Source organism: Silurus aristotelis (assembly GCF_946808225.1).
Source record: "Silurus aristotelis genome assembly, chromosome: 9".
Lineage (NCBI taxonomy): Eukaryota > Metazoa > Chordata > Actinopteri > Siluriformes > Siluridae > Silurus > Silurus aristotelis.
This window is the reverse complement of record NC_139582.1, coordinates 50,001-190,000: the sequence shown is the minus strand read 5'-3', so window position 1 is coordinate 190,000 and position 140,000 is coordinate 50,001. Positions and strand designations below refer to the sequence as shown.

Genomic DNA, 140,000 nt, shown 5'->3' with positions numbered 1-140,000 from the left:
AAGCTGTTTTAGGTTGGTGAAAGTCTTTAATAATTCTCTTGACCTTGTATCTGCATAACTGGGTGTAGATGTGTGTGGTGCAAGGGAAATCTTGTACTGAGGATAGGAGTGTTGAACTGGTCCATAAAGTCTTCTCCAGCACATCCCTTTCATTAGGGTTAAGATCAGGACTTTGACTTTGATGCTGGTGCTTATTTAAGACCTGACCAACTGAAGCAGCTCAAGATCATAACACTGTCTTCAAAGGCATATACAGTAGCACTATGCATGACAAAACTCAGATATGTTTCTTATTTTCTTGCTCCTTATATGGGAAGCAGTAGTAAACACAATTCTAATATAATGACATTATAAGACTCCTAAATAAAGGTCCATAACCTCAGTTTCTTTGCTCATGGCTTGCAAAATATCTTACAGTATTAATGGTCCATCAGAAACACATTGTCTGTCATATGTGTTGCTCTACCTCCAATGAAAAGGGTGATTGTTTCAGAATTTCAGTTATTCTTACAGTCATTTTTTTGTAGTAACTGTAGTTATTCTGGGTGAGTGACCAAACTAGTTCCATTAGCTGAACAGTGAAGGTAGTGAAAAAATTCAGAACAGATAAAAAAAACCAAGGCCATAAGTGTCCCCGCTCATTAAGTGTGTTTGGTGACATTAGCAGTCCACAGGGAAAACTGATTCAACATAATCAAAGCAAACATCATTAGCAAAGAGGACAATAGGATGATGATGGAGGGAAACATACTGCATAAATATGGTGATGCTTTATTTCTTTAAAAAGGTTAAAATCAGCTTTTAAATGTGATAATTTGAAAGAAAGTCATGTTTTACAAGTCATTTGTTTAAATAAATCAGGTAACAAAAGCAGAAGTGTTTTTGTCTGCTGTGCCTTTAGCTAAAAAGTAATCACAAGAACATTTCTGATACAGAGAGATATGAGCTTACACAGCAGTGAGCGATCAAACTACAGTGAAGTAACTGATATGTTCTTTCACTTTCTATTCAGTAAATGTTACATTTATTTCATGTAATTTTCTGAAGGGTTTTAAATGTTTGTGTGATTAAAGCCTTTGTGTTACATCAATCAGGATATTTCTCCACTAAACCACCAGAGGACACCCTCCCCTGAAGTTTTTTTTACTGTTTTTCATGGTTGTCATAAATTTCTCTTTGTAGCCTATATGAAGCACTTAGGTGTGAAGCCTTTTTTATTGGCCTACATTGGTAAGTTCATTTTATGTGATGGATCATTGGGTTTGCTACTTTCAGTTTGGTATTTAGGTGTATAATAAATGTTTTTGCTGACTGTATGATCTATGTTTGATTTGCCTTCTGGACTTTGATCAAATAATAGGAAAGTTGTATCTGCGTTAAATCTCTATTATGTAAAAAAAGAAGGCATGCATGAAAATGATCTACAACCATACTCCACACAAATCTCTGCTCTTCCCTTCAGCCACTGCTCGCAACCTCTCTCTTGGCTCAGGTCTTATATGACTGCTCGCTATCAGTTTGTTGATGTAAATGGTGAGTTCTCCACACTCTATAAGGTAAAGTTTGGTGTTCCTCAATGATCTGTCTTAGGCCCACTGCTTTTCTCTTTATATATGCTGCCTCTTGGTGAAATCATTCATAAACATGGGATTCACTTCCATTGCTATGCTGATGATACACAGTTGTATATTTCAGCAAAGCCAGATGAGAGAGATCAGTTTAACAATGTTGAGGAGTGTGTAAAGGACATTAGACAGTGGATGCTTGATAACTTTCTTCTGCTCAACTCAGATAAGACGGAAGTACTTTTACTAGGACCACATGCAGCTAGAAGCAAACTTTCCGATTACCTAACATCTCTGGATGGTGTTTCTGTTTCAGCATGTACGGCTGTTAAAGACCTTGGTGTGAGTATTGATTGTGAGTATGGATCTCCTTCTTTCACCATAGAAATATTGCTAAAATTAGAAATATGATGTCGTTACAGGATGCAGAAAAACTAGTAGATGTTTTTGTAACATCTAGATTAGACTACTGTAACGCTTTACTGTCTGGGTGTTGGAGTAAGTGCAGAAATAAGCTTCAGTTAGTTCAGAATGCAGCAGCAAGAGTCCTCACTAGATCTAGAAAATATGACCACATCACCCCTGTTTTAATCATCTACACTGCTCCCAATTACATCTCACACTGATTATAAAATACTACTACTGACGTATAAAGCACTTAACGCTCTCACGCCGCAGCATCTGAGTGAACTTCTGTACCAGGATGATCCTCCACGCCTACTTAGATCAAAAGGTGCTGGCTATCTGTTGGTTCCTCAAATAATGAAGACTCCAGCAGGGGGCAGATCTTTCTCTTATAAACCCCACAGTTATGGAACAACCTTCCAATCAGTGTTCGGGACTCAGACACAGTCTCAGTGTTCAAGTCGAGGTTGAAAACATATTTATTTAGTCAAGCCTTTAATCAGTAGATTTTTTTTCTTAGGTAAAGGCTCAGATCTAAAGGGAGCATGGATGTAGAGTGTTTGGTGAACTGGTATATTTGTATGCTGTCGTCCCCTCACATTCACGCGTTCACTCAGGTTTGTTGATGGTGGTGTGGTGGGTCGTCTCTTATCCCAGAGATCCCTCATGTCTGTGTTGCCTTCTGCTTCTCCCTTTTAGTTATGCTGCCATAGCGAGTCTTGCCAGAGTCCAAACTGCACAGTGACATTAACTTTCATACACCAATAGGGACACCTAATAAACCATATCCTTCTCTTCCCGTCACCCTCTCTCTCTCTCTCTCTCTCTCTCTCTCTCTCTCTCTCTCTCTCTCTCTCGGTCAAGTTAAACATGCTCCTGAGGCTCCAGTGACCACTGTTCCTGCCCCTCTCCCCTCCGTGGACCTTCACACTTCTGTGCAGCTTGGGACGGTCTCTCATCAACACCTTGGGTGGTTCCATGTAATTCCGGAGTAGAACGGGTGCTTTGAGGATGGATTGGACTGTAGTTGGTGTCGGCGGTCTGCTGCACTGACTCGGGAGTGCAGTTTGCTTCTGATCGTCATCACTGCACCCCACAGCATTGTATATCTGCTTCAAATGGACATTTGGAGCAACCCAGATGAGGATGGGTTCCCTCTTGAGTCTGGTTCCTCTCAAGGTTTCTTCCTTATGCCATCTCGGGGAATTTTTCCTTGCCACAGTTGCTCATCAGGGACAAACATATTTACAAAGAACATATTTACGTTTAATCACCACATTATCTGTGTAAAGCTGCTTTGAGACAATGTTCATTGTTAAAAGTGCAACACAAATAAACATGAATTTAATTGAATTGAACCTCGGCATAACTATGGACAAGTAACTGTCCATAGTCACATGTTGCTAATGTGGCTCATCTTGTAGATTTCTTCTCTACAACATCAAACGGATTCTACCATTTCTGTCCACACAGGCTGCTCAGGTGCTTGTTCAGTCTGTTGTGATTTCGAAAATGGACTACAGCAGCTCTCTTCTGGCAGGTCTTCCTCTGAACGCTATTCATCCACTGCAAATGATCCAAAACGCAGCTGCATGACTTTTGTATAATCTGCCCAAGTTCTCCCACACCACCCCACTGCTGCTCCTTCACTGGCTTCCAGTAGCTGCACGTATCAGATTCAAACACTGATTTTCACCCACAAGGCAAAAATGGACCAGCACCATCTTAGCTCAGAGACCTCATCACACCTCACATTGCACCACGCTGTCTGAGATCCTTCCTCTACTGGTACCACCTTCTCTCAGGGGAAGAGGTAAGTACAGTTACACTTATGGCATTTGGCAGACGCCATTATCCAGAGCGATCATCATGAAATGAAAAACACAACAAAAGGAACCCAGAATTCTTGAGCAGCTATAATCATGTATCAGACACATATTAGACAACATTCCTCTCCCAAAACTTTAGCAAATGGTCTCCTCAGTTCCCAGATGTATACAGACAGAAGACATGATGCTACACAGTGGGAAACATGGCCCTATTCCAACTTTTCTGAGAAGTGTTGCAGCTATCAAATTCAGAACAATCATATTTTTTTCCCTAACCTGTTAGCTCTTGCCACAGATTTTGGAACTCACAGCTAAAATGTCCTACCTAAATTTAAATGTTAACAGTTCCTAATAAAAATGTGCTACATACACAGTTTAGATATCTTTGTACAGAAGACACTTTGAGCTTTACTGTCAATCATTAAAGTTGATATTGTTCAAAAAGATATTAAGTTATAGATGATGAAGTGCCATGGATAAACATTTCCTGCATTGAACATTATTTTTATTTCATATATAAATACATGAAATCAGTCCTGGAGCAATCCATAAAAGTACTGGGTTGAAAGCCACATGTCTCATGAGTTTATATTTTAAATTTTATGAAGATTTTCATAAAAGATGAGATTCCTACAAACATTTATCTGAGACTGTGTCTGATCCTTTTCTCCTTTCTCCTGTTTGAGAGCCACCTGCTAAACTCAGGTGTTCATTCATACTCTATTCATACAGTCTGCATATTAATGAACTGCTGATCATTAAAGGCTTTTGTTCTACATGTTTGGATACTGATATTGAGTTGGTATTTATATTGATGACCAGGTAGCAGACAAGCTCTTGTTTTATAGTCATGACCATTCATATTGATGTGCAACCATTCCAATCTCAACAACACACACACACACACACACACACACACACACACACACACACACACACACACACACACACACACACACACATAAAATCCTCCCATATATCGTTAGAATCCTGCACTTATTGGCTACATTTTCCATCAGACATTTTGTTTCCATAATGCTACTGGCTGGAAAAAAGGGTTTTAAATAAGAGGTGGTGCAGAATAAACATCATAGTGTGTCATAGTGTGTAGACTCAAGCACGAGATTCTGCCTCTTTTACCAGCCGAAGTTCTGTGAAACAAAAGAATAACCATCTAAATAACAACTATATTGTTTGTTTGGAGCAGAAATGCTTTACAGCATGTTGTTCACTGGACCCTTATCTTTCCTAATAAACCGGGATTAGCAGCAGTGGATGTGTTTGTGACTCGTTATTACAATAATAATGTAAGTAGTGCATTTTTTATGCATGTTGTTGTTGTGTACTGCTCACACACATTCAGCAAATACATTCTTTATATGTTTTCCATTGAAAAACAGAGATCTGAAATCGCTGCTTGAAGCTTAGAGCTTTAGTATGATGTAGAGTTAGTCATGGTTATTCTTCTCCCTTTTTATTTAATCTTTGCTAAACATTAACACTTGGATATTGGTCACGCTGGTGGGCTTCGCTGACGACTAAGAGTTTTTGAAAATGCTATAAATTTGCAGTCTAAACATAAGATAATTTTTTTTTGTTATATTGTGAATAAAATATGGATTTAGGAGATTTGCAAATAATTGCATTCTGTTTTTATTTACATTTTACACAGTGTCCAAATTTTTATGTAATTGGGGTTGTACATTTTGTCAATCGTAGCCATGTAACCATGGAGTTTGTCTTCAGAGCAGTGTTCACAGATTAATGGCTTCTCTGAAAATATACAATGAAGTTCAGGTGATCTAGTAAAAAGCCCATTTAAGATGGTAATATCTTCTGCAATTTGTTCAGAGTTAAACAAGGTTTCTCTAAGAATAGCCATGATGTCCAACAATAAGATCTAAAAAGACTGAAAGATTTTGATTTATGTCTTTGGATTGTAAGGTATTGCACTGAAAGAGAGGTATAGAGATTATTCTGTGTCTTCTCTTATGTTTATACTGTTCCCTAACAAGTGACAGGCTTGTTCGAAATGCACTAGAATATTTTGTTGGAACGTTTTCCAAAATATGATATTATCTTAAATGTCAAAAAAAATTCACAGCACTGTAAATAGATTGCTCCGCCTTTAAACCTTTTTCAGATGTGTGTTTGAAATAATATAACAATAATGACTCACATCCGCTAAAGCCACACAACAAGCCTAAACAGCACATTACCAGCACACATACACAGACCTCTTGATAATTCCAGCATCCCACAATTATGTCCAACAACCAGCCTGACAGGAAATATGGCACTGATCATATTATTTACTCTAAAAGAGAGAGAGAGCGTGTGAAAGAGAATGGTTAAATGCAACAATGTTTTAGAGATTATATTTCTTCATAAATACAGAAAGGCGTTTCAGCTGTTTTTATGCCACATGATTATAGGATTGTCACACATTTCTGCACACAAAAAGAAAAAATATGTAAATTCATTTTTGTATTAAAAACATAAAAATGGCAACCCATTCTGTGGGTTAACATAAAAAAAAATCTGAATAAGAAATAATGGACAATTTATTATATATAAAAAAGAGCAGCAGTTTTTCAAATTAGCAGAAATCTTTAGCTAAATGGTTGCTAGTATATCTCCATCTGAAAAATAAACTGAAAGCAAAATCATTTAGTCCTGTGTCTCCAAAAAGTGTCTCTCTTAGTCCTCTTCCTCTTCTTTTGTTACTTCTGCTACATCATTATGTGTGATTATATATCCTGAAGCACAAATTATCTAATTGGACAATGCCTTCTGGGAATGCTTATAATACCCAGCCTTCATATCTCAGGGGGCACATCAGGAGTGTGTCAAAAAGCTTCTGAAAGTGAGACAAGTGGAAGTTGGACTTTTAGGTACAAAAAAGGCAATTTCATCCTGGGCAAGAATGAAGTGATTTCTTCAAAGATGGAAGTACTGTTTTGTTTTTGTCCACTGCATATTTTTCAAGCTTTCCCTTCTTTGTCAGGTCTGAAAAATGGTTTTGGTTTAGTCATGTCATGCTGGACTAACTGTGGTAAACTTGGTAAACTGGTCTGTTGTTGCTGTTGTGCTGGTGAGCTTGTAAACCTGGTGATTAGCACAAAGTGTGTGGCTGTCAGAGAACCAGCAGCCACGCCTCCCTCCAAGGCTCCCAATCTCACTCAGCCTCTCCCTGCTACTAATCGACTACACCTGTCCTACTCCTACTAATCATCTACACCTGTTCCCCATTTTCCTTCTTTATAAGGTCCCCATTCCCCCTCACTCAAGGTCCAATTTACCAGTTACAACCATATATCACCCAAACTACCTACCTCTGGTGTTCCCTGTGCTTCCATGCTTCCTTGTTTCCTTGCTACGCTTCTAAGGGGGCACTCATTTAAGTGTACCATTTGCTCCAGTCACATCTCAAACTCTTGTGTGTGTATGTTTGGACAATAAAAGACCTTCTATATTACTCCCGGTTTTTGACGCCTGGTCTATCTGTGACAGAAGATTGGACCTAAAAAATCTACCTTGATGGATCCCCAACCCGCTCCAATCACGGATCCATTCGTTCGCCTCCTACAGCCCAATGGCACTTCCGGCTACCTAATCCGGCGAAGCGGCCGAGTGCAGCAGCTTCCTGCGGCACGTCAATCTCTACATCGAGATGCAACCTGCCAGATTCTCCACCGAACGCGCCAAGGTTGCTTTCCTTATCTCACCAATACTCCCTTTTCACCAGGCACTTTGCTGAGGTGTTTGGTGTTGCAATGATCGAACAACAGGGTGCCACCGCATTGGAGAGTCCTGCCGAAGGCCGGCGCCAGGCTCCAGAGTCCCGGCGGAGGGCGCTGCCCCACCCCAGACCTCTGCAGAGGGCGTCGCCCCGCGCTTAGACCTCCGCCGAGGGCATCGCTCCACGTCAAACCTTTTCTGGCCTCAAAAGTGTTCCACCCAGCCCTGCCGCTGTGTCATTGGATCTCTAACTTCCTGACAGACAGACCACAAGCCGTACGGGTGGGAAAACACACTTCATCCCCCCTCACCCTCAGCACTGGAGCTCCCCAGGGTTGTGTTTTGAGCCCCCTGCTGGACTCACTGTACACATATGACTGTGTGGCCACTTCCAACTCCACCACCATCATCAAGTTTTCTGACGACACCATTGTGGTGGGCCTGATCTCCAACAACGACAAGACGGCCTACCTACAGGAGGTTGAAAACCTGGAGAGATGGTGCCAGGAGAACAACCTTCTCCTGAACGTCAGCAAGACTAAGGAGTTGATCATGGACTTCAGCACGAAGCAGGAGTGGTCATACCAACCGCTAAACATCAGCGGGACCCCAGTGGAGAGAGTGGACAGTTTCCGGTACCTAGGTGTTCACATCACACAGGACCTATCTTGGTCCTGTCACACCAACACCCTGAAGCGTCTGTACCATCTGAGATGCTTAAGGGACTTTAAACTACCCTCTCAGGTGCTAAAGACTTTCTACACCCGCACCATTAAGAGTGTTCTGACGGGTAGCATCACTTCCTGGTTCGGGAACAGCACCATGCAGGACAGGCAAGCCCTCCAGAGGGTTGTGCGTTCAGCTAAACGTACCATCCACACCGAGCTCCCTAACCTGCAGGACATCTACAGCACGAGTTGCCAGACCAGAGCCAGGAAGATTGTGAAGGACCTCAGCCATCCCAACAATGGACTCTTTTCTCTGTTGCATTCAGGGAAACGCTTCTGAAATCAAACACAGAGAGAATGAGGAGGAGCTTCTTCCCGCAGGCTAATCGGAGTTTAAACCAGGAGATACCCAGGATCTAAAAAACTGGTCCACTCTCTCCATCATCACACTTTTCTGTACATATCTCACCTTTCGCACCACGACACTTTAAACTCTGGACTCGCACAGCACAGTGCACTTTATATTTTATACCACACCATACTGCACACGGAAACTTTACACCATACCATTCCGCACAAGGACACTTTATGGACATTTTACACCACATAATACCGGACACGGACATTTTAGAGACAATCTAAACCACCTTAAATTGTTTATTGTTTACTGTTGTTACTGTTCACTGTTTACTGCCATAATCATTTTTTTGTATATACATCTTTTTCTCTCACATATATATCTATCTTTATATCTTATATATTCTTATATTTTATTTTATATAGTTTTTATACTTTATTTATCAGTCTTCTTTTTCTTTGTATTTTTTTTCTCCCCATCCTATTCCCTAATGCCGGACTGTCGTAATAAGCATTTCACTGCATGTCGTACCCCGTATGTATGTGTATGTGACAAATAAATTTTTTTTAATTTTTTTTATTTAGATTTTTACAAGTGTGTAATGATTTATTATTCTCTCCCATCCCAATGTTAATGGTGATGAGGTTTACAGCAGGCTATTGTCACTGAACTACTGAATGCCAATGTCATGCTCCAATAACAATGTGGACTTTATAGAAAATAGGAGCAATTTTGAGGACTGGCCTCTTAGGGTGGGTGTCCATCTTACTGGAAAGGATGGGAAGAAGCTGTTTTTGTGTCATGCGGTTGTGGTGAGAGAACACGCTTGAAATACAGTTTAGCGATAAGAAATTAAACTACATATAAATGTTTGGTCACTTTCTAAATAAAGAGAGCATCCACTAATAATTATATATAAATAAGTTTTTACCGTGACAAATATGTAAAAATCGTGATGCATCGCAATACAAATGCTGACTATGCACACTTTTTTTAATCGATGCATCATGATGGTATACCGATGCACTGATGTAAATTGCTGAATCTCACCGTCCATAAACTATATTGTAACCCTGCACCTTGGACTAATTCAGGAAAAAAATTATCATCGCACTGCCTCACTTTACACACCCTGTGTATAATTTAAGGCTTTATCTATATTTGTTATTTTATTTTTCCAGTTTTATTCGGAATAGTTTTTCGTCCTCAACATGAGAATGTTCTTAAACCTTTCCTTTGTTCATGTTAAAGGAATGAACAAAGCAAAAATTTTACACTAGGCTTTATTTAAAAGGTATCTAGCATGACTACCAAAAACATCAAATCGAAATCTAGCTATCTACACTAGAATAAACCAACAAGAAAAAATCAGAGGGTTCCATTCCTCTAACTAATTGTCTTCTAAAAATTCAACAACTACACAATGAAATGTAAGTATGCTCATAATCTTACATGTTCTCATACTAGTGCAGACTGACTGTCAGGGTTCGGCGAGACGAGGCCAAAAACCGATGTAACAAAAGCCATACCATGAAAGTTCATATAATCTGAATGAAACCTGTAGGAAAGGTAAAGTCCATGGAATCTCAGATCTCTCGAGAATAGTAAGGTCCTGCAAATGCAAATAATCCCAAATGGTTAGTCCATGTTCTCCTTAGTGAACTAGTGGAACGGACGACGACTCTGGGGAGAGTGGGTGATTATATAGGGTGAGTGGTGATGGATGGTATGGGATGTTTGCGATTTCAGCATCTACTTCTTCAAAGGTCCATAATCTTCATGAGGTGGGACGTGACTGGAGCTGGCCAAACCTCAGGATGCCTCAGGATGGGGAGAGAAAGAGAAGCCCCGAGTTTTGAGATCTCAGGGAGCGTGACGGATTGTAGCATGTTAAAAGACTGGATAGATACATGGGAGCTAAACCATTTAGTGTTTTGTAAGTAAGAAGCAGTAGTTTGTAGTCGATTCGAAACTTGACAGGTAGCCAGTGTAGGGACGATAAGATTGGGGTTATATGATCATATTTTCTCGACCTTGTGAGAACTCTGGCTGCCGCATTCTGAACTAACTGAAGCTTGTTTATTAATGATGCAGGACATCCACCTAGTAATGCATTACAATAGTCTATTCTGAAGGTCATGAACCCATGGACGAGCTTCTCTGCATCAGATATAGACCACATGTTTCTTAGCTTAGGAATATTTCCAAGGTGAAAGAAGGCTGTTTTTGTAACTTGGTTGATATGATTTTTGAAAGACAAGTTGCTATAAAATAACTCCCCGCTCTTTTACTGTTGAACTAGTAGTTACAGAACATCCATCTTAATGCAGGCTGAAATGCTGGAGCTTCTGTGTACTGGTTTTTGGGCCGATGAGCAAAATCTCTGTCTTATCAGAATTTTATAGTAGAAAGTTATGGGGCATCCAGTCTTTTAATTCAGGTTCAGGAATTTACCTGGGATAAGTGCGTGTCCGCCCGGGATGTTTCCAGCGGCACTTTCCACTCTTGCATGCAGCTCGCGAATCTGTTTCTCCAAAGCCTCAATCTCCAACTCCACTGTTTGCAACTCGAACGAGTCCTCAGCTGTGCTCAAAGGCAGACACACAACCGGCATAGTGCTTATAATAGTGAACAGATTTAAGATACAGAGATATGATAAAGTAAAAGGCAATGAATATAGTCAACACTAGTGATAGTCGAGTTAACTAACTACAAGTCAAGAAGCACTTGTTTCCGGTACATGATCACTTACCGACCCGGGTCGTAGAACGGTAATGCGGACGCCCTTTCCCGCATGTGCGCCCGGATGAACCCTCTGATCCAGAATCGTACCACCCGATCTGATACTAGGCCCCATTATCTGGGACCTGGATGAGGAGATCCACTCGGTCACCCTCCAGGAACCTGTCCTAGCCGGGTGCCCGGAAGGCCGCACCTTCGTCACTACTACCTGCCGACAGGCCCTGATCAAAGGTATACACGAGGGACCTGAGTCTGGCCATCCCGGTAGAAGATGGACCATACTTCTCCCTCAAGCTTGCCACTGGTGGCCTGGGATGGACTGGGAAATTGCGCGGTACGTCCAGAGGTGCGCCGCAAGCGCCATGTCAAAGGTTCCACGAAACATACCAGTGGGCAAGCTGGTCCCATTACCGATACCTGACCGACCCTGGTCCCACCTAGGAATAGACTTTGTAACGGACTTACTGGGATCGGAGGGCACACGTGTCCTAGTGGTGGTCAACCGGTTTTCCAAGGCCTGCCGCCTCAATTCGCTTCGGGGCCTGCTTTCAGCCCCGAGAGACGGCCAAAGCCCTCTTCCACCATGTGTTCAGGAACTTCGGTCTCCCGGAGTAGATAGTGTCCGTTCGTGGGCCCCAGTTAACGTCTCATGTCTGGAGAGCATTCTCTAATGTTCAGCACAGTCTTTATTATTTTAGGTCTTGCTGCGGTGTTTCAATAAATACTCATTTAATAACAGAAAAAAATTGCTTTATTTTTTACACACATCTAACAGAAAATAAGAAATGCCCTTAACCCTACACACACAAAACACACTTTGACAGTTAGTGCATTAATGATCATTTGCATATTAGAACATGTAAAGCTTTAATTTTCATGGAAACATTTTGTTAAAATAATCTGTAATGTACAACCCTGAGTGAAAAGAAACTAAAGCAACAAACTTGTGTATTTTTACATACAAAATATAATATCTAATATCCTGAAAAATTTTGTAAAAATATATTTTTATAACGATTTCAGTGACTCTATAGATTATAATTGATGGCTCCAAAGCCCACTGAGCAGTCATTAACTTCAGGGTGGCATAAACCTGTCAAACTATATGAGTGAGTTTCTTTCTTTCTTTCTTTCTTTCTTTCTTTCTTTCTTTCTTTCTTTCTTTCTTTCTTTCTTTCTTTCTTTCTTTCTTTCTTTCTTTCTTTCTTTCTTTCTTTTTTTCTTTATTTCTTTCTTTCTCTCTCTCTCTGTCTCTCTCTCTCTCTCTCTCTCTCTCTCTCTCTCTCTCTCTCTCTCTCTTTCTCTCTCTCTCTCATAGTGCTGTGGTGTTTCAGCATCTTCAGCTCTGACAGAAGCTCAAAGAACTAAGATTATTATGAAAGTGAAATCAATGGTTTTAATGCATGTCTGTCCACCAGGAAAGGTCACACACACACACACACACACACACACACACACACACACACACACACACACACACACACACACACACCATTAGTCAATCATGTGTGCTTCAGGTCATTCCTCCCACCTGCCAGCCTGCTTGTGAGTGTGAATGTGTGTATGAATATATATATCACCACAGTCCTATAAACTTTCCCTTTCACTCTCACAGATACTCACAGATCACAAATCACTCCTGCTATCACTCTTCTCCACCCACTCCACCCTGCCTGCACTCTTTTCTTCACTTCTCTAACACACTCTCCATTACTCTTCACTGTTGATCCCAGGTACCTGAAATCCTTCACCTTCTCCATCTCTTCTCTCTGCAACCGCACCCCTTCACTGCCCTTTCTCTCATTCACACACATGTACTCTGTCTTACTCCTACTGACTTTCATTCCTCTTCTCTCCAGAGTGTACCTCCACCTCTCCAGGCTCTTCTCCACCTGCTCCCTACTCTCACCACGAATAACAATATCATCCACAAACATCATAGTCCACGAAGACTCCTGTCTGACCTCGTCCTTCAACATGTCCATCACCACTGCAAACAGTAAAGGGCTCAGGGCCGATCCTTGATGCAGTTCCACCTCCACCTTGAACCAGTCTGCCATTCCTACTGCACACTTCACTGCTGTCACACTGTCCTCATACATGTCCTGCACCACCCTCACATACTTCTCTGACACACCTGACTTCCTCATACAATACCACAACTCCTCTCTCCACCCTGTCGTACACTTTCTCTAAATCCACAAACACACAATGCATTTCCTTCTGTCCTTCTCTATACTTCTCCATCAACATTCTCAAAGCAAATAATGCGTTTGTGATGCTCTTCCTCGGCATGAAACCATACTGCTGCTCACAGATGGTCACCTCTTCTCTCAGCCTGGCTTCCACTACTCTTTCCAAAAACTTAATGATGTGACTGATCAACTTAATTCCCCTTAACTTCTCTCCGTTATTCTTAATTAAAAAATTAATAAATAAAAATAATAATAATTATATATACAGTGGTACCTTGATCTACGAGTGAATTAATGTACGAGTTTTCCGAGGTACGAGTCGTCACTCAGTCGATTTATTGCTTTGTTACGCGAGCAAAAAATTGAGGAACGAGCTCAAAACGCCGCTGCTAGATGGCGAAGCGAAGCCAGAAAGCGAAGTTTGTGACGTTGAGGCGTGGCCTGTGGTTCCCTGACAATGTACTTCTGACAATTGGTTTCTCTCTCTCTCTTTCTCTCTCTCTCTCTCTCTCTCTCTCTCTCTCTCTCTCTCTCTCTCTCTCTCTCTCTCTCCCTCTCTCTCTCTCTCTCTCACACACACACACACACACACACACACACACACATACACACACACAAACACACACACACACACACACACACACACACACACACACACACACACACACACACACACACACAAATTGCAGCTAAAAAAAACTTTACATTAGAGCAACAAATAAAAAAATTTATGGAACTTGAGCATCAGTTTTAAAAGCATTTGATAGTTATATAATTATGTATTATGAATAAATTCAAGTCTTCAGAACACAGTGTGTCATTAACAGTATTAAAATGCATATGTTAAGTAAAATCAGCCCTAGCTGCATATCACTCATTATGCAAGCGTGAAAACATTTGCATAAGATGCTATTTCATTGTGAAATTGCTCAGACTCTTAAAACCAGGCATTTCAGAAATATTGATTGTTAGTTCAGAGTTGCTTTGACAGTTTTGCCAGTAAAAATGCTCAAGAGGTTCACATTTACTGTAAGAAATGCTGTTAGGTCAGTTGACAATAAAAATAAACTTCTGACCTATAACATACATTTGATAGAATCCTACTCTATTCAGTAGAGAATTAACTTTTTAAAGTTAATTGTATTACTTTTTTTAAAAAACTTTTACTATATATGCTTTAAATAACACATTAAAGAACATATCAAGAACAACAGAGAAAACATTTTAAAATCACATTCTATGTCTCAAAACCCATTCATTTTAAAAATATTGATTGTTTTTAATACAAAAAAACAATTAAAACCAGTATCATACTTACTGAAGTAATATCATTTGATTTTCCTTCTCCTACCAAATAGTACAGTATGTTTTATTAATTAAAAAATGTACACTAACAGCCTACTGGATTTGATCAGTTTTTAAAAGCTGTTTATGATTTTCCAGCAAGAACAGAAAGAAGCAAGTTATTGACTGTTTAACGAGAAGGAAACATTCCGAAGCACCCAGGACACAATGCCATTTGACATGCCACACACACACACACACACACACACACACACACACACACACACACACACACACACACACACACACACACACACACACTCAGAACACACAACCAAATGCAATAATGCACACATATCCCTGTCCTTTTATATGCCTACAGTTTTAGATGACTTAATGAATAAAACTAGACTATAAGCATTAAAATAAATGATAACATCTGAAGACTATTTAAAATGACTGTTTAATAAAACTATTCAAGTGTAAATTATATTACAATTTTAACTACAGTGCATCTGGAAAGTTTTCACAGAGCTTCACTTTTTCCACATTATCTTATGTTACAGCTTTATTCCAAAACACCAGTCTATAGAAGGTCCCGCAGTTGCAGTGCATGTCAGAGCACAACCCAAGACCCATGAAGACCAAAGAATTGTCTGTAGACCTCCGAGACAGGATTTGCAAAGGAGAATGGGAGAAACTGCCACAAAATAGTTGTGACGCTTGTAGCATTAAACTCAAAAAGACTTGAGGCTGTAACTGTTGCCAAAGGAGCTTTAACAAAGAACTGAGATTTAAAAAAAAAAAAAAATTTTTTTTAATAAATTTGCAAAGATTTCAAACAAGCTTGTGTCATTCACAATTCTTTGAAGTTCGAGGAAAATAATGAATTTAATCCATTCTGGAATGAAGCTGTAACAAAACAACATGTGGAAAAAGTAAAGCTCTGTGAAAACTTTCCACATACACTGTTTTACAGTGTATAAAATAAGGCAGAATCTAAATTTAGGTGCATAATGTCCACTGAAGAGAATGGATGTATTTGCTGAAGGTCTCTTATTTCACAGAAGAAAATGTACAACAAAAATATCATTAAAATCTGAATAAAAGTATTTCTAAATGTTCTCTTATTCAGCTGAAAAATATATTTTTTTTACCTCTGTTTTCTGAGAATTAAAGGAATTAACACTTATTTTGAAGGTATGTTGTGCATCTCCTTCTACTGCCATTTGCTCATCAGGGACAAACGTACTTACAAAGAACATATTTACTTTTAATCACCACATTATCTGTGTAAAGCTGCTTTGAGACAATGTTCATTGTTAAATGCGCAATACAAATAAACATGAATTTAATTGAATTGAATTTTGAATGTTTATGTATGATACAATATCTCAAAACAACAAAGAGACTTTAAGAGACACTTTGAGAGATCAGAACATGGTGGTTGAGACATGATACTGCAACTTATATGTTCCAAAATGGCTTCCAAATATCTGTTCACTGTAATGGACGCAATGCATGAAAGAGTTCAACTCAGTGGTCCAGTGTAGTAGGTGCAAAGTGTGCAGTGTTTTCAGCTGTAAAGTGTCCTACCAGCAGCCCCTGTCCCTCATGAAGGGGCTCTATGGCTTTGAGATTTCCAGGAAGGCAAAATTTTAATCACTAATAAAATCAAAATTGAGAAAAACTTAGTAGGGCTTCTTATTCCTGCATGATACACCTTACTGCTTTTCACCATTGCTTCATTTAGTCAAGTCAAGTCAAGTCAAGAAGTCAAGAAGCTTTTATTGTCATTTCAACCATATATAGCTGATGCAGTACACAGTAAAATGAAACAACGTTCCTCCTGAACCCAGGTGCTACATAGAACAACATAAAACAAACAGTACAGGACAGAAGAACACAGGGCCGAGAACTAAGATCCTCGCCACATAAAGTGCATGTGTGCAGCTGGTGCAAACAGTGCAAAAGACAACACAAGACAGTGCAAGACAACACAGGACAGTGTAGGATAATACACAATACACAAAATATAAAATTAAAAATAGAAATAGCTCCGCCAGTAAAACCTGTCGTAACAGAATAAGGTGCAGTGTAAACAGAAAAATGTAAACAGAATTTGTGCAATTCAGCAGCAGCAGCAATCAAAAATAAAGTGAACAGTGACCAAAGGATTTGGACAGAATATTGTGCAAAATAACAAGTCCCGGAATCAGCAACAGACGGCATGTAAACATTTTGCGATCGTGAAAAATGTGTTTGGTATTGAAAACCTGGGTGAACGAAGTGTATGATGGGTGTTGAGTCCGGTTTGTGCGGATCAGTCACACAGTTGTGTGTAAGTGTGTGTGTGTGGGGGTGTGTGTGAGAGAGAGTTCAGTTCAGTTCTTTGTTGAGGAGCCTGATGGCTTGCGGGAAAAAACTGTTGCACAGTCTGGATGTGGCGGCCCGAATGCTTCGGAACCGTTTCCCTGATGGTAGGAGTGTGAAAAGTGTGTGTGACGGGTGTGTGTGATCGTCCACAATGCTGTGTGCTTTGCGGATGCAGCGTGTAGTGTAGATGTCCATGATAGAGGGGAGAGAGATTCTGATGATCTTCTCAGCTGTCCTCACTATTCTCTGTAGGGTCTTGCGATCCGAGACGGTGCAGTTCCCAAACCAGGCAGTGATGCAGCTGCTCAGGATGCTCTCAATGGTCCCTCTGTAGAACATGGACAGGATGGGGGGAGGGAGATGAGCTTTCCTCAGCCTTCTCAGGAAGTAAAGACGCTGCTGGGCTTTCTTGGTGATGGAGCTGGTGTTAAGTGACCAGGTGAGCTTGTCCGCCAGATGAACACCAAGGAATTTGGTGCTCTTGACGATCTCCACTGAGGATCCAGCGATGATCAGTGGAGAATGGTCACTCTGTGTTCTCCTGAAGTCAACAACCATCTCTTTAGTTTTGTCGACGTTTAGAGACAGGTTGTTGGCTCCACACCAGGCTGTTAACCGTTGCACCTCCTCTCTGTATGCTGACTCGTCGTTCTTGCTGATTAGACCCACCACGGTCGTGTCATCGGCAAACTTGATGATGTGATTCGAGCTGTGCATTGGTGCACAGTCGTGAGTCAGCAGAGTGAACAGCAGTGGACTGAGCACACAGCCCTGGGGGGCCCCAGTGCTCAGTGTGGTGGTGCTGGAGATGCTGTTTCCGGAACTCTGTCGCTCAGCCACGTCTCCGTAAACACAAAAACGCAGCAGTGTCTGAACTCATGCCGAGTAGCTTGTTGGAGTCTGATGTAGTCTAGTTTATTGTTCAGGGAGCAGACATTTGCCAGCAGTAGTGATGGTAGAGCGGGCCGGCTAGGGTTAGCTTTTAGCCTAGCATTAGCACCCGCTCGCTTTCCGCACTTCTGTTTTCTTGCGCAGCGCTTCCGATTCCCCCTCCTCCGCCCGTCTGCCGCAGGCGATGCCGAGGACTGGAGGCCTGGTTCTCGGAGCACGCCGAGGTCGCGTAGCTTCTGCCGCAGGTCATCATTAATGGTGTTGTTTGGGTTGTTTCTGAGTTCTTTCAGGGTTTTTCGGTTGTACACAGGGACACCGGTTGCTCTGATGTCCATGTATTGTAGTAAGGCGGGCTACAAAGTGAGAGTAGCACCATTTTGGGTCCGGAGCGGCCGCTGCGAGCTACTGCCGCGCCGCCATCTTGGAACCATTTAATGGCATTAGATGTTGGAAATGTTACTCAAGAAGCCTCTTCACAGGGTTACTGATATTATCTTCCATTCAGAATTTAATGGTGTGTTTGGCCATTATGTATGTTCACTATAAAACTTAACAAATACAGTCCCTCATATGAGTTGGTAACATGTAATTTGGGGTTAGTGAGGTGTCCTGCAGGTTATCAAACTGACTTCAACAAAAAGAGACATTTCATCAGTTCATCACTTTCAGGATGAAAATTAATTGAACCTTAGTTTCGAGCATCTTGTTTGTAGTCAAACATATTTGTCCTAGATTTTTACGTGGTCCCATTCCTTCTTTTCTTTTGATCCAGCTTTGATCAAAGCTGTACTGTATATTATTTTGTGATGTTAAGACATTATCTACCACAGTACATTCAGACCACACATTATTAAAAAAGCACAGGCAACAAATGGGTTACTGAAGAGTAATGGGTGGAGGAGGAGTAGTAGTTTTAAACTATTTTAACTAAATGCATATCATACAACATCTAATTCATTATACTAACATTGTTTGGTCTTGAGTACAGTCTGTGTGAATTGCATGAAAATAAGTATTACTGTGTATACAGATTCTAATTGTTCCTTTCCTGAAAGTCAATGTTGCCTTTTTTATTTATGAAAATAGCATCTTTTTGTGAAGAGTAAAAATAGTCAAAACAAATTATCAGGGCAGCAAAAACAGAGCCCTGACATCTTCAACCTACTTCCATGGACCTGGATCTAAAGAGAAATATGTGTTTCTCGGTGGAATCTTGAAAACTTCTGTTTCTTTACAGTTAGTTACAGAGATAATACCCATAATTCAGTTTACACACACACACACACACACACACACACACACACACACACACACACACAATCTCACCTGTAACCACAAAACAAATGCATACTTTACCACCACCCACGACTCTCACCATGGTAACTATGGAGACAGGTTGAGATACAGAAAGAAATTATAATATTCAATAATGATTTTCATTTGCACAGAAGAGAAAATCCATCTGTTTTACCCTAAAATAAAAATTATGTCCAGTCTCTCTGAAAGTATTAGAACAAGGGCAGTTAATTATTTCAAACATTTGGAATAAAAAAAAAAAAAAACTAATAAATAAATTAAAAATGTTATTAAGATTAAAATGCCAGCTTTAATTTTCTAATATTTACTTTTAAATGTTAAATACTTTAGATCATGGCAGTTTTTAAATGATCAAATATTTTGGAACACAGCTGCCCAGTATTACAAAACTTTTGGAGGGGACAGAAAAAGGCAACAATTGTGTGAAATGAAGTGACCTGAACAAAAGTGATTCTTATCATTTAAAAATCTTTAAAATGTCATTGATGTACCAATCACTAATCTTTCTGCAATATCCAGATGTAAAATGTCAAAATATAGCATAATAGTTTTTTTTTTTACAAATTAAAGGATGTGCACATTTCTAATTTGCAATAAATATTTTCCTTAAAATATCTTAATTAAATATAACCTGAATTAACACTGTTAACTGAGTTCCAACCAACAAAACAAACAAATAAATAAGTGACTACCCTTTTTCTGGATAAAAAACAGTAACATATAATAAAGTCATAAATAAAGAAAAATGCAGATATAAAACATCAGCACTGTGTTTTAGCTTGCCAGCTTCAGGCATAAATTAATAAATAAAACTTGAACCTGGACACAAGGCAGACTGGGTCCTTGCTGGTGCCAAATTCTAACACTACCATCTGTAAGGTTCAGCAGTAATTGAGAATCATGAGTCCAGGCTTCAGCTGTCCAGTGTTGATGAGCCTGTTCTTACTGCAACTTTCTTTTTCCCTTTTTTTAATTTTTTAAATTTTTTAATTTTTTGGGGGGGGAGTCGGGATGTAAGGCATACACCTCAGCAGGTCAGGCTGCCACATGCCTGCACACCAAGGCGGTGTTGCAGGCGTATCAGGCCGACCTGCACCAAGAGCTGGACATGAGGGGCATCTTGGGCGGCCAGGAGGTGCAAGAGTTCTGCCGTATGGCGGATTTAGCTCTCAGAGCCACTAAAGAAAATGTTAAGCCCGTCGGCCTGTCTATGGCCGCCCTAGCCTCCACAGAGAGGCACCTATGGCTCACTGCCGGACGCCCCCCTCACGCCACCAGCGGCTTCTCCCATGTTGCTCTTATGTGGCTGCTTGGCAGGCGCAGCCCCAACAATAACTTAGCACCTCCCACCGGAAGGTAGAGAAACAGAGCGTTGCGACTCGCACACTCCCTGTCAGAGAGATCCTGCATGGCGCTCTGGGTCGAAGACCTGGGAAGTGACAGATCTGAGGGCTGTAATATTTAATAAGAGGACTTCGACCAAAAAGTCCTGACATGGGGCACTCTGGGGACCTTGCTGGGAAAGGGCGCAGTGCACCTTATTATATGGTTAACCCTGCCATGAAATGTGCTTCAGGGCACGGCCCGCTCCAGCGAGCAACCGCCTCCTCGGTTTTTAACCGGCATTGTAGTGTACCTGAAGAACTCACTGCCTCCTTCGAGGCTCCTAGAGCTGCACCAGGGCATACCCCCGACTCTAGGCATACCAGAGGTCAGTCTTGAGAGACTGATACCCTTAAGGGACTACCTGGCAGCCTGGGAAGTTCTGCCAGATGTGTCTCGGTGGGTCCTGCGGACTGTAGATAGAGGCTACACGATTCAGTTCGGGTCTTGTCTGCCCTGGTTCGTCCAAACAGGGTTTGTCCCACCCTCGTGGGAACCATGCAGGCTCTGGTCATGGAACAACAAATAAATGCTCTCCTGAGGAATATATATATATATATATATATATATATATATATATATATATATATATATATATATATATATATATTCTTATTTTTATATAGTTTTTATACTTTATTTATCTGCCTCCTTTTTCTTTGTTTTATTTTAATTTTTTTCACCCCATTTTATTCCCTCATGATGGACCGTCGTAAAAAGCATTTCACTGCATGTTGTACCATGTATGTATGTGTATGTAACAAATAAAATTTGATTTGATTTGATTTGATTTGATTTGAAGAAGGATATCAAGGTGGTCTCTTCATCAGACAGACAGTCTGGGTTTTATAGCCGGTACTTCATAGTTCCCAAAAAGGACGAAGGGTTGCGTCTTATCCTAGATTCACATCAGCTGAACCGCTCACTTTTATGTATCCATACTTCCTTCTCACAGGAAGTTCCTGAGATTCGCTTTCGGGGCCGAAGCATTCCAATATCGGGTCCTTCCGTTTGGGCTTGCCCTCTCATCCCGCACCTTAACGAAATGTGTGGATGCAGCTCTGGTTCCCCTGATACCTCAGGGCATCCGCATCCAAAACTATATCAACGATTGGTTGATATTAGCTTATTCAGAGTGGTTAGCGGTCCAGGATCTAGATGTCGTTCTTGCTCACATGAAGGTGCTGGGGTTTTGGCTGAATGCCAAAAAGAGTGTGCTTTCTTCCTTACAGAGAACCACTTATTTAGGCCTCGTATGGGATTTGACCCTTATGTGTCCATCCTTACAGCCGTAATGGCAGCATCCAATGTGATTCCACTTGTCCTCCTGCAAATGGAGCAATCCCCTCCATAGTATCAAGGTCACACGGCGAGCCCTATGTGCCTTAGATGTTTGGAGAGCTCCCTGGTTCCTATCTTGGGGCCCTGTGTTGAAAGTTCTGGATTGGCGCTTAAAGCTTACGATGGATGCGTCCCTTACGGGGTTAGGAGCGGTCATAAGTGCCTGCTCCACCCAAGTTCTTTGGGAAGGGCCCCATCTGCTGTGTCACATCAATTCCCTAGAGATGCTGCCAGTGTTTCTAGCAATGAAGCATTTCCTCCCGGACTTAAGAGGTCACCACATGTTGATCCGTTCAAACAACACCTGTGGTCTCATACATGAACCACCAGGGGGGATTGGCGCTCATGCCTCCTGTACAGGCTGGCACACCAGATCCTTCTGTGGGCCCAAGGAAATCTGCTCTCCTTAAGAGCAGCGTACATCCTGGGCTGCCTGTACGAAGCAGCAGATGCTGTGTCGAGACAGGGGTTGAGACACAGGGGATGGCGGTTCCACCCTCATGTGGTGGGGAGAAATTCATCAGGGCTCAAGTAGACCTGTTCACGTCTCAAGAGACATCGCACTTTCCCCTCTGTTTCTTCCTTACTCCTCCGGCTGCTATAGGGCTGGACACTGTGGAAGCATAAATGTAATAAAATATGGATATGCAACATTTCTTTGTAACTTCTAGGGTTATATTTATATTAAGTCAGTAATCTGGCGTACCAGTGAAGATGTATCCATTACTAGAGATTTTAAGCACTTTTGTACGTCGCTCTGGATAAGGGGGTCTGCTAAATGCCGCAAATGTGAATGTAAATGTAAGTCATGCTATTGTAATAGATGCAGTATGCAGTTAGCATTGTCTTACTCCAATATACACGGGCTTACCTGAAAAATAAGTTTTTTAGATAGAAGAATTTGTTGCTCTAAAATCTGTATATAGCGTTCAGCATTAATGAAGCCTTTCCAAATGTACAAGATGCCCATTCCACAGGCACTTATGCACCACAATACTATAAGAGACGTGGCTTTTTGAACTAAGTGCTGATAACAAGCCAGATAATCCCTTTCCGCTTTAGTCCAGAGAATGTTGTGTCTCTGGGTTCCAAAAAGAATACAAAATTTAGATTATTCTGACCACAGAACAGTTTTCCAATTTGCTCCAGCACAATTTGAATGAGCTTTGGCCCAAAGAGGATCGTGGCATTTCTCGATGTTACACATGCCTTCTTTTTTGCCAGTCTTCTGATGTTTTGTTTGACCCCAAAATAGTTTAATAAGTCACACCAACGATAGTCCTGGGCCATCATTTACAACATCTACATGAAGATTAAAATCTCCTACTAGCAGCACTTTATCAAAATTGATCAAAAGGTCTAAAAGAAAATCTAGGGTTAGCAAACTCTTAAAGAAAATCAGCGTAGGGCTCCAGGGGGTCTGTACACTATTTGATCTACTACATAGGGAATAGACCCGGTTTCTATAAAGTAGCCGTGTGTGAACTCGTAACTATTTGGTTTGTTGTATAAATGTTGTCATAGATGTAAATTGCATGATGTCTTACTTACCAAGTGCTAAGAGGTTATTGAAAGTGAGTAAATATATCAATATAATTAATTAATAACTAAAAATAAATTAGTCACAGGTGTGGTTGCAGGGTAAAAATAATATGTTTTTGTAATTTCACTGCAGGTCTTGTTTTAAAAATAACCAACAACTATTCCCTCACAAAACATGAGAACAATTTCACCAGTTGCTATACTATATTATCACTTTGCAGAACAAGTTTGTATAAAAATGAAACATAGCTTTATTAATATTCTTTTCTAGATGATTTATCTGCAAATTAATCAGATATGCATTAACACACATGGAACACAACTGCAATTACAGTGCAGAAGGAAGATGGCCAAAGAGGACACTTAGTAATCCATTTGACATGAGGTCTGTCTGTAGCCAAGCGCTGAGATTCGATTTGTGTGTTATGACCTGGTTCCTGGGAGAGGTAATGCAGGCATAAATATACATTAGATTAAATCTCACAGCACTCTACTGTTCTTTTATTAGCATTGAGCAGGTCTTTAAATTGACTGGCCCATTGGGCAAGGTTAAAAACTTTGTGAGTTTTAAGTTACTTTCCTGTGAAAGTACCTACAGATGGTAATGGCAATTAAAGTAATCAAGTGAAATATTATTGCAATGCAATCAGCTTTCAGTCCAGGAACTGTAGAATTTCTATAATATCAATTTCTAAAGTCACCTGTAATGTTTATAAAAACAAGACAAGAAATTAAAACAACTTAAATGTGTATCACGTTTGTCATGAATGTTTCTTGTTTTTAATTTTATAGTTAATGTTATTTCTGTCAAGGCCATCTCGAACAATTACCTTCCAGACCACCAGAGGGCACACTCACTCAACACCAAGAGTATTACAGACAGCGTAATAATAATAACAAGTATCCAAGATTATAATAGTAGTGCTTTGTGTTGCAAGCACCATCAATAATGATAATTTTGTCTACCTTTGTGGACCTGTTTGCAAATCTGTCATTTTTTATAATGACCTTAAAATGAACACAGGAAATGTTTGTTAACATGAAATGAGTAAAGCTGCAAAAAACTGAGGTTGAAAATCTTTTCCCTAAACTGCTGGCTTCAGTTGTACTTAACAAAACAAAACCATACAAATAAGCAAAATGGTGCTGCTGTTTCTATTAATGAACTCAAACCCTCGGAGAACATAAAAAGACCCATACTATTCTATATATGATTGATTGCCACTGCTCTTAAGGAACACACACACAAAAAAAGATATACAGTGTTAATCTTACTCAAATCAATCATCCAGATATGTTTTTTAACTAGTTTTGAACTAACAGTTAATAATGACAAAACTAGGCCTTCTGAAACACAACCTTTTTATCCATGTACAGACAGATGATCAGTACTTTTCATTTACAGTTGTAGTGCATGTGGGTGACATCTGCTGGAGAATGGGATGATCAGCTGTAACTTTTGCTAGTTCAATATATTTTAACAACTGTTTTAATCAGAATAATAAGGTTTACAGAGTCAAACGTCAAAATGAAATGGAATAACTTCCTGAAAAATCAAGAGGCAGAAAATTCTGCCCCATAAATAAAGACCGTGCTTAGCTATAAACTAATCTCTAAATGTTTCCAAAAAATTAAATTTGATCTAAAATACTTACTTTTTCCCAATGTTTAGAGCAACCTTATGTAGAATTTCTAAGAGGAATTTTACAAAACTGACTGCTAAATTGTTTTCTACTTCACTCATGGTACATGTGGCTGACATCTACTGGAGAAAGTAGAAACTGAGATCCCCTTTAAATGTGCTGCATTTTTTTTTTAATGTATATTTCAATCCTGATTACATATGGAACATTATTACTATTATAAGCAGACCAGGCTTCAGAAATTCTTTTTAAACAACTTTTCTGTGTGTTTAAGATAAATGTAATTAGTGTGTTTCTAGGCATGAATGGGTGTTAAATGTATGTGAATGCTTCAATACTTTTGTGTGACAGTTTTGAACCTTATGAATATTTTCTAGTCCTTATAAATAAAATGTATAATAGAATAGATAAATAAATAGCAAACTGTGAGTCCTGCAGATTCATTAGAGTTATCAAAATAGCTACACTTGTTTATGGACACACATTTAACTTTACATTTACAGCAATTGCAAAGTGAGTTTAGATAAATTCAGGTATTAAGAGAGAAACCCAGCCATTAGTGTTGCACAAGCCAGTGCACTCTTAGTGCCGGTCCCAAGCCTGGATAAATGGGGAGGGTTGCTTTAGGAAAGGCATCCAGCTTAAAAAATATGCTAAATCAAATATGCGGATCACGAATCTGAATTTTATACCGGAACAGTGGAGGTCCAGGTTAATTAAATTCATTTAAATTCATGTTTATTTGTATTGTGCTTTTAACAATGAACCTTGTCTCAAAGCAGCTTTACACAGATAATGTGGTAATTAAAATAAATAAGATATTCTTTATAAGTGTAAGTTTGTCCCTGATATACAAGCCGGTGGCAACTGTGGCAAGGAAAAACTCCCCGAGATGGCATAAGGAGGAATCCTTGGGAGAAACCAGACTCAAGAGGGAACCCATTCTCATCTGGGTGGAACCGAGCGTCTATTTATTACAGATAAATGATGTTGCGGGGTACTGTGATGTTGATCAGAAGAAAACTGTAGTCCTGAGTCAGTGTAGCACACTGTTTACAGTTCAAATCCATCTTCAAAGCTCCCGTTCTTACTCTGGAATTTCATGGAACCCAAGAGCATTGATGAGAAACCATCCCCAGCTGCACAGAGTCGCTTCCAATCTAAAGAAAACACTATTTAGAGGCAGGTCTGGACGAAGTGGGAATATCCAAGGAGGAAAGAGCAGCAGGAACAGTGATCACTGGAACCTCAGGAGCATTTTTAACTCAACCAAGAGAGAGAGAGAGAGAGAGAGAGAGAGAGAGAGAGAGAGAGAGAGAGAGAGAGAGAGAGAGAGAGAGAGAGAGAGAGAGAGAGAGAGAGAGAGAGAGAGAGAGAGAGAGAGAGAGAGAGAGAGAGAGAGAGAGAGAGAGAGAGAGAGAGAGAGAGAGAGAGAGAGAGAGAGAGAGAGAGAGAGAGAGAGAGAGGGAAGAGGGTGACAGGAAGAGAAGGATATGGATTATTAAGTGTTCTTATTGTTGTATGAAAGTTAATGTCACTGTGCAGTCGGGACTCCGGCAAGACTCGCTATGGCAGCATAACTAAAAGGGAGAACCAAAAGGTATCACACTGGACCCCATGCAGGATCTCTAGGATAAGATACGACCCACCACACCACCATCAACAAACCTGAGTGAACGTGTGAGAGTGAGGAGGCGACAGCATCCAAATATCCCAGTTCACCAAACACTCCATATCCATGATCCCTCCAAATCTGCTCCGTTACCTCACAAACACTTACTGACTAAAGACTCCACTAAATAAATATGTGTTCAGCTTTGACTTGAACACTAAGACTGTGTCTGAGTCCCGAACACTGATTGGAAGATTGTTTTATAACTGTGGGGTTTATAAGAGAAACATCTGCCCTCTGCTGGAGTCTTCATTATTTGAGGTACCAACAAATAGCCTGCACCTTTTGATCTAAGTAGGCATAGAGGATCATATTGATACAGAAGTTCACTCAGATACTGCGGCGTAAGAGCGTTAAGTGCTTTATACGTCAATAGCAGTATTTTATTAACAGTGTGAGATGTAATTGGGAGCAGTGTAGATGATTAAAACAGGGCTGATGTGATCATATTTTCTAGATCTAGTGAGGACTCTTGCTGCTGCATTCTGAACTAACTGAAGCTTATTTCTGCACTTACTCCAACACCCAGACAGTAAAGCGTTACAGTAGTCTAATCTAGATGTTACAAAAGCATCAACTAGTTTTTCTGCATCCTGTAACGACATCATATTTCTAATTTTAGCAATATTTTGAAGGTGAAAGAAGGAGATCCTGGTGATATTATTCACGTGAGCCTCAAAGGAAAGACTCGAGTCAATAATCACACCAAGGTCTTTGACTGCTGTACACACTGAGACAGAAACACCATCCAGAGATGCTACGGAATCAGAAAGTTTACTTCTACCTGCATGTGGTCCTAGTAAAAGTACTTCCGTCTTATCTGAGTTGACCAGAAGGAAGTTATCAAGCATCCACTGTTTAATATCCTTTACACACTCCACAACATTGTTAAGCTGATCTTTCTCATCTGGCTTTGCTGAAATATACAGATATGTATCATCAGCATAGCAATGGAAGCGAATCCCATGTTAATGTATAATTTCACCAGCATATATAAAGAGAAAAGCAGTGGGCCTAAGACAGATCCTTGCAGAACACCAAACTTTACCTCAAAGAGTGTGGAGAACTCACCATTTACATTATCAAACTGATAGCGATCAGTCAAATAAGCCTGAGACCTGAGCCAGGAGAGGACCGTTCCCTTTATTTCAACAACATTCTCAAGTCCAGCAAGGAGATTATGATCAATGGTGTCAAAAGCTGCACTGAGGTCGAGCGAAACAAGTCAAAAGACAAAACCCTAATCAGAGGCCAATAACAGTCATTTACAGACATTTCAAAAATGTTATATCTCAGTAGATGTGAGCAATACTGCTGTGCTACAACCTTTTCTAGAATCTTGAAGATAAAGGGGAGGTTTGATATTGGCCTGTAGTTGGACATCTGACAGGGTAAAGGTCAGGTTTCTTAATTAGGGGGTTGATAACTGCCAGTTTGCAGGATTTAGGTACAAAACCAGTGCTAATGGAAGAGTTTATTATTTTTAAGAGGTTTAATTACCTCTGGAATGATCTGTTTGAAGAAACTTGTAGGTGAGGGATCGAGAATGCAGGTTGATGGAAATAAATTAAATGAATTCATTCTCTTGACGAGGAGTAAATCTTTGTAATTGATTGTCTGTTATAATGACACTGCTGTCTACAGGGTTATTTATAAAATAATTTGGATTTATTTTAATCATCTGTATTATCTTGCCTGATGTTTTCAACTTTATTATTAGAAAAAGTTCATAAAATCATTACTGAATAAAAATCTAGGATTATGCTTGTTATTGTAATCCTTAGATTATTATTATAAATAGCTGCGACTCTGCATCCTCTGCCATTTAGACAGGGCTGGTGTATGTAACTATACCCCACTTCGCTGATCCCAGCATACAGACCACTTGGCAGGGGTTTAAGACCAGCTCGAAAGCAGGTGAGAACCTGGCCAACAGGATCCATGTCTGCTCTCCAGGACTGCTTTGAATGCAGTGACTGGGACATGTTCAGGGAAGCTGCCACCAACGGTGATTTCATCAACTTGGAGGAGTACACATCAACAGTGACCAGCTACATCGGCAAGTGCATTGATGAAGTGACTATCTCCAAGACCATCACTACACGCTCCAACCAGAAGCCGTGGATGACTGCCAAGGTGCGTAAACAAGAGACTCCGCCTTCAGAGCAGGGGACAACATGGCCTTAAAAACAGCAAGGGCCAAACTCTTCCATGCCATCAGAGAGGTGAAGCTCTCACACGCCAAGAAATGGCCACTTCCAGGACAGCGGAGACACCCGGCGTATGTGGCAGGGCATCCAAGTGATCACGAACTACAAGACAACTTCACCTGTTTGTGACCGTGATGCCTCCCTCCCAGATGCGCTGAACGACTTCTACGCCCGGTTCGAGGTGCAGAAAAACATGGTGGTGAGGAAGACCATCCCTCCTCCCAGTGACCAGGTGCTCTGTCCAACCACAGCTGCAGTGAGGAAAACTCTATGCAGAGTTTACCCACGGAAGTCTGCTAGACCAGACAACATTCCTGGCAGAGTGCTCAGGAAATGTGCACAACAGCTAGTGGATGTCTACACCAACATCTTAAACATCTCCCTGAGCAGCACCATTGTTCCTACATGCCTCAAGACGACGACCATCATTCCCATGCCAAAGAAGTCTACTGACTCCTGCCTCAATGACTATTGTCCCATTGCACTCACACCCATTGTGATGAAGTGCTTCGAGAGGCTCATCATGAGGCACAGCAAGACCCAGCTTCCACCTGCACTGCACCCCATGCAGGTCGCGAATCGTCCAAACCGCTCCACGGATGATGCCATCTCCACAACCCTCCATCTGGCCCTCAACCACCTAGACAACAAGGAATCGTATGTACAGATGCTGTTCATAGACTTCAGCTCAGCATTGAACACAATCATCCCTCAGCACCTGATTGAGAAGCTGAGCCTACTGGGCCTGAACACCTCCTTCTGTAACTGGATCCTGGACTTCCTGACTGGGAGACCTCAGTCAGTCCGGATTGGAAACAGCATCTCTAGCACCACCACGCTGAGCACTGGAGCCCCTCGGGCTGTGTGCTCAGTCGACTGCTGTTCACTCTGCTGACTCACGACTGTGTAGCAATGCACAGCTTGAATCATATCATCAAGGTCGCCGATGACACAACCATGGTGGGTCCCATCAGCAAGAGTGATGAGTCAGCATACAGAGAGGAGGTGTAACGGTTAACAACCTGGTGTGAAGCCAACAACCTGTCTCTGAATGTGGACAAAACTAAAAAGATGGTTGTTGACCTCAGGAGAACACAGAGTGACCATTCTCCACTGATCAGCGATGGATCCTCAGTGAAGATCATCAAGAGCACCAAATTCCTTGGTGTTCACTTGGCGGATAACCTCACCTGGTCACTCAACACCAGCTCCATCACCAAGACTCTACTTCCTGAGAAGGCTGAGGAACGCTCATCTCCCTCCCCCATCCTGACTACATTCTACAGAGGAACCATTGTGAGCATCCTGAGCAGCTGCACCACTGCCTGGTTTGGAAACTGCACCGTCTCGGATCGCAAGACCATACAAAGGATAGTGAGGACAGCTGAAAGATCATCAGAGTCTCTCTCCCCTCCATCATGGACATATACACCACACACTGCATCCGCAAAGCCAACAGCATTGTGGACCACCCCACACACCCGTCACACACACTTTTCACTCTCCTACCATCAGTAGTGTGATTGATCTGTACAAACTGGACTCAACACACACTCATACTCACTTTGTGTGACTGATCTGAACAAACCAGATTCAACACACATCACACACTTCGCACACCCATGATTCAGTACCACTCACACTAAATCATTACCACAAAATGTTTACATGCCGTTTTTGCACATCTTCCGGGATTGCTGCTATTTGTTCTTTTGCACAATATTCTGTCTAAATTTTTTTGCTACTGTTTACTTTATCTCGATTGCTGCTATTTGTTTTTTTGCACAATATTCTGTTTACATTTTTGCTACTGTTCACTTTATCTCGTTACGACAGGTTTATTGGCAGAGCTATTTTGTGTATTGTCTTGCACTGTCCTGTGTTGTCTTTCACTGTCTTGTGTTGTCTTTTTGCACTGTTTGCACCAGGTTGCACACATGCACTTGCATGCATGATATGTGGCAAGGATTTTTCTTACTAGTCCTTGGCCATGTGTTTTCTGTTTCTGTGATTGTTGTTTTATGTTGATTTATGTAGCATCGGGGTTTAGGAGGAACGTTGTTTCATTTCACTGTGTACTGCATCAGCTATATATATGGTTGAAATGACAATAAAAGCTTCTTGACTTGACTTGGAGGACTCGCTATTTAGTGATACATATTAATTCGGTTTAATCCATGTTTCAGTCAAACACATTATTTTAAACTCCTGGTCAGTAATAATTTTGTTTATAGTAAGCGCTTTTGACGTGAGATGTGAGACAAGATCTAATATTCGACAATCCTATCTTTAGATCAGAGGTGCTGGCTGTGCATTTAGTCCTATTTAATTTAATGTTAATCAGGTTATTTAAACAGACTTTCTGAGAATTCCTACATTTTGGTTTCGCTCGGGGGACAGACACAGTGTCAATTTGGTGGATCAGGAGTGACGACTCTGTGCAGCTACCAAATGGTCGGTTTAGCCTTTTTGTCTGCTCCCTGGCCTTGTTAACTAGTACTGTTCTGAGACTATGACCTATACTAAAAGAAATGAGAGCAGGCCAGCCTTGCTTTTAAAATTGCTCCAATTATTTATGAAGCCCACATTGTTTTTAAACTATTTATTGACTATTGTAATGCATTACTAGGTGGATGTCCTGCATCATTAATAAACAAGCTACAGTTTGTCCAGAATGCAGCAGCCAGAGTTCTCACAAGGTTGAGAAAATATGATTACATAACCCCAATCTTATTGTCCCTACACTGGCTACCTGTTAAGTTTCGAATAGACTAGACACTACTGCTTCTCACTTACAAAAGACTAAATGGTTTAGCTCCCAATTATCTTTCCAGTCTTCTAACACGGTACAATCAGTCACGCTCCATGAGATCTCAAAACTCCGGACTTCTAGTAGTTCCTAGAATAGCAAAGTCCACTAAAGGTGGTAGAACATTCTCACATTTAGCTCCTAAACTTTGGAATAGTCTTCCTGACAGTGTTCAGGGCTCAGACACACTCTCCCAGTTTAAGTGTAGATTAAAGACGTATCTTTTTAGCGAGTTCTACACATAACACACATCATATCATAACCTTGTGCTCCAGAACATCTGATCACATCACATTATCAACTTGTGCTTGTTAATATCATGAACAGCAGCCACGCTAATTCCTCTCCACTGCAAGGTTTCCTGAAGTTGCTCCCGCTCCAGTCACGTCTTACCTCTTGTAGATTTTGGACCTTTAAAGAAGTAGATGCTGACCCTGGATCCAGAACCATCTAGAGATGTACCAGCACCATTTGGATCCCACTTCATGTGGAGTTTGGACATTGTACTTCTTTGAGTGTTTAAAGGCTCTGGCATGGAGAAGCTGGTGTTGGATTTATAATGATCGCAAATGTTGAGCTTTTTTTATGAGTTGCTTAGTAGCTCCTGGTTCCATAATCTTAAAGGCCGTATAAGACTGTAGAAAGGACAATGCTCATAATAAAACACTCCAGTGCTCATGTTAGTTTTCACTCTCCAGTTTTCTGTATTGTTTTAAAGACTATAATCACACTCTTGATGTCAACCAAATGAAGATGGGTTCCCCTTTTTAGTCTGGTTCCTCAAGGTTTCTTCCTCATAACATCTAAGGAAGTGTTTCCTTGCCACAGTCTCCATGGTTGCTCATTAATTATAAATGCACACCATTTACCTTAACTCTTAAAATTCTGTAAAGCTGCTTTGAGACAATGTCCGTTGTGAAAAACGCAATAGAAATAAAATTGACTTGACTTGAATTGTGTTGTTGGGGTTGTTTCTGTGTTCCTAAAGTGTTGGGCGGTGATATGTTGCGTAAGGCGGGCTACAAAGTGAAAGTAGCACCATTTTGGGTCCGGAGCGGTCACTGCGAGCTACTGCCGTACCGCAATCTTTGATCCAAGTCTCTGATTGAGCATCTTGTTCTTATCAATGCTTTTAATGTTCTAGTAGTAGAACACTGTGTGTCTCATTTTATTTAACCAAACACCCTTTTAAGCTTGTTCTTCACCTTTTAAGCTTGTTCTTCACCACAGTTTAACAGTGGCTGTTTTCATATGAACCCTTCTGCAGTTCCAGAGCAATTAAAAAATCTACAGAGAGAAAACATCCTGTAAAACATGAAAAATCCAGATCTGGCAAGTATTCTTTAGAGTTATATCTAATATGTTTAAATGTCTTTTTTTTGTTGAGTGCAACAAAAATATTCATCACATTGTTGGTCCAGTTTTTTTATTTATTTATTTTTTTATGAAACCTGTCCAATCTTATACCACTAATGTAGATATCTCTCTTTAAAACCTACCTTGGTTCCAAAAAGAAAAGTTACTCTGAGGCACTATTACTGATCCTTCTTTCATGTTAATAATACTCTTCCTTTCACTAGTTCCTCTGATTAAAAATGTACATTTTCATATGTTCAGAAAATAAAATAACTACCGTAGCTTATTTTGTTTCTTGACTCATAGTAGATTTCCTTTCCAACACATTTCCCATGCTACTTCATTACTTAAGTCTACTTTCTCCTGTAAAAATATTGATCCCTTTTTATTCTTAAAAACTTTGAGATCATTTCTAGTTTGTTTGTGTCCCTAACACTGATATTTAAGGATCCTACTCTGAATACCAAGATGTATTGTCAGGTGCTTCTGGGGTAGCTGTGCACGCTTTCTGGGTCAGCGGCAAACCTTCTCATTTTTCTTGCGCAATGTATTTAAGGACACCAAAAACTTGTGTAAACATGCTTCATATCAAAGTGAATTTAGAAAGTGGAGAGGAACAATGGATCCAGTGCTATGCCTGAAAGATGAAATAAGGAAGGCCCAGGTTAATAGGGACAGTGACAGAGACAGTGGTGGATGTCTTCCTAGTTGTTGAGAAAGCATATGATATGATGTGGAAGTAATGCAGGCATGCTGGAGCATACAGAGTTTTGGATGGGTATGTAAAGCTGTAGGAAATGGGATGGGGCTGGAAGGAAAGGAATTCAGTCCAACAGTTCCAGTGTCGGCATGTGCAGCCTAACATAGACCTGTAGATATTAAATAGGTACCTAAAGAGTAAAAAGTGGTTGATTTATGTGAAATATTTTATACTCATGTGAATGAGGACTATAAAGGATATGTGTCGATGGATTCTCAATTTGGGCAAACTGTGGGTTGCATTCATAGTACCAAAAATGGGAGTCAAGGTAAAGAAGAGGCTGTCTGAACATGTATCTGTAAATACAGTGGAGCTTATCAAGTGTCTGGTTGGCATTACAGTCAGTAGAAGAAAATAGACCAAGTAAAGATATATTTTGCTCAGACTCTAGAGCAGTCCTAAAGAGTTTGCAATAATTTAATCATATTCGAGGCAAGATGTAGTATACAAAGTCCTGGAATGTCAAACATGGAAATGTCAGATATAGGGATGAGGGTAAAATGTACATGAGTGCCAGCACCTGTAGGGGTTGAAGGAAATTAAATGGTAGGTGGTTTGGAAAAACAAGCCAGTAAAAAAGATGATGCTGAAATACCAAACTAACTAGATTTGTAAAGCAGAAGCTAAAGCAAAATGCTGGAAGGAAATTATGGGAAAGTGGGAGAGAAGTTGGGATAAACAGGAGAAAGGGAGACGTCTACATAGCATACAGCAGAAGGGTGGGACAGGGAGAACCATGGGAAGAAATCAAAAAGAAGAAATATTCACCACATCCATAAACCTCCTCCTTGGTCTTACTTTTTTCCTCCTTCCTGGTGGCTCTATTTCTCAGGCATCCTCTCACCTTCCAAAATCGTTAGCATGTACAACGGCTTTTGGGATTCACAGCTGAAAATGCCCTATCTAAATTTAAATGTTAACAGTTTGTGACAAAAGTGTGCTACATACACAATTCAGATATATTTAAAAAGAAGACAATTTGGACTTTACTGTTCACCATCCACAGTTGAAAATGCTCAGAAAAGTTATAGACACTGAAGTGCCCTAAAAAAAAAATTGACATTTCCTGCATTGATTTTTGAATTTATTTATTTCATTTATAAATACATAAAATCAGTCCTGGACAAATCCAGAACAGTACTGGGTTGAAAGCCACATGACTCCTGAGTTTATATTTTAAATGTAATGAAGATTTTCATGACAAATGAGATTCCTACAAACATTTATCTGAGACTATGTCTGATCCTTTTTTTTCCCTCCCCCTGTTTGAGAGACACCTGCTAAACTCAGGTGTTCATTCATACGCTCTCTATTCATACAGTCTGCATTCATATTAGTGTCTGGCTACTCAGACAATTGTTATAAATGTTTGGCTATTCATACAAACTGCATTCATATTGATAGCCAGCCACACACACACACACACACACACACACACACACACACACACACACACACACACACACACATACTTATCAAGCATTTCTTTTATTAAACCATTTAGACAATTGTATGAAACTATAAAGGGAAATATATTGTGGCTCAAATTTTCCTTCCATGTGCAGATCACCAGTCACTGTCATCACTCCCCGTAAGAACATTTTCCTCACCGCTGCTTCATGCAATCTTCATTAAAACAACTATTTTTTAATATTTTTTTGTTTATTTCACGGCACCTGCAGCTTTTCGGTTGTTTGGTGACAAGATTCAGCATGTCTTTGACTGTTTTTAGTGGGTGGTCTTATTATTTTGTAACACTATATTCTACCAGTCATATGAATTTTTTACCACCAAGTTGTTTTTTATGCCTTATTCCAAAACAGATACAAAGAATACTCCCTCCTGGAGTACTCTGGCATAAACAAAGGAATGACCAAAACAAAACAAAAATGCTTTACAGCATGTGGTTTGGTTAACCCTTATCTTTCAAAAACTGGAATTTGCAGCAGTGGTTGCGTTTGTGGGCGTCCAGGTGAGGACTAAGAGACTAAGACTAACTTTAACAATCTGGATAAAATCACCAAATCTGCCCCAATCACCAATCTTTCCTAGGTTTACTATCCACCACTTCATCTAACTCACTCCAGAATTTTTCCTTCTCCTCCATCTCACAGCCCACTTGTGGAGCATAGACACGAATGACATGTATCATCACCCCTTCAACTTCCAGCTTAACGTTGATCACTCTATCAGAAACTCTCTTCACCTCCACTACACTCTTACTTTCAATAATACAGAAGCTCCAGGTCTACTGTATCTCATCATTGTGAATAAATAAAGGCTCGTTAGAAACAATTATTCAGATTGTTGAGGTGAACAGCAGTGAGACTGCAATAAACTTTCTCTCCACCACTATTCTATTATCAATCAGGTAACTCAGGTGGTTCTTTTTCCTTGAAAATGGCCTCCACAGCCAGGCCATGGGGGGGGGCACAGGTGATGCCACACTCTCCGTAAGTAATGCCACCTCACACTCACACCACCAACACTCTCTAACAAATGCCACCTCCAACCTCATCACCAATATCCAAATAAAAGTAAAAAAAAAGAAAAAAAAAGAAACGTCTTTCAAAAATGATAAAGGAACAGTAGAAAATACAAAATCGCCCAAATACTCTCAGCCTGCAGAGAGAGAGAGAGAGAGAGAGAGAGAGAGAGAGAGAGAGAGAGAGAGAGAGAGAGAGAGAGGAATTGTAATAAATTATTCTGTTTTCTGTATGTTTTTTATTTGCAGTATTGTTGGTAAAGTACAAAAGTATCTGAAGTTAAAATCTGCTTTCAGGGGAATATTTACATGTTGTTGCTCGTCAGCTTGATAAATTCTCCAGTGTGTCTCTTGAAGACTGTTACTACTTCTAATAATAATAATAATAATAATAATAATAATAATAATAATAATAAACTATAATAACAAAACAAATAATTATTTATATAGCACCCTTCATTTTATTACAGGAAATCTCAAGACATTTCACTGAAAACAAAGTTTTAAAAATGAACGCAAAGTGTGGAAAAATACAACAATAACAAGCAGGACATATCTGAAGTGCCACTGTATAACTGACAAATAGATGGTAAAAATCACTAAAAATAAAATTTTTAAAAAAAGGTAACATTAAATGAAAGGCTTCATTTTAGAGCTGGAGTTTATCATTTATAGCTGAGCTGATAATCAGAATCTCTCTGCAGACTAATTTTTAATAAATTAATTATAATGTTATTCACCTTTTTGGATGTCAAATATATTTAGATTTATTTTGTTATTTATATGTATTTGATATATGTTTATCTATAATCACATGTACATACTGTACCTACATCTACAGCGTTTGGTTGTAGAACACACTGATAAATTATTGATTTTATTTTTATTTACATAATAGCCAGATGGACAGCAGGATGGACAAGACCTTTACTCTCCACACATTATTCTATCATTAGAAAGGTTAGTTGCTGCATGAATTCTATCAAGAAAACATCATGAATGATGTAAATTAACAAATAACTGCAAGCATACATTCAGATAGATTCAATAAAGGCTAAATATTTGAAGCTTCAAGGGAATGTTTGAAAAGTAATTTTAAAGTCTGTTTGAATAATGTCTCCTACACATTTCCTACTGTAGAAAGTTTTCAAATACATATACACTATGTAAAATTCATAGTCACGTATAAAGCAGTAAAGCAAAGATGTTTTTGTAATAACAACAACAAAAAAAAAAAGCTAATATTTTGGCACACCAACTCTTTAAAAAATCACATCAGTATTATATTGTACAGTTTAAACAGTTTTAAGAAAATTGGCAGGTTTTTCTAAATGTCTTGGAAATACTAACAGCGTCCTTCTGTCACTTATACGTGTGTTTTTACAGAAAATCCCTAACCGCCATCATTACACTGTTTTAAGTTGTCTGTTATAGAATATGTGGCTTTTTTTGATAACACACAAATATAATTTATTAATATAATAGTCACCTTAATTTTTAAAAAGGGTTTAACACTTTTGAAAGTACTTTAGATGTAGAATACGGGTTAGACCGACATTGTAACTCTTTAAGAGAACAAATCAGACTTTTCACGCAAAAAACAAACAAAATGCAAACAAAAATACCATCAAAAAGAAGGCGGGGGAACATATAGTTCTCATGATTTTTCTGGTTGATATTTCCTCTTCCACATAAGAAATTACATGCATCAGGGGGATGTAAAATCTTCTATTTGTTTTAAAATGTTCAGAAGTCTGGTTCTACTAAATAGGTGTTTTTTTTCACAGAGGCATTTTTGAAAAATTATATGCAAATGTCCAATAGACTATTAAAAGAAAATTATTAATAAAAATTGCATGCAGCCTCACAACTGTTTATTGACATTCTTAACCTAATTCTGGAATAATATTCTTCTTTGTCTCTTAACATTTGTTTTTCTAAAGGTACCTTTTCTCCTTTAAGTTTCCTTTAAAGGAACCTTAATTGAACTTTGAACTGTTGACCAAATACTTAAATGTATCTGGTCTTACTATAATTCTTGCAACCTCAAAGTTTCTTTTGTACTCCATCTGTTTTGTCTTCTCATGCCTTGGAAATTTAATAACCAAATACATATTATTCAGACTATTATTAGAAGCAGCATCAACGTTTTTCAGCAGTTTGTGCTACAGGATCTTCAGTGGGATTTGACCAAACCACTGCATACCGAAAACAACACCTGCTGTGTTGGAGAAGCTCTAAACCAGTCATCTAGACACTGTTATCTGACCAATATTAACGTCAGACTTGCTAGTTTCTTGCATTGAAGATAACGTTCACAATTAACTGCTCTTTTACTGTCTAACAAATCCCAGGAGCCACTGTAACAAAATAAACACTGGTATTTTCTTTAGATGGCCGTGGGATTAATGTTGTAGCTGATCAGTGTGTACACACACTTATGTCTCATAAGCTTCATATTTTGAATAAACATGACACTAAATTGTCCTGCTTCCTGTTTCTATAATTATACATCTCTGGATATGCTCTGATTAATACTAACGTGTTGCACTGTTTAAAGGGTTTAGCTTCATTTATATGTAATTGGTGTGAATTAGATGATTTTGCTCACCACTGTTTGCATGTTTGTTCTATAATTATTTGTAATTTACGTTGTAATAATTTTGCACACAGGCTTTTGCCAAGTCTGAATTTAGACATTAAATCAAAAACAGATTGCCTTATTTTATAATGTTTTAAATATGAGGAAATGCTGCAAAGAACCACAGAACTATTTATGCATAGCGCACATAGTTCTCTGGTATTTACAATTTTCTTCCTTTTCAACTTTAATTCTTGCTTAATACTATGTACAGACTTAAATTTCATCTTACAACTTTGGTTGACTTTTATGCCAAATTGAGGCTTACTGTGCACAAGCCAATCAATAATGCAGAATATAAGTGTCACATAAAAAGCTGTCCATTTACAATGTACATATCATTATTGAGATATAGATTTCAAAATGTGACATTACTGTATTCCATTAATCTAATATTACCAACAAAAAAAAAAAAAACAGAAAGCTTGAACTGATCTTTTAAATTAAGGTGTAGTACTTTGTAGTCTTTTCTCATGAACCAAAATCATACATGAGTTGTTTGTTGTGCACATTCACAATGATTTGAAGACTTAAGACAATTTTCAAATCCTTGAGATTGCAATTCTTTTCTTTTTGTCCTCAAGTATAGGGTGTGACCAGGCATATGTTCAGCTTTTGATATATACCACTGACATTGGTTTTTGCATACACTTAAAAATACACAATACTGAAATGAATTTGCACTCTTTCCACATTTAAATTCCTCCAAAACCAGAAGCTGACTTTAAAAGGTTTGACACTATAAACCTCACATCTACCTAAACCAGTGGCATAATAGAGACTGAAAAAATATTTGTACTATAAATAAATAAACAGTTAAATAAATCTGGTCATTCATGATTCTTCAATTAGGAAATAGAGTGACTAATATGTGACAAGACAACATTACATTTAAAAATTTTCTAGGAATACCAAAAGTCATACTTTAAAGCATACATCTCACATTATGAAAAGAAGGATGACAATTCGCTCAGAATAAACAAGAAAATAGCAAACATATATACAAGATGAACAATTTTTTTTTGAAGAGGGCCAAAAGATTTTATATGTTCCAGATCGGCCTACTTTTAACTCTACAGGCTCCAATATTCCTCCTCACCTTCAATAATGGGACTAATGGCCTGTGTGTACAATAGAAAATCTGATCTAACTGTAATATGAGGTGGCAATTATGTATAAATACTATTGAATTTTTCTGAATGATTTAAACATACTTTTTTTTTAAACAGACACATTTTATATTTTACATTTCAAATATATACTTTTAGAGATTCAGTAATTCTAGCTATTTTTTTAAGGTTAATTAACTATGACACTGGACATATATGAAATTACATGTCAATTAATTATTTCATTAAAATAAAAAATGACCACTTAAACGTACTTGGAGCTTTATCCTGTTTGAAGGCACTTCATAGTAGTTTGGGGGAGACTACCAAAAAAAGTTTTCAGGTATCATTAACTCATTATAGATTCATACTTTCTCAAAAACAAACAAAAAATAAAACAAAAAATCACTCGCGTTCCATTTTATTAGGGACACCTGTCCACTGCACATCCATGCAGCTATCAATCAGCCAATCATAAAGCAGCAGCCCATCAAAAAGAGTAAAATCTGGAGTGAACCCATCCAGAGATTGGTGTGCATTTGTGATGTTCACCAATGTTGTAGAGTGTGCTTATTTGAGTGACTATAGCTTTTCTGTCAGGGTTAGAGGTAGGGATTTCACAAAACCAGTCTGGTCACCCTCCTCTGATCCCTCAAACATTTTTTTGTGTAGACTCTAGCTTTAGGCTCTGGTTCTTGTTCTTGACTGACTAAAAACCCAATGTGTCCTTCTGCTGTTGCAGCCCATTCACATCCAAGGTTTGAGGTCTGATGAATGCTGAGATGCTTGTCTGTTAAGTACTATTGTGAAGTGTGGTTAGAATAATTGCTATTTCTTTTGTGGAAGCTCTGGACATTTTTCTCTGATCTCACTCAACAAAAACTAATTTCTACCCACAGAATTGTTGCTCAAACAAAATGTTTTTGTTTTTGTTATTATACAATTCTGTGTCAACTTATGATCCTGTTGTGTGCAAACACAATCTTACAAGATCAGCAATTTCTGAAGTACTCAAACGAGTCCATATGGCATCAAGACTGCCACGGTTAAAGTCAGAAAGATCACGTTTCCCCTTTCTGATGTTTGATGTAAACAATAATTGGTGCTCTTGATCTGTATCTGCATGGTATTTGCTGCTGCTACATGATTGGCTTATTAATTAACTACATAAATACAGGTGTTTCTATTAAAATGATTAGTGAATGCACATTTATTAAATATCTTTAGGCATCAAGCCAGGGTCAGTATTGGTATGGATTGGGAGCAGCATTTAGGCATAGGCCTAGTTTACTGTTAGTTTAACCATTGAGATCATTCCCTGGTCCCCCTTGATGCCTTGTGAAGTAGTACTGATTCTGATGGCACAGAAGTATATTGGTGAGTTGAAGCCCTGAGTTAAAGTTTTGCAGGTTTAAACCAACAGTTAACAATGTGATCATACTGTTATACAGCCTAGCAGGAGCACAACAGATGCTTGACTTGTTGAGGTCTTGTGCAGGCAGATGTAAAGTGTTGATAGACTGATTTGGGTGTGCTGTGACAAATGCTATTCCTCTGGTTTCCAAGTCAGCTGTCTTTCATAAAGACTGAGAACATGATGCACAAATTGATACTGCTCAGCTGTTTGAATCATGCCACCCCTATGAAAACAAAAACAATAAAGCTATTAAATTATATATAACCAATTTGTGTGCATATGCATGCATTCATGAGAGCATGTAGTTAAATTTTTTCAACACGATTAAAAACTCATTCAAAACAGACCAACCAACAGAAAAACTTTGTGAGTAATTATTATTATAAAGTTAATTATAATTATAATTATATATATATATATCATAATAGAACAGTCTGAAACTATTACATTACCTTATCTTTTTAAAAATTTGCCTCAGTCATTGCATTAGTACCTCATTACCGTGAATTTACACATTCACGTCAACTACAGCAGTGAGATTTATCAATAATATTCCAGAACTGTCGATATTATTATTATATCTCTGTCTGACCCCGCAAAGCTCGACTGGGACACTGAATACCTAGAATCAATGTCCTGTTACACTTTAGATCAGGGGTGCCCAATACATCGATTGCGATCAACCGGTCGATCGCAAAGGTAGTGTGGGCAGATTGCATGACATTTAAAATATAGATATTTATTTATGCATTTTTATAAAAGGTAGATTATTTTGACTTGGTCATTTGTACCAATTGGCCAGGCAGAGGGACCAAGCTGGGAAGGATGTGTTGCAAGTAAGAGCAATAAAGGATGGAGATGGAAATGTGTTGACTAGTGAGAAGAGTGTGTTGAGAAGATGGAGGGAGTATTTTGAGCACGAGGAAAATCAAAGAGAGAGAAGGTTGGATGATGTGGCGTTAGTGAAGCAGGAAGTAGATAGGATTAGTAAAGAGGAAGTGAGAGCAGCGATTAGGAGGATGAAGAGTGGAAAGTCGGTTGGACAAGATGACATACTGGTAGAAGCATGGAGATGTTTAGGAGAGATGCAGTGGAGTTTTTAACCAGATTGTTTAACAAGATTCTAGAAGGTGAGAGGATGCCTGAGGAATGGAGAAGGAGTGTGCTGGTACTGATCTTTAAGCATAAGGGAGATGTGCAGACCTGCAGTAACTACAGGGGAATAAAGTTGATCAGTCACACCATTAAGTTATGGGAAAGAGTAGTGGAAGCCAGGCTGAGAGGAGAGGTGACCATCTGTGAGCAACAGTATGGTTTCATGTCGAGGAAGAGCACCACAGATGCCTTATTTGCTTTGAGAATGTTGATGGAGAAGTATAGAGAAGCACAGAAGGAATTGCATTGTGTATTTGTGGATTTAGAGAAAGCGTACGACAGGGTGGAGAGAGGAGTTGTGGTACTGTATGAGGAAGTCTGGTGTGTCAGAGAAGTATGCGAGGGTGGTGCAGGACATGTATGAGGACAGTGTGACAGCAGTGAATTGTGCAGAAGGAACTACAGACTGGTTCAAGGTGAAGGTTGGACTGCATCAAGGATCGGCCCTAAGTCCTTTCCTGTTTGCAGTGGTGATGGACAGGCTGACGGAGGAGGTCAGACAGGAGTCTCCCTGGACTATGATGTTTGTGGATGATATTGTTATTTGTGGTGAGAGTAGTGAGCAGGTTGAGAAGAGCCTGGAGAGGTGGAGGTACACGCTGGAGAGAAGGGGATTGAAAGTCAGTAGGAGTAAGACGGAGTACATGTGCGTAATTTCCACTCGGAAATTAGAACGTAAATGGCCTCAAACCAAATTGACAGTATTTCAAATAGCATGAAAGGAGAATCTCCTGAGTTCTAGAGAATCTTAGTGCTGCTAGATCAGCATATTTCTCCACCCTCATAGAAAATAACAAGCACAATCCTAGATTTTTATTCAGCACGGTAGCAAAATGAACAAGAAATAAAAGCACTGCACTCACATCCACACCATCAATAGGTAGTAATGATTTCATGAACTTTTTTAATAATAAAGTTGAAAACATCAGGCAAGAAATCCAGACAATTAATATAAATCCAAACTATTTTATAAATAACCCTGTAGACAGCAGTGTCATTATAACAGACAATCAATTACAAAGTTTTACTCCTATTCAAGAGAATGACTTATTTATTTTATTTCCTCATCAAAATGATCAACCTGCATTCTCGATCCCTCGCCTACAAGTTTCTTCAAACAGATAATTCCAGAGGTAATTAAACCTGTTTTAAAATTAATAAATTCTTCCATTAGCACTGGTCAGGATTTCGGCCTCATCATAGCACAGAGACGGCGCTAGTTAAGGTGGTAAATGACTGTTATTGGCCTCTGATCAGGGTTTTGTCTCTTTACTTGTTTTGCTCGACCTCAGTGCAGCTTTTCACACCAGTGATCATAATCTCCTGCTTGCTGAACTTGAGAACATTGTTGGAATAAAGGGAACAGCTCTCTCCTGGCTCAGGTCTTTTTTGACTGATCGCTATCAGTTTGTTGATGTAAATGGTGAGTTCTCCACACTTTCTAAGGTAAAGTTTGGTGTTCTGCAAGGATCTGTCTTAGGCCCACTGCTTTTCTTTTTATATATGCTGGTGAAATTATACATTAACATGGTATTCGCTTCCATTGCTATGCTGATGATACACAGCTGTATATTTCAGCAAAGCCAGATGAGAGAGATCAGCTTAACAATGTTGAGGAGTGTGTAAAGGACATTAGACAGTGGATGCTTGATAACTTCCTTCTGCTCAACTCACATAAGACGGAAGTACTTTTACTAGGACCACATGCAGGTAGAAGTAAACTTTCTGATTCCGTAGCATCTCTGGATGGTGTTTCTGTTTCAGTGTGTACAGCAGTCAAAGACCTCGGTGTGATTATTGACCCGAGTCTTTCCTTTGAGGCTCATGTGAATAATATCACCAGGATCTCCTTCTTTCACCTTAGAAATATTGCTAAATTTAGAAATATGATGTCATTATAGGATGCAAAAAAACTAGTTGATGCTTTTGTAACATCTAGATTAGACTACTGTAACGCTTTACTGTCTGGGTGTTGGAGTAAGTGCAGAAATAAGCTTCAGATAGTTCAGAATGCAGCAGCAAGAGTCCTCACTAGATCTAGAACATATGATCACATCAGCCCTGTTTTAATCACCTACACTGCTCCCAATTACATCTCACACTGATTATAAAATACTACTACTGACGTATAAAGCACTTAACGCTCTCACGCCGCAGCATCTGAGTGAACTTCTGTACCAGTATGATCCTCCACGCCTACTTAGATCAAAAGGTGCAGGCTATTTGTTGGTACCTCAAATAATGAAGACTCCAGCAGGGGGCAGATATTTCTCTTATAAACCCCACAGTTATGGGACAACCTTCCAATCAGTGTTCAGGACTCAGACACAGTCTCAGTGTTCAAGTCGAGGCTGAACAGATATTTATTTAGTGGAGTCTTTAGTCAGTAGGTGTTTGTGAGGTAAAGGAGCAGATCTGGAGGGATCATGGATATGGAGTGTTTGGTGAACTGGGATATTTGGATGCTGTCGTCTCCTCACTCTCACACGTTTACTCAGGTTTGTTGATGGTGGTGTGGTGGGTCGTATCTTATCCCAGAGATCCCTCATGTCTGTGTTTCCTTCTGCTTCTCCCTTTTAGTTATGCTGCCATAGTGAATCTTGCCGGAGTCCTGACTGTCACCTTAACTTTCATACAACAATAAGGAGACTTAATAATCCATATCCTTCTTTTCCTGTCACTCCTCTTCTCTCTCTCTCTCTCTCTCTCTCTCTCTCTCTCTCTCTCTCTCTCTCTCAACGCTCTGGAAATCCATTTAATTACAGAGTAAGAACAGGAGCTTTGAAGATTTGGATTTGGACTGTTAATGTCAACAGTCTGCTACAGTGACTCAGGACTACAGTTTGCTTCTGATCACCATCACTGCACCTCAAAGTCTTTTATCTGTAATAAATGAACATTTGGTGTCACCCAGATGAGGATGAGGTTCCATCTTGAGTCTGGTTCCTTTCAAGGGTTCTTCCTTCTGCATCTCAGGGAGTTTTTCCCTCACCACAGTCACCACTGGCTTGTTCATCAGGGACAAACTTACACTTATAAAGAACATCTTATTCATTTCTATCGCCACATTATCTGTGTAAAGCTGCTTTGAAACAATTTTCATCGTAAAAAGCGCAATACAAATAAACAAATTTAATTGAATTAACATCTTGACATGGTTTGTAAAACATGTAGCTTATCTTCCGGTGCAAATTCCTTAACCAGTGCCCTATAATACAATCTGGACTGTTGTTCATGATGCCAAAACAAATTCTCCTCTGTGAAGTGATGTTAAGATTTGAAGTTTTGCTCTCATGTCCAGAACATACTAAATTCAAATTTTACTTCAAGAAGGTCCCACTTTAGTATTTAAGGACATGGATGCTGAGTAACTGTTCAAAGATGGTTACAAGATGGTATTGAGCATGACTGTCACATTGTGAATTCACAAACAAATTTGCAGTTTTTAAATATATTTTTATCTAATAGATTTTTGTATGGAACATGTTTATCACAATAACAATTACAAACATTGCCTGACATACTCCTGCCTAATGTACAGTACTGAGATGACAAGCTTTTTGGCATAAGAGCCTTGGATCTTTTAATCATTGTAAAATATGTGTGCATTATTATTTGCTTAATGGAGAGATGGGTGTCTTGAGAAGTGCCAGACAGATCTGCTGAGTTGGAATGGTTCTTGTAGCAGATACAATTAAAGACTGTTCTCATAAGAGCAAAGCAGAAGTGTATGTATTATTATAAACAAATCTGAGTGTGATTACTGGCATCTAATCAAGATTTTCTGCTCTCAACTTCCACACATTAAAACTCTGACGCACACGGAACTGTAGAGAGCATCAGCAAGCAAGAGACTCTTTACCTACCGGCAGATTTTATTATTAAGATTTGGAAAGCACATTTTAAAAAGCCTACGCCCAAAGAGTACCAACACGTATACTACAGCACATGCCCTGACTCTTTTACATGTGTTCAATGCTTTCTACACTGGTTTTGCAAAAAAAATTAATCAAAAAATAAATCAAAATTAAAAAAAATTAAAAATAAAATGAGTAAGTAAAAAAAAAAAAGTAAGCAGTAAGTGAGAGCAGAAACTATAGATGCAGATCACTATCTATAACTAACTACAGATCCATCAAGGCTTTCACAGGTCTATGTATCTACTGTTTCTGCCTGTTTTTTAAGTCATTCATTTTTATTACTGTGCCTGTCCTTAAACACATATCTAAATGATTGCTGCATTAATGCACCAGACAACCTGAGGGCCTCCTTCTGTACTGAGTTGAATCTTCACAATCCAACCATCTGGTACACATGTGACATCGGGAACAAGTGGTAGCCTTCAATACTCGGTCTGGACACTATGAGTACCAGGTGATGCTGTTTGGCCTGAATAACGCTCCTGTGGTCCTCCAGACACTTATCATTGACGTTCTCCGGGATATGCTTAATAAGTTTGTGTTTGTCTATATCGAGTACATCTTGACATTCTCAAGATCTCTGCTGGAGCATGTGCAACATGTCAAGCGTTCTCAAACTCTTCTCAATGATAATCTGTACATCAAAGCTAAAAAGTGTGAGTTTCATGTGCCTCGTGTCCAGTTCTTGGGTCTTATCATCTCCCAGGGCAGTGTCCAGATGGAACCTAAAAAAGTTTGAGCAGTTACCAAGTAGCCCACTCTTATTATGGTCAAGTAGGTCCAACAGTTCCTGGGGTTTGCCAATTTCTATTGGCAATTAAGAGAGATTAAGAGACCACCCTCAGGTGCATGGCACAACACCCTGTGTTCCTCTGCCCAGGGGATGTCCAGACCTGGACAGGAGAGCCCGCTCTAAACTTGTCGCCGCTTCTCAACAGTAATAAAAGTATGTCTGTCATCCCAAAACTTGCCCTTACTACTGGAGTCCAGGAAACTACCCCAATGCTACATTGGACTGTTAATGAAGTAAACCTGGTCACCGACCAATTACAGTTACCTAGCTCATTATACATCAATCCCATGTTCCATGGTTCGCTACTAAAATTCTCTTCCTGTGGTTCCAGGTTCCAGCTTTCAAAGCCTGTCTTTATATATTTTATATTTTATATAGTTTATACTATTTATTTATCTGCCTTCTTTTTTTCTTGGTTTTAATTTTCTCCCCATCATATTTTCTCATGCTGGACCGTCGTAAAAAGCATTTCACTGCATGTCGTACTCTGTATGTATGTGTATGTGACAAATAAAATTTGATTTGATTCAAGGTCGCTAGAGCGCCACCATTTTCGTTTATCTGACAAATGAACTATTTACGTCATGGCATTTTCTTTGTTCCTCGCCTGGGTTTTGTTTATGTCTAGCCCTTTCTTTGTTTGCCTGCTGTCCCAAGTCCCTCTTCATGGTTTTGTAAGTTGTGATATCTTCTAGTTTCTATGCCTATGCTTTTTCCCCTTTCTTTTTCTTCTTAGCTTGTTTTTTGTGTTGTGTTCCGGCTTTGTCTTAATTTTGCCGTGTGATTCTTTTGCTACTTTGCTTGCTATGTCTCCATGTATTTTTTGTCATACCCTATTTCTCTGGCAGTTCATCCCCCTCTGTTTTCTCTTTCCCTGCATATAGGGAATCACACACTCTCTAAGATACACTTTTTATAATAATAATATTAATAATACATTTTATTTTAAAACACCGTACAGTAAAGTGAAATCATAAAATCAAACAACAAACAGCGAGTTAATGTTAGTATCTTCCGGTTTTGCGGCACGCACTTCTGGTTCCAAAAATCTGGCCAAAAGATGGACCCAGCGGATGTATTGAAGCGATGGGCTTGCTCTGCCTCAGACCGGCAATTCAGGGACCCAACCAAAGTTTTACCCAGTGGCAGTTCGCCTCAAGCCCCGCTGTGTCCGCCGCTGGCACTTGACTTTCGGTATGGATTATCGTGCCTTTCCAGCATTTTCCAGCTCCTGTACCTGTATTTGTTTCTCCTCCTTCCCTGTTTTGCTCTGTTTTGGTTTTGAACTCTGGACTGTTTTTGGTTTGCGTTTTTCTCTGCACTTTTTGATCAGTTTGCTGGCTATTGGATTTTTTGGACTGTTTTCGATTTTGTTTTTGTCTTTTCTTGCATCACCCTGTTTCCCTGTGTTTTCAACCCTGGAATGTTTATTGAACTTTGTTGTTGCCTTTCCCAATTGCTCAGTTTGTTGCCTCATTAAAGCCTGTTTTTCACCTTACTCCTGTGGCATCCTGAATTTAGGTCCTCCAACCCAGTCACTCAACCAGTCACACCCATGCTAACTGACAGTTAACTGCTAAATTAATGAGAAAAGATTCATTTAAACAGATGAGTTTTGAGGCAGAATTAAAAAGTGGTCAGACAGTTACAATTACTTTCTCATATTGATTGTGGAAGATAATTCCAGAGATGAGAAGCAGCAATGGACAGAAAGTACAGTGAGGGAAAATCAATGAGAAAGATCTGAGAGTGTGATTTGGGGTGTAGGTATGAAGCAGGTCAGAGATGTATGATGGTGCAAGATTATAAAGTGCTTTGAAAGTGAGAAGCAGAATCTTGTATTTATTCAATATTTGACAGGAAGTCAGTTTTGATGATAAAGAACAGGGGAGATCTGCTTGATAAAGGAGGTTCTAGTAGGCACTACTCTAGAAGTATACAGGCAGCTGAGTTCTGGACCAATTAATGGTTATGAATAAGTTTGTGAGGAAACCCAAACAGAAGAGAGTTACAACAATCAATGAATGAGGTAACTAGAGCATGTACAAGAAAAGCTGTGGAATTGGATGTGAGGAACAGACAAAACTGGCTGATGTTCCGAAGATGGAATTACGCAAACTGAATAATATTGATCACATGCTTTTCAAAGGACAATGTACTAGCACAACACACAGACTCTTAACCTGAGAAGATGAGCAGATTATAGAGTTATCAATAGAAAGTGAGAAACTATTGATTTAAAACTTCTGACTATATCCCCAATGATCTTACTTACCTGCTGTCAATCAACCTCAGTAGTTACAAAAAATATTCCTCCAAGTGTTTCTTTTTGGCAATTCTTACTTATCCAGGTTTTTGTTGCCCTGTCCAATTTTATTTTTAGACATGCAGCAGACATCAAATTCAAAATTACCCCATTTTTCCTTAAAATGGATCATTTCCTCAGCTTAAAATTTTGATGTGATTTCTATGTTTTATAGTGATAAAATATGGGTATATAAGATTTGCAAATCATTTCATTCTGTTTTTGTTTAGATTTTACACAGTGTGCTACCTTTGTTTTTAACAGATTGTATATTAATTTCAAAAGCCATGTGCCAGACATCCTCTAATATTACTGCACACCAGGCTGATGGATTTGGAAGTGCAGCCAAGTAAGTGCAGCCATTTTAGTATCTTCTCAAGGGACAATACTACTGAAATGAAACGTAGATATATTTGAGTAGCAGTTTATATAGCAGTACAGATTAACTGTCCTCTGAAAATAACAACTTACAGACATTATTGTTTGAATAACAGGCAACAAAAAGTGATAACAGCTACGTGGTGTAACAATGCAAAGTCACATGTCCAATTCATCATGTTCATGTTTTTATCTGCTTGACAGAACCATACAAATTTGGGTTTTGTGTATTAGAGCAGTTACAATTTGATGCTTTGAGTCGATTCTCTCATACTGACCACTTTTCAACATGGCACCTCATGGTAAAGACTGTCTGAGGATTTGAGAATTAAAATTGTTGCTCTCCACAAAGATGCCGAGGCGATAAGAAGATCAGCAACACCCTGAATCTGAGTTACAGTACAGTGGTCAGGGTCATACAGAGGTTTTCCAGACCTCACAAGGGTCCATCAAAGAAGTCGTGTCCTCGTGCTGTGTGTCAGGTGCAGAAGCTGGTTCAAAAAACAGACGGATGAGAGCTGCAGCATTGCTTTAGAGGTTGTACAAGCAGAAGTCGGTTTGCATGCCATCGTCCCAGAAGGAGCCTCTTCTAAAGCTCTCACAAGAAAGCCCACAAACTGTATGCTGAATAAAACCGGTCCAAGGCATGGATTATTGGAGCCATGTTCTGTGGTCTGATGAGATTAAGATAACTTGTTTGGCTGACCATCTGATTATCCAGCATGTGTGGTGATGCCCTGTTGAGGAGAACCAAGAAAATTCTGTCTTGCCTACAGTCAAGCATGGTGGTGGCAGCATCAGTGTACAAGATAAATACAGTGAGGAAAATAAGTATTTGAACACCCTGCTATTTTGCAAGTTCTCCCACTTAGAAATCATAGAGGGTCTGAAATTGTCATTGTATGTGCATGTCCACTGTGAGAGACATAATCTAAAAAAAAAAATCCAGAAATCACAATGTATGATTTTTTAACTATTTATTTGTATGATACAGCTGCAAATAAGTATTTGAACACGTGAGAAAGTCAATGTTAATATTTGGTACAGTAGCCTTTGTTTGCAATTATAGAGGTCAAATGTTTCCTGTAGTTTTTCACCAGGTTTGCACACACTGCAGGAGGGATTTTGGCCCACTCCTCCACACAGATCTTCTTTAGATCAGTCCGGTTTCTGGCCTGTCGCTGAGAAACACAGAGAAAAGATTCTCTATTGGGTTTAGGTCTGGAGACTGGCTAGGCCACGCCAGAACCTTGATATGCTTCTTACAGAGCCATTCCTTGGTTATCCTGGCTGTGTGCTTCGGGTCATTGTCATGTTGGAAGACCCAGCATCGACCCATCTTTAATGCTCTAACTGAGGGAAGGAGGTTGCTCCCCAAAATCTCGCAATACAAGGCCCCGGTCATCCTCTCCTTAATACAGTGCAGTCGCCCTGTCCCATGTGCAGAAAAACACCCCAAAGCATGATGCTACCACCCCCATGCTTCACAGTAGGGATGGTGTTCTTGGGATGGTACTCATCATTCTTCTTCCTTCAAAAACGTTTAGTGGAATTATGACCCAAAAGTTCTATTTTGGTCTCATCTGACCACATGACTTTCTCCCATGACTCCTCTGGATCATCCAAATGGTCATTGGCAAACTTAAGATGTGCCTGGACATGTGCTGGTTTAAGCAGGGGAACCTTCCGTGCCATGCATGATTTCAAACTATGACGTCTTAGTGTATTACCAACAGTAACCTTGGAAACGGTGGTCTCAGCTCTTTTCAGGTCATTGACCAGCTCCTCCCGTGTAGTTCTGGGCTGATTTCTCACCTTCCTTAGGATCATTGAGACCCCAGGAAGTAAGATCTTGCATGGAGCCCCAGTCCGAGGGAGACTGACAGTCATGTTTAGCTTCTTCCATTTTCTAATGATTGCTCCAACAGTGGAACTTTTTTCACCAAGCTGCTTGGCAATTTCGCTGTAGCCCTTTCCAGCCTTGTGGAGGTGTACATTTTTGTCTCTAGTGTCTTTGGACAGCTCTTTGGTCTTGGCCATGTTAGTAGTTGGATTCTTACTGATTGTATGGGGTGGACAGGTGTCTTTATGCAGCTAACGACCTCAAACAGGTGCATCTAATTTAGGATAATAAATGTAGTGGAGGTGGACATTTTAAAGAGAGACTTACAGGTCTTTGAGGGTCAGAATTCTAGCTGATAGACAGGTGTTCAAATACTTATTTGCAGCTGTATCATACAAATAAATAGTTTAAAAATCATATATTGTGATTTCTGGATTTTTTTTTTAGATTATGTCTCTCACAGTGGACATGCACCTACGATGACAATTTCAGACCCCTCCATGATTTCTAAGTGGGAGAACTTGCAAAATAGCAGAGTGTTCAAATACTTATTTTCCTCACTGTACATTTGTGTGGTTCTGTCAATGATAAATAGGGCATGTGGCTTTGCATGTTTAAACAACGTACAGCCGTTATTATTTAGGGTGTACTCACTTTTTTTGTACTCACCAGTTTTAATGGCTGTATACTGAGTTACAATCAGAGGACATTCAGTAAATCTGTACTGCTATACAAGCACATTGACTACTCTAAAATATATAAAGAATAAAGTTTAATTTCTATACTATTGTCTCTTGAAAATATACTAAAATGGTTGCTGATGAGTGAGGGGTGTACTCACTTTTGTGAGACATTGTATATGTGAAATTTATCTCAGTTTGGTAACACAATGTTGTAATAATGCTAAGGCTAATATCAGTTATCTCACTTCACAGAACTTACTGAGATGACCCATCTTTAGGGTCTGTACTGCTGTGAGTAATTCATGCTTCATCAGTCTGTACTGAAAATTATTCTTTACATGAAACTGAATATTTTACCCCCTGAGGGATCTTTTTTCTTTCATATTTTAATTTTATAGAGCTATAGAGAATGTTAAATATACAGACAGACTGGCATAGACAGATTGATCGACCAAAAGACTGATTGTTAAGCATATTCATATCATAAAATGGAGTTTCAGTGCCAATTCACTTCAAAAGTTCACATCACAGTCTGTGCATTAATCCATTTTCAACTGCAAACTTAAATCTTCATTATGACTATTAAATAATAAACTGCAGTATATTATTATATTTATTATGACTATTTAATAATAAACTGCAATATATTATTTATATGTCAACTGCATTTTTTATTAGAAGAATATGAATACCATAAAATATTAATTAACAATAATAAAGGTCAGCTACTTCTCTAATTGGGTTAAATCATTGGACATTTTTTATCATTGTGAGTCATGAATGTTCATAAAATCCAAATATACCTGTCCAAGCGTAGCTGGCTGGTCGTTCTCAAGATGTCCACCACTCCTTCATGTCTAAGCTGCTCACACAGGATAGCAGTGGCAATAAAGCAGCCAGTGCGGCCAATTCCTGCACTAAGAAGAATTGTGTGATTAAAAGGTTAATATTATTATTAATCAATTAATAATATAGATATGCTAAAATAATGAATAATAAAAGTAGATAAACTCAATATGTCTCACAGGATAATGGTCACTTTTCAAATAATACACTTCTGTGTTTAACGTCACGTTTGTTAATACTATACTGTATTATTATTATTGCACCTTTGCACTCCTATGTATATTTATATTTATTAGATTTGTTTATTTATATACATTGCTATTTGCACTTCTTGGTAGATGCTATCTGCCTTTCATTTGCCCTGTATTTGTACTCTGCACAATAACAAGTCTAATCTAATCTAATCTAATCTAATCTAATCTAATCTAATCTAATCTAATCTAATCTAATCCAAGAAGAACAATAATACAATGGACAAAAGCTACAATAATCAATACCCTACATACAATTACATTTGATATGAAATACCTACAAATGATCTTGGCCATTCTTCTTTAAAAAAACTTATAACAATTTTTCAATGGTTGCAAAATCTCCATTTGTCATGCCTTTTAGTCTAGAACTAGGTGCTGTGCTGTAGTTATAGTTGTGTGTGTGTGTGTGTGCGTACGAACAAACAAACAAATAAATAAATAATTATATATATATATATATATATATATATACAGTGAGGAAAATAAGTATTTAAACACCCTGCTATTTTGCAAGTTCTCCCACTTAGAAATCATGGAGGGGTCTGAAATTGTCATCGTAGGTGCATGTCCACTGTGAGAGACATAATCTAAAAAAAAAATCCAGAAATCACAATGTATGATTTTTTTAACTATTTATTTGTATGATACAGCAGCAAATAAGTATTTGAACACCTGAGAAAGTCAATGTTAATATTTGGTACAGTAGCCTTTGTTTGCAATTACAGAGTTCAAACGTTTCCTGTAGTTTTTCACCAGGTCTGCACACACTGCAGGAGGGATTTTGGCCCACTCCTCCACACAGATCTTCTTTAGATCAGTCAGATTTCTGGCCTGTCGCTGAGAAACACGGAGTTTGAGCTCCCTCCAAAGATTCTCTATTGGGTTTAGGTCTGGAGACTGGCTAGGCCACGCCAGAACCTTGATATGCTTCTTACAGAGCCACTCCTTGGTTATCCTGGCTGTGTGCTTCGGGTCATTGTCATGTTGGAAGACCCAGCCTCGACTCATCTTTAATGCTCTAACTGAGGGAAGGAGGTTGTTCCCCAAAATCTCGCAATACATGGCCCCGGTCATCCTCTCCTTAATACAGTGCAGTCACCCTGTCCCATGTGCAGAAAAACACCCCCAAAGCATGATGCTACCACCCCCATGCTTCACAGTAGGGATGGTGTTCTTGGGATGGTACTCATCATTCTTCTTCCTCCAAACACGTTTAGTGGAATTATGACCCAAAAGTTCTATTTTGGTCTCATCTGACCACATGACTTTCTCCCATGACTCCTCTGGATCATCCAAATGGTCATTGGCAAACTTAAGACGTGCCTGGACATGTGCTGGTTTAAGCAGGGGAACCTTCCGTGCCATGCATGATTTCAAACCATGACGTCTTAGTGTATTACCAACAGTAACCTTGGAAACGGTGGTCCCAGCTCTTTTCAGGTCATTGACCAGCTCCTCCCATGTAGTTCTGGGCTGATTTCTCACCTTCCTTAGGATCATTGAGACCCCACGAGGTGAGATCTTGCATGGAGCCCCAGTCCGAGGGAGATTGACAGTCATGTTTAGCTTCTTCCATTTTCTAATGATTGCTCCAACAGTGGACCTTTTTTCACCAAGCTGCTTGGCAATTTCCCCGTAGCCCTTTCCAGCCTTGTGGAGATGTACAATTTTGTCTCTAGTGTCTTTGGACAGCTCTTTGGTCTTGGCCATGTTAGTAGTTGGATTCTTATTGATTGTATGGGGTGGACAGGTGTTTTTATGCAGCTAACGACCTCAAACAGGTGCATCTAATTTAGGATAATAAATGTAGTGGAGGTGGACATTTTAAAGGCAGACTAACAGGTCTTTGAGGGTCAGAATTCTAGCTGATAGACAGGTGTTCAAATACTTATTTGCAGCTGTATCATACAAATAAATAGTTTAAAAATCATATATTGTGATTTCTGGATTTTTTTTTTTAGATTATGTCTCTCACAGTGGACATCCACCTACGATGACAATTTCAGACCCCTCCGTGATTTCTAAGTGGGAGAACTTGCAAAATAGCAGGGTGTTCAAATACTTATTTTCCTCACTGTATATATATATATATATATATATAATTTTTTTGTTTTTTTAATAGTATATAAACTATTTGAATTAGTATTGGTGAGTGGTGATGTAAGATAACAGATGATCAGTGATTCAGTAAAAGAAAACAATAGACATTTCAATACAGAAAATGTAACATGGACTTATCCGGAAGCAGAGCCGGAAGGGGTGTGTTGTGGCCAATAATCAGTAGTTCAGTTCATTTACATTATATGTAACACACTTGTACCAAATGCAATCCTTTTTACTTGCGAAACATAGTTACAGTCTGAGTTCCCCTCAGGAACGTATTGAGTGGCCGACCACAAGTTTGTTTAAACTCCAGCTCACACTTTGTGTGCATTTTTTAAATTATAATTAAACTTGAAAACATATACAACAATGCAAGCGGTATAAAAAAGAGTTGTGTTTTGAACAAGTATAAAAATGCTAAAAAATCCATAGCCTTCGTGGCTAACCAGGAAATGTTCAGCTTCAATAATTTCTCTTAAAAGGAGAAAATTCGGACAATTGCACATGTGGAGGAAGTGAATAAATGAAGGATGGAAGGAAAGAAGAACAATAGTTGAGTAAATCAAATCTTTATAAATTTTTATCTTAAATGTAACACACACACACACACACACACACACACAATACATTTTAAAATTTGTCATTTATTTTAATACATTTAATTTGTGGCAATTTAATTGATCACTCAATCAAATCAATATATTAAAAAGTGTATTGCATTAATTTGTTTTATTCTTTTTTATTTTTATAAAATATTACAAAATATTATTTTATATATTATTTAACCAAGCAGGCATTTTATTTAAAATTGAAATGTGTGAACAGCAACCTGTTCACACATAAAATATTTACAAATGTTGTTAATAATAAACTGCTTTAATAAAAAAATGACAAGCACAGACACAGACATACACAAACTTTGTTTTTTGAGGATGTTGTGTAAAAGGATGTGGTATGACTTTGGTTATGTGGCTTGTTTGTATTATATTGTATTATATTGATTATCTCATTACAATGACAATGTCAAGGGGTGGGATATATCAGGCAGGAGGTGAAAAGACACTTGACGTATTGGAAGCCTGAAAAAGGACAACAATTATAATCGGAATGAATCTGACAAGGAAAAAAATGTGACATTTAGACAACTTGGTCAAAGCTTTTCCATAACAGCAGGTATCCTGGGATTTATCCTGGTATAATATGGATAATACCTATTAAAAGAGAGCAATTGAAGAAGGTGGCCTGGTCTAATCATCAAGTTCTTGATGAAGGCAAGCTGATGAAGGCAGTGTGTTGAAAACCTTGTTATGATAAGGCTAACACAGCAACAACTGTTTTGGAACAATTGAATGAAATTGAAAGAGAGTTTAAGGTTTGATTTAGCTATCACATTCCCTAGATCTCAATCTGATTGAGTGTTTGTCGTACATGCTAAACAAACAAGCATGAGTCTATAAAAAGCCCACCTTGAAAATGACAGGACTTTAAAGATCTGCTGCTAATGTCTTGGTGGCACGTACCATTCACTTTCAGAGGCCTTGTGGAATCCAGGCCTTGATGAGTAAGAACTGTTTTGGCACAATGGAAACTGCACAATATTAGGCAGATGGGAAAGGTTAGGATTATGCTCTTGTTATGCTATGGCTGATCTGTTAGTCCAAATCAATAAAAATAATGATTGCCCAAAAGCCTGGGGAACCGAAACTGCTATGTCAGGATCATATCCTTTGGCTGGGAGCTATCTATAAACTTAATTTAAATTAAAACAAAGATTAACTTGGCTTTGACATCCCGCAGTGCAAATGCATGATTTGATTTCATTGTAAGTCCAGTAAAAAAAAAAAAAAAATAAATAAAAAAAAAAAAAAAAAAAAAAAAAAAAAAAAAAAAAAACACCCTGCTATTTTGCAAGTTCTCCCACTTAGAAATCATGGAGGGGTCTGAAATTGTCATCGTAGGTGCATGTCCACTGTGAGAGACATAATCTAAAAAAAATAAATCCAGAAATCACAATATATGATTTTTAAACTATTTATTTGTATGATACAGCTGCAAATAAGTATTTGAACACCTGTCTATCAGCTAGAATTCTGACCCTCAAAGACCTGTTAGTCTGCCTTTAAAATGTCCACCTCCACTACATTTATTATCCTAAATTAAATGCACCTGTCCACTGTTGGAGCAATCATTAGAAAATGGAAGAAGCTAAACATGACTGTCAATCCCCCTCGGGATTGCTCCATGCAAGATCTCACCTCGTGGGGTCTCAATGATCCTAAGGAAGGTGAGAAATCAGCCCAGAACTACACGGGAGGAGCTGGTCAATGACCTGAAAAGAGCTGGGACCACCGTTTCCAAGGTTACTGTTGGCAATACACTAAGACGTCATGGTTTGAAATCATGCATGGCACGGAAGGTTCCCCTGCTTAAACCAGCACATGTCCAGGCACGTCTTAAGTTTGCCAATGACCATTTGGATGATCCAGAGGAGTCATGGGAGAAAGTCATGTGGTCAGATGAGACCAAAAAAGAACTTTTGGGTCATAATTCCACTAAACGTGTTTGGAGGAAGAAGAATGATGAGTACCATCCCAAGAACACCATCCCTACTGTGAAGCATGGGGGTGGTAGCATCATGCTTTGGGGGTGTTTTTCTGCACATGGGACAGGGCGACTGCACTGTATTAAGGAGAGGATGACCGGGGCCATGTATTGCGAGATTTTAAGGAACAACCTCCTTCCCTCAGTTAGAACATTGAAGATGGGTCGAGGCTGGGTCTTCCAACATGACAATGACTCGAAGCACACAGCCAGGATAACCAAGGAGTGGCTCTGTAAGAAGCATATCAAGGTTCTGGCGTGGCCTAGCCAGTCTCCAGACCTAAACCCAATAGAGAATCTTTGGAGGGACCTCAAACTCCGTGTTTCTCAGCGACAGGTCAGAAACCTGACTGATCTAGATAAGATCTGTGTGGAGGAGTGGGCCAAAATCCCTCCTGCAGTGTGTGCAAACCTGGTGAAAAACTACAGGAAACGTTTGACCTCTGTAATTGCAAACAAAGGCTCCTGTACCAAATATTAACATTGACTTTCTCAGGTGTTCAAATACTTATTTGCAGCTGCATCATACAAATAAATAGTTTAAAAATCATACATTGTGATTTCTGGATTTTTTTATTAGATTATGTCTCTCACAGTGGACATGCACCTACGATGACAATTTCAGACCCCTCCATGATTTCTAAGTGGGAGAACTTGCAAAATAGCAGGGTGTTTAAATACTTATTTTCCTCACTGTATATATATATATATATATATATATATATATATATATATATATATAAATGTCATGATGATATTAAGTGGTGGATTAGTCCAGGTAGGAGCACACTGAAGGCCCTGGTGTGAAGTGCACAGCCTGCCACTGCTCAGAATAGAGAACCATGGAGAGAGAGCAGGTTGCTTATGTTCTAAAGTCTGGCTGGATTTTTGAAAAGTACACAAGAACAGTTCCAAATGGTGCAGAAGACAAGTAATACTTTAAAAGTGATTGGTTAAAAGCCCTTTTTAAAATTGGTCAAAAAAAAGAAAGATGACAAAAACATGCAGAATTAAGTGAAAACTTTCAAAGTAATTTCCCCTATGTATGCCCAATTTTGGTATACTGTGGTGTGTGTGTGTGTGTGTGTGTGTGTGTGTGTGTGTGTGTGTGTGTGTGTGTGTGTGTGTGTGTGTGTGTGTGTGTGTGTGTGTCCTTTCTTTTCATGCCAACTGCCCACAAATTATAAGAAGTAAAGCAAATAAAATACATACTAATTCATGTACAAGCCATTTATTTATAGAAATGTATAGAAAGCAATATGCAGAACTGTACCTATTTGAATACCTATTACTAACTTCATGTTAGGGTACCTGCAGTGAACAATGACAGGGCCACTAATGGGTGGAGCCTGTTTTCGTGCTTCCTCCACTTCTTGGACCAATTGTAAAAGAGGTGGGGCTTTATCTGGAGTTTTCTGATCTGGCCATGATGTGTACCAGTAGTGCCTGAGACTGCGCTCCTCATCTTCATACTACACACACAGAAATGAAAATAATATGCCATCATGCTATCATTTAGGAAATTAACATAACATAACATAAAAAAGGGGTTTGCAAAATAAGTTATATTTGTGGGATGTTCTGAAACAAAAGAACTGAAAAGAATACTTTTATTCAAAAATCTCAATAATGAAATTGCATTTCTTGCTTAATATAATTAATTTTAACCAAACGTTATAATCCAGTAATAAACTGAATGAAATCTTTGCAAAGCCACAGCATTTATTTAGCAATTAAAACCCGCTTGGGCCCACTTCTTTTCATTATATATATATATATATATGCTCCCTCTTGGTTACATTTTAAGGAAATATGGTGTTAATTTTCACTGCTATGCGGATGACACCCAGCTTTACCTGTCTGCCAAACCCACCGGTTCTTTTCCTCCACCATCCTTATCAAGCTGTCTATCTGAAATTAAAGATTGGTTTTCGGCGAACTTCTTGAAGGTAAATGGCAACAAAACTGAGGCTTTGCTGGTTGGCACTAAATCTTCTCTGCTTCTCTCTCACCATTGATAATACAACAATCTGTCCTTCCTCTCAGGTTAAAAACTTGGGTGTCATCATGGATAGTACACTATCTTTTGAAGCACAAATTAATAATATCACACGGACTGCATACTTCCATCTGCGTAATATTAACCGTCCCTTTCTTTCAAATAATAATACTGCAGTTCTTATTCACGCACTAGTCACTTCACTAGACTACTGCAATGCACTTCTCACAGGTATTCCTTCCAAATTGCTGAATAAACTTCAGATGGTTCAGAATTCCGCAGCCCGTTTTCTCTCTAGAACACCTTATACGGCTCACATCTCTCCGGTTCTTCAGCAATTACACTGGCTTCCAGTAAAGTATAGAGTAGAATTTTAAATCTTGCTACTCACTTATAATGCACTTCATAATCTTGCACCACAATATCTCACTTAACTTCATGTTTACACTCCTTCACGTGCACTTAGATCTTCATCTTCAATTTCTCTTGTGGCACCTTGGATTCGACTGACTACCATGGGTGCCAGATCTTTTAGTTATGCTGCCCCCCACCTATGGAACTCTCTTCCCCTTGATGTTCGCAATAGCGAGTGCTTGTTGACTTTTAAAAAGCGTCCTAAGACATATCTTTTTATACAGGCCTTTTTATGAAATGTTTTATTGAGATTTAAATGAATTTTACATGCATATGCTGTTTCTCTGTTGTGTGTCTGTTTTATGCAATGACCTGTATATTGTCTGTAAGGTGACCTTGGGTGTTTTGAAGGGCGCCATGAAATAAAATGCATTAAAATGCATTATTATAAATCCAATATAAATATATACACATATAATTTAGAGAAAATTACTGGATTGTTATTGAATTAACATGCTTTAGCTAGAAAAAGCTGTCTAAGTAAGAATTAATCACCTTCACAGTGAAAATCCTCAGACTGTAATCATCAGCCTGAATGAACTGTTTGACAGTGATCTCGATGCCTTCACAGGTCACACTGTTCTCTGGCCAGTACTCTGTGCATTTCTGTAAAACACACTCAATCACTTACAGTCTAATCTACACATACCACAATTGCTATGTTCTCGTACTAACTTTTGGTAAATATGTCCTATATTTATTTTTAGCGTGTGGTAACACACGTTAAAAAAGTATTCTAAAAAAGACATCCACTTTACTCATAAAGCACAGATCACCCAAAAGTGGGCACAGTTTTTATTTGTCCCTGTGAATGGAGTAAAGTTTATTTATAATGTGTTTCAGAGCTAGACATTCACTGTTTATTTCCATTCATTCTTTTTTATGAGTAGGTGTGAATGTATATCTATTTATGCTTCTAGCTGACCTCATTTTTCTCCTCAATGTTGGTGATCATGACAATGATTGGGCAGTGTTCCTGCCAAATCATCCTCCAGAAATCTCCCACTGTGTTCACAGTTGGACCCTGGGTGGCAATGTATACCTTCTCTTGCCCACCATAGCCCTATAAAAAAAAAAAAGAGAGAGAGACATTTGCACAGAAAACTATTCTGACCCATACATGAACCAGTGACAACTAAGGTGCTGTTAAAGCTTTAATAAATAAAAAAGCCTATAATTGTTCAGTCAATATATTCATACTAAAGTCATGAGTCAAAGTTGTATTGTGAAATAATCTTAAAAACATGAGAGAGAGAGAGAGAGAGAGAGAGAGAGAGAGAGAGAGAGAGAGAGAGAGAGAGAGAGAGAGAGAGAGACTTTTGACTTTTACAATCCTTTATTTGACATAAGTCATGTTATGTTCTGGGTGGTATCAGGTATCAGATAAATTGATAATATAGAAATAAAAAAAATTAATAACAGTAAATAGACATCAATACAACAAAACAATGACAGTTAAAAGATGGGGGTTGGTGTGATTATTTAGCTGAGCTCTGGTGCAAAGTATAATTATTTTTCTTTTAATGAAAAAAGAGCTTCTCCACAACACCACACAACCTTGAACTGGAGTGTAAAATCCTCCACTGGAGGTCGGCAGCTTTTTTGGTTAACGTTGGTTTGTACAGTGTCTCCACTCTGGTTTAATATCATCATTAAAACCAAAAACATTTCACTATTGGGCGTCCACCCACCCACTCAGTTTATTTTTATTTAAAACCTTAACACAGGCCCTGTAGAGCAGCTTCCCCAACACTGTCCAAAAGTTCATCTCCTCTTCACCCCTGCACTCCAGGAGGGGAACCTCCACACCTGTCGAGATCAGGAAAGTGTTCATCCTCTGTAGAGCGGCTCTCATCAATTCTGTATTCCTTCAGATGAACACGCTCCTCTGCTGTTAGTGTGGACCTCCAGTGGTGTAGGATCTGGTTAGTGATGTGCTAGCTGAAGGACAAGATGCCCCAACTGACCACATTTAAAACTTTTTATTTCTGAATCAGCGGAAACAAAGATGTTGTAGTAGAACCCATCAATCCTGAACTTAAAGCCTACGTTCAGTTCCTCAAGAGCTTCATTCAGAACCATAAAAACCATCCGCCTAAAAGACACCAAGTGTTTAACTAGTGGGGACGTACAGCCGAGGGGGATTTTCTTTATGGGGGAGAGGGTTAGCTCATACCGAGACAGCTCTTTCACAATTGCCTCATCACTAATAAAAGGAGAGACATTTGACAGAAACACCTTTTTTTGCAGGAAAACTGAGTGGAGAAACCAGTACACACTCATTATTTATAACAATTCCTTTCTGGATCAGTTTAATTACTTTCTCAATACTGTTCAAAAACACAACAATTGCACTGTTCATGTGGGAGGCAGAGACAATGTTCTCATGTCCCACCACATTTTGAACACACACACACACACACACACACACACACACACACACACACACACACACACACACACACACAAGATTTTCCTAGATGTTTAAAGGAAAAAATTGCCATATTTGCATCATTTTAATTGGGAACTAAAATGTGATTTAATTAGCGGTAGAGTTCCATGTGTTCTTCTTCTTTCGTCTTCACCCATTAGGGGGCGCCACAGCGGATCATCCGTCTCCATTCCCACCTGTCCTCTACATCTGCCTCTTTCAACCCAACTACCTGCATGTCTTCCCTTACCACATCCATAAACCTCCTCTTTGGTCTTCCCCTTTACCTCCTTCCTGGTGTCTCCATTCTCAGTATTCTCCTACTGATATACCCCATGTCCCTCCTCTGCACATGTCCAAACCATCTCAATCTCACCTCCCTCACCTTGTCTCCAAAACATCCTACATGTGCTGTCCCTCTAATAAACGCATTTCTAATCCTGTCCATCGTCGTCACTCCCAACGAACATCTCAACATCTTCAGCTCTGCTACCTCCAGCTCCACCTCCTGTCTTTTACTCAATGCCACTGTCTCTAATCCATACAACATCTCAGGTCTCACCACAGTCCTATAAACTTTCCCTTTTACTCTCACAGATACTCTTCTATCACAAATCACTCTTCTCCACCCACTCTACCCTGCCTGCACTCTTTACTTCACTTTCCTAACACACTCTCTATTACTTTGCACTGTTAACCCCAGGTACCTGAACTCCTCCACCTTCTCCACCTCTTCTCCCTGCAACCGCACCCCTCCACTACCCTCCCTCTCATTCACACACATGTACTCTGTCTCACTCCTACTGACTTTCATTCCCCTTCTCTCCAGCGTGTACCTCCACCTCTCCAGGCTCTTCTCAACCTGCTCCCTACTCTCACCACAAATCACAATATCATCCGCAAACATCATAGTCCAGGGAGACTCCTGTCTGACCTCGTCCTTCAACCTGTCCATCACCACTGCAAACAGGAAAGGGCTCAGAGCCGATCCTTGATGCAGTCCAACCTCCACCTTGAACCAGTCTACTGCACTCTTCACTGCCGTCACACTGTCTTCATACATGTCCTGCACCACCCTCACATACTTCTCTGACACACCTAACTTCCTCATACAATACCACAACTTCTCTCTCCACCCTGTCGTACGCTTTCTCTAAATCCACAAACACACAATGCAGCTCCTTCTGACCTTCTCTAAACTTCTACATCAACATCCTCAAAGCAAATAATGCGTCTGTGGTGCTCTTCCTCGGCATGAAACCATACTGTTGCTCACAGATGGTCACCTCTTCTCTCAGCCTGGCTTCCACTACTCTTTCCCATAACTTCATGGTGTGACTGATCAACTTAATTCCCCTGTAGTTACTGCAGGTCTGCACATCTCCCTTATTCTTAAAGATCAGTACCAGCACACTCCTTCTCCATTCCTCAGGCATCCTCTCACCTTTCAGAATCTTGTTAACCTGTTAGCTCTTGCCACAGATTTTGGAACTTATAGCTGAAATGCTCTACCTAACTTTAAATGTTAACAGTTCCTAATAAAAATGTGCTACATACACAGTTTAGATATCTTTGTACAGAAGACACTTTGAGCTTTACTGTCAATCATCAAAGTTGATATTGTTCAAAAAGATATTAAGTTATAGATGATGAAGTGCCATGGATAAACATTTCCTGCATTGAACATTATTTTTAGTTCATATATAAATACATGAAATCAGTCCTGGAGCAATCCAGAAAAGTACTGGGTGAAAAGCCACACGTGAGTTTTCTGAAGATTTTCATGAAAGATGAGATTCCTACAAACATTTATCTGAGACTGTGTCTGATCCTTTTCTCCTTTCTCCTGTTTGAGAGCCACCTGCTAAACTCAGGTGTTCATTCATACTCTATTCATACAGTCTGCATATTAATGAACTGCTGATCATTAAAGGCTTTTGTTCTACATGTTTGGATACTGATATTGAGTTGGTATTTATATTGATGACCAGGTAGCAGACAAGCTCTTGTTTTATAGTCATGACCATTCATATTGATGTGCAACCATTCCAATCTCAACAACACACACACACACACACACACACACACACACACACACACACACACACACACACACACACACACACACACACACACACACACACTTTTCAAGCATTTCTCTTAAAAAAACAAACGGGCAATAAAACATATATAAAACTGTAAAAGACATATATTGTAACTTATAGATGTAAAATAGGCTCAGCTTTGCTTTGTGCAAATCTCAGATAAAACAACTTTTTTGACTGTCCATCTCTTTCTTTGTTTCCTTTTTTTTTGTAAACAAAGACCAGTTATCACGAGCTGGAAACAGCTGTTTGTGTAGAACTGAGAGCTAAATCACTTTCTGGTTGACCAGTAAGAGTTTGTAAAGAGTAATAAAACTAAGACTCACACACGTGGAGAATAAAATCCTCCCATATATCGTTAGAATCCTGCACTTATTGGCTACATTTTCCATCAGACATTTCGTTTCCATAATGCTACTGGCTGAAAAAAAAGGTTTGAAATGAGAGGTTGTGCAGAATAAACAGCTGGACACCTGTCATAGTGTGTAGACTCAAGCACGAGATTCTGGGCTTTAACTGTTTTTTTGTTGTTGTTTTTTTAGTGTGTGGTTTGTTTTGTATATTCTACCAGCCATATTTATTAATTTATTTTTACCAGCAAGATGTCGTTTTTTATGTGAAAGTTATTCCTAAATATATAAACACAAACACCAGCCGAAGTTCTGTGAAACAAAAGAATAAACATCTAAATTACAACACTATTGTTTGTTTGGAGCAGAAATGCTTCACAGCCTGTTGTTAACTGGACCCTTATCTTTCCTAATAAACCGGATTAGCAGCAGTGGATGTGTTTGTGACTCGTTATTACAATAATAATGTAAGTAGTGCGGCTTTTATGCATGTTGTTGTTGTGTACTGCTCACACACATTCAGCAAATACATTCCTTATACGTTTTTAATCTATTGCTAAACATGAGAACACTGGGATATCAGTCACACTGGCGCGGCGCTGACGACTAAGAGGTTAAGGCCATACCTACCATTACCTCCTCACCACCTACACTGTTCTCTTCACCTACATGCCCATTAAAGTCTGCCCCAATCACTAATCTTTCATTCCTAGGTTCACCTTCTACCACTTCATCTAACTCACTCCAGAATTTTTCCTTCTCCTCCATCTCACAACCCACTTGTGGAGCATAAGCACTGATGACATTTATCATCATCCCTTCAACTTCCAGCTTCACTTCATCACCCTATCAGAAACTCTCTTCCTGTACTCTCCCTTCAGAATCCCCCCTACACCATTTCTCTTTCCATCCACACCATGATAGAACAGTTTAAACACCTCCAATGTTCCTGCTCTTACTCCCTTTCCACTTGGTCTCCTGAACACACAACATCTCTACCTTTCTCCTCTCCATCATATCAGCTCCCTCTCTCCCTTTACCAGTCATAGTACCAACATTTAAAGTACCAACCCAAACCTCCACTCCTCCTTTCCCTGCTGTCTCTGTAGACGTCTTCCTCCTCTCCTTCTCCTCCTTCAGCCAACAGTAGCCCAATTTTCACCGGTACCCTGTTGGTTAACGATACCTGTGGTGGTTGTTGGTACCCCGGGCCCCGACTGATCCGCTATGAAATTCTGATATTTGATTTGGCACATGAGTGCAACTTCAGCAACCATAATGGCTGGGCTGTGGGTGTTGTTTTAAATACATATATATATATATTTATAACTATTTTTTGTTGTATATTTATTCTTGTATAGATAGAAAGCTTAAATACAAGCAATTAAAAAGCACTTACCTTCAAGTAGTTAGCATTGATGTATGTGCTGAGAAAGTCATCCTCCTTTGTTCCTTGAAGACAAACCCTACTGTGTGTGTCTGAAACATTGAGGTCAGAAGTTATGAATATAATAATATTATTAATAATAATAATAATAATAATAATAATAATAATAATAATAATAACACATTTAGTTTGTGTATTTAAGGATATAAAGTATATTTTAAAAGTACATCACTTTTTACATATATTAAATATCTCTTTAAAAGGCTCTGTCCTAATTAAAGCAAAAATACGTCCCAGTCACATGATATACGAGAATGTATAACATATTTCTCATGGTGGTTTCTCATCAATGCCTTGGAGTTCCATGAAATTCTGGAGTAAGAACGGGCGCTTTGAGGATGGATTTGCACTGTAATTAATGTCAACAGTCTGCTACACTGACTCAGGACTACAGTTTGCTCTGATCATTTATCTGTAATAAATGGACATTCCGTGCCACCCAGATGAGGATCCCTCGAAACTGGTTTCTCTTCAAGTTCCTTATGCCATCTCAGGGGGTTTTACCTTCACCACAGTAGCTATGTTATATTTATTGGTATAAAAGAGCAATGATTGTTGAGGGAAGAGGGTATAAACTGTCAGTGTCCTGTATCATTTAACTATTTATTTCTATATAAATATAATGATTATTATAATTATAATATACATTTGAATATGATCCATTATAACTATTATAATATACCTATAATTTGTATAATATAATACATATTAAATACAAAATGTGACTTTTCTGAGCCTATATAATTTTATTAGTGGTTAAACATGCAATAATTACATTAAATTAATTAATTATTTTTTTTTTAATTATACAAAGTACAGCACAGGCAGTGGGTAGAAAAATACAGAGAGAACTGAAACAACACATGGGCAACCTGTAACGATCTCTGTCATGATGCACACTCTAGACCAGTTGTCCCCAACCCCCCGGGCCGTGGGTCAATTGGTACCGGGCCGCACAGAAAGAATACATAACTTACATTATTTCCGTTTTGTTATATTTTGGAAAATTACCAGATCCGGATGTGTCATCTGTCTTGACACATCTGACTCACTCTTTAAGGCATGTCATTATGCCTCGGTCACATGTCTTACCTCCATCCGCTACCTTTTTAAAGGAGCTCCGGCCGTTAACACATAATACATTACCATTCAATCCAAACCCTCAAGCGAGCAAAATGAACAAACAACAACACGTGGATTCACGTTTATTATTAGATTTAGAAAATATCAGTTTTTATGGTCGTATCATTTTATTTTGTTGTATTTATCCGCCACACCAGATAGGTGTCTGTGAAAATATTGTCTGATATTAAACCGGTCCGTGGCGCAAAAATGGTTGGGGACCGCTGCTCCCATGATCTTATCTCCATTTGAGAATAATAACTTTTGCACTTGCAAGTTTGTGTGGTTCTTTTTTTATAAATGAATTCAAGTTCTTCCCAGTAATTTCAGTAATCCTTTATTGATTTTGCTCTTATATGCACCATTGTAAAATAGGATTTATTGTCTCAATTAAAATATATTTTAGTCAAGTAATATAAAGCTTTGAAAGATGGACACAAATGCATTTCTCAGAATCAGTTTTAAATACCAAAGCAAACAATTCCAAACCAGTATTCTAAAATGTGGCCAAGAAACAGGCAAAGTTTTGACAATTATACCGATCCGGTTCTGGCTATGGAGGCAAGCGTCAGTGTTTTGAAGTGAAGTGCAGTGCTGTGGGAATGAGTTGGAGCTGTCAGTAATATGACAGTGCATTGATTTAAGCCCTGATAGTTGATGCATGTCCAAAAGCTGCCCATTCTCTTTTCCACAAGCTAGCTGAACTTGGTGAGGTGACAAGCCTTACGCAACCTTATTCGAGGGCTTCCTGAATATATTCCTTAATACCACCTTGCTATAGAAGCGACAAAACCTTAGGAGCCCTATTGCCCTGGAGCAGGTTGAGTTGTAGATTGTCAGGCTCTCGATAACCCTAGCCATGAGGTGCAAATGTGGGAACAAAGAGACAATGATCAATACAGTGGACCAAGAAAGTAGCTCAAAAGGGAGATTAAGATGGGTCACAGTCTCATGAACAAAGTTCCCTCTGGCATCTCCGCTTTTCCTCCATGATGAGAAGAATACTGGTTCTGGGATCTTGTTCACACACAGGGAAGGGGAGACCATATCATGGGACACTACCTTCGGTCCAGGCAGCTTTCAGTCAAAAACTTTACACATAAAATAAAACCCATTAAGATAATAATTATTCATGAATCAGGCATTTCCTTCTGATGAGGGAAATAAAGAAAGTGTTGCAGCAGAACCTCAGCCAAAAACATTTCAGGTGTGGGCATGATTAAGCTGAATCTTTCATCTCAAAAATGTTGTTAATTTCAGAAGTATAATGCTATGATGCAGAAAAACTTGTTTTTTACTTCTAGGTTCTAGGTTGTAATCTAGAATTATCTGTCTGTTCTAGTAAATTCATTAACAAGCTCTAGTCCAAAATGCAGCATCCAAATTCTTTCTGGAACTGCAGTATAAGGCCAAAAACAGTTAAGTTGAACATATCTTTAGAAAATTAAATAATAAATGTAAACACAAGCACTGTATATACACATCTTTATTACCCAAATGCGGTCTAACAAATGTATACTATTTAATTTTTCAATTTATTTAACTTTACTTGATTTGTGCCAATTTAATCAATTAAATCAGTATGATAAAAAAAAGTGTATTGCATTCATTGAATTATTTAAATTTTTTATATACATGTATATTTTTGTCAGGAATGTGACTGGAAGGAAGATTTAAAATGCAGAATGCAACTATAATTAAGCAGTCTTTAATGAAAGTAGCAAGCAGATTAAGATACCGACTGTCTGAAAACTAACAAATAACTGATTCATATTATTATTATCATCATCATTAGTGAGACCTTGGGACTGGGATGTATTAGGCAACCCTGATAGTTTCTTTGTTAAGCAATTAAGAGTTATCAGCTCCTGGAGCTACTCGATTCGTACCACAAACATTATTTATATGTGCGGAATTTGTGTCTAGTTCACCAAAAATGTGTATTTATATCGAGGTAATCACTAGTAAGGATCTGTTTCCATTATGGTTTGGGGGTGCAAACTAGTGTTATAAATACCCCAAACTGCTGTAAATTGTTTAAACATACTTTAAACAAAAAGTAGATGCATTTGTGCACATGTGCAGCACAGATAGTCCATTTTTTAATTGCTAAATTAAATAAATTTGTAGATTTACAAATAATCAAGTAGTCACAGGTCCATTATAATGTCACCATCAGCCACCACTGAATAACTAATAACAAACATTGCCACACTGTGGGCCAAATCTGTACCTGCTTTGCAAACAATATAATAAACAAAGCCAAGCTAAAAAACAAATTGTGTCTGTTTGTGTGTGTGTGTGTGTGTGTGTGTGTGTGTGTGTGTGCGTGTGTGCGTGTATGTGTGGGTGTGAGCATGGGGAAAAAAGAATGAGCATTGTAAATGATAAAACAACATCAAATTCTGCAAACTCACCCTGAGCTTAAAGATTTGACATCTCATTTTGATAATAGATCCTAAAGGTTGTGAGGGTTAAATTCCAAGTTATGCCGCACTGATTCTCACTCACACTGACTGAATACAATAAAACAGCTCCAACATTATTTAAGGTTTATTGATGATTTAAGCATCCTGGTCTCAACACATATGGCTTACAAAAAAGAACCGTCAGAAATAGGTTCAATTAAGCATTTATTCAGCATTTCTATATTTGCTCCATAGTATATTTCTTTTCCAGTAGAGAGGAACATGAGGAGAAGCTGCAACATTTCCTTAAGACAGAAATTGGCAGTATTCATGATACATGTATTTTAAATATAAATTTCAAATATAAAATAAGATTTTGTAATTTGTATAAAATGGTTGATGAAAATTGCTTTATATTTTGTATCAAAATACTGTACCTTAATTTAAGAAGCTGTTTAGTAGGATCAAAATTTTACGTTTCATGCATGAATTACTGCCTGACACATATTATTATATTTATTGTTAACAATCAAATGATTAATTAGTTATAAACTAGTTTCAATGAATGCATGTGCTATCAGTCGTATTCTAATGAATGACTTGTTTGTCATTGAGTTGAAGTTACTGATGTAAAGCAGCTCTTCGATACTAAACACCAATTAACTAAATTAGGATACAGTTATGATTCTTTCACAAACTGTTCACACTTTAAAACTGACCTTCCTGTGGGAGATCACAGGGATGTTGTTGTATTGAAGATTTGATCTGTTAACTGGTTAAACGTGTCAGATTTATTGTGTGACTCCACCAGAGAAAAGCTGCTGCTATCAAACATTGTTTATTTAATCAGTCAGTGTGGTGGAGAAGAACATCAGACTGAGTAATGGAGGTTTTGTGAAGAAATGTCAAAAAAAAGTGTTTTTAAAATATAAAATTACAATAGTTTATTTTAATGCTGCTGAATTTTGTAGTTTATTGTGATACACAAAGTTTTTAATAAAAACAGTGGTTTCCTTTTTTTTGCATGTTTTTCACACTTTAATGTTTCAGATCATCAAACCAATTTAAATATTAGTAAAAGAGAACACAAGTGAACACAACATGCACTTTTTAAATGAAGGTTTTTATTATTAAGGGAAAACAAAATCCAAAACTACATGGCTCTGTGTGAAAAAGTGTTTGCCCCCTGTTAAAACTGTGGTTTATTAAAGTTGAATTTCTCTCGCCACACCCAGGCCTGATTACTGCCACACCTGTTCACCATCAATAAATCTCTTAAATTGGACCTGCCTGACAAAGTGAATTATACCAAAAGATACTCAAAAGCTAGACAGCATACCAAGAGCCAAAGAAATTCAGAAACAAATGAGAAAGAAAGTAATTAAGATCTATCAGTCTGGAAAAGGTTATAAAGCTGGTTCTAAAGCTTTGGGACTCCAGAGAACCACAGTGAGAGCCATTATTCACAAATGGCAAAAACATGGAACAGTGGAGAACCTTCCCAGGAGTGGACGGCCGACCAAAATTACCCCAAGAGCACAGCGACGACTCAAACAAGAGGTCACAAAAGTCCCCACAACATCATCCAAAGTACTGCAGGCCTCACTTGCCTCAGATAAGCTCAGAGTTCATAACTCCACCATAAGAAAAAGACTCTGCAAAAATGGTCTGCATGGCAGACTTCCAAGATCAAAACCACTGCTGAGCAAAAATAACATAAAGACTCGTCTCAGTTTTACTAGAAAACATCTTGATGATCCCCAAGACTTTTGGTCTAGTGGTTAGTATGCGGTTAGTTCACCGCTGCGGCCCGGTGACCCTAGATCCCCGGTCAGGGGAACCAACCCCAGCCATTAGGGTTGCACAAGCCTTAGTGCCGGTCCCAAGCCCGGGTAAATGGGGAGGGTTGCGTTAGGAAAGGCATCCAGCGTAAAAACGTGCCAAATCAAACATGCGGATGGTCCACTGTGGCGCCCCCTAATGGGAGAAGCCAAAAGAAAGTTTTACTCTGTGGACTGACAAGACAATAGTTAAAATTTTTGGAAGGGGTGTGTCCCATTACATCTGGCGTAAAAGTATTACTGCCATTCAGAAAATGAAGATCATACCAACAGTAAAATATGGTGGATATATGAAGACTGACTGTGACAAATGGAACCATGAATTCTGCTGTTTACCAAACAAATCCTGAAGGAGAATGTCTGGCCATCTGTTCGTGACCTCAAGCTGAAGCGAACTTGGGTTCTGCAGCAGGACAATGGTCCAAAACACATCAGCAATTCCACCACTAAATGGCTGAATAAAAACAAAATGAAGAATTTGAAGTGGCCTAGTCAAAGTCCTGACCTGAATCCAATTGAGATGCTGTGGCATGACCTTAAAAAGGCGGTTCATGCTCAAAAACCCTCCAATGTGGCTGAATTACAACAATTCTGGATAGACGAGTGGAGCAAAATTCCTCCACAGCGCTGTAACAGACTCAGTGCAAGTTATTACATACGCTTGATTGCAGTTGTTGCTGCTGAGGGCGGCCCAAGCAGTTATTAGGTTTAGGGGGCAAACACCTTTTCACACAGGGCCATGTAGTTTTAGATTTTGTTTTCCCTCAATAACAAAAACCTTCAGTTAAAAACTGCATGTTGTGTTCACTTGTGTTGTCTTTTACTAATATTTAAGTTAGTTTGATTATTTGAAACAAAGTGTGACAAACATGCAAAAAGAAACAAGAAATCAGGACAATACTTTTTCACACCACTGTATATATTGATGTATCTTTGTCCAACCCTGTCTTAAGAACAATAGAAACTACACCAGAATATGGGAGCGATGGACTGCTAAGCAATTGCAAGTCACTGTGCACACAATTTCACCTGCATGTCTTCAGTAGGTTAACCCCAGAGGAAACCCAGGCAGACACAAGATAAACTCTGAGCCTGGGTTCTTGTCACAATATCAGATCATGCAAAATTCCCACTTAATATAATCTTGAAACCGTGTATATCATTTGTAGAACATTAAAATAAAAACAACATTTGAGCTCTGTTTCAGTGTCAGGCGACGCAGATAAAAAGGCGAGAAAAGAGATAAAACTGCCCATTGAAACAACGAAAACACAAAAAAATTCATACGTGTTCTAACACAGACTGAACTCTGGGAACAGCTGGCCAGAGGACGGCATCTCACTGAGGGGGGAGGAGCATTAATCCTGTCAGCGTCCCAATGTATCATATGAAAATAAAAATGCCTTGTGGAAATTTTACTACTTACTTGGCAGGATGGTTTTGTAGCGGTTCTTCCTCACTACGCCTGGAATATTATATTCCTTTGGGTCCACAAAGTTCATTGGCACCTCCTGTTTTAGACAGAATCAAAGGATTGATGTAGCAATGACATTTACATTTGGAAATGTTATTGTTAATAGTAAAATTACAAATGCAAGACCATGACTCCAAATGCACCATAAATCCAAATTCTTAACTGGTAAAACATTTTAAATTAAAGTGTTAGAATGGTAATGTCAAATTCCAACCTCTTCAACCTCTGTGGTGGGATCTTAGAGCTGTGCATAAACAAATGTACCCAAACATAAATGAACTGAAGCAATAATGAAAATAAGAGTGAACCAAAATGTCTCTGATGGCTGATGTAACTCCTATAGAAAACATTTACTTTAAACTATATTCCCAAAGGTGTCCACGCTCAATCATGTGGGCAATCTGTCCAATGGAAGGCATCACCGGCGTCACATGTGGGGTGACATCACGACCAGGAAGCTATAAAAAAGGACATGGGGTGAAGCAAGGCAAGGGGACGGAGTATCTCATTCCGTCAGAGAACCAGGGTTACATACATAACCTAGAGACATTCCCTTTCAGGAACTCGAGCTGCATCGCAACAGTTTGGGAACCAGAGTCCAATACCACCAGACTGACCAGTCCCTGACTAGTGTGTATGGGCACAGCTAGGTCGAAGGACAGAGGAGCCAGAAGTGGCACTGAGGTCAAGGTTATCGAACCGGCTTCTGCTCGGGGGGCCTTAGCAGATGAGCAGTTGTTCTAACTTCCTCTAAGGACTCGTCCTGTGGACGTAAGTGTCCAGTGCTCGCACCGGAGACAGCCGGTTCAGCTTCTTCTGGTCTGGGGCATGAAAAGGAGGAGGATATAATGCCTGGAAGCCTAACAAGTCCTGCAATGACCAAGGGCACCATGGGGATGTAACCCGCTCTAGGGTGCAAGAAGGCGCTAGCCATGCCTGGAGTGAAAGAGAGCAGATAGCCAGAAGAGAAACAGTATTGACTGCACAAGGGCCAGGTCCCACTCAGGTTCGCATCACCAGCGGGTCTCTGCCCAGTGCCACGGGGACATGATATGCTAAAACGGCAGACGCATAGACTTTGAGGGTGGAAGGAGCCCACCATTTTGCAAACTGTTCCTAAAGGAACTCCAGCACTGAACCAACCAGGTGGTGAACTGGGTCCAATTGATGCTGAGCACACCACACCGAGAACAGATGCCATCTCGTGGCATAAGACCTCACCGTGAAAGTAGCACTGGAATAGAGAATGGTCTCTACCATCTCAGGGGGCCACAGCCACAGCTTCCATAACTCAGGGCAGGGGTGAATTATTACTCCCGGAAGCAGCACGACCGGGGGGAAATGCATACAGGTTTAGCCCTCGGCCATGCCTGAGCCATGGCATTCAGCCCAAGGAGGCTGGGGGAGTGAGGGAGAAATCCATTGCTATGCTGATGATACACAGCTGTATATTTCAGCAAAGCCAGATGAGAGAGGTCAGCTTAACAATGTTGAGGAGTGTGTAAAGAACATTTGACAGTGGATGCTTGATAACTTCCTTCTGCTCAACTTGGATGAGACGGAAGTACTTTTACTAGGACCAAATGCAGCTAAATGTAAACTTTACGATTACGTAGCATCTCAAGATGGTGTTTCTGTCTCAGTGTGTACAGCAGTCAAAGACCGTGGTGTGATTATTGACCCGAGTCTTTCCTTTTAGGCTCATGTGAGACTGCAGACTGTTGACATTAACTTTAGTCTAAATCTATGCTCAAAGCTCCCGTGTTCTTACTCCAGAACTTCATGAAACCGCCCAAGGCGTTCATGAACAATCATCGAAGAGAACACAATCCAAAGGCAGGCCTGGTTGAGGTAAAAAGATCCGAGGAGGGAAGAGGGGCAGGAACAGTGGTCACTGGTACCTCAGGAGCATGTTTAACGAGAGAGAGAGAGAGAGAGAGAGAGAGAGAGAGAGAGAGAGAGAGAGAGAGAAGGGTGACAGGAAGAGAAGGATGTGGATTATTAAGTGTCTTTATTGTTTGTATAGTTGGGACTCCGGCAAGACCCGCTATGGCAAGAACCAAAAGGGTAACACAGACATAAGGGATCTCTGGGAAAAGAGACGACCCACCACACGTGTGAGAGTGAGGGGACGACAGCATACAAATATACCAGTTCACCGAACACTCTATATCCATGATCCCTTCAGATCTGCTCCTTTACCTAAGAATCTACTGATAGTAGAAAATATGTTTTCAGTCTTGACTTGAACACTGAGACTGTGTCTGAGTCCCGAACACTGATTGGAAGGTTGTTCCATAATTGTGGGGTTTATAAGATTAAGATCTGCCCCCTGCAAGTAGTCATTTAAGGTACCAACAAATAACCTGCACCTTTCGATCTCAGTAGGTGTGCAGGATCAAATTGGTACAGAAGTTCACTCAGATACAGAATCAGTGTGAGATGTAATTGGGAGCAGTGTAGATGATTAAAACAGGGCTACTGTGTTCATATTTTCTAGTCCAGTGAGGAGTCTTGCTGCTGCATTCTGAATTAATTAAAGCTTATTTATGCACTTACTCCAACACCCAGACAGTAAAGCGTTACAGTAGTCTAATCTAGATGAAACAAAAGCATCAACTAGTTTTTCTGCATTTTATAACGACATCATATTTCACATTTTAGCAATATTTCTAAGGTGACACGATCTGTGTCAGGCTGTTTGTGTGTCTCCCGGGGCATATGCCTTACCCACCAGCGTCGAAGTAGTTAGGCTTGGTAGGTAATGTCTGGGTTTTTAATGAGGAAGCAACACCCAGGGAGAGATAGCTCACTAATGTCTCTTCAACCTGGGGCATCCCTCCATAACCGTACTATTTCCTCCCCATGACGTTAGAATATAACGAAGCCTTGGGGCTAAAGGGATGAGCCGAGAAAGGACCTGAACACCTCAGTGTGCTCGTTGAACTTGCTGGACAGAGGGGCTTTCCACTCATCGGGTGGCCAAGTTAGGTCCAGCTTCTCAACGGCACGTGCCACAACCTCCTTGAGCTCTTCTATTTCGGGTGTGCACAGTGCTGCCCCACCTCCCTCCTCTGAGGAAGAGAGGCAGAGCTGCATGCTCTTGTTGCATGGGGGAAGAAACCGCCGAAAGGCATGCTTCTGAAGCCTGTGAACGGGCACTGGACCAGGCAGGTGAGGTTGGAGAAAGGGACAAGCCCATCTCGAAACCCTCTGCAAGGTCCATCTGCGAAACCCAGGAACTGGCATGCCGCTCTGCCTCAGTGAGAGCAGGGACAGAACCGCGAAGAGTGAGGGCACCCTCCTCAAGGAGGGCCCACCAGGAGCGGAGCGATAGCATAGACATCAAGAACCCTCGTGAACCAGCTGTAAAATTCCTGAAAGGGAACCAGAAAATTATTATTTATGCGCTGATTATTATTTAGACCAGTTTAAAAGTTTTTCTACTTTCTAGCAGCTTATTGTGGCCCACCACTTTAATATGCCACTTTATTTAGCTGTTTGTGTCACAAAGGCATTGCAATGGTGTGAATCTAATTAAATGTAATTTGTAAGTTTAGTTTGTTGGTTTAATTTAATTGTACTGTGGCAACTCAACTATCTAAAGCTGAGACATCCCCTAACGACCTGCCAGAAAAGCTTCAGTGTGCACTGGTATAGATTCTTTGGAACTGTGTTGTTGGAATGATAGGGGTTGTGTGCAAAATTTTGGTCCGAAATATTGCGTTAGTCTTCAGTTGGGTTGAGATCCGATAACTGTAAAGACCATAGCATACAGTCAGGGGGAGAGAAAATGCACCCTTTTTTTATTCTATGCTTTTATTTATTAGGACCTAAATAACAATTGTGAGGTCCTCACCAACAACCCAAAAACTTTGAATCATTTTGGAATTTTATTTTTAGCCTATTCTTCTTTACAACATTGCTAGTAAGATGCATTAATGGGATGTGAGAATAGTAAATGGTTTAGAGATTTCAATTCTCTGGAGGTAAGATAAAGGTCAACCCACTGAACCTAGTATTGACCTTGCAAGTGTTTGCAGATACCTCTTCAATTGGATCAGCAATAAATCACCACATTCGTCACATATGACTGTTCATTCATAGTTTTAGTAACCCTGTACATACACAAATATATGCTTCCCATCTTAGTTGATTATGTCAGTTCCCTTCCCCAACCACATCAGTAACATGTTCAGCTTCCCATGTATTTTATTTCTGGTAGCCTTTTTATTGGCTTTGTAACAATTCACTCTTTCTACAGAGAGTGCCCAAGCTTCTTTAATCATTAAAACCTATGGACTTGAGTGTACATGTGTTGAGTGTGTCTGTAGGTGGTTATAAATATATTCAAATCAATCTTACATAGAACTCAGTTTGTAGAGCTGCATCATCCAGAGCATGTCTATGTAGCTGTTCTGGTGTGAGGGGGTTAGATGCATTTTCCAGGTACTCTTGTGTACTCTGGTCTCGAGGAGACAGCAGCATCCCATATGGCTCTGTGGTGCCATGAGTGCACATGTCCAAAGTCAGAGAAACATTTGAACCTCTCCTGCAGTGACACAAGATCCAAACAAGTTCCATTACCCTGGAGCTATTTAGTCATGGAAAAAATTTGCCCTAATTAACTTTAAAAAATCTAACTAAATAAAGGAATAATATAAAAAATTCTCTCCTGAAAGAAAACCAACATTCATTAAGCAGAACTAGATGATTACTATTTAAGTCCTACATTTATAAAAACAACTTCCTTTAAGCTTTTATTGCAAACTATTTGAACAAGCGATTTGATATTTCAGTGATTTGTGCCTGCAGAAAAACATCATACACTTTTAAAATAGTTTCCTAATTTGTTGTACAGCCTGAAATTAAAACCCATATGAAAAATACTTTTACAACTTTAATTGCAATTTTTGGCAACAAACTAATAAAACGTCAACAGTTAAATTTATTAAAAAAAAAAGCTAGAATAACAGGGATGGAGAAGTCCTCAGTCAACTTTCGCTTTAATTACAGCCATTAATCTTTTTGCATATGTCTGTATAAGCTTTGCACCCATAGATTAGGAAATATTTTTCTATTCTTCCTTGTAAAAATGCTCAAACTCAGTCAGATTTAAGTGAGTGGAAATGGACTGCCCATTTCAAGTCCATTCACAGATTTTCACAGATCGGATTTAAATCATGTATCTGACTTGGCCACTCAAAGACTTTTACCTTCCTACACTATCCTTAAGCCATTAAGTTGTTCTTTTGAAAGTATGTTCCGGATCATTGTCCTGTTGAAAGGTAAATGAGCTGCCCATCTTCAGCTGTCTAGCAGAGGGATTTAGGTTTTCCTCAGGAAATTAAAAGTATTTTGCAGAATCCGTATTTTGCAGGATCATCTCTTTCCTCAACCATGGACCTCCTTTGCCCCCTGACTACAAAACCCAAGAAGACTTCTTGTTTCACACCGTGGCTGTCAGAAGTTTTGCGCAGCAATCAACGAGAGCTCAGATCTGCAGAGAGGAAGTGGAAAAAATCACAACTCGATGTAGACCTCGCATCTTACTGCGCACTCCTGACTAAATTTTCTTTGGAGGCGACTTCTGCCAAAACTGCCTTCTACAAGGAAAAGCTTGAGGCCTCTGCACAAGATCCTCGTAAGCTTCACATCTTCTCTTTACAACTCAACCCCCCTGCTGCACCTGCCCCATCCTCCCTGAATGCTAATGACTTTGCTTTCTTCTATGATGAGATGATTAAGAAAATCTGCCAGACCTTCACTTCCTCCCCAACGACTACACAACACAGCAAGCAATCCACTACGTCTCTGTCAAGCTTCCCAACCTTAACAGAAGATGAGATACTGCAAGTCATCCAATCTTGCAATTCCACCCCTGTCCTCTGGATCCAATCCCTTAAACTATGCTTCAGACCATCACACAATATCTCCTGCCCTTCATCTCCACAATCATCAACGGGTCATTAACATCTGGCTATGTACCAACTACCTTCAAGCAAGCAAGGGTCATTCCCATCTTGAAGAAACCTGCTCGGGATCCATCAGACATCAACAACTACAGACCGGTATCACTTCTCTCCTTTCTTTTTAAATCTCTAGAATGCACTGTTTTTAACCAACTGTCTGTCTATCTCTCACAGAACAACCTCCGTGATCCTAATCAGTCTGGGTTCAAAGCAGCACATTCCACAGAGACGCCCTTTTGACTGTTTCTGAGAAACTGCATGCTGTTTGGTCAGCCAAGCTGTCATCTGTACTTATCTTCCTGGACCTTTCAGCAGCATTTGACACAGTCAACCACAAGACACTTTTGTCAACCCTCAAGAACCTCGGTATCTGCGGAACAGCATGGGAATGGTTTGCCTTCTACCTGGAAGGTCGCTTATACAAGTTAAAATGGAGGGGATCCACATCTGCCCTGTGCGGACTCACCACTGGTGTTCCACAAGGCTCGGTACTTGGTCCCCTCCTTTTCTCCCTCTATACCCACTCCATTGGTGAATCCTCACATGGGTTTTCTTATCACTGCTATGCAGATGACATTTAACTAATCTTTTCTTTCCCTGCATCAGATACCACAGCTTCCGCTCGGATATTAGCATGCTTGACAGACATATCTTCATGGATGAGTGCTCACCAACTAAAACTCAACCCCAGCAAAACAGAACTGCTGGTCAGCAGTCACCTCTTCTCTTTTCATCCACACCATGATAAAACAGTTTAAATCCACCTCCAATGTTCCTGGCCTTACTCCCTTTCCACTTGGTCTCCTGAACACACAGCATATCTACCTTTCTCCTCTCCATCATATCAGCTACCTCTCTCCCTTCACCCGTCATAGTACCAACATTTAAAGTACCAACCCGAACCTCCACTCTCCTGCACTGCTCCTTTCCCTGCCGTCTCTGTAGATGTCTTCCTCCTCTCCTTCTCCTTCTTCGGCGAACACTAGCCCAATTTCCACCGGTACCGTGTCGGCTAACCGTACCTGTGGCGGTCGTTGTTAACCTGGGCCTCGACCGATTCCGGTATGAAATTCTCATTTGTGATCCGCATATTTGATTTGGCACATGTTTTACGCTGGATGCCCTTCCTAACGCAACCCTCCCCATTTACCCGTGCTTGGGACCGGCACTAAGAGTGCACTGGCTTGTGCATCCATAATGGCTGGGTTTTCATAAGCAACAAACTTTGTAACTGAACTAAATAAAGTTTTATTTTTACCAAACAAATATATACATTTACAGCTCTCTTGGAATCCAGAGAGATCGTTTCTCCAAACATTTATCTGAAATACTTTGCCGTGCCTCTTCCAAAACCTACAAAATGTTTACTAAAGGTAGGCCATTCCATGTTAAACACTCCAGAAAACTGTTTGCTCTCCAATAAAAAACACTTACAGAGGTTAGAGATGGGCTTCAAACCATGTGAATATGTTAAGTTCGTTGCAATTAACCATGATCCAGATAGAGTTGCATGACTTTGAAGTTTTCTGTCTTCTATGAGTTATTTTAAAAAATATTTTACATTTAGATTTATCTGTCTGCAGAACTTTCTTTTAGTCATTCACTGTCTAATTCTTGCATGTTTTTGACTATTTTGTTGCATTAAAAAACATGCAATTTCTCTCAAGGCTGGATGTTTTCAAACTTTTGAAACACACTGTATAATCAGGAAATAAAATGTGTAAGCGAAATGTGCTTTACAATTTAATCACCTTTCCTGCAGGCCCACTGGTTTGACCTTGAGAGTAGATGGGTCACAATCAGCCTTCATATCCATGAAGCAATCAAACACAGGTGTCTCAGGAGCTGCATCTAGCTCATAAAAATCCTCCTGCTTGGCATCCGTCCACTCTGAGTAAGTAAAGGATGGCTGTCGGCTCATGGATTGACGACGGTCATCCTGGAAGCCAGTGGAGTTACCAGGCACCAAAGTTTTAATGCAGAACAAGGCCTGCACAGAGAAAGCATTTGATCGCTATAGTATTATATAGGACTACCGTGCACATCAAATAGGTTTTAAAATGAATCACTGAAAGACTAGAGTATATAAGAAAGTACTCACTCCAGTGCCCAGGATAACCACTCCAAGGAACAATGTTGCTAAAAGTGGACATACACACTCAACTCTCCAAATCTCCATCTGTAGACATTGGTAGGTGGGCATTATTAATTGTGTACACTTAATGAGCAAACAGTTAACTTGCTTGAGAAAAATTAAGATAAATTCCACAACAGTGGAAGATGGTCTCACTTATGTGCATGGAGAGTGGTTTTGATGGCAAAACTAAAGCAAGTTGAAAAAAAGTAAAGTCACATGAGTAATCATGATTTTCTTTCAAACCACTGCAGGATTAAATGGTGTTTGCCTCCTTAATAAGTAAAACATTTCTTAAGGTTGTTTTTTGTAGGAAACTACAAACTGTTAGTGCAACTAACATGGCACCGCTGTACGTTCAAAGTGTAAAATCTAATAAAGGTTGACAATGAGATCCATGATGCCAAAATTCCTCATGTAGTCATTACTCTGAGATACAGTGCATGATATTTTCATCAGGACTGTAACATGAAAAATTTAAAAGCTTCCACTGTTCAATGACAACTGTAATGTTTAGATCTATGATCACAAACCAGTTATGCTCACATTACAATAACAGAATGCCATTTACTGCCGGTTTGTTTGATCTAACATAGGATGACTTTTCTCTTCCTTTTTGAGCATGAAAACATATTTTCTAAAGAATCCAGTCAAAAATGACCCATGTATTATCTCCATTACCTGCTTTCCTAATAGCAACTGCACTTTCACAGTCATTATAGCCAGCTGGCATAGATCTTTATTAAGTGGACCCTTGACTTTAAGTTTGTGCAGATGAGGGAACCTAAAGGTACCTTGCTTCATTTAATGTCTAGATCATGTTTCAGTTCGAAAAACCTTCTGTTTTCTAGGCCTTTGTGCATACACATATTCAAGTGAACAGTGGCAAGTGGCAGAGGATGCTTTAACCAGACTCTCTTATTTTCAGGCCTCAGTGCGAAATTAACAATTAGTTTTATTATCCTGTTCCAAAAGTAAGGCCTCTAATCTGTATTAAATATCTTTTGCCTGAATGTTCTTATGTTAAGTTTTCTCATCCTCTAAGCTCTGCTAGAGTTCAGTTGATAACAGCCACTGAATGTAAAGTCAGACGCTGTTTGTTAAGATTATTTACAGCTGTTTTCTTCTACGCTCAGCTCTACATCATGCTGTTTGATTCTGAATTTGACTCAAACTCATCAACTCATTACTCTACCCTGTGCTCTACAAAGTAGAGGTGTTTACTCATCGCTTCCTAAGGGCATGAACAGCAGAACCTACTGATCATTTCTATTCCTATTGCAACAGAGCCCCAAAGCCTTGTGCCCATCTCTCTTCTTGGTACAAAAACAGCACACCTTTCTGCTACAGCATATTATTCATTTGCATGTAATTTTTTGGCTGATCAGCATATAATTGATCTTGATTCCACTTGCTGCTATTGTTTTATAAGTTCTATTCCTTTTCATTTTACATGTCATGTAATAAATACCTAACAATTTCCACACACATTTAAATGAACAATGCCTTTTACATACTGTGCAAATAAAACATAAAAGTCTTAGACTTTACAAGACACTGATTCATCAACACAATGTGATTGTTCCAAAGTCAAAAACCTAAAGAAAGTTAGTATGTTGGAGTCGCAATCAGCTGATTGCAGTGTAGCTTAGTACAGGCACAGGTATGCTTGATTTGTTTTTGTTTTTTTTTTTGAAAACCTGAACCAACCACAAATAAACTGGTAGCCACATTAGGTGTGGTTTTATCAAGTCACATTCACTACTAAACACATCTGATTTAAGAAAAAAGAAATTTTTATTGTTACTTTTTTAAATGACTTTTGTATTTTCTCAATGGCTTATAAATTAAATTGAATATAAATCTCACACAAGACAAATTCCTGCTCCTCCATTTACAGTGAAGGAATACATTTTGCAATGTTTATAATATTGACCTTCTTTTCCAGGAAGTTATCTACTTAAATAAAGTATATGATTAAATACATGTGGACATCCACGATCATGCTCATGTGTGATTCTTTAACCTCCCACTTCAAAATCGGTTCTTCCTTTTTTCCCTGCTGTAACAATCAACACTATTCTAGAAAGACTTTGCAGTTTTTGTGGTTGTGGGGAATGCTTTCCATTCAGCCAAAAGAGCATTAGTGAGATTTGATAAGGAGTTGTGGTTTACAGTTGTTATTCCGTTTCATCCTAAGGGTCATTAGCATGCTAGTGTAGCCAGTTAAATGTGATTTTTATATTTTATTGTATATAATTTTACTTGTAGTATTTTGTTTATATATATATATATATATATATATATATATATATATATATATATATATATATATATATATATATATATATATATATATATAAATAAAATTTGTTAACTTCATTAAAACTTGAATTTAATGTTCACTTTAGTTGCTATTCATGCTTAGTCCTCATTAGTTCTAGTCAGGAGTTCCTACTAGTTGTTGTAGTGGTGCACATTAGGAGAAGTTATCACTTCCCCATTTAGAATCAGCGTTTTGTCTCTATCAGAATGTGAATGAGAATATGTACTATTTACTGTTTTTTTTGTGACTATCACAGTATATATTATGCTAAAGCTTGGCATATATATATATATATATATATATATATATATATATATATATATATATATATATATATATATTTTATGACATTCATATATTTTGCAAATTTTCTGTGAAAGTGGCACCTTTAATCGCGATAAGTTTAATGATTCAGCGGCACATGCATTTTTTATGCAGGAGTGAGAGAGTACGCCTTCTGGTGTGTTATACTAATTTTGCCTCATACTGAAAGTACAAAAATGAAAGTACCAAATTTCATATGTATATATACATATGAAATTTGTACTGTTTGTGTTGTTTTTCTTTCAAAGTTCACTTTGTTTATAATATTTTCATAAAGAAAACAGGAGCTGGACTTTGGGTCCTAACCCTAACCCTAACCCTAACCCTTGCCTTCCTGACAAATTGATAACGTGAGATACAACCATGCAGTAAAATAATTTACCTGTTGATCAGAAGACTCTGAATTTGACAGAATGTACTGTAGGAGGCCCAAAACTTTATATGCTGCTGGGAAAGCTCTGTATCCATTCAGCATGTAGAGAACCCACAAACCCTGCAGACAACAGGCATGCATAAAAAAGAATTGGTGGTGTGTTTTAAGCTCTTAAATTAGATTTTCACAGAGCAACTATTTTAGAATATTATACACATTGTATAATTATCTAAAAAAAATAGGACTGGATTTCCAATAATGTTACATGCCCTGATTGGATAATATCGCTTTCAGTGCAGTCAAACTTGGACAGTTAAGTAACAATTTCCTAATTTCAATTCTGTTAAAATGTCACACCTACTAAGTATTTAGTAGCATTTATGTTTGTCTACATACATTTTTCAACAACTGCTGCATCCTCATAATGTTGTAAATGAGAACTGGCAAAGTCAGGTTTGTAATTTTAGTACAGAGTCAGTTGATGTGATCAGTTAGATCATAAAAACTTGGGAGAATATATCTTGCTGGTTTGATATAACTATACTTTCAGTCTTGCTTGTTGTTGTTTTTTTAATTGTTAAGAACAAAGCACTGAGCCTAATAAAGGTAAAGGTGCTTTGTACTTGTCAAATGTACATTTCTTTCTTTGCATATCCCAGCGATAAAACCTCTGCTTGGGTAAAAGGTGGAGTCCCTCCATGTCAACCCTAACCTTAATCCTAGATGTTCCTAGAAGTTTAATGAGACCTTTTGACATGCTAAGTCTCATACTGAATCCAAGTGCTGTACTAGATTTATTTGGAAAATCCTTTTTTTTAAGAACCAAATGAAATACACATTTAGGTTTATCTTAAACTATTAGGTAACTATTTATCTTCTTGAGCAGCACCTCATGCAACACGGTTCCTACTTTTATATATATACTGCCCATTGACTACATATTTAGTTGCTGTACATATATTTACATATTTATCTCTATTTAATTTGCACAATGCTCTATTTGAACTAGTCTAAACTACATTTTGTTGCTGTGTATTATGCAAAAAAAAGTTGAACCAATCAATCTACATAAATGTTGAATAATGGTTTTATGGAAAGTGTTTGAAGACTCACTGTAACTTGAGAGAGACTATAAAGAAGAAGATATGCCACAGCTGTAATGCTCGCTCTCCACATTCTCCTCCATGGAGGTGCTGGCAGAGGGTTAGGAATAAGTGAGCCATCAATCTCTTGTTCTATTAGCATGTCTTGTTTATCAGGAACCTTTGCCATCTTGTTCTTCATTTAACTTCCTGCAAGAAATATAATCATTCAGTTAACCAAATGTATAGAAATCTATCTTTGTTCCTCACAGTTTAACAGGAATGTGCTTTTCTTTTAAGGAAATTCCCTAATATTTTAAATTCTAACTACACATGCAAAACATTTAACTAGAAAGTGACAAAAAAAACCTACAAATCAGCAGTGACATTTTAGGCAGTATATTCAGTTCTGATTTGACATGGACTTTCACTGCATTCTATTGCACAAGAAATGAGAGTAACACCTTCCCAAGTAAGATGGACATTGAACTTCTGAACTTAGTAAAACTTTACTAATTTGAACTTCTATAACTAGCTGATTTCTATATTAACAAGAGGTGACACCAAACCTCAGTAACAAGAATTCCTTTGTGACAACAAACTTGGTACATGTCTTTAGGACAATGAATTGAGGGCCCACTTTAGTCTTAAAACAGAAAATCAGGCAATTTTTAACAATTTACACATAATGGAGAACAGCTCCAGATTGATAAGGGGGAAAAAGACCACAGATCACAGTAGTAGCAGTAGCAACGCCACCCAACTGCTTATTTACTCACAGAGACATTTTCTCCTACAGTCTGACAATTCTACTGTGGGCAAAACATAAACATCATGAGTAAAACTACAAATCAATCCTCAATCCCTTTGCCAAACGTTACAGCTCTACTTTTCTGTGATTGTTTAGAAAATAAATTGTAACACATCTTCAAATGTGCACTGAAAGGAAAATGCTGAACATTACATCACCTCCCACCCAGCTAACAATTCCTAAACTCCTGTGGCTATGTGGATGTTCCATTGAAACCTTATTTATTTATTTCAAAACCATCTCTGAAGCAGAACACTGGTGGCAGTCTTTTTTAACTTGTCATTGACATCTTGACACAATAAAAGAAGGTATTCTTTTATCTGAATAAGCTTATAACATATAGTTCATATTCCAGAAAAGTTGGGACAATTTTTTTTATTTTATAAAGCCTTGATTTATTCACAACATAGAAAACATCAAATGTTTAAACTAAGGAAATTAGTAATTTTAAGGAAAATATAAGGCTATTTTTAATTTGATGGCTGCAACACGTCTCAAAATACCCAGCTTATATCACAACAAAACCAGGCGATACAGCTAAATTAGCTCGCATAACTGAGTGTGTTAAAGAAATGAGATTGGAAGACCCATAACTTTCTACTACTAAATTCTGATAAGACGGAGATTTTGCTCATCGGCCCAAAAACCAGTATACAGAAGCTCCAGCATTTCAACCTGCATTTAGATGGATATTCTGTAACCACTAGTTCAATGGTAAAAGACCTGGAAGTTATTTTAGAGCAACTTGTCTTTTAAAAATCATATCAATCAAGTTACAAAAACAGCCTTCTTTCACCTTAGAAATATTTCTAAGTTGAGAAAAATTGTATCTATATCCGATGCAGAGAAGCTCGTCCATGCATTCATGATCTCCAGAATGGACTATTGTAATGCATTACTAGGTGGATGTCCTGCATCATTAATAAACAAGCTACAGTTAGTTCAGGATGCGGCAGCAAGAGTTCTTACAAGGTCAAGAAAATATGACCATATAACCCCAATCTTATCGTCCCTACATTGGCTTCCTATTAAGTTTCGAATAGACTACAAACTACTGCTACTCACTTATAAAGCACTAAATGGTTTATCTCTATGTATCTCTCCAGTCTTTTAACACGCTACAATCCGTCACGCTCCCTGAGATCTCAGAACTCTGGACTTCTAATTGTTCCTAGAATAGCAAAGTCCACTAAAGGTGGTAGATCATTCTCACATTTAGCTCCCAAACTCTGGAATAGTCTTCCTGACAGTGTTCGGGGCTCAGACACACTCTCCCAGTTTAAGTGCAGATTAAAGACGTATGTTTTTAGCGAGTTCTACACATAACACACATCACATATCATAACCTTGTGCTCCAGAACATCTGATCACATCACATTATCAACTTGTGCTGTTAATATCATGAACAGCAGCTACGCTAATTCCTCTCCATTGCTTCTCTTTCTCCCCCCATCCCGAGGCATCCTAAAGTTGGCCAGCTCCAGTCACGTCCCACCTCATGAAGATTATGGACCTTTGAAGAAGTAGATGCTGAACTCGCAAACAACCTGAACCATCTAGAGACGTACCAGTGCCAATTGGATCCCGCTTCATGTGTGGTTTTGACATTGGACCTCCTGGAGTGTTTAAAGGCTCTGGCATGGAGAAGCTGATGCTGGATCTGTGATGATCACAAATGTTGAGCTCATAAAACTAGGAGCTACTGACCATATAGACTGTACAAGACTGTAGAAAGAACATCACTTATAATCTTATACTCCAGTACTCATGTTAGTTCTCACTCTCCAGTGTTCTGTATTGTTGAAAGATTTATGATCAAACTCTTGATGTCATTCAAATTAGGATGGGTTCCCCTTTTGAGTCTGGTTCCTCTCAAGGTTTCTTCCTCATAACATCTAAGGGAGTTTTTCCTTGCCACAGTCACCACGGCTGCTCATCAGAGATAAACACACACCTTCACCTTCACTGTTGATTTCTGTAAAGCTGCTTTGAGACAATGTCTGTTGTGAAAAGTGCTACAGAAATAAACTTGAATTGACTTGACTTGACAAAAAGCTGGGGATGGGACAAAAAGGCTGGAAAAGTAAGTGGAGGAACATTAAACAAATAACTAGGTTACTTGTCGGGTTACCAATAAATAGTCTCTCAGAAGTAAAGATGTGCAGAGTTTCACTAATTTCAGAATAATGTTCCTCAACATCAAATTGAGGCTAATTAAATTTTTTTTAAATGTCATCTACAGTACATAACATCAAAGGATTCTGAGAATCTGAAGAACTCTCTGTGTGTAAGCGACAAACACAAAAATTAATATTGGATGCTATATACATATTTCAGAGCAACAAATGCTTCCATCCAGAACATGTTCAGGGAAGGCCTCGCATATCTGAGCAAGACAATGTAAAAACAAATATTGGATCAATTACAACAGATGGCTACTCCAAGGCTTCATACTAGAATAGTTTGGGTGAACTGGCCTGTCTACAATCCAGAACTATTATCAATTGAAAGCATTTGAAAGAACATGAAACGATAAATACCACAAAAAAGAACCACAACAATTGAGCGGGAAGAATTTGGTATTAGACATTAATTGGACCACATTTCTCTCCCAAAACTCCAGCAACTGGTCTCCTCAGGTACCAGACATATATGGACTGATAAGGTGGCTTATATACAGTGTTGTGAAATAGTGTTTGCCCCCTTCCTGATTTCTTGTTTTTTTTGCATGATTTCACACTTTAATGTTTCAGATCATCAAACTAATTTAAATATTAGTAAAAGATAATACAATTGAACACAACATGCAGTTTTTAAATAATGGTTTTGTTATTGAGGGGTAAAAAAATCCAAATCTACATAGCCCTGTGTGAAAATGTGTACAGCACTGTAAATGACACGTATATTACAGCTTTGCATATCCCAGAGATGTTAGGAAGCTGGCATCAGAGAGCAGGGTCAGCCATGACATAGCATCCCAGGAGCGCAAAGGGTTAAGGGCCTTGTTCAATTGCCCAAGATCGGCAGCTTGGTGATACTGTGGCTTAAACCCCTAACCTTTCAATTTACAAGAAAGAAAGAAAGAAAGAAAGAAAGAAAGAGAGAAAGAAAGAAAGAAAGAAAGAAAGAAAGAAAGAAAGAAAGAAAGAAAGAAAGAAAGAAAGAAAGAAAGAAAGAAAACTACAACATTCTGACAGCAAACAAGATCAACAGAAGTTGATCAAATAGTTTGTAATAAGTTTGAAAAAATATTTTAATTAGCCTTTTATTATACTTTGTAATGAGTTGTATGTAACATTTAGATTTTAACAGTTGTTAGATAAATACATTGGATACTCATCCTTCCCTCATAACTCTTGTCTCCCTACTTCTCTTTTGTCCCAGTCTTTCTCATTATTCCACTAATGAATATTACATTTTACATAATCTATTCATACTGCAGCTGAAGGCCCTTCAGTATTTTCAGCTCTACTATAGCAAAGGTAACATACACAAATAGCTGTTTCTTAATAACTACACCAAAACCAAAATCCAGACAGGCTTTCATCTAAACCTCACTAAACTGTCTTAGTGTCTTTGTCTTAAAAACTTCTTTTTCTATTTTAAATTTTTTTTTTGGCACTAAACTTAATATTGCAATGTCTTTGCATCGTAAAAGAAATTCTGGACCCATGCTAGTAATGTTTTGGACTATATAATTTTACAGATTTAATATTTTACACATTCTTTTTGGCAATATTTGAAATAAAGCCCTATATTATTTAACATTCTGACTACATGTTCTCAAATAGAGTTGTGTGCACCCTAAAACATTTTTCTTTTGACAGACAAAGCTATGGGTTACGGTTAGGGTTTTACCCTAGGGTTAGGGTTAGGGTTAAACAGTTTTACCAACATATAGTATAATGGTTTGTTTTTCATTTGGGAAGATATTTAGAAATTCTGACATTTGACGTTAAAATCTTATTTTTGTTTCATATTTTTGGGTCACAGAAAAATAACAAATGTATATGTATATTTATTTATGTAACTCTAAACCCTACACTCATAGGATTTTCATAGGAAATAAATATCAATAAATGAAAGGTAAATTGTCTGGAGGATATGACTACAATTGCATTTCTTTGCAATTTTAATTGACTTTTGTTTTAAAACATTGTCTCTTATTTAAAAAAAAATTGCTCATGCATCCTGAAAGATCTAAAAAAAAAAAAAACATTACACACTTACTGTGTTTTCTAAGCAAAGCCATAAAACAATTTGCCAGGCTGGTGCAGTTTTTGTTTTTCTTTAAGAACAATTCTGTTCATTTTATTGGCTGCTGTATTACATGACAAAGAGAAAAAAATTGCATTTAAGTTAAGGGCTCTTTCCCAGCTAAGGTCATTTAAAAGTAAAGATTTGTGTAAAGAAAGGCCATGTTTTCTCCACAGTTTCCTTTGATATGTTACCATTGGGTATAATTCAGCATGAACAAGGTGTTTCCACTTCTATACTGATGAGTCACTTGGGTTGAATCACTAGGGTGTTCAAATACTTATTTTCTTTACTGTGGGTATATATATATATATACAGTGAGGAAAATAAGTATTTGAACACCCTGCTATTTTGCAAGTTCTCCCACTTAGTAATCATGGAGGGGTCTGAAATTGTCATCGTAGGTGCATGTCCACTGTGAGAGACATAATCTAAAAAAAATAAATCCAGAAATCACAATGTATGATTTTTTAACTATTTATTTGTATGATACAGCTGCAAATAAGTATTTGAACACCTGAGAAAGTCAATGTTAATATTTGGTACAGGAGCCTTTGTTTGCAATTACAGAGGTCAAACGTTTCCTGTAGTTTTTCACCAGGTTTGCACACACTGCAGGTGGGATTTTGGCCCACTCCTCCACACAGATCTTCTCTAGATCAGTCAGGTTTCTGGCCTGTCACTAAGAAACACGGAGTTTGAGCTCCCGCCAAAAAGATTCTCTATTGGGTTTAGGTCTGGAGACTGGCTAGGCCACGCCAGAACCTTGATATGCTTCTTACAGAGCCACTCCTTGGTTATCCTGGCTGTGTGCTTCGGGTCATTGTCATGTTGGAAGACCCAGCCTCGACCCATCTTCAATGCTCTAACTGAGGGATGGAGGTTGTTCCCTAAAATCTCGCAATACATGTCCCCCGGTCATCCTCTCCTTAATACAGTGCAGTCGCCCTGTCCCATGTGCAGAAAAACACCCCCAAAGCATGATGCTACCACCCCCATGCTTCACAGTAGGGATGGTGTTCTTGGAATGGTACTCATCATTCTTCTTCCTCCAAACACGTTTAGTGGAATTATGACCCAAAAGTTCTATTTTGGTCTCATCTGACCACATGACTTTCTCCCATGACTCCTCTGGATCATCCAAATGGTCATTGGCAAACTTAAGACGTGCCTGGACTTAAGCAGGGGAACCTTCCGTGCCATGCATGATTTCAAACCATGACGTCTTAGTGTATTACCAACAGTAATCTTGGAAACGGTGGTCCCAGCTCTTTTCAGGTCATTGACCAGCTCCTCCCGTGTAGTTCTGGGCTGATTTCTCCTTCCTTAGGATCATTGAGACCCCACGAGGTGAGATCTTGCATGGGGCCCCAGTCCGAGGGCGATTGACAGTCATGTTTAGCTTCTTCCATTTTCTAATGATTGCTCCAACAGTGGACCTTTTTTCACCAAGCTGCTTGGCAATTTCGCTGTAGCCCTTTCCAGCCTTGTGGAGGTGTACAATTTTGTCTCTAGTGTCTTTGGACAGCTGTTTGGTCTTGGCCATGTTATTAGTTGGATTCTTACTGATTGTATGGGGTGGACAGGTGTCTTTATGCAGCTAACGACCTCAAACAGGTGCATCTAATTTAGGATAATAAATGTAGTGGAGGTGGACATTTTAAAGGCAGACTAACAGGTCTTTGAGGGTCAGAATTCTAGCTGATAGACAGGTGTTCAAATACTTATTTGCAGCTGTATCATACAAATAAATAGATTAAAAATCATATATAGTGATTTCTGGGTTATTGTTAGGGTTAGACTAACCCTAGATTTCTTTTTTTTAGATTATGTCTCTCACAGTGGACATGCACCTACGATGACAATTTCAGACCCCTCCATGATTTCTAAGTGGGAGAACTTGCAAAATAGCAGGGTGTTCAAATACTTATTTTCCTCACCTATATATATATATATATATATATACAGTGAGGAAAATAAGTATTTGAACACCCTGCTACTTTGCAAGTTCTCCCACTTAGAAATCATGGAGGGGTCTGAAATTGTCATCGTAGGTGCATGTCCACTGTGAGAGACATAATCTAAAAAAAAAAATCCAGAAATCACAATGTATGATTTTTTAACTATTTATTTGTATGATACAGCTGCAAATAAGTATTTGAACACCTGAGAAAGTCAATGTTAATATTTGGTACAGTAGCATTTGTTTGCAATTACAGATGTCAAATGTTTCCTGTAGTTTTTCACCAGGTTTGCACACACTGCAGGAGAGATTTTGGCCCATTCCTCCACACAGATCTTCTCTAGATCAGTCAGGTTTCTGGCCTGTCGCTGAGAAACACAGAGTTTGAGCTCCCTCTAAAGATTCACTATTGGGTTTAGGTCTGGAGACTGGCTAGGCCACGCCAGAACCTTGATATGCTTCTTACAGAGCCACTCCTTGGTTATCTTGGCTGTGTGCTTCAGGTCATTGTCATGTTGGAAGACCCAGCCTCAACCCATCTTCAATGCTCTAACTGAGGGAAGGAGGTTGTTCCCCAAAATCTCGCAATACATGGCCCCGGTCATCCTCTCCTTAATACAGTGCAGTCGCCCTGTCCCTGTCCCAGAAAAACACAGCCAAAGCATGATGCTACCACCCCCATGCTTCACAGTAGGGATGGTGTTCTTGGGATGGTACTCATCATTCTTCTTCCTCCAAACATGTTTAGTGAAATTATGACCCAAAAATTCTATTTTGGTCTCATCTGACCAAATGACTTTCTCCCATGACTCCTCTGGATCATCCAAATGGTCATTGGCAAACTTAAGACGTGCCTGGACATGTGCTGGTTTAAGCAGGGGAACCTTCCGTGCCATGCATGATTTCAAACCATGACGTCTTAGTGTATTACCAACAGTAACCTTAGAAACGGTGGTCCCAGCTCTTTTCAGATCACTGACCAGCTCCTCCCATATAGTTCTGGGCTGATTTCTCACCTTCTTTAGGATCATTGAGACCCCACGAGGTGAGATCTTGCATGGAGCCCCAGTCCGAGGGAGATTGACAGTCATGTTTAGCTTCTTCCATTTTCTAATGATTGCTCCAACAGTGGACCTTTTTTCACCAAGCTGCTTGGCAATTTCCCTGTAGCACTTTCCAGCCTTGTGGAGGTGTACAATTTTGTCTCTAGTGTCTTTGGACAGCTCTTTGGTCTTGGCCATGTTAGTAGTTGGATTCTTACTGATTGTATGGGGTGGACAGGTGTCTTTATGCAGCTAACGACCTCAAACAGGTGCATTTAATTTAGGATAATAAATGTAGTGGAGGTGGACATTTTAAAGGTAGACTAACAGGTCTTTGAGGGTCAGAATTCTAGCTGATAGACAGGTGTTCAAATACTTATTTGCAGCTGTATCATACAAATAAATAGTTTAAAAATCATATATTGTGATTTCTGGATTTTTTTTTTAGATTATGTTTCTCACAGTGGACATGCAGCTACGGTGACAATTTCAGACCCCTCCATGATTTCTAAATGGGAGAACTTGCAAAATAGCAGGGTGTTCAAATACTTATTTTCCTCACTGTACCCACAGTGAGGAAAATAAGTATTTGAACACCCTAGTGATTCAACCCAAGTGACTCATCAGTATAGAAGTGGAAATCCCCATCCCCAGCCACTCTCAGTGCCGGTCCCAAGCCCGGATAAATTGGGGAGGGTTGCGTTAGGAAGGGCATCCAGCGTAAAACGTGTGCCAAATCAAACGTGCGGAGGATCCGCTGTGGCGACCCCTAACGGGAGAAGCCGAAAGAAAGTTTATTGATGGTTTCTATAATTGCAGCATGATAGTGGTGGTATTAGGAGGTGGATTAAGTCGGGTACGTCCCCACGGAAGGCCCAGGTACCAAATGCATGGCGCGCCACTGTATGCAACCATGTAGAAAGTGATATGGAACACACTGTACTGAATTTGTCCTGCAATATGAAAGCCTGTCAAGGGGTTTTAAGGTGGTGATTCTTTTGGGTGTGTTGAGCTTTAATTTTTCATCACCTTATTTCAGAAGTAAAGTATTTAATATTTCAGATTTTTTTCTGTTTTACAAGCTTACTCTGTGAAAGTAATTCCTGCTACAGATTAGGCAGGCCTTATGCTATGTTCTGATAATATCTTCTGTCAGATAAGCAGTTCAGGTTTGATACAAATGCTGTTTTATTAGCACAGCCAGACAAACTCCATAAAACAAATAAAAGCACAAATCCAGAAAAACATGCTAAAAACAGGCACATATCAAGCAATCAACAAAAAGAGTTGATTAGGGCAAAGACATTAATCAAAACAAATCATAATCAAAATCAGAAGAACAGACGGGGTTACATATTAGCACACACTCTATAAATGTTTGTCTTTTAAAAATGTACAATATGGGTGTAATATGGAACGGTTTTGCTCATTTTAAAGTCCACTGAAGTTGAACATGGGATAGGGTCATGTTTGAAGTTCATGGTGGAAGTACAAGAATTGTGTTATATCACTTAATATTTAGTGGTTTATTTAGTTTCAATTAACTTGATCTGAACCCATCTTTTATATTTATTTTTTTTACAGATTTGTTGTGAGTTTGGGAAATATTAGCTTTATACGATATAAGAATCTACTGATCATTAATTTGCAAGATTTTATTCAAGTTCTAATATGAATCTCTGGAGTCATGCATAAGTACAGATTTTTAACTCAGCATGTTCGCATTTTGTTTACAAGTGTACTGAGTTCTCTAGTTTCCTCCCACTGTACAATAAACATGCGTGTGGGTGGACTGGCTACACCTAATTGCTTAGAATATTATATAAATATTAAACTTTTCCCCCTCATATGTAGACAGTCAACAAGGGATTTAAGCAAATGAATTGTATATTGAGGTATTTGTTTATTAATAGAGACAAAACAGTACCTGTATTCATGCAGATACAAGGTAAAACAGATAAAAAATAAATAAATAAATAAAAAACTAAACACGCACGCACGCACACACACACATACACACACGCTGATGTGATTTGGTCGAGTACCTGTAATGTAGCCCATGTCCTTGTACTTTATATATATATATATATATATATATATATATATATATATATATATATATATGTATAGATAGATAGATAGATAGATAGATAGATAGATAGATAGATAGATAGATACTGTATACATATAGGTGTGTATGTATACATATAAGTACAGGCACATGGGCCACATTACAGGTACTCGACCAAATCACATGAGACCGGACACACAGGTATGAAATATGAACGCAAACATCAACATGCGGCTGAAATACTTCGCTTTAAGGTGATTATGCGCAGCTGTAAAGAAGATAATGACTAAAAAGAAATGTAACACATTTTAACCTGAAGCTCAAGCACCATAATAACAGTCGAGAATTCGCTCGCGAGGATTCGCTGTCATGCATGCGCATATAAATGATTACATTCCTTGTAGATTATGGCGTACAAACAAACCGTTTTGTAACTCAGCCGGATGGAACGCATTTACCTTTCAGACTGATGAAGACGGTAAGAATTAGCGCATTGCCTCGCGCATCGTCATGAATATTTCCATCACAATGCTCTCGGAGCCGCTGGAAGATGTTGCACTGTCTGAATAACGAACTGGGGCCTTAAACCGCTCCGCCCGAAGGCTATTGAGCACAGACACGCACACTGAGGATGTATGCGTGCGTGCGTGCGTGTGTGTGTGTGTGTGTGTGCGCGCGCGCCTTGCGTGGGTGGTAGGTTTGTGCGTGCGTGTTATCTTCGTTTATGACGCGTAAGGTGTTGTATTTTGTGCTATTTTTTTCTGGCGCATGGAAGCAACTGTACTTGTCGGTGTCCTAGGCAACAGTGCAATGGATGGGGTTGTGGTTTATCGGTAAATGTCCTTTCAGCAGCTTGACTTCAATGAATGTTTTTCACAAGCCTGTATCTGTACTAGTTCTTACCTCCGAAACGGTTATTTATTTTTTACAGTCGATTAAGGGGTTCGAGCATGAAATGCTGAAACCCTATTGTTCTTGTAGATTTATTATTATTATTATTATTATTATTATTATTATTATCATCATCATCATCATCATCATCATCATCATCATCATCATCATCATCATCATTATTATTATTTAGCCATAAAAGTGATCGTGCAGACCAAACCATAAGGCCTAGAGACTTGCAACTTGTTCAGATGGTAGAGCTCAATTTTGGGGAGAGGTTGACACAGTATCAACACATTTGGCCAACGAGGGGCGCTACAGTTAAACAGACATTTCTGGCCATAGCTCATAGAAGATACATCCTAGACTCAAATCTTTTAGATACTTCCAATCCTTCAGTCCAAACAAAGAAAATGCCTATTGAAATTTTTTTTCCTTTAAATTGAGTTATGTAGAAAACATTCTTTTGCGAACTGGTTGTAGGTTTTTCGCACCATTAATACGCAACCAGTGTAGCAATGTTCAGTAGACAGAAAATGTTAATAATTATCAAAAAAACATTGAACTTTTAACTCACCGTCACAAAGGCTCGTCACAATGTTCAAAGTAGGTAGGGCCACTTTTTCACAAATGGCTTTATCTCATGAACGGAATGAGTTATATTAAATTAACTTCGTTAATTTATGTACATGCTCAGTCTTTGGTCAATGAAAATTGCATAGCTTTGCCACTTGATGGTATTAAATGAGGAAAAAAATATATAAACTTCTATAACTATGCAAACATTCTTCCGATTGACCTGAAACTTGGTATTTCATGTTTCTGTCCAGGGTCCCAGAAGGGTTCAAATCAAATCAAATTTTATTTGTACGACATTGTACGACATACAGGGTAATGCTTTGTGCAACTGTCCAGCATTTAAACATAAAAAGGAATAGAATTAAAGATAAAAATAAAACAGAAAAAAGGTAGATAAAAGTAAAAAAAAAGTATAAACTATATAAAATATATGAAAATATATGTATATACATGAATGAGTATATGTATACATATACTCATTCATGTATCAAAATATATAGATTGGTGTATATTGCAATATTTTTCAAACATGCACTCAGATTTTCCATTGCTTTGATACATCTACTTATGGTGAGTAACTTTACATTAAGGACCACTGCTGTTAATCAAAACTTTTATTTTTTATTCTCAATTGTTAAAAAAAAAAAAAAAAAACCTTGAACTAGTCCTAGGTTTTTTGCCTTTTTAGAACCAGACCGGTGCAGTAATGTTCGCTGGTCAGTGCCTATCAATAATTGTCAAAAAAACGTAGACTTTTGTTTACTGTTTAAAGGGTTGCAAAAACATTCAAAGTAGGTATTGAATGTTGAATTTTATAATTTATTTCAGGGGCGTGTTCAAATATACCAAAAAGTCTATAAATCCTGAACGAAACTGAACACTTTTCCAACTCTGTACAGTAATGCATAAAATAATTTAAAGCCACATTTTATAGATAATGGTCAAAAAAATGCCACTTCTTTTTTTTTAAATACATTTTTTATAGTTATAAATGTTACAGACACTATTATTTCCATGGTAAGTGCTCTGAAATTTACATTTTATAACCACTAGATAGCAGCCTAAGACCATCAATGGGTTCATTAAACTAGGGTTAGGGTTATGGTAGGGTTAGGGTTAGGGTTATGGTAGGGTTAGGGTTAGGGTTATGGTTAGGGGGTTAGGGATAGGGTTAGGTTTTAAGGGTTAGGGTTAAGGGTTGGGGTTAGGGGTTAGGGGTTAGGGTTGGGGCTAAGATTAGCGGTTAGGATTTAGGTTTAGGGTTAGGGTCAGGGTTATGGTTAGGGTTGATTAGGGGTTAGGGTTAGGGGTTAGGTTTGGGGGTTGGGTTTAGGGTTAGGGATAGTTTTAGGGTTTGAGGTTAGGGTTAGGGGTTAGGTTTTGAGGGTTGGAGTTAGGGGTTAGGTTTTGAGGATAGGGATAGTGTTAGGGTTAGGTTTTGGTTAGGGTTGGGGTTAGGGTTTAGGGTTTAGGGATTAGGGTTAGGGGTTTAGGGTTAGGGGTTATGGTTAGGGTTAGGTTTGGGGTTAGGGTTAAAGGGGGGTTACTAGAATTTTAAGTATGCATACAAAATTTAGGGTTAGGGTTAGGGTTAGGGTTAGGGTTGGGGTTAAGGTTAGCGGTTAGGTTTAGGGTTAAGGTTAGGATTAAGGGTTAGGGATAGAAATGGGGGGTTAGGGTTAGGATTTAGGATTAGGGTTAGAAATTAGGGTTAGGGATAGAAATTAGGGTTAAGGTTAGGTTTTAGGTTTAGGGCTAGAAATTAGGGTTAGGGTTAGGATTTAGGGTTAGGATTAGGATTTATGGTTAGGGCTAGAAATTAGAGTTAGGGTTAGAGTTAAGGGTTAAGGTTAGGTTTTAGGGTTAGGGTTAGAAATTAGGGTTAGGATTAGGATTTAGGGTTAGGGATAGAAATTAGGGTTAAGGTTAGATTTAGGGTTAGGGATAGAAATTAGGGTTAGGGTTAGGGATGGAAATTAGGGTTAAGGTTAGGTTTTAGAGTTAGGGATAGAAATTAGGGTTAGGGTTGGGGTTAGGTTTTAGGGATAGGATTTAGGGTTAGGGCTAGAAATTAGGATTAGGGTTAGGGATAGAAATTAGGGTTAAGGTTAGGTTTTAGGGTTAGGGTTAGGGATAGAAATTAGGGTTAAGTTTAGGGTTAGGGTTGGGGTTAGGTTTTGGGGTTAGGGTTAGAAGTTAGGGTTAGGTTTTAGGGTTAGGCCTAGAAATTAGGGTTAGGGTTAGGGATAGAAATAAAGGTTAAGGTTAGGTTTTAGGGTTAGGGATAGAAATTAGGGTTAGGTTTAGGGTTAGGGTTGGGTTTAGGTTTTGGGGTTAGGATTAGGATGTAGGGTTATGGTTAGAAATTAGGGTTAGGGATAGAAATTAAGGTTAAGGTTAGGATTAGGTTAAGGTTAGGGTTAGGGTTGTGGTTAGGGATACAATTCAGGGTTAGGGTTAGGTTTTAGAATTAGGGTTAGGTTTAGGTTAAGGTTAGGGCTTAGGGTTAGGGATAGGAATTAGGGTTAGGATTTAGGGTTAGGGATAGAAATTAGGGTTAGGGTTAGGTTTAGAGTCAGAGGAAGGTGCTAACCTGTTTGCACAGGCCATCAATGCCCCCTAAGAATATTTTATTCACCTCTCATTGAGGCCTTGGGGATAAGCAGTACTTAATTTCTGAATCCAAATTCTCTCTGCTCTTTTCCTCAGGGGTACAGACCATTGTGGGTTTGCCTGTAGGACCATGACCCTGAGAGCTTCCCATCCATGCTCCCGGAAGTGATTGACCAGGTGAGTATCCATTTGTTTTCCTTTTAATATGTTGTGTTTGTGTTGTGTCATCCTGATCAAGATGGTGTTGCCCGTCTCTCCAACATATTGGGCTCCACATTGATTACAGGAAATGAGGTAGACACAATTTTTGCTGTGCACTGTACTTGAGCGATGAGTGGTGAAGACTTCCTTGGTAAATTTGTTTTGAATGTGTTGTTTTTGTTCCATGTATTGTCCCTGATGTTTAGGTTTTCCCTGCTGGAGAGGATTGAGTTTGGCCCTGACCAAATAGTCTTGCAGGTTTTTGCTTTTCCTGAAAGCTGCAATGACTTTGTGGTCTCTGAATCTTGGTGTTTGTCCCAATATTTGCATAAAATTGGACCTTATCTCCCTGATGAGCTTCACAGAGACAGAGGAATATGTCAGGACGAGCGGCACGCTGGTGCCTTCCGCCCGGGTTCCTATTGTGAGGTAGGATTTAAAAATCCTCCTCAAAAAGGACCTTTTATAACCTCTGTTCCTGAGTGCTCTAAAGAGGATTCGTGTCGCTTCCATGAAGTCCCGTTCTCGGGTACATATGCGACGAAACCTCAGGAGTTGTGATTTCACCAGGCCAGAGTAAGTGTGTTTAGGGTGAAAGCTCTCCTTGTGCAGTAGAGCGTGTGTGTCTGTTTCCTTAAAGAATACCTTGATGTCCAATTTGTGTGTGGAACTGAAATCCGGGCCTTTGTATGTCGTGGTGTCCAAAAAATCCACCGAGAGCTGACTAATGGAGGATTTCAGTTTTATGGTTGGGTTATGGTTGTTAAGTGTTGTTAAAAACTCATCAAACTCCCTCTCTGTGTGTGTCCAAACTCCCCATATATCATCAAGATATCTGAAATAATGAAGAGGCCATTTATGGCACCGGGATAGGGCCGAGGTCTCCCATTCTGCCATAAATATGTTGGCGTAGGCCGGAGCAAACTTCTTCCCCATCGCTGTTCCCTTAATCTGAAGGAAGAATTCCCCATTGAACTCAAAGTCGTTCCTCTTTAGATTTATTTCTAACAACTGGATGAGTTCTTTATCAGGCCTGGATCTGTCCGGGTATTTTTGAAAAATATTTTTTATGGCCTGTATTCCTTCCTGGATGTCGATATTTGTGTAAAGGCTGTCAATGTCCATAGTGAACAGGACAGCCTCTTGGGGAATTTCAAGTCCTTTAACTTTCTGAATAAAGTCATATGTGTCTTTTAAATAGCTAGGGTGGCCCGTGGAAAGGGGATTTAAATAAAAGTCCAGGAATTCGGCCGTATAGTACGTTTCGCTTCCGCAATCCGACACTATAGGCCTTCCTGGAGGAATTTCGTGGGGTTTGCTCCATTTGGCCGGATCTTTGTGTATTTTAGGGAGCATGTAGAATCTCCTGCTCCTGGGCTCTGTGTCACCCAAGAGATAGGACTTCTGTTTGGCATTTATGTGCTTTTTTGTATACAAGACTTGGACTATTTCCTTGACTAGGGGTACAGTGTCCGGGTAGATAGGTTTGTCTAATTTTTTGTAATAAATTTTATCCTGTAATTGTCTGTACCCTTCCCACAGATATTGCTCACGGTCCATAATAACTGTTGCACTGCCCTTGTCAGCGGGTTTGATGATAATATTTTGGTTATTTTTTAACTCTTCAAGAGCACTGATTTCCTCAGGAGTGAGGTTAAGTTGTTCCCAATATGGTCTGCAGTGTCTCTTGAAGGATCTAAGGTCTGTATCGAACAACGTGAGAAGATCAGTGGGCAGTTTATCCATGGGTGGTACCCAGTCTGATTTAGGTGTGAAAGGTGGGGGAGTTTGATCTGCGTCATTTTGAAAATAGGATGCCAATTTTAGTCTTCGGTGGTATTGTTGCAGATCATATCGCATTTGCCTCCCGCTATATTGTCTGTTAATTTTCCATGCCGGAATAAAGGTTAGGCCTCTATTAAGCAGGCTGAATTGTGGTCGAGTGATCTTGGCTTTTTTGGCCAAAACAACCACATTTTTGTTCCCCTCCTGTGCATGCAGGCTTATGGGGAGATTTAATTTAAATGTTGAAGCCAATGTTCCAGCATTTTTCCGGCTGTATTAACTGTCCAGTGAATATTGTCACTTTCAGTGTGGAACTCTGATCTGGGCAGGGCCGGAATATGATTTAGGTTGGCAGTGATGTAACCACTCAGGAGGTTTAATTGTGTTTGCTCCTTTGTTGGGAGCATTCCTGAATAGTTCAGTTCTGGAACCCAAATCTGCGCAACCGGGAATTTTTCTTTTGCTGCTCTTAAAGCCGCCTGCATTTGTTTAATTGCAGTGTCTTTAGCGTTTTGAGTCCGACTGTTAATGCCCAGCGCTAAAATGAAATGCTCTACGTCATTGGAGACCGGAATTTTATTAATAACGGCCTCCATGTGTCTGAACGTGGCCCCCGGATAGCTTTCTATTTGGAGGTCTGGGTTCTTAAAGGGGGGAATCCTGGAGAGGTTGGAATCCCCAATAACTAGGCATTTCTTACGGACAGTTAGTTTCCACTCTATCATTTTTCTGGGAGTGTTTATGTGCCTATTCGGAACAGACTCACTGGAGTCACATGGTGTTGCAGAAGGCACCCTGAGCTCCACATTAATACGGGCCTGTGTGGCTGTTCTAAGGCTGCCGATTTTTTCTGGGCTTAGGGTCACCCTTTGTGAGCTGCCGTCATTATTCTGTTCGCACTCTCCCTGATCTTCGATAATAACGAGTTCCTCTTCCCATCTAACACAGGGATTGGAACTCGGGCAAGGAGTGCGTTGTGCTTTTGGGGAGGCAGGAGGATCTAGGGCGATTTCGGACTGACTGTCCGAATCTTCTTCCCTATAAGGCGACCAATCGTTTGGTGGATCTGTCATGGTGGAAGTGGTTCTGGAGGATTTTGGTTCTGGTTGGGTGGACAGATCTGGTAGGGAGTGTGCCTCGGCCTCGGCATGCACCGAGGCCTGCACCGCGATGGCACCGTCAGCTGCTTCAGGTGATAGAGAAGAAGCAGCAGGGACACTTTGCGTCTCTGCTTCCTCTCTCGCCTCCTCCACATCAGCAGTGGGTGTAGGGATCTTATATTTGTCCCCTATCAGTGTGTGAGCATCCTGTATTGATCTATACCTCAGTCTTTTCCCAATCCCACGTTTTGCCCATAACACAGCAGTGTTAAAACATTCTTCCCAGCCTCGGGAAGGATAGTGCTGCAGCTTGGCCATTTCTTCCACCAATGTGTCCTCATAATGGTTTTTGAGGATCAACATGGTGGTATAGGCCCAGTTTTTAGCATTGCCTTCTATAAGGGGTTGTGTTGTGGGGTTTGGCAGAGCTGGTTTGATGACCTCAGATAGATTTTTCTCCATCTTGGTCAATGCAGGAGGTTGTTCATGGCTCACATTATTTTTGTGGTGTACCAATTTAATTATTTTGAACATGGTACGAGTTTTTGTTACAAAATCCGGGTCATCTAACTGTTTTTGAACAACATTTTGTCTCTGCTGTGTGTTCTTTTTTTGTTGTTGTGGATGAGTTGTCCATGTTCGATTTACTTTTTGTGGGATCATTGTGACAGGTCCCCAACAGACCTGAGGTTCAAAAAATTGTGGTCTGAAAGACCGCTGACGTGATGCAGTACGGTAAGTATTTGCTGCCCTCGTGTGGCCTGAAAATTTAACTGCGTTTGTATAGGAGAGGGCCCTTTGTCCCTGTGCATGACGTAGGTTCTGGTTATTGCCATATTTAACCACGTCTGCATAAGAGAATGGCCTCTCTCCTTGTGGATGGTGTCCCGTACGGTGGTGAGGACGGTGCATAGGTGTGTCTTGGACAGCACGCCTGCGTCCACGGGTGACAACCATCCAACCATCTCTGTCTGGCAGAATCATTTTTTCAAAAAGTTTTTCTTCTCTATTGCTTTTTAAACAAAATATTTATCTGGGATGTTTTTGTGTAATCAAATAAAATAAAATAATGAACTGAAATCAAGAATCTTTTTGTGTTTTTTCGAAATAAATCTCTCTTGAGAATTTGAAAATAAAATCAAGCAGTTGCCTGATTTTAAATAAAAATAATAAAATAATGTGCTCTCAAAGGAATATTTTCCTGAAAAAAGTCTCTAAAGAGCTTGAAAATAAACCAAGCAGTTGGCTTAGTTTAAATGGGAAAGTAAAATAAAATCCTTATAAAAGAAATGTTTTTTTTCCCCAAAAGATTTCTGAAAGCTGAGAAAGGAACAAGCCGTTGCAACGTTTCGGTTCCCTTAGAACCTTCTTCAGGCAGGCTTGTTCAGAGTATTTGCAAAAAATATTCTTTCTTTGAAAATAAAATAGATTCAGGATCAAAATAAAGCTTGAGTGTGTCTCTAATCGAGCTGGAAGAAGTGGGGAAGATTCAGTCCTCTGAGCAGCCTCTTATATAGTGTAAAGAGGCGGGTCCAATTCAAATGAGCCAATGAGAACCATTTCCCAGCTCAATTTCAAAAAGAAATAGTTCTCAGCCAATAGAATACACCTGTATTTCAGTGTATTGAGAAAAGGCATTTTTTGAAATTTGATGAGGATTAATGAATTAAATGAATTCTTTAATAATAATTAAATTAATAATTAATGATTTAAAGAATTTTGCATGACCCTAGGTTTTTAACAGGCATGAGGCACGGGCCGGTTAGGGTTGGGGTTAAGGTTAGCGGTTAGGTTTAGGGTTAAGGTTAGGATTAAGGGTTAGGGATAGAAATTGGGGGTTAGGATTTAGGATTAGGGTTAGAAATTAGGGTTAGGGATAGAAATTAGGGTTAAGGTTAGGTTTAAGGTTTAGGGCTAGAAATTAGGGTTAGGGTTAGGATTTAGGGTTAGGATTAGGATTTATGGTTAGGGCTAGAAATTAGAGTTAGGGTTAGAGTTAAGGGTTAAGGTTAGGTTTTAGGGTTAGGGTTAGAAATTAGGGTTAGGATTAGGATTTAGGGTTAGGGATAGAAATTAGGGTCAAGGTTAGATTTAGGGTTAGGGATAGGAATTAGGGTTAGGGTTAGGGATGGAAATTAGGGTTAAGGTTAGGTTTTAGAGTTAGGGATAGAAATTAGGGTTAGGGTTGGGGTTAGGTTTTAGGGATAGGATTTAGGGTTAGGGCTAGAAATTAGGATTAGGGTTAGGGATAGAAATTAGGGTTAAGGTTAGGTTTTAGGGTTAGGGTTAGGGATAGAAATTAGGGTTAAGTTTAGGGTTAGGGTTGGGGTTAGGTTTTGGGGTTAGGGTTAGAAGTTAGGGTTAGGTTTTAGGGTTAGGCCTAGAAATTAGGGTTAGGGATAGAAATAAAGGTTAAGGTTAGGTTTTAGGGTTAGGGATAGAAATTAGGGTTAGGTTTAGGGTTAGGGTTGGGTTTAGGTTTTGGGGTTAGGATTAGGATGTAGGGTTATGGTTAGAAATTAGGGTTAGGGATAGAAATTAGGGTTAAGGTTAGGATTAGGTTAAGGTTAGGGTTAGGGTTGTGGTTAGGGATACAATTCAGGGTTAGGGTTAGGTTTTAGAATTAGGGTTAGGTTTAGGTTAAGGTTAGGGCTTAGGGTTAGGGATAGGAATTAGGGTTAGGATTTAGGGTTAGGGATAGAAATTAGGGTTAGGGTTAGGTTTAGAGTCAGAGGAAGGTGCTAACCTGTTTGCACAGGCCATCAATGCCCCCTAAGAATATTTTATTCACCTCTCATTGAGGCCTTGGGGATAAACAGTACTTAGTTTCTGAATCCAAATTCTCTCTGCTCTTTTCCTCAGGGGTACAGACCATTGTGGGTTTGCCTGTAGGACCATGACCCTGAGAGCTTCCCATCCATGCTCCCGGAAGTGTTTGACCAGGTAAGTATCCATTTGTTTTTCTTTTAATATGTTGTGTTTGTGTTGTGTCATCCTGATCAAGATGGTGTTGCCCGTCTCTCCAACATATTGGGCTCCACATTGATTACAGGAAATGAGGTAGACACAATTTTTGCTGTGCACTGTACTTGAGCGATGAGTGGTGAAGACTTCCTTGGTAAATCTGTTTTGAATGTGTTGTTTTTGTTCCAGGTATTGTCCCTGATGTTTAGGTTTTCCCTGCTGGAGAGGATTGAGTTTGGCCCTGACCAAATAGTCTTGCAGGTTTTTGCTTTTCCTGAAAGCTGCAATGACTTTGTGGTCTCTGAATCTTGGTGTTTGTCCCAATATTTGCATAAAATTGGACCTTATCTCCCTGATGAGCTTCACAGAGACAGAGGAATATGTCAGGACGAGCGGCACGCTGGTGCCTTCCGCCCGGGTTCCTATTGTGAGGTAGGATTTAAAAATCCTTCTCAAAAAGGACCTTTTATAACCTCTGTTCCTGAGTGCTCTAAAGAGGATTCGTGTCGCTTCCATGAAGTCCCGTTCTCGGGTACATATGCGACGAAACCTCAGGAGTTGTGATTTCACCAGGCCAGAGTAAGTGTGTTTAGGGTGAAAGCTCTCCTTGTGCAGTAGAGCGTGTGTGTCTGTTTCCTTAAAAAATACCTTGATGTCCAATTTGTGTGTGGAACTAAAATCCGGGCCTTTGTATGTCGTGGTGTCCAAAAAATCCACCGAGAGCTGACTAATGGAGGATTTCAGTTTTATGGATGGGTTATGGTTGTTAAGTGTTGTCAGAAATTCTTCAAACTCCCTCTCTGTGTGTGTCCAAACTCCCCAAATATCATCAAGATATCTAAAATAATAAAGAGGCCGTTTATGGCTTCGGGATAGGGCCGAGGTCTCCCATTCTGCCATAAATATGTTGGCGTAGGCCGGAGCAAACTTCTTCCCCATCGCTGTTCCCTTAATCTGAAGGAAGAATTCCCCATTGAACTCAAAGTCGTTCCTTTTTAGATTTATTTCTAATAATTGGATGAGTTCTTTATCAGGCCTGGATTTGTCTGGGTATTTTTTAAAGATATTTTTTACGGCCTGTATTCCTTCCTGGATGTCGATATTTGTGTAAAGGCTGTCAATGTCCATAGTGAACAGGACAGCCTCTTGGGGAATTTCAAGTCCTTTAACTTTTTGAATGAAGTCATATGTGTCTTTTAAATAGCTAGGGTGGCTCGTGGAAAGGGGATTTAAATAAAAGTCCAGGAATTCGGCTGTATAGTACGTTTCGCTTCCGCAATCCGACACTATAGGCCTTCCTGGAGGAATTTCGTGGGGTTTGCTCCATTTGGCCGGATCTTTGTGTATTTTAGGGAGCATGTAGAATCTCCTGCTCCTGGGCTCTGTGTCACCCAAGAGATAGGACTTCTGTTTGGCATTTATGTGCTTTTTTGTATACAAGACTTGGACTATTTCCTTGACTAGGGGTACAGTGTCCGGGTAGATGGGTTTGTCTAATTTTTTGTAATAAATTTTATCCTGTAATTGTCTGTACCCTTCCCACAGATATTGCTCACGGTCCATAATAACTGTTGCACTGCCCTTGTCAGCGGGTTTGATGATAATATTTTGGTTATTTTTTAACTCTTCAAGAGCACTGATTTCCTCAGGAGTGAGGTTAAGTTGTTCCCAATATGGTCTGCAGTGTCTCTTGAAGGATCTAAGGTCTGTATCGAACAACGTGAGAAGATCAGTGGGCAGTTTATCTATGGGTGGGACCCAGTCTGATTTAGGTGTGAAAGGTGGGGGAGTTTGATCTGCGTCATTTTGAAAATAGGATGCCAATTTTAGTCTTCGGTGGTATTGTTGCAAATCATATCGCATTTGCCTCCTGTTGTATTGTTTACTGATTTTCCATGCTGGAATAAAGGTTAGGCCTCTATTAAGCAGGCTGAATTGTGGGTAAGTGATTTTGGTTTTTTTGGCTAAGACAACAACATTTTTGTTCCCCTCCTGTGCATGCAGGCTTATGGGGAGATTTAATTTAAATGTTGAAGCCAGTGCTCCAGCATTTTTCTGGCTGTATTAACTGTCCAGTGAATATTGTCACTCTCCGTGTGGAACTCTGATCTGGGCAGGGCCGGAATATGATTCAGGTTGGCAGTGATGTAACCACTCAGGATGTTTAATTGTGTTTGCTCTTTTGTTGGGAGCGTTCCTGAAAAGTTAAGTTCCGGAACCCAAATCTGCGCAACCGGGAATTTTTCTTTCGCCGCTCTTACTGCCGCCTGCATTTGTTTAATGGCAGTGTCTTTGGCGTTCTGAGTCCGACTGTTGATGCCCAGTGCTAAAATAAGGTGCTCAACATCATTGGAGATCGGGATTTTGTTTATCACGGCCTCCATGTGTCTGAACGTGGCCCCCGGATAGCTTTCTATTTGGAGGTCTGGGTTCTTAAAGGGGGGAATCCTGGAGAGGTTGGAATCCCCAATAACTAGGCATTTCTTACGGACAGTTAGTTTCCACTCTATCATTTTTCTGGGAGTGTTTATGTGCCTATTCGGAACAGACTCACTGGAGTCACATGGTGTTGCAGAAGGCACCCTGAGCTCCACATTAATACGGGCCTGTGTGGCTGTTCTAAGGCTGCCGATTTTTTCTGGGCTTAGGGTCACCCTTTGTGAGCTGCCGTCATTATTCTGTTCGCACTCTCCCTGATCTTCGATAATAACGAGTTCCTCTTCCCATCTAACACAGGGATTGGAACTCGGGCAAGGAGTGCGTTGTGCTTTTGGGGAGGCAGGAGGATCTAGGGCGATTTCGGACTGACTGTCCGAATCTTCTTCCCTATAAGGCGACCAATCGTTTGGTGGATCTGTCATGGTGGAAGTGGTTCTGGAGGATTTTGGTTCTGGTTGGGTGGACAGATCTGGTAGGGAGTGTGCCTCGGCCTCGGCATGCACCGAGGCCTGCACCGCGATGGCACCGTCAGCTGCTTCAGGTGATAGAGAAGAAGCAGCAGGGACACTTTGCGTCTCTGCTTCCTCTCTCGCCTCCTCCACATCAGCAGTGGGTGTAGGGATCTTATATTTGTCCCCTATCAGTGTGTGAGCATCCTGTATTGATCTATACCTCAGTCTTTTCCCAATCCCACGTTTTGCCCATAACACAGCAGTGTTAAAACATTCTTCCCAGCCTCGGGAAGGATAGTGCTGCAGCTTGGCCATTTCTTCCACCAATGTGTCCTCATAATGGTTTTTGAGGATCAACATGGTGGTATAGGCCCAGTTTTTAGCATTGCCTTCTATGAGGGCTTGTGTTGTGGGGTTTGGCAGAGCTGGTTTGATGACCTCAAATAGATTTTTCTCCATCTTGGTCAATGCAGGAGGTTGTTCATGGCTCACATTATTTTTGTGGTGTACCAATTTAATTATTTTGAACATGGTACGAGTTTTTGTTACAAAATCCGGGTCATCTAACTGTTTTTGAACAACATTTTGTCTCTGCTGTGTGTTCTTTTTTTGTTGTTGTGGATGAGTTGTCCATGTTCGATTTACTTTTTGTGGGATCATTGTGACAGGTCCCCAACAGACCTGAGGTTCAAAAAATTGTGGTCTGAAAGACCGCTGACGTGATGCAGTACGGTAAGTATTTGCTGCCCTCGTGTGGCCTGAAAATTTAACTGCGTTTGTATAGGAGAGGGCCCTTTGTCCCTGTGCATGACGTAGGTTCTGGTTATTGCCATATTTAACCACGTCTGCATAAGAGAATGGCCTCTCTCCTTGTGGATGGTGTCCCGTACGGTGGTGAGGACGGTGCATAGGTGTGTCTTGGACAGCACGCCTGCGTCCACGGGTGACAACCATCCAACCATCTCTGTCTGGCAGAATCATTTTTTCAAAAAGTTTTTCTTCTCTATTGCTTTTTAAACAAAATATTTATCTGGGATGTTTTTGTGTAATCAAATAAAATAAAATAATGAACTGAAATCAAGAATCTTTTTGTGTTTTTTCGAAATAAATCTCTCTTGAGAATTTGAAAATAAAATCAAGCAGTTGCCTGATTTTAAATAAAAATAATAAAATAATGTGCTCTCAAAGGAATATTTTCCTGAAAAAAGTCTCTAAAGAGCTTGAAAATAAACCAAGCAGTTGGCTTAGTTTAAATGGGAAAGTAAAATAAAATCCTTATAAAAGAAATGTTTTTTTTCCCCAAAAGATTTCTGAAAGCTGAGAAAGGAACAAGCCGTTGCAACGTTTCGGTTCCCTTAGAACCTTCTTCAGGCAGGCTTGTTCAGAGTATTTGCAAAAAATATTCTTTCTTTGAAAATAAAATAGATTCAGGATCAAAATAAAGCTTGAGTGTGTCTCTAATCGAGCTGGAAGAAGTGGGGAAGATTCAGTCCTCTGAGCAGCCTCTTATATAGTGTAAAGAGGCGGGTCCAATTCAAATGAGCCAATGAGAACCATTTCCCAGCTCAATTTCAAAAAGAAATAGTTCTCAGCCAATAGAATACACCTGTATTTCAGTGTATTGAGAAAAGGCATTTTTTGAAATTTGATGAGGATTAATGAATTAAATGAATTCTTTAATAATAATTAAATTAATAATTAATGATTTAAAGAATTTTGCATGACCCTAGGTTTTTAACAGGCATGAGGCACGGGCCGGTTAGGGTTGGGGTTAAGGTTAGCGGTTAGGTTTAGGGTTAAGGTTAGGATTAAGGGTTAGGGATAGAAATTGGGGGTTAGGATTTAGGATTAGGGTTAGAAATTAGGGTTAGGGATAGAAATTAGGGTTAAGGTTAGGTTTAAGGTTTAGGGCTAGAAATTAGGGTTAGGGTTAGGATTTAGGGTTAGGATTAGGATTTATGGTTAGGGCTAGAAATTAGAGTTAGGGTTAGAGTTAAGGGTTAAGGTTAGGTTTTAGGGTTAGGGTTAGGGTTAGGGTTAGGGTTAGGTTTTGGGGTTAGGGTTAGAAGTTAGGGTTAGGTTTTAGGGTTAGGCCTAGAAATTAGGGTTAGGGATAGAAATAAAGGTTAAGGTTAGGTTTTAGGGTTAGGGATAGAAATTAGGGTTAGGTTTAGGGTTAGGGTTGGGTTTAGGTTTTGGGGTTAGGATTAGGATGTAGGGTTATGGTTAGAAATTAGGGTTAGGGATAGAAATTAGGGTTAAGGTTAGGATTAGGTTAAGGTTAGGGTTAGGGTTGTGGTTAGGGATACAATTCAGGGTTAGGGTTAGGTTTTAGAATTAGGGTTAGGTTTAGGTTAAGGTTAGGGCTTAGGGTTAGGGATAGGAATTAGGGTTAGGATTTAGGGTTAGGGATAGAAATTAGGGTTAGGGTTAGGTTTAGAGTCAGAGGAAGGTGCTAACCTGTTTGCACAGGCCATCAATGCCCCCTAAGAATATTTTATTCACCTCTCATTGAGGCCTTGGGGATAAACAGTACTTAGTTTCTGAATCCAAATTCTCTCTGCTCTTTTCCTCAGGGGTACAGACCATTGTGGGTTTGCCTGTAGGACCATGACCCTGAGAGCTTCCCATCCATGCTCCCGGAAGTGTTTGACCAGGTAAGTATCCATTTGTTTTTCTTTTAATATGTTGTGTTTGTGTTGTGTCATCCTGATCAAGATGGTGTTGCCCGTCTCTCCAACATATTGGGCTCCACATTGATTACAGGAAATGAGGTAGACACAATTTTTGCTGTGCACTGTACTTGAGCGATGAGTGGTGAAGACTTCCTTGGTAAATCTGTTTTAAATGTGTTGTTTTTGTTCCAGGTATTGTCCCTGATGTTTAGGTTTTCCCTGCTGGAGAGGATTGAGTTTGGCCCTGACCAAATAGTCTTGCAGGTTTTTGCTTTTCCTGAAAGCTGCAATGACTTTGTGGTCTCTGAATCTTGGTGTTTGTCCCAATATTTGCATAAAATTGGACCTTATCTCCCTGATGAGCTTCACAGAGACAGAGGAATATGTCAGGACGAGCGGCACGCTGGTGCCTTCCGCCCGGGTTCCTATTGTGAGGTAGGATTTAAAAATCCTTCTCAAAAAGGACCTTTTATAACCTCTGTTCCTGAGTGCTCTAAAGAGGATTCGTGTCGCTTCCATGAAGTCCCGTTCTCGGGTACATATGCGACGAAACCTCAGGAGTTGTGATTTCACCAGGCCAGAGTAAGTGTGTTTAGGGTGAAAGCTCTCCTTGTGCAGTAGAGCGTGTGTGTCTGTTTCCTTAAAAAATACCTTGATGTCCAATTTGTGTGTGGAACTAAAATCCGGGCCTTTGTATGTCGTGGTGTCCAAAAAATCCACCGAGAGCTGACTAATGGAGGATTTCAGTTTTATGGATGGGTTATGGTAGTTAAGTGTTGTCAGAAATTCTTCAAACTCCCTCTCTGTGTGTGTCCAAACTCCCCAAATATCATCAAGATATCTAAAATAATAAAGAGGCCGTTTATGGCTTCGGGATAGGGCCGAGGTCTCCCATTCTGCCATAAATATGTTGGCGTAGGGTTAGGGTTAGGGTTAGGGTTAGGGTTTGGGTTAGGGTTAGGGTTAGGGTTAGGGGTTAGGGGTTAGGGTTAGGGTTTGGGTTAGGGGTTAGGTTTAGGTTTAGGTTTAGGTTTAGGTTTAGGGTTAGGGTTAGGGTTAGAGGGTTAGGGTTAGGGTTAGGGTTAGGGTTAGGGTTTAGGGGTTAGGGTTAGGGTTAGGGTTAGGGTTAGGGTTAGGGTTAGCGGTTAGGGTTAGGGTTAAGGTTAGGATTAAGGGTTAGGGATAGAAATTGGGGGTTAGGGTTAGGATTTAGGATTAGGGTTAGAAATTAGGGTTAGGGATAGAAATTAGGGTTAAGGTTAGGTTTTAGGTTTAGGGCTAGAAATTAGGGTTAGGGTTAGGATTTAGGGTTAGGATTAGGATTTATGGTTAGGGCTAGAAATTAGAGTTAGGGTTAGAGTTAAGGGTTAAGGTTAGGTTTTAGGGTTAGGGTTAGAAATTAGGGTTAGGATTAGGATTTAGGGTTAGGGATAGAAATTAGGGTTAAGGTTAGATTTAGGGTTAGGGATAGAAATTAGGGTTAGGGTTAGGGATGGAAATTAGGGTTAAGGTTAGGTTTTAGGGCTAGGGTTAGGGATAAAGGTTAGGGTTAGGATTAGGATTTAGGGTTAGGGCTAGGAATTAGGGTTAGGGCTAGAAATTAGGGTTAAGGTTAGCTTTAAGGGTTAGGGATAGAAATTAGGGTTACGGTTAGGTTTTAGGGTTAGGGATAGAAATTAGGGTTAGGGTTGGGGTTAGGTTTTTGGGGTTAGGATTAGGATTTAGAGTTAGAAATTAGAGTTAGGTTTTAGGGTTAGGGTTGGGGTTAGGTTTTGGGGTTAGGATTTAGAGTTAGGGTTAGAAATTAGGGTTAGGTTTTAGGGTAAGGCCTAGAAATTAGGGTTAGGGTTAGGGATAGAAATTAAGGTTAAGGTTAGGGTTAGGGATAGAAATTAGGATTAGGTTTAAGGTTAGGGTTGGGGTTAGGTTTTGGGGTTAGGATTAGGATTTAGGGTTAGAAATTAGGGTTAGGGATAGAAATTAGGGTTAAGGTTAGGGTTATGGTTAGGTTAGGGTTAGGGGTACAAATTAGGGTTAGGTTTTAGAATTAGGGTTAGGTTAAGGTTAAGGTTAGGGATAGAAATTAGGGTTAGGGTTAGGTTTTAGGGTCAGGGTTAGGATTTAGGGTTAGGGATAGAAATTAGGGTTAGGGTTAGGTTTTAGGATTAGGGTTAGGGATAGAAATTAGGGTTAGGGTTAGGTTTAGAGTCAGAGGAAGGTGCTAACCTGTTTGCACAGGCCATCAATGCCCCCTAAGAATATTTTATTCACCTCTCGTTGAGGCCTTGGGGATAAGCAGTACTTAATTTCTGAATCCAAATTCTCTCTGCTCTTTTCCTCAGGGGTACAGACCATTGTGGGTTTGCCTGTAGGACCATGACCCTGAGAGCTTCCCATCCATGCTCCCGGAAGTGTTTGACCAGGTGAGTATCTATTTGTTTTCCTTTTAATATGTTGTGTTTGTGTTGTGTCATCCTGATCAAGATGGTGTTGCCCGTCTCTCCAACATATTGGGCTCCACATTGATTACAGGAAATGAGGTAGACACAATTTTTGCTGTGCACTGTACTTGAGCGATGAGTGGTGAAGACTTCCTTGGTGAATTTGTTTTGAATGTGTTGTTTTTGTTCCAGATATTGTACCTGATGTTTAGGTTTTCCCTGCTGAAGAGGATTGAGTTTGGCCCTGACCAAATAGTCTTGCAGGTTTTTGCATTTCCTGAAAGCTGCAATGACTTTGTGGTCTCTGAATCTTGGTGTTTGTCCCAATATTTGCATGAAGTTGGACCTTATCTCCTTGATAAGCTTCACAGAGACAGAGGAATATGTCAGGACGAGCGGCACGCTGGTGCCTTCCGCCCGGGTTCCTATTGTGAGGTATGATTTGAAAATCCTCCTCAAAAAGGACCTTTTATATCCCCTGTTCCTGAGTGCTCTAAAGAGGATTCGTGTCGCTTCCATGAAGTCCCGTTCTCGGGTACATATGCGACGAAACCTCAGGAGTTGTGATTTGACCAGGCCAGAGTAAGTGTGTTTAGGGTGAAAGCTCTCCTTGTGCAGTAGAGCGTGTGTGTCTGTTTCCTTAAAAAAGACCTTAATGTCCAGTTTGTGTGTGGAACTGAAATCCGGGCCTTTGTAGGTCGTTGTGTCCAAAAAATCCACCGAGAGCTGACTAATGGAGGATTTCAGTTTTATGGATGGGTTATGGTTGTTAAGTGTTGTTAAAAACTCATCAAACTCCCTCTCTGTGTGTGTCCAAACTCCCCAAATATCATCAAGATATCTATAATAATAAAGGGGCCGTTTATGGCATCGGGATAGGGCCGAGGTCTCCCATTCTGCCATAAATATGTTGGCGTAGGCCGGAGCAAACTTCTTCCCCATCGCTGTTCCTTTAATCTGAAGGAAGAATTCCCCATTGAACTCAAAGTCGTTCCTTTTTAGATTTATTTCTAATAATTGGATGAGTTCTTTATCAGGCCTGGATCTGTCCGGGTATTTTTGAAAAATATTTTTTATGGCCTGTATTCCTTCCTGGATGTCGATATTGGTGTAAAGGCTGTCAATGTCCATAGTAAACAGGACAGCCTCTTGGGGAATTTCGAGTCCTTTAACTTTCTGAATAAAGTCATACGTGTCTTTTAAATAGCTAGGGTGGCCCGTGGAAAGGGGATTTAAATGAAAGTCCAGGAATTCGGCCGTGTAGTACGTTTCGCTTCCGCAATCCGACACTATAGGCCTTCCTGGAGGAATTTCGTTTGGTTTGCTCCATTTGGCCGGATCTTTGTGGATTTTAGGGAGCATGTAGAATCTCCTGCTCCTGGGCTCTGTGTCACCCAAGAGATAGGACTTCTGTTTGGCATTTATGCACTTTTTTGTATATAGGATCTGAACTATTTCCTTGACCAGGGGTACGGTGTCTGGATAAATTGGTTTATCTAATTTTTGGTAATAAGTTCTATCCTGTAATTGTCTGTACCCTTCCCACAGATATTGCTCACGGTCCATAATAACCGTTGCACTGCCCTTGTCAGCTGGTTTGATGATAATATTTTGGTTATTTTTTAACTCTTCAAGAGCACTGATTTCCTCAGGAGTGAGGTTAAGTTGTTCCCAATATGGTCTGCAGTGTCTCTTGAAGGATCTAAGGTCTGTATCGAACAACGTGAGAAGATCAGTGGGCAGTTTATCTATGGGTGGGACCCAGTCTGATTTAGGTGTGAAAGGTGGGGGAGTTTGATCTGCGTCATTTTGAAAATAGGATGCCAATTTTAGTCTTCGGTGGTATTGTTGCAGATCATATCGCATTTGCCTCCTGTTGTATTGTTTACTGATTTTCCATGCTGGAATAAAGGTTAGGCCTCTATTAAGCAGGCTGAATTGTTGGTAAGTGATTTTGTTTTTTTTGGCTAAGACAACAACATTTTTGTTCCCCTCCTGTGCATGCAGGCTTATGGGGAGATTTAATTTAAATGTTGAAGCCAATGCTCCAGCATTTTTCTGGCTGTATTAACTGTCCAGTGAATATTGTCACTCTCAGTGTGAAACTCTGATCTGGGCAGGGCCGGAATATGATTTAGGTTGGCAGTGATGTAACCACTCAGGATGTTTAATTGTGTTTGCTCTTTTGTTGGGAGCGTTCCTGAAAAGTTAAGTTCCGGAACCCAAATCTGCGCAACCGGGAATTTTTCTTTCGCCGCTCTTACTGCCGCCTGCATTTGTTTAATGGCAGTGTCTTTGGCGTTCTGAGTCCGACTGTTGATGCCCAGTGCCAAAATAAGGTGCTCAACATCATTGGAGACCGCGATTTTGTTTATCACGGCCTCCATGTGTCTGAACGTGGCCCCCGGATAGCTTTCTATTTGGAGGTCTGGGTTCTTAAAGGGGGGAATTCTGGAGAGGTTGGAATCCCCAATAACTAGGCATTTCTTACGGACAGTTAGTTTCCACTCTATCATTTTTCTGGGAGTGTTTATGTGCCTATTTGGAACAGACTCACTGGAGTCACATGGTGTTGCAGAAGGCACCCTGAGCTCCACATTAATACGGGCCTGTGTGGCTGTTCTAAGGCTGCCGATTTTTTCTGGGCTTAGGGTCACCCTTTGTGAGCTGCCGTCATTATTCTGTTCGCACTCTCCCTGATCTTCGATAATAACGAGTTCCTCTTCCCATCTAACACAGGGATTGGAACTCGGGCAAGGAGTGCGTTGTGCTTTTGGGGAGGCAGGAGGATCTAGGGCGATTTCGGACTGACTGTCCGAATCTTCCTCCCTATAAGGCGACCAATCGTTTGGTGGATCTGTCATGGTGGAAGTGGTTCTGGAAGATATTGGTTCTGGTTGGGTGGACAGATCTGGTAGGGAGTGTGCCTCGGCCTCGGCATGCACCGAGGCCTGCACCGCGATGGCACCGTCAGCTGCTTCAGGTGATAGAGAAGAAGCAGCAGGGACACTTTGCGTCTCTGCTTCCTCTCTCGCCTCCTCCACATCAGCAGTGGGTGTAGGGATCTTATATTTGTCCCCTATCAGTGTGTGAGCATCCTGTATTGATCTATACCTCAGTCTTTTCCCAATCCCACGTTTTGCCCATAGCACAGCAGTGTTAAAACATTCTTCCCAGCCTCGGGAAGGATATTGCTGCAGCTTGGCCATTTCTTCCACCAATGTGTCCTCATAATGGTTTTTGAGGATCAACATGGTGGTATAGGCCCAGTTTTTAGCATTGCCTTCTATGAGGGCTTGTGTTGTGGGGTTTGGCAGAGCTGGTTTGATGACCTCAGATAGATTTTTCTCCATCTTGGTCAATGCAGGAGGTTGTTCTTGGCTCACATTGTTTTTGTGGTGTACCAATTTAATTATTTTGAACATGGTACGAGTTTTTGTTACAAAATCCGGGTCATCTAACTGTTTTTGAACAACATTTTGTCTCTGCTGTGTGTTCTTTTTTTGTTGTTGTGGATGAGTTGTCCATGTTCGATTTACTTTTTGTGGGATCATTGTGACAGGTCCCCAACAGACCTGAGGTTCAAAAAATTGTGGTCTGAAAGACCGCTGACGTGATGCAGTACGGTAAGTATTTGGTGCCCTCGTGTGGCCTGAAAATTTAACTGCGTTTGTATAGGAGAGGGCCCTTTGTCCCTGTGCATGACGTAGGTTCTGGTTATTGCCATATTTAACCACGTCTGCATAAGAGAATGGCCTCTCTCCTTGTGGATGGTGTCCCGTACGGTGGTGAGGACGGTGCATAGGTGTGTTTTGGACAGCACGCCTGCGTCCACGGGTGACAACCATCCAACCATCTCTGTCTGGCAGAATCATATTTTTTTTAAAAAGCTTTTCTTTTCTATTGCTTTTTGAACAAAATATTTATTTGGGATGTTTTTGTGTATTGAAATAAAATCAAATAAAGAACTGAAATCAAGGATCTTGGTTTTGTTATTTTCAAAAGTAATTCTCTTTAAAAATTCGAAAAATAAAATCAAGCAGTTGCCTGATTTTAAATAAAAATAATGAAATGTGCTGTCAAGGAATATTTTTGTGAAAGAAAATTCTCTCTGAGAGCTTGAAAATAAACTGAGCAGTTGCCTCAGTTTAATAAAACAAAATAGAAATATTCTCAAAAAGAAATGTTTTTTTTCAAAAGATTCAAATGAAAATGGAACAAGCCGTTGCAACGTTTCGGTTCCTTTAGAACCTTCTTCAGGCAGGCTTGTTCAGAGTATTTGCAAAAAATATTCTTTCTTTGAAAATAAAATAGATTCAGGATCAAAATAAAGCTTGAGTGTGTCTCTAATCGAGCTGGAAGAAGTGGGGAAGATTCAGTCCTCTGAGCAGCCTCTTATATAGTGTAAAGAGGCGGGTCCAATTCAAATGAGCCAATGAGAACCATTTCCAAGCTCAATTTCAAAAAGAAATAGTTCTCAGCCAATAGAATACACCTGTATTTCAGTGTATTGAGAAAAGGCTTTTTTTGAAATTTGATGAGGATTAATGAATTAAATGAATTATTTAGTAATAATTAAATTAATAATTAATGAATTAAAGAATTTTGCATGACCCTAGGTTTTTAACAGGCATGAGGCACGGGCCGGTTAGGGTTGGGGTTAAGGTTAGCGGTTAGGTTTAGGGTTAAGGTTAGGATTAAGGGTTAGGGATAGAAATTGGGGGTTAGGGTTAGGATTTAGGATTAGGGTTAGAAATTAGGGTTAGGGATAGAAATTAGGGTTAAGGTTAGGTTTTAGGTTTAGGGCTAGAAATTAGGGTTAGGGTTAGGATTTAGGGTTAGGATTAGGATTTATGGTTAGGGCTAGAAATTAGAGTTAGGGTTAGAGTTAAGGGTTAAGGTTAGGTTTTAGGGTTAGGGTTAGAAATTAGGGTTAGGATTAGGATTTAGGGTTAGGGATAGAAATTAGGGTTAAGGTTAGATTTAGGGTTAGGGATAGAAATTAGGGTTAGGGTTAGGGATGGAAATTAGGGTTAAGGTTAGGTTTTAGGGCTAGGGTTAGGGATAAAGGTTAGGGTTAGGATTAGGATTTAGGGTTAGGGCTAGGAATTAGGGTTAGGGCTAGAAATTAGGGTTAAGGTTAGCTTTAAGGGTTAGGGATAGAAATTAGGGTTACGGTTAGGTTTTAGGGTTATGGATAGAAATTAGGGTTAGGGTTGGGGTTAGGTTTTTGGGGTTAGGATTAGGATTTAGAGTTAGAAATTAGAGTTAGGTTTTAGGGTTAGGGTTGGGGTTAGGTTTTGGGGTTAGGATTTAGAGTTAGGGTTAGAAATTAGGGTTAGGTTTTAGGGTAAGGCCTAGAAATTAGGGTTAGGGTTAGGGATAGAAATTAAGGTTAAGGTTAGGGTTAGGGATAGAAATTAGGATTAGGTTTAAGGTTAGGGTTGGGGTTAGGTTTTGGGGTTAGGATTAGGATTTAGGGTTAGAAATTAGGGTTAGGGATAGAAATTAGGGTTAAGGTTAGGGTTATGGTTAGGTTAGGGTTAGGGGTACAAATTAGGGTTAGGTTTTAGAATTAGGGTTAGGTTAAGGTTAAGGTTAGGGATAGAAATTAGGGTTAGGGTTAGGTTTTAGGGTCAGGGTTAGGATTTAGGGTTAGGGATAGAAATTAGGGTTAGGGTTAGGTTTTAGGATTAGGGTTAGGGATAGAAATTAGGGTTAGGGTTAGGTTTAGAGTCAGAGGAAGGTGCTAACCTGTTTGCACAGGCCATCAATGCCCCCTAAGAATATTTTATTCACCTCTCGTTGAGGCCTTGGGGATAAGCAGTACTTAATTTCTGAATCCAAATTCTCTCTGCTCTTTTCCTCAGGGGTACAGACCATTGTGGGTTTGCCTGTAGGACCATGACCCTGAGAGCTTCCCATCCATGCTCCCGGAAGTGTTTGACCAGGTGAGTATCTATTTGTTTTCCTTTTAATATGTTGTGTTTGTGTTGTGTCATCCTGATCAAGATGGTGTTGCCCGTCTCTCCAACATATTGGGCTCCACATTGATTACAGGAAATGAGGTAGACACAATTTTTGCTGTGCACTGTACTTGAGCGATGAGTGGTGAAGACTTCCTTGGTGAATTTGTTTTGAATGTGTTGTTTTTGTTCCAGATATTGTACCTGATGTTTAGGTTTTCCCTGCTGAAGAGGATTGAGTTTGGCCCTGACCAAATAGTCTTGCAGGTTTTTGCATTTCCTGAAAGCTGCAATGACTTTGTGGTCTCTGAATCTTGGTGTTTGTCCCAATATTTGCATGAAGTTGGACCTTATCTCCTTGATAAGCTTCACAGAGACAGAGGAATATGTCAGGACGAGCGGCACGCTGGTGCCTTCCGCCCGGGTTCCTATTGTGAGGTATGATTTGAAAATCCTCCTCAAAAAGGACCTTTTATATCCCCTGTTCCTGAGTGCTCTAAAGAGGATTCGTGTCGCTTCCATGAAGTCCCGTTCTCGGGTACATATGCGACGAAACCTCAGGAGTTGTGATTTGACCAGGCCAGAGTAAGTGTGTTTAGGGTGAAAGCTCTCCTTGTGCAGTAGAGCGTGTGTGTCTGTTTCCTTAAAAAAGACCTTAATGTCCAGTTTGTGTGTGGAACTGAAATCCGGGCCTTTGTAGGTCGTTGTGTCCAAAAAATCCACCGAGAGCTGACTAATGGAGGATTTCAGTTTTATGGATGGGTTATGGTTGTTAAGTGTTGTTAAAAACTCATCAAACTCCCTCTCTGTGTGTGTCCAAACTCCCCAAATATCATCAAGATATCTATAATAATAAAGGGGCCGTTTATGGCATCGGGATAGGGCCGAGGTCTCCCATTCTGCCATAAATATGTTGGCGTAGGCCGGAGCAAACTTCTTCCCCATCGCTGTTCCTTTAATCTGAAGGAAGAATTCCCCATTGAACTCAAAGTCGTTCCTTTTTAGATTTATTTCTAATAATTGGATGAGTTCTTTATCAGGCCTGGATCTGTCCGGGTATTTTTGAAAAATATTTTTTATGGCCTGTATTCCTTCCTGGATGTCGATATTGGTGTAAAGGCTGTCAATGTCCATAGTAAACAGGACAGCCTCTTGGGGAATTTCGAGTCCTTTAACTTTCTGAATAAAGTCATACGTGTCTTTTAAATAGCTAGGGTGGCCCGTGGAAAGGGGATTTAAATGAAAGTCCAGGAATTCGGCCGTGTAGTACGTTTCGCTTCCGCAATCCGACACTATAGGCCTTCCTGGAGGAATTTCGTTTGGTTTGCTCCATTTGGCCGGATCTTTGTGGATTTTAGGGAGCATGTAGAATCTCCTGCTCCTGGGCTCTGTGTCACCCAAGAGATAGGACTTCTGTTTGGCATTTATGCACTTTTTTGTATATAGGATCTGAACTATTTCCTTGACCAGGGGTACGGTGTCTGGATAAATTGGTTTATCTAATTTTTGGTAATAAGTTCTATCCTGTAATTGTCTGTACCCTTCCCACAGATATTGCTCACGGTCCATAATAACCGTTGCACTGCCCTTGTCAGCTGGTTTGATGATAATATTTTGGTTATTTTTTAACTCTTCAAGAGCACTGATTTCCTCAGGAGTGAGGTTAAGTTGTTCCCAATATGGTCTGCAGTGTCTCTTGAAGGATCTAAGGTCTGTATCGAACAACGTGAGAAGATCAGTGGGCAGTTTATCTATGGGTGGGACCCAGTCTGATTTAGGTGTGAAAGGTGGGGGAGTTTGATCTGCGTCATTTTGAAAATAGGATGCCAATTTTAGTCTTCGGTGGTATTGTTGCAGATCATATCGCATTTGCCTCCTGTTGTATTGTTTACTGATTTTCCATGCTGGAATAAAGGTTAGGCCTCTATTAAGCAGGCTGAATTGTTGGTAAGTGATTTTGTTTTTTTTGGCTAAGACAACAACATTTTTGTTCCCCTCCTGTGCATGCAGGCTTATGGGGAGATTTAATTTAAATGTTGAAGCCAATGCTCCAGCATTTTTCTGGCTGTATTAACTGTCCAGTGAATATTGTCACTCTCAGTGTGAAACTCTGATCTGGGCAGGGCCGGAATATGATTTAGGTTGGCAGTGATGTAACCACTCAGGATGTTTAATTGTGTTTGCTCTTTTGTTGGGAGCGTTCCTGAAAAGTTAAGTTCCGGAACCCAAATCTGCGCAACCGGGAATTTTTCTTTCGCCGCTCTTACTGCCGCCTGCATTTGTTTAATGGCAGTGTCTTTGGCGTTCTGAGTCCGACTGTTGATGCCCAGTGCCAAAATAAGGTGCTCAACATCATTGGAGACCGCGATTTTGTTTATCACGGCCTCCATGTGTCTGAACGTGGCCCCCGGATAGCTTTCTATTTGGAGGTCTGGGTTCTTAAAGGGGGGAATTCTGGAGAGGTTGGAATCCCCAATAACTAGGCATTTCTTACGGACAGTTAGTTTCCACTCTATCATTTTTCTGGGAGTGTTTATGTGCCTATTTGGAACAGACTCACTGGAGTCACATGGTGTTGCAGAAGGCACCCTGAGCTCCACATTAATACGGGCCTGTGTGGCTGTTCTAAGGCTGCCGATTTTTTCTGGGCTTAGGGTCACCCTTTGTGAGCTGCCGTCATTATTCTGTTCGCACTCTCCCTGATCTTCGATAATAACGAGTTCCTCTTCCCATCTAACACAGGGATTGGAACTCGGGCAAGGAGTGCGTTGTGCTTTTGGGGAGGCAGGAGGATCTAGGGCGATTTCGGACTGACTGTCCGAATCTTCCTCCCTATAAGGCGACCAATCGTTTGGTGGATCTGTCATGGTGGAAGTGGTTCTGGAAGATATTGGTTCTGGTTGGGTGGACAGATCTGGTAGGGAGTGTGCCTCGGCCTCGGCATGCACCGAGGCCTGCACCGCGATGGCACCGTCAGCTGCTTCAGGTGATAGAGAAGAAGCAGCAGGGACACTTTGCGTCTCTGCTTCCTCTCTCGCCTCCTCCACATCAGCAGTGGGTGTAGGGATCTTATATTTGTCCCCTATCAGTGTGTGAGCATCCTGTATTGATCTATACCTCAGTCTTTTCCCAATCCCACGTTTTGCCCATAGCACAGCAGTGTTAAAACATTCTTCCCAGCCTCGGGGAAGGATATTGCTGCAGCTTGGCCATTTCTTCCACCAATGTGTCCTCATAATGGTTTTTGAGGATCAACATGGTGGTATAGGCCCAGTTTTTAGCATTGCCTTCTATGAGGGCTTGTGTTGTGGGGTTTGGCAGAGCTGGTTTGATGACCTCAGATAGATTTTTCTCCATCTTGGTCAATGCAGGAGGTTGTTCTTGGCTCACATTGTTTTTGTGGTGTACCAATTTAATTATTTTGAACATGGTACGAGTTTTTGTTACAAAATCCGGGTCATCTAACTGTTTTTGAACAACATTTTGTCTCTGCTGTGTGTTCTTTTTTTGTTGTTGTGGATGAGTTGTCCATGTTCGATTTACTTTTTGTGGGATCATTGTGACAGGTCCCCAACAGACCTGAGGTTCAAAAAATTGTGGTCTGAAAGACCGCTGACGTGATGCAGTACGGTAAGTATTTGGTGCCCTCGTGTGGCCTGAAAATTTAACTGCGTTTGTATAGGAGAGGGCCCTTTGTCCCTGTGCATGACGTAGGTTCTGGTTATTGCCATATTTAACCACGTCTGCATAAGAGAATGGCCTCTCTCCTTGTGGATGGTGTCCCGTACGGTGGTGAGGACGGTGCATAGGTGTGTTTTGGACAGCACGCCTGCGTCCACGGGTGACAACCATCCAACCATCTCTGTCTGGCAGAATCATATTTTTTTTAAAAAGCTTTTCTTTTCTATTGCTTTTTGAACAAAATATTTATTTGGGATGTTTTTGTGTATTGAAATAAAATCAAATAAAGAACTGAAATCAAGGATCTTGGTTTTGTTATTTTCAAAAGTAATTCTCTTTAAAAATTCGAAAAATAAAATCAAGCAGTTGCCTGATTTTAAATAAAAATAATGAAATGTGCTGTCAAGGAATATTTTTGTGAAAGAAAATTCTCTCTGAGAGCTTGAAAATAAACTGAGCAGTTGCCTCAGTTTAATAAAACAAAATAGAAATATTCTCAAAAAGAAATGTTTTTTTTCAAAAGATTCAAATGAAAATGGAACAAGCCGTTGCAACGTTTCGGTTCCTTTAGAACCTTCTTCAGGCAGGCTTGTTCAGAGTATTTGCAAAAAATATTCTTTCTTTGAAAATAAAATAGATTCAGGATCAAAATAAAGCTTGAGTGTGTCTCTAATCGAGCTGGAAGAAGTGGGGAAGATTCAGTCCTCTGAGCAGCCTCTTATATAGTGTAAAGAGGCGGGTCCAATTCAAATGAGCCAATGAGAACCATTTCCAAGCTCAATTTCAAAAAGAAATAGTTCTCAGCCAATAGAATACACCTGTATTTCAGTGTATTGAGAAAAGGCTTTTTTTGAAATTTGATGAGGATTAATGAATTAAATGAATTATTTAGTAATAATTAAATTAATAATTAATGAATTAAAGAATTTTGCATGACCCTAGGTTTTTAACAGGCATGAGGCACGGGCCGGTTAGGGTTGGGGTTAAGGTTAGCGGTTAGGTTTAGGGTTAAGGTTAGGATTAAGGGTTAGGGATAGAAATTGGGGGTTAGGGTTAGGATTTAGGATTAGGGTTAGAAATTAGGGTTAGGGATAGAAATTAGGGTTAAGGTTAGGTTTTAGGTTTAGGGCTAGAAATTAGGGTTAGGGTTAGGATTTAGGGTTAGGATTAGGATTTATGGTTAGGGCTAGAAATTAGAGTTAGGGTTAGAGTTAAGGGTTAAGGTTAGGTTTTAGGGTTAGGGTTAGAAATTAGGGTTAGGATTAGGATTTAGGGTTAGGGATAGAAATTAGGGTTAAGGTTAGATTTAGGGTTAGGGATAGAAATTAGGGTTAGGGTTAGGGATGGAAATTAGGGTTAAGGTTAGGTTTTAGGGCTAGGGTTAGGGATAAAGGTTAGGGTTAGGATTAGGATTTAGGGTTAGGGCTAGGAATTAGGGTTAGGGCTAGAAATTAGGGTTAAGGTTAGCTTTAAGGGTTAGGGATAGAAATTAGGGTTACGGTTAGGTTTTAGGGTTAGGGATAGAAATTAGGGTTAGGGTTGGGGTTAGGTTTTTGGGGTTAGGATTAGGATTTAGAGTTAGAAATTAGAGTTAGGTTTTAGGGTTAGGGTTGGGGTTAGGTTTTGGGGTTAGGATTTAGAGTTAGGGTTAGAAATTAGGGTTAGGTTTTAGGGTAAGGCCTAGAAATTAGGGTTAGGGTTAGGGATAGAAATTAAGGTTAAGGTTAGGGTTAGGGATAGAAATTAGGATTAGGTTTAAGGTTAGGGTTGGGGTTAGGTTTTGGGGTTAGGATTAGGATTTAGGGTTAGAAATTAGGGTTAGGGATAGAAATTAGGGTTAAGGTTAGGGTTATGGTTAGGTTAGGGTTAGGGGTACAAATTAGGGTTAGGTTTTAGAATTAGGGTTAGGTTAAGGTTAAGGTTAGGGATAGAAATTAGGGTTAGGGTTAGGTTTTAGGGTCAGGGTTAGGATTTAGGGTTAGGGATAGAAATTAGGGTTAGGGTTAGGTTTTAGGATTAGGGTTAGGGATAGAAATTAGGGTTAGGGTTAGGTTTAGAGTCAGAGGAAGGTGCTATCCTGTTTGCACAGGCCATCAATGCCCCCTAAGAATATTTTATTCACCTCTCGTTGAGGCCTTGGGGATAAGCAGTACTTAATTTCTGAATCCAAATTCTCTCTGCTCTTTTCCTCAGGGGTACAGACCATTGTGGGTTTGCCTGTAGGACCATGACCCTGAGAGCTTCCCATCCATGCTCCCGGAAGTGTTTGACCAGGTGAGTATCTATTTGTTTTCCTTTTAATATGTTGTGTTTGTGTTGTGTCATCCTGATCAAGATGGTGTTGCCCGTCTCTCCAACATATTGGGCTCCACATTGATTACAGGAAATGAGGTAGACACAATTTTTGCTGTGCACTGTACTTGAGCGATGAGTGGTGAAGACTTCCTTGGTGAATTTGTTTTGAATGTGTTGTTTTTGTTCCAGATATTGTACCTGATGTTTAGGTTTTCCCTGCTGAAGAGGATTGAGTTTGGCCCTGACCAAATAGTCTTGCAGGTTTTTGCATTTCCTGAAAGCTGCAATGACTTTGTGGTCTCTGAATCTTGGTGTTTGTCCCAATATTTGCATGAAGTTGGACCTTATCTCCTTGATAAGCTTCACAGAGACAGAGGAATATGTCAGGACGAGCGGCACGCTGGTGCCTTCCGCCCGGGTTCCTATTGTGAGGTATGATTTGAAAATCCTCCTCAAAAAGGACCTTTTATATCCCCTGTTCCTGAGTGCTCTAAAGAGGATTCGTGTCGCTTCCATGAAGTCCCGTTCTCGGGTACATATGCGACGAAACCTCAGGAGTTGTGATTTGACCAGGCCAGAGTAAGTGTGTTTAGGGTGAAAGCTCTCCTTGTGCAGTAGAGCGTGTGTGTCTGTTTCCTTAAAAAAGACCTTAATGTCCAGTTTGTGTGTGGAACTGAAATCCGGGCCTTTGTAGGTCGTTGTGTCCAAAAAATCCACCGAGAGCTGACTAATGGAGGATTTCAGTTTTATGGATGGGTTATGGTTGTTAAGTGTTGTTAAAAACTCATCAAACTCCCTCTCTGTGTGTGTCCAAACTCCCCAAATATCATCAAGATATCTATAATAATAAAGGGGCCGTTTATGGCATCGGGATAGGGCCGAGGTCTCCCATTCTGCCATAAATATGTTGGCGTAGGCCGGAGCAAACTTCTTCCCCATCGCTGTTCCTTTAATCTGAAGGAAGAATTCCCCATTGAACTCAAAGTCGTTCCTTTTTAGATTTATTTCTAATAATTGGATGAGTTCTTTATCAGGCCTGGATCTGTCCGGGTATTTTTGAAAAATATTTTTTATGGCCTGTATTCCTTCCTGGATGTCGATATTGGTGTAAAGGCTGTCAATGTCCATAGTAAACAGGACAGCCTCTTGGGGAATTTCGAGTCCTTTAACTTTCTGAATAAAGTCATACGTGTCTTTTAAATAGCTAGGGTGGCCCGTGGAAAGGGGATTTAAATGAAAGTCCAGGAATTCGGCCGTGTAGTACGTTTCGCTTCCGCAATCCGACACTATAGGCCTTCCTGGAGGAATTTCGTTTGGTTTGCTCCATTTGGCCGGATCTTTGTGGATTTTAGGGAGCATGTAGAATCTCCTGCTCCTGGGCTCTGTGTCACCCAAGAGATAGGACTTCTGTTTGGCATTTATGCACTTTTTTGTATATAGGATCTGAACTATTTCCTTGACCAGGGGTACAGTGTCCGGGTAGATAGGTTTGTCTAATTTTTTGTAATAAATTTTATCCTGTAATTGTCTGTACCCTTCCCACAGATATTGCTCACGGTCCATAATAACTGTTGCACTGCCCTTGTCAGCTGGTTTGATGATAATATTTTGGTTATTTTTTAACTCTTCAAGAGCACTGATTTCCTCAGGAGTGAGGTTAAGTTGTTCCCAATATGGTCTGCAGTGTCTCTTGAAGGATCTAAGGTCTGTATCGAACAACGTGAGAAGATCAGTGGGCAGTTTATCTATGGGTGGGACCCAGTCTGATTTAGGTGTGAAAGGTGGGGGAGTTTGATCTGCGTCATTTTGAAAATAGGATGCCAATTTTAGTCTTCGGTGGTATTGTTGCAGATCATATCGCATTTGCCTCCTGTTGTATTGTTTACTGATTTTCCATGCTGGAATAAAGGTTAGGCCTCTATTAAGCAGGCTGAATTGTTGGTAAGTGATTTTGTTTTTTTTGGCTAAGACAACAACATTTTTGTTCCCCTCCTGTGCATGCAGGCTTATGGGGAGATTTAATTTAAATGTTGAAGCCAATGCTCCAGCATTTTTCTGGCTGTATTAACTGTCCAGTGAATATTGTCACTCTCAGTGTGAAACTCTGATCTGGGCAGGGCCGGAATATGATTTAGGTTGGCAGTGATGTAACCACTCAGGATGTTTAATTGTGTTTGCTCTTTTGTTGGGAGCGTTCCTGAAAAGTTAAGTTCCGGAACCCAAATCTGCGCAACCGGGAATTTTTCTTTCGCCGCTCTTACTGCCGCCTGCATTTGTTTAATGGCAGTGTCTTTGGCGTTCTGAGTCCGACTGTTGATGCCCAGTGCCAAAATAAGGTGCTCAACATCATTGGAGACCGCGATTTTGTTTATCACGGCCTCCATGTGTCTGAACGTGGCCCCCGGATAGCTTTCTATTTGGAGGTCTGGGTTCTTAAAGGGGGGAATTCTGGAGAGGTTGGAATCCCCAATAACTAGGCATTTCTTACGGACAGTTAGTTTCCACTCTATCATTTTTCTGGGAGTGTTTATGTGCCTATTTGGAACAGACTCACTGGAGTCACATGGTGTTGCAGAAGGCACCCTGAGCTCCACATTAATACGGGCCTGTGTGGCTGTTCTAAGGCTGCCGATTTTTTCTGGGCTTAGGGTCACCCTTTGTGAGCTGCCGTCATTATTCTGTTCGCACTCTCCCTGATCTTCGATAATAACGAGTTCCTCTTCCCATCTAACACAGGGATTGGAACTCGGGCAAGGAGTGCGTTGTGCTTTTGGGGAGGCAGGAGGATCTAGGGCGATTTCGGACTGACTGTCCGAATCTTCCTCCCTATAAGGCGACCAATCGTTTGGTGGATCTGTCATGGTGGAAGTGGTTCTGGAAGATATTGGTTCTGGTTGGGTGGACAGATCTGGTAGGGAGTGTGCCTCGGCCTCGGCATGCACCGAGGCCTGCACCGCGATGGCACCGTCAGCTGCTTCAGGTGATAGAGAAGAAGCAGCAGGGACACTTTGCGTCTCTGCTTCCTCTCTCGCCTCCTCCACATCAGCAGTGGGTGTAGGGATCTTATATTTGTCCCCTATCAGTGTGTGAGCATCCTGTATTGATCTATACCTCAGTCTTTTCCCAATCCCACGTTTTGCCCATAGCACAGCAGTGTTAAAACATTCTTCCCAGCCTCGGGAAGGATATTGCTGCAGCTTGGCCATTTCTTCCACCAATGTGTCCTCATAATGGTTTTTGAGGATCAACATGGTGGTATAGGCCCAGTTTTTAGCATTGCCTTCTATGAGGGCTTGTGTTGTGGGGTTTGGCAGAGCTGGTTTGATGACCTCAGATAGATTTTTCTCCATCTTGGTCAATGCAGGAGGTTGTTCTTGGCTCACATTGTTTTTGTGGTGTACCAATTTAATTATTTTGAACATGGTACGAGTTTTTGTTACAAAATCCGGGTCATCTAACTGTTTTTGAACAACATTTTGTCTCTGCTGTGTGTTCTTTTTTTGTTGTTGTGGATGAGTTGTCCATGTTCGATTTACTTTTTGTGGGATCATTGTGACAGGTCCCCAACAGACCTGAGGTTCAAAAAATTGTGGTCTGAAAGACCGCTGACGTGATGCAGTACGGTAAGTATTTGGTGCCCTCGTGTGGCCTGAAAATTTAACTGCGTTTGTATAGGAGAGGGCCCTTTGTCCCTGTGCATGACGTAGGTTCTGGTTATTGCCATATTTAACCACGTCTGCATAAGAGAATGGCCTCTCTCCTTGTGGATGGTGTCCCGTACGGTGGTGAGGACGGTGCATAGGTGTGTTTTGGACAGCACGCCTGCGTCCACGGGTGACAACCATCCAACCATCTCTGTCTGGCAGAATCATATTTTTTTTAAAAAGCTTTTCTTTTCTATTGCTTTTTGAACAAAATATTTATTTGGGATGTTTTTGTGTATTGAAATAAAATCAAATAAAGAACTGAAATCAAGGATCTTGGTTTTGTTATTTTCAAAAGTAATTCTCTTTAAAAATTCGAAAAATAAAATCAAGCAGTTGCCTGATTTTAAATAAAAATAATGAAATGTGCTGTCAAGGAATATTTTTGTGAAAGAAAATTCTCTCTGAGAGCTTGAAAATAAACTGAGCAGTTGCCTCAGTTTAATAAAACAAAATAGAAATATTCTCAAAAAGAAATGTTTTTTTTCAAAAGATTCAAATGAAAATGGAACAAGCCGTTGCAACGTTTCGGTTCCTTTAGAACCTTCTTCAGGCAGGCTTGTTCAGAGTATTTGCAAAAAATATTCTTTCTTTGAAAATAAAATAGATTCAGGATCAAAATAAAGCTTGAGTGTGTCTCTAATCGAGCTGGAAGAAGTGGGGAAGATTCAGTCCTCTGAGCAGCCTCTTATATAGTGTAAAGAGGCGGGTCCAATTCAAATGAGCCAATGAGAACCATTTCCAAGCTCAATTTCAAAAAGAAATAGTTCTCAGCCAATAGAATACACCTGTATTTCAGTGTATTGAGAAAAGGCTTTTTTTGAAATTTGATGAGGATTAATGAATTAAATGAATTATTTAGTAATAATTAAATTAATAATTAATGAATTAAAGAATTTTGCATGACCCTAGGTTTTTAACAGGCATGAGGCACGGGCCGGTTAGGGTTGGGGTTAAGGTTAGCGGTTAGGTTTAGGGTTAAGGTTAGGATTAAGGGTTAGGGATAGAAATTGGGGGTTAGGGTTAGGATTTAGGATTAGGGTTAGAAATTAGGGTTAGGGATAGAAATTAGGGTTAAGGTTAGGTTTTAGGTTTAGGGCTAGAAATTAGGGTTAGGGTTAGGATTTAGGGTTAGGATTAGGATTTATGGTTAGGGCTAGAAATTAGAGTTAGGGTTAGAGTTAAGGGTTAAGGTTAGGTTTTAGGGTTAGGGTTAGAAATTAGGGTTAGGATTAGGATTTAGGGTTAGGGATAGAAATTAGGGTTAAGGTTAGATTTAGGGTTAGGGATAGAAATTAGGGTTAGGGTTAGGGATGGAAATTAGGGTTAAGGTTAGGTTTTAGGGCTAGGGTTAGGGATAAAGGTTAGGGTTAGGATTAGGATTTAGGGTTAGGGCTAGGAATTAGGGTTAGGGCTAGAAATTAGGGTTAAGGTTAGCTTTAAGGGTTAGGGATAGAAATTAGGGTTACGGTTAGGTTTTAGGGTTAGGGATAGAAATTAGGGTTAGGGTTGGGGTTAGGTTTTTGGGGTTAGGATTAGGATTTAGAGTTAGAAATTAGAGTTAGGTTTTAGGGTTAGGGTTGGGGTTAGGTTTTGGGGTTAGGATTTAGAGTTAGGGTTAGAAATTAGGGTTAGGTTTTAGGGTAAGGCCTAGAAATTAGGGTTAGGGTTAGGGATAGAAATTAAGGTTAAGGTTAGGGTTAGGGATAGAAATTAGGATTAGGTTTAAGGTTAGGGTTGGGGTTAGGTTTTGGGGTTAGGATTAGGATTTAGGGTTAGAAATTAGGGTTAGGGATAGAAATTAGGGTTAAGGTTAGGGTTATGGTTAGGTTAGGGTTAGGGGTACAAATTAGGGTTAGGTTTTAGAATTAGGGTTAGGTTAAGGTTAAGGTTAGGGATAGAAATTAGGGTTAGGGTTAGGTTTTAGGGTCAGGGTTAGGATTTAGGGTTAGGGATAGAAATTAGGGTTAGGGTTAGGTTTTAGGATTAGGGTTAGGGATAGAAATTAGGGTTAGGGTTAGGTTTAGAGTCAGAGGAAGGTGCTAACCTGTTTGCACAGGCCATCAATGCCCCCTAAGAATATTTTATTCACCTCTCGTTGAGGCCTTGGGGATAAGCAGTACTTAATTTCTGAATCCAAATTCTCTCTGCTCTTTTCCTCAGGGGTACAGACCATTGTGGGTTTGCCTGTAGGACCATGACCCTGAGAGCTTCCCATCCATGCTCCCGGAAGTGTTTGACCAGGTGAGTATCTATTTGTTTTCCTTTTAATATGTTGTGTTTGTGTTGTGTCATCCTGATCAAGATGGTGTTGCCCGTCTCTCCAACATATTGGGCTCCACATTGATTACAGGAAATGAGGTAGACACAATTTTTGCTGTGCACTGTACTTGAGCGATGAGTGGTGAAGACTTCCTTGGTGAATTTGTTTTGAATGTGTTGTTTTTGTTCCAGATATTGTACCTGATGTTTAGGTTTTCCCTGCTGAAGAGGATTGAGTTTGGCCCTGACCAAATAGTCTTGCAGGTTTTTGCATTTCCTGAAAGCTGCAATGACTTTGTGGTCTCTGAATCTTGGTGTTTGTCCCAATATTTGCATGAAGTTGGACCTTATCTCCTTGATAAGCTTCACAGAGACAGAGGAATATGTCAGGACGAGCGGCACGCTGGTGCCTTCCGCCCGGGTTCCTATTGTGAGGTATGATTTGAAAATCCTCCTCAAAAAGGACCTTTTATATCCCCTGTTCCTGAGTGCTCTAAAGAGGATTCGTGTCGCTTCCATGAAGTCCCGTTCTCGGGTACATATGCGACGAAACCTCAGGAGTTGTGATTTGACCAGGCCAGAGTAAGTGTGTTTAGGGTGAAAGCTCTCCTTGTGCAGTAGAGCGTGTGTGTCTGTTTCCTTAAAAAAGACCTTAATGTCCAGTTTGTGTGTGGAACTGAAATCCGGGCCTTTGTAGGTCGTTGTGTCCAAAAAATCCACCGAGAGCTGACTAATGGAGGATTTCAGTTTTATGGATGGGTTATGGTTGTTAAGTGTTGTTAAAAACTCATCAAACTCCCTCTCTGTGTGTGTCCAAACTCCCCAAATATCATCAAGATATCTATAATAATAAAGGGGCCGTTTATGGCATCGGGATAGGGCCGAGGTCTCCCATTCTGCCATAAATATGTTGGCGTAGGCCGGAGCAAACTTCTTCCCCATCGCTGTTCCTTTAATCTGAAGGAAGAATTCCCCATTGAACTCAAAGTCGTTCCTTTTACATTTATTTCTAATAATTGGATGAGTTCTTTATCAGGCCTGGATCTGTCCGGGTATTTTTGAAAAATATTTTTTATGGCCTGTATTCCTTCCTGGATGTCGATATTGGTGTAAAGGCTGTCAATGTCCATAGTAAACAGGACAGCCTCTTGGGGAATTTCGAGTCCTTTAACTTTCTGAATAAAGTCATACGTGTCTTTTAAATAGCTAGGGTGGCCCGTGGAAAGGGGATTTAAATGAAAGTCCAGGAATTCGGCCGTGTAGTACGTTTCGCTTCCGCAATCCGACACTATAGGCCTTCCTGGAGGAATTTCGTTTGGTTTGCTCCATTTGGCCGGATCTTTGTGGATTTTAGGGAGCATGTAGAATCTCCTGCTCCTGGGCTCTGTGTCACCCAAGAGATAGGACTTCTGTTTGGCATTTATGCACTTTTTTGTATATAGGATCTGAACTATTTCCTTGACCAGGGGTACGGTGTCTGGATAAATTGGTTTATCTAATTTTTGGTAATAAGTTCTATCCTGTAATTGTCTGTACCCTTCCCACAGATATTGCTCACGGTCCATAATAACCGTTGCACTGCCCTTGTCAGCTGGTTTGATGATAATATTTTGGTTATTTTTTAACTCTTCAAGAGCACTGATTTCCTCAGGAGTGAGGTTAAGTTGTTCCCAATATGGTCTGCAGTGTCTCTTGAAGGATCTAAGGTCTGTATCGAACAACGTGAGAAGATCAGTGGGCAGTTTATCTATGGGTGGGACCCAGTCTGATTTAGGTGTGAAAGGTGGGGGAGTTTGATCTGCGTCATTTTGAAAATAGGATGCCAATTTTAGTCTTCGGTGGTATTGTTGCAGATCATATCGCATTTGCCTCCTGTTGTATTGTTTACTGATTTTCCATGCTGGAATAAAGGTTAGGCCTCTATTAAGCAGGCTGAATTGTTGGTAAGTGATTTTGTTTTTTTTGGCTAAGACAACAACATTTTTGTTCCCCTCCTGTGCATGCAGGCTTATGGGGAGATTTAATTTAAATGTTGAAGCCAATGCTCCAGCATTTTTCTGGCTGTATTAACTGTCCAGTGAATATTGTCACTCTCAGTGTGAAACTCTGATCTGGGCAGGGCCGGAATATGATTTAGGTTGGCAGTGATGTAACCACTCAGGATGTTTAATTGTGTTTGCTCTTTTGTTGGGAGCGTTCCTGAAAAGTTAAGTTCCGGAACCCAAATCTGCGCAACCGGGAATTTTTCTTTCGCCGCTCTTACTGCCGCCTGCATTTGTTTAATGGCAGTGTCTTTGGCGTTCTGAGTCCGACTGTTGATGCCCAGTGCCAAAATAAGGTGCTCAACATCATTGGAGACCGCGATTTTGTTTATCACGGCCTCCATGTGTCTGAACGTGGCCCCCGGATAGCTTTCTATTTGGAGGTCTGGGTTCTTAAAGGGGGGAATTCTGGAGAGGTTGGAATCCCCAATAACTAGGCATTTCTTACGGACAGTTAGTTTCCACTCTATCATTTTTCTGGGAGTGTTTATGTGCCTATTTGGAACAGACTCACTGGAGTCACATGGTGTTGCAGAAGGCACCCTGAGCTCCACATTAATACGGGCCTGTGTGGCTGTTCTAAGGCTGCCGATTTTTTCTGGGCTTAGGGTCACCCTTTGTGAGCTGCCGTCATTATTCTGTTCGCACTCTCCCTGATCTTCGATAATAACGAGTTCCTCTTCCCATCTAACACAGGGATTGGAACTCGGGCAAGGAGTGCGTTGTGCTTTTGGGGAGGCAGGAGGATCTAGGGCGATTTCGGACTGACTGTCCGAATCTTCCTCCCTATAAGGCGACCAATCGTTTGGTGGATCTGTCATGGTGGAAGTGGTTCTGGAAGATATTGGTTCTGGTTGGGTGGACAGATCTGGTAGGGAGTGTGCCTCGGCCTCGGCATGCACCGAGGCCTGCACCGCGATGGCACCGTCAGCTGCTTCAGGTGATAGAGAAGAAGCAGCAGGGACACTTTGCGTCTCTGCTTCCTCTCTCGCCTCCTCCACATCAGCAGTGGGTGTAGGGATCTTATATTTGTCCCCTATCAGTGTGTGAGCATCCTGTATTGATCTATACCTCAGTCTTTTCCCAATCCCACGTTTTGCCCATAGCACAGCAGTGTTAAAACATTCTTCCCAGCCTCGGGAAGGATATTGCTGCAGCTTGGCCATTTCTTCCACCAATGTGTCCTCATAATGGTTTTTGAGGATCAACATGGTGGTATAGGCCCAGTTTTTAGCATTGCCTTCTATGAGGGCTTGTGTTGTGGGGTTTGGCAGAGCTGGTTTGATGACCTCAGATAGATTTTTCTCCATCTTGGTCAATGCAGGAGGTTGTTCTTGGCTCACATTGTTTTTGTGGTGTACCAATTTAATTATTTTGAACATGGTACGAGTTTTTGTTACAAAATCCGGGTCATCTAACTGTTTTTGAACAACATTTTGTCTCTGCTGTGTGTTCTTTTTTTGTTGTTGTGGATGAGTTGTCCATGTTCGATTTACTTTTTGTGGGATCATTGTGACAGGTCCCCAACAGACCTGAGGTTCAAAAAATTGTGGTCTGAAAGACCGCTGACGTGATGCAGTACGGTAAGTATTTGGTGCCCTCGTGTGGCCTGAAAATTTAACTGCGTTTGTATAGGAGAGGGCCCTTTGTCCCTGTGCATGACGTAGGTTCTGGTTATTGCCATATTTAACCACGTCTGCATAAGAGAATGGCCTCTCTCCTTGTGGATGGTGTCCCGTACGGTGGTGAGGACGGTGCATAGGTGTGTTTTGGACAGCACGCCTGCGTCCACGGGTGACAACCATCCAACCATCTCTGTCTGGCAGAATCATATTTTTTTTAAAAAGCTTTTCTTTTCTATTGCTTTTTGAACAAAATATTTATTTGGGATGTTTTTGTGTATTGAAATAAAATCAAATAAAGAACTGAAATCAAGGATCTTGGTTTTGTTATTTTCAAAAGTAATTCTCTTTAAAAATTCGAAAAATAAAATCAAGCAGTTGCCTGATTTTAAATAAAAATAATGAAATGTGCTGTCAAGGAATATTTTTGTGAAAGAAAATTCTCTCTGAGAGCTTGAAAATAAACTGAGCAGTTGCCTCAGTTTAATAAAACAAAATAGAAATATTCTCAAAAAGAAATGTTTTTTTTCAAAAGATTCAAATGAAAATGGAACAAGCCGTTGCAACGTTTCGGTTCCTTTAGAACCTTCTTCAGGCAGGCTTGTTCAGAGTATTTGCAAAAAATATTCTTTCTTTGAAAATAAAATAGATTCAGGATCAAAATAAAGCTTGAGTGTGTCTCTAATCGAGCTGGAAGAAGTGGGGAAGATTCAGTCCTCTGAGCAGCCTCTTATATAGTGTAAAGAGGCGGGTCCAATTCAAATGAGCCAATGAGAACCATTTCCAAGCTCAATTTCAAAAAGAAATAGTTCTCAGCCAATAGAATACACCTGTATTTCAGTGTATTGAGAAAAGGCTTTTTTTGAAATTTGATGAGGATTAATGAATTAAATGAATTATTTAGTAATAATTAAATTAATAATTAATGAATTAAAGAATTTTGCATGACCCTAGGTTTTTAACAGGCATGAGGCACGGGCCGGTTAGGGTTGGGGTTAAGGTTAGCGGTTAGGTTTAGGGTTAAGGTTAGGATTAAGGGTTAGGGATAGAAATTGGGGGTTAGGGTTAGGATTTAGGATTAGGGTTAGAAATTAGGGTTAGGGATAGAAATTAGGGTTAAGGTTAGGTTTTAGGTTTAGGGCTAGAAATTAGGGTTAGGGTTAGGATTTAGGGTTAGGATTAGGATTTATGGTTAGGGCTAGAAATTAGAGTTAGGGTTAGAGTTAAGGGTTAAGGTTAGGTTTTAGGGTTAGGGTTAGAAATTAGGGTTAGGATTAGGATTTAGGGTTAGGGATAGAAATTAGGGTTAAGGTTAGATTTAGGGTTAGGGATAGAAATTAGGGTTAGGGTTAGGGATGGAAATTAGGGTTAAGGTTAGGTTTTAGGGCTAGGGTTAGGGATAAAGGTTAGGGTTAGGATTAGGATTTAGGGTTAGGGCTAGGAATTAGGGTTAGGGCTAGAAATTAGGGTTAAGGTTAGCTTTAAGGGTTAGGGATAGAAATTAGGGTTAGGGTTAGGGTTAGGGTTAGGGTTAGGGTTAGGGTTTAGGGGTTAGGGTTAGGGTTAGGGTTAGGGTTAGGGTTTAGGGTTTAGGGTTAGGGTTAGGGTTAGGGTTAGGGTTTAGGGTTAGGGTTAGGGTTAGGGTTAGGGTTGGGGTTAAGGTTAGCGGTTAGGTTTAGGGTTAAGGTTAGGATTAAGGGTTAGGGATAGAAATTGGGGGTTAGGGTTAGGATTAGGATTTAGGATTAGGGTTAGAAATTAGGGTTAGGGATAGAGATTAGGGTTAAGGTTAGGTTTTAGGGTTAGGGCTAGAAATTAGGGTTAGGGTTAGGGTTAGGGTTAGGGTTAGGGTTAGGGGGTTAGGGTTAGGGTTAGGGTTAGGGTTAGGGTTTAGAGGGTTAGGGTTAGGGTTAGGGTTAGGGTTGGGGTTAAGGTTAGCGGTTAGGTTTAGGGTTAAGGTTAGGGTTAGGGTTAGGGTTAGGGTTAAGGTTAGCGGTTAGGTTTAGGGTTAAGGTTAGGATTAAGGGTTAGGGATAGAAATTGGGGGTTAGGATTTAGGATTAGGGTTAGAAATTAGGGTTAGGGATAGAAATTAGGGTTAAGGTTAGGTTTTAGGTTTAGGGCTAGAAATTAGGGTTAGGGTTAGGATTTAGGGTTAGGATTAGGATTTATGGTTAGGGCTAGAAATTAGAGTTAGGGTTAGAGTTAAGGGTTAAGGTTAGGTTTTAGGGTTAGGGTTAGAAATTAGGGTTAGGATTAGGATTTAGGGTTAGGGATAGAAATTAGGGTTAAGGTTAGATTTAGGGTTAGGGATAGAAATTAGGGTTAGGGTTAGGGATGGAAATTAGGGTTAAGGTTAGGTTTTAGAGTTAGGGATAGAAATTAGGGTTAGGGTTGGGGTTAGGTTTTAGGGATAGGATTTAGGGTTAGGGCTAGAAATTAGGATTAGGGTTAGGGATAGAAATTAGGGTTAAGGTTAGGTTTTAGGGTTAGGGTTAGGGATAGAAATTAGGGTTAAGTTTAGGGTTAGGGTTGGGGTTAGGTTTTGGGGTTAGGGTTAGAAGTTAGGGTTAGGTTTTAGGGTTAGGCCTAGAAATTAGGGTTAGGGTTAGGGATAGAAATAAAGGTTAAGGTTAGGTTTTAGGGTAGCGGTTAGGTTTAGGGTTAAGGTTAGGATTAAGGGTTAGGGATAGAAATTGGGGGTTAGGATTTAGGATTAGGGTTAGAAATTAGGGTTAGGGATAGAAATTAGGGTTAAGGTTAGGTTTTAGGTTTAGGGCTAGAAATTAGGGTTAGGGTTAGGATTTAGGGTTAGGATTAGGATTTATGGTTAGGGCTAGAAATTAGAGTTAGGGTTAGAGTTAAGGGTTAAGGTTAGGTTTTAGGGTTAGGGTTAGAAATTAGGGTTAGGATTAGGATTTAGGGTTAGGGATAGAAATTAGGGTTAAGGTTAGATTTAGGGTTAGGGATAGAAATTAGGGTTAGGGTTAGGGATGGAAATTAGGGTTAAGGTTAGGTTTTAGAGTTAGGGATAGAAATTAGGGTTAGGGTTGGGGTTAGGTTTTAGGGATAGGATTTAGGGTTAGGGCTAGAAATTAGGATTAGGGTTAGGGATAGAAATTAGGGTTAAGGTTAGGTTTTAGGGTTAGGGTTAGGGATAGAAATTAGGGCAGCGGTTAGGTTTAGGGTTAAGGTTAGGATTAAGGGTTAGGGATAGAAATTGGGGGTTAGGATTTAGGATTAGGGTTAGAAATTAGGGTTAGGGATAGAAATTAGGGTTAAGGTTAGGTTTTAGGTTTAGGGCTAGAAATTAGGGTTAGGGTTAGGATTTAGGGTTAGGATTAGGATTTATGGTTAGGGCTAGAAATTAGAGTTAGGGTTAGAGTTAAGGGTTAAGGTTAGGTTTTAGGGTTAGGGTTAGAAATTAGGGTTAGGATTAGGATTTAGGGTTAGGGATAGAAATTAGGGTTAAGGTTAGATTTAGGGTTAGGGATAGAAATTAGGGTTAGGGTTAGGGATGGAAATTAGGGTTAAGGTTAGGTTTTAGAGTTAGGGATAGAAATTAGGGTTAGGGTTGGGGTTAGGTTTTAGGGATAGGATTTAGGGTTAGGGCTAGAAATTAGGATTAGGGTTAGGGATAGAAATTAGGGTTAAGGTTAGGTTTTAGGGTTAGGGTTAGGGATAGAAATTAGGGTAGCGGTTAGGTTTAGGGTTAAGGTTA

General features: G+C 39.8%; 1 protein-coding gene across 2 annotated transcripts; it reads right to left on the bottom strand.

Annotated features, from left to right (window-relative positions):
- Window positions 1-37,013: 37,013 nt before the first annotated feature.
- On the bottom strand, window positions 37,014-97,359 carry ptpn5 (protein tyrosine phosphatase non-receptor type 5). 2 transcript variants are annotated; one of them, XR_014535010.1, is made up of 13 exons: window positions 97,026-97,260; window positions 86,454-86,632; window positions 85,350-85,460; window positions 82,285-82,362; window positions 81,935-82,173; window positions 78,577-78,763; window positions 74,164-74,248; window positions 67,319-67,398; window positions 61,959-62,096; window positions 61,529-61,639; window positions 59,932-60,092; window positions 53,620-53,728; window positions 37,014-41,962 (listed from the first exon to the last, which is right to left on the bottom strand). XR_014535010.1 is itself a non-coding variant. In XM_083550130.1 (13 exons), exons 2-13 carry the CDS (start codon window positions 86,622-86,624, stop codon window positions 41,869-41,871), a joined length of 1,569 nt encoding a protein of 522 aa, XP_083406256.1. In that variant the 5' UTR covers window positions 86,625-86,632; window positions 97,026-97,359; the 3' UTR covers window positions 37,014-41,868. The 2 variants fall into 2 exon arrangements, 1 of the variants encoding a protein (XP_083406256.1); XM_083550130.1 differs by having other exon boundaries at window positions 53,620-53,733; window positions 97,026-97,359.
- Window positions 97,360-140,000: the final 42,641 nt, after the last annotated feature.

What these genes read in the sequence shown, in the direction of transcription:
- ptpn5 (XM_083550130.1), bottom strand. Translation starts at nt 86,624, where the DNA reads ATGAAGAACAAGATGGCAAAGGTTCCTGATAAACAAGACATGCTAATA. An exon ending in CCTGTCATTGTTCACTGCAG is followed by an intron (nt 53,734 to 59,931) that starts GTACCCTAACAT and finishes AATTCTTCTTAG; the next exon opens with TGCAGGAATTGGCCGCACTG. An exon ending in AGCCAGCTACGCTTGGACAG is followed by an intron (nt 41,963 to 53,619) that starts GTATATTTGGAT and finishes TTGTTTTCATAG; the next exon opens with GGGTGGCATGATTCAAACAG.